The 143,231-nt window shown below is 46.0% G+C and overlaps 1 protein-coding gene across 2 annotated transcripts; it reads left to right on the top strand.

Annotated features, from left to right (window-relative positions):
- The first annotated feature begins 42,077 nt into the window (after positions 1 to 42,077).
- On the top strand, positions 42,078 to 112,937 carry NHLH1 (nescient helix-loop-helix 1). 2 transcript variants are annotated; one of them, XM_075330057.1, is made up of 2 exons: positions 42,078 to 42,241; positions 108,760 to 112,937. In XM_075330057.1, the coding sequence occupies exon 2, from the start codon at positions 109,011 to 109,013 to the stop codon at positions 109,398 to 109,400; it is 390 nt and encodes a 129-aa protein (XP_075186172.1). In that variant the 5' UTR covers positions 42,078 to 42,241; positions 108,760 to 109,010; the 3' UTR covers positions 109,401 to 112,937. The 2 variants fall into 2 exon arrangements, with proteins under 2 accessions (XP_075186172.1, XP_075186171.1); XM_075330056.1 differs by lacking the exon at positions 42,078 to 42,241 and adding an exon at positions 96,813 to 97,037.
- The last annotated feature ends 30,294 nt before the right edge of the window (positions 112,938 to 143,231 follow it).

Genomic DNA, 143,231 nt, shown 5'->3' with positions numbered 1-143,231 from the left:
ACAGTATTACACAGGATAGGATTAGATACACAGCTCAGCAGACAGTATCACACAGGAGAAGATGAGATACACAGCTCAGCAGACAGTATCACACAGGATAGGATTAGATACACAGCTCAGCAGACAGGATCACACAGGATAGGATTAGATACACAGGTCAGCAGACAGTATCACACAGGATAGGATTAAATACCCGGCTCAGCAGACAGTATCACACAGGATAGGATTAGATACACAGCTCAGCAGACAATATCACACAGGAGAGGATTAGATACACAGCTCAGCAGACAGTATCACACAGGATAGGATTAGATACACGGCTCAGCAAACAGTATCACACAGGAGAGGATTAGATACATGGCTCAGCAGACAGTATCACACAGGATAGGATTAGATACACGGCTCAGCAAACAGTATCACACAGGATAAGATTAGATACAAGGTTCAGCAGACAGTATCACACAGGATAGGATTAGATACACAGCTCAGCAGACAGTATCACACAGGATAGGATTAGATACACAGCTCAGCAGACAGTATCACACAGGAGAGGATGAGATACACAGCTCAGCAGACAGTATCACACAGGAGAAGATGAGATACACAGCTCAGCAGACAGTATCACACAGAAGAAGATGAGATACACAGCTCAGCAGACAGTATCACACAGGATAGGATTAGATACACGGCTCAGCACAGTATTACACAGGAGAGGATGAGATACACAGCTCAGCAGACAGTATCACACAGGAGAGGATGAGATACACAGCTCAGCAGACAGTATCACACAGGATAGGATTAGATACACAGCTCAGCACAGTATTACACAGGATAGGATTAGATACACAGCTCAGCAGACAGTATCACACAGGATAGGATTAGATACACAGCTCAGCACAGTATTACACAGGATAGGATTAGATACACAGCTCAGCAGACAGTATCACACAGGATAGGATTAGATACACAGCTCAGCACAGTATTACACAGGATAGGATTAGATACACAGCTCAGCAGACAGTATCACACAGGATAGAATTAGATACACAGCTCAGCACAGTATTACACAGGATAGGATTAGATACACAGCTCAGCAGACAGTATCACACAGGAGAGGATGAGATACACAGCTCAGCAGACAGTATCACACAGGAGAGGATGAGAGACACGGCTCAGCAGACAGTATCACACAGGATAGGATTAGATACACGGCTCAGCAGACAGTATCACACAGGAGAGGATTAGATACACAGCTCAGCAGACAGTATCACACAGGAGAGGATTAGATACACTGCTCACCAGACAGTATCACACAGGATAGGATTAGATACACTGCTCAGCAGACAGTATCACACAGGAGAGGATTAGATACACAACTCAGCAGACAGTATCACACAGGATAGGATGAGATACACAGCTCAGCAGACAGTATCACACAGGATAGGATGAGATACACTGCTCAGCAGACAGTATCACACAGGAGAGGATGAGATACAAAGCTCAGCAGACAGCATCACACAGGAGAGGATGAGATACACAGCTCAGCAGACAGTATCACACAGGAGAGGATTAGATACACAGCTCAGCAGACAGTATCACACAGGACAGGATTAGATACACAGCTCAGCAGACAGTATCACACAGGACAGGATTAGATACACAGCTCAGCAGACAGTATAACACAGGAGAGGATTAGATACACAGCTCAGCAGACAGTATCACACAGGAGAGGATTAGATACACGGCTCAGCAGACAGTATCACACAGGAGAGGATTAGATACACGGCTCAGCAGACAGTATCACACAGGATAGGATTAGATACATGGCTCAGCAGTCCGTACCACACATGATAGGATTAGATACACAGCTCAGCAGACAGTATCACACAGGATAGGATTAGATACATGGCTCAGCAGACAGTATCACACAGGGTAAGATTAGATACACGGCTCAATACAGTATCACACAGGATAGGATTAGATACACTGCTGAGCAGATGGAATCATGAATGATAGGATTAGATACATCTGCTCAGTAGAGAATATGTATTGCTAGGCTTAGTTACAGTAGTTCCGCAGATGGTATCACACATATTGGATACACCTGTGCAGCGGCCAGTATCGGCATGATCACTATCTATCTCTGCACATTATTTGTGTTTTGTCTTCTCGGATCCCACATTGTTATTTCGGGATGAATGGAAGGTGTTTCTGACTCCCATGACCTCTGACCTGCGGTGACAGGAGGAGGAGGGGGAGGGGTGGCTGAGTTGCATGGAGAAGTGACAGCTGCCCTGAGCCCTAAGGGGTAAAAGATGCTGGAAAAACCAACATCATGCCAAGGAACACATGTCCCTACACACACAGCGCCCAGATGCAGCACGGTCCTGGTGTAATACGCACAGCGTCCTGTGGGGGGAGGCAGAGCCGGGGTCACAGCATCTGCCATTTGCTTCAGAAATGATTTTATGGACAGGATGGCGTGCAACAATCAGTAAGAATGCTTATAGAGAGAGAAGGGGTTAACAGTTTATTTTCATCAGCTAACATAATCCACAATGAATGCCTGTCCGTCTCCTCCATAACCTCTTCATGGTCACAGATTTTGAGGTTGTTCCAAACATCTTGGAGACCTGACTCTGGATCTTCTGTGTATGAGGCTTGTGCGGATCCTCACTGACGGGATGATGTGAGATCAGGGCTCTGCGGGGGCCGGACCATCACCTGCAGGACTCCTCCTTCTTAATGACGGCTGGATGGAGGAGATCATTGTCCTAATATACTGTGTAATACATTTCGAAACAGTCAGATTCCTCCCTGATGCTATTGCTTAATGGCTCTTCTCCAAACAGTAGATGTACAGTGTGTAGCTGGCCCTCTCTGCTTCCGGGCAGTTGTGAATTGATAGCACTTAGTCTTAGAGGTAAGTAAACATGATGCATTTTTCATCTCTGCACTAATTTCCTTGGCCGACCACTGCGTCTATGGTCACCAGTGGTACACATATCTTGGTGCTGCTTCAGAAGAACTTGTACACATCTTGAGACTCCATACCTACTTTGAAATATTTTCTTTGGAGAGACCTGGTTGATGCAGTATAACTATCTTGTGTCTTGCTGTGTTTGGTGTTCCCATCATGTGTGATCTGTGACATAAAACCATTTTCCACAACCTCACCTTGACATGAAGCTATATTCCAAAACCTCACCTTGCCATGAACCTGTTTTCCACAATCCCATTTTTACATGAACCTGTTTTCCACAACCTCCCCTTGACATGAAACTCTTTTCCACAACCTTTCCTTGACATAAAACTATTTTCCACATTCTCACCTTGACATGAAACTGATTTGCACAACTTCACCTTGATATGAAACTTTTTCACAACCTCACCTTGACATGAAACTCTTTTCCACAACCTTTCCTTGACATGAAACTATTTTCCACATTCTCACCTTGACATGAAATTGTTTTCCGCAACCTCACCTTGACATGAAACTGATTTACACAACCTCACCTTGACATGAAATTGTTTTCCACAATTTCACCTTGACATTAAACTATTTTCCACAACCTCATTTTAACGTGAAACTGTTTTCCACAACCTCACCTTGACATGACCTGTTTTCCACAACCTTACCTTGACATGAATCTTTTCCACAACCTCACTTTGATAGGAAGCTGTTTTCCACAACCTCACCTTGACATGAACCTGTTTTCCACAACCTCATTTTGACATGAACCTGTTTTCCCACAACCTCACCTTGACATGAACCTGTTTTCCACAACCTTACTTTGACATGAATCTTTTCCACAACCTCACTTTGATAGGAAGCTGTTTTCCACAACCTCACCTTGACATGAATCTTTTACACAACCTCACCTTGACATGGAGCTCTTTACCATAACCTCACCTTTGTAGTACTTTTTTCTTTTCCTCATGCAGGTTTAAGCTTCCTACATAACTTTCTGTTTCAGTTAATGACTGTGCTTCATCCTCATTCTAAAAAGGATTGTTATTATTCCATTAGTATAATTGGGTACTCATACACCCAACTGTATTCCTCCAAAATCCCTGACTTTGGGCAAGTGGTGAAGGCAAAAGGTGATCACACGAAATATTGATTTGACTTGGTGTGAGAAAAATAGAACATAAAAGGAGTCAAGTAAAGTTTAATAGATTTATGTTTATCCACATAACCACTAAGATGCCGCGACCACTGCTGACCACAGCATCCAAGGATTTAAGCTGCCGTGATCAGAGCAAGCTCCCATCCGGGAGGTGATTGGTCACGGCGCTTCATTAGACCTGTCCGTACTTTACTTCTGCCATATACCATCACCTTACCGTATCCAGGTATCACACATAAGAAACGTTTCAGAAGCGCTGAATATTCTCTTATTGTGTTCCTCTGCATTGTGTAAACAGATTGTGGCAGCTGATTTCATACAATGGCAGAGTAGAGGGCAAGAAAATCAGTAATGGACTCTTGTTTTATGAGATATAGTTGGCAAAGACTTAGTTGGCATTGAAGTAAAATAATGCCAGCTCTGCCCAGCTTCACCACCTCACAGGAATACAATCAGCAATGAAGGAATCTGTGAGGAGCGAGACCTTCTCCTCTGGCGTCCAGCACACCCTGAGCATCTTTCTAGATAATGAGTTTGTACGGCGTGCCAAGGTTGCCGCTGGCAGGAATGGGCATCGCACCGAGGCCACCGAATCCAAGGCACGTACTAGCACTGGGTCCTGTGAGCAGGTCAGGACACGAGCGACTGCATGTAACATACTACATGACTATACTCTATAGCTGCAAAATCATCTACTTCTGCTCCTGTACTTTATACTCAGCACAGTACCAATTCTCTTATTCTGTATATATACACTGCACAGTACCACTTCTCCTGTCCTGTATACTGGGTGTAATCCTCAGTATCTGTATTATTCTGTATATATACACTGCACAGTACCACTTCTCCTGTCCTGTATACTGGGTGTAATCCTCAGTATCTGTATTATTCTGTATATATACACTGCACAGTACCACTTCTCCTGTCCTGTATACTGGGTGTAATCCTCAGCATCTGTATTATTCTGTATATATACACTGCACAGTACCACTTCTCCTGTCCTGTATACTGGGTGTAATCCTCAGTATCTGTATTATTCTGTATATATACACTGCACAGTACCACTTCTCCTGTCCTGTATACTGGGTGTAATCCTCAGTATCTGTATTATTCTGTATATATACACTGCACAGTACCACTTCTCCTGTCCTGTATACTGGGTGTAATCCTCAGTATCTGTATTATTCTGTATATATACACTGCACAGTACCACTGCTCCTGTCCTGTATACTGGGTGTAATCCTCAGTACCTGTATTATTCTGTATATATACACTGCACAGTACCACTTCTCCTGTCCTGTATACTGGGTGTAATCCTCAGTACCTGTATTATTCTGTATATATACACTGCACAGTACCACTTCTCCTGTCCTGTATACTGGGTGTAATCCTCAGGATCTGTATTATTCTGTATATATACACTGCACAGTACCACTTCTCCTCTCCTGTATACTGGGTGTAATTCTCAGTATCTGTATTATTCTGTATATATACACTGCACAGTACCACTTCTCCTGTCCTATATACTGGGTGTAATTCTCAGTATCTGTATTATTCTTTATATACACTGCACAGTACCACTTCTCCTGTCCTGTATACTGGGTGTAATTCTCAGTATCTGTATTATTCTGCATATACACACTTTACAGTACCACTTCTCCTGTCCTGTATACTGGGTGTAATTCTCAGTACCTGTATTATTCTGTATATATACACTGCACAGTACCACTTCTCCTGTCCTGTATACTGGGTGTAATCCTCAGTACCTGTATTATTCTGTATATACACTGCACAGTACCACTTCTCCTGTCCTGTATACTGGGTGTAATTCTCAGTACCTGTGTGAGGTAAATCCAGAGATATGACGATAAATCATGACATTCAAGTCATGTCAGGAAGCCCTCTCCTGGTGTCACCCCCCCCCCCTTCCCTTCACACAACTGGTTTAGCAACAAATCCATGGCCATGTCCTGTGATATGGAAATGAGGTGGCTTAGGGACAATGGACACAGGATGACTCCCTGCCGTCACCCTGTAGTGGGGGCTGCTAGCTAGTTAGCAAGGCTATGGAAATAGCCAGACAGAACGACTCCAGTAAAAAATGGTTCATATCTCGCAAGCCATATTTCCGATAAATATGGCAACCATAAAAATGGTGTCTCCGCATGTGGACGATGCCGGCACACCCTTTTTATGGGAGCAGGACATTGGGAAATGCCCCAGGCGTGATATCAGCCAATGGGGAACTGGCAGACAGGTCATGAGTCCCCTCGTTCTGTAGCTAAATTCATAACTGTCACAATGAGAGCATTGGCGTCCGCCTACGACGCTCCCAGGCAAAGTTATGGCCAATATCCCCTTGGCTGGATAATTCTGATCCATGCAGGGGGAGTGGCAGTGCTTCCCTGTGAGGTCACTAAGGTAGGAGGGGACCTGGATCTGCCCAGGTTGATAACCCTACTTCGGCCATTTTCCAGCGTTCTTCTGCTCGGGGGCCTGGTTGGGAAAGACCTGTGAGAGAGTTCCTAGAAACCTGGTCTACAGCGCCCCCCTGTGGCCAGACGCACAAGGTAACTGATTGAACTGTGTGTGCCTGTTTGTAACCCATGCTTTGATTGTAACTGTACTCTGACATAACTGTATATTCTGTAGATTCCCTATTGTATATATTGTAGTTTCTAGTGTGCGTTAGGCGATTAAATTATATAATTAATCCTGGGCTGTTCTGTTATCTCGATCTTGAATCCCACGTCTGTGTGTTCGGCTAATAGTTACCGTGAAGCGGTTGGTGGCAGCGAGTTGTGCCAAGGATTATTGTGGGGAGGCCAGTGAGATTCTGGGAGGTTTAGATATATTCCGCCCGCGGAGGTCGGGGGAATATATACCCTACTCTCACCGGGGACCCTTCAATAATCGGCATAAGTAGTATAGCGGCCTCCTTGCTTATTGTCGGGCAATTCCATAATTGGCCTGACTATAAGAGGGGCGCTAGAGAGCGCGTCACGTGCTCTGTCTGTCGGTCGGGAGGTATAAAGGAGGGGTGACCCCCACTTGTTACCCCCCGATTGTGACGTACTGGTAGCCAGCGCGGGGGATTTCTGAGTGACCCCCCCGGTGGTTTGTGACATATTGGTGGCATAGCGGTGGGATCGAGATAATAGTGTGTGTGAGTGTGAGACCCATACTCCCAGACACTAAAGACTGCCTGCAGCAGCTGTGGCTGCTGGGGTCTTCAGACCAGCTCAACACTAGAGTGTCAGAGTGCAGATACTGTAAGGTGTGTGGAGGCATCAGGTGTCAGTTCTGTGTCAGTGACCAAAGTCTGCAACAATGGCTGATAGCACCAGGAGCAAAGCCAAAGGAATGGCCGATGCTCAGGCCAGAGACGATGAGGAGGTTGCCCACGAGTCCTCCAGGAGCTCGACGCCAGAAAACCGTTCTGCAGAGGACAGCGCACAAGCTGGCAATTATGGACAAGATGAGGAGCAGCTCACCCAAGGGTCCTCAACGAGCCAGATGCCAGCCCTCCGCTCTGCAATGGACAGTGAACCACCAGGCTCCGCAGCGGGCCGCAGATCACCACGTGCCATTCCACCGAGCCTGGGAGGCTCGGATAGCCTTCTTCAAATGGCTATGGCCCTACTCCAGGCTGGAGACCGGGAGGGCTACCAGGCACTCCTGGCAGAGCGCAGGGCAGCGTGTGAGGCTGCGGAGCGGCAGGCAGAGCGGCAAGCAGCGCGTGAGGCTGAGGCTGCGGAGCGGCAGGCAGCGCGTGAAGAGCGCCAGGCAGAGCGTGACTACCAGCTGCAGCTAGCTCAGCTCCGGCCCTCATCAGCCGCACGTGACCTTCAAGACACCAAACTTCCAAAGGTCCGTGTTGAGGACTTCCCAGTGCTGGAGAAGGATGGAGACTTGGACTCTTTCTTGACTGCTTTTGAACGGACTTGCTTGCAGCACCATCTGAACAAGGACCAGTGGGCCAAATACCTGACCCCCCGTTTAAGGGGTAAGGCCCTGGATATCCTTGGGGACTTGCCTGCTGAGGCAGATCAGGGCTACGACACCATCAAGCGGGCCCTGATCCAACAGTACAACCTCACTCCAGAGTCCTACCGCAAGAAGTTCCGGAGCCTACAGAAGGGACCAAAGGACTCCTGGGCTGACCACAGGCGGGCACTTGCCCGAGCTGCCGACCACTGGACCCAAGGCCTGCAGCTTTCCACCGGACCGGAGATCCTGGACTTGTTCATCACGGAGCAACTCTTGTGGAACTGCCCTGAGGATCTCCGCCAGTTCATCCGAGACCAGAAGCCAAAGGGGTCCACGGCTACAGCTGCCCTTGCCGATGACTACACCAACAACCGGGCCCCTGAGGCCAGGAGAGCGGCCACCAGCAGCACCTGGAGAGGGGGTAAGATGAATTCTGCGACTGCCCCACCTGCCCCTAGACTGCAGGGGGTGTCCCCCTCAACTCCCCTCTCTAGGCCCGTGGCGGAACCAAGACGGTGCCACCAGTGCAACCTACCTGGACACTTCAAGGCCATGTGCCCTCAGCGTCCCAAGGCCCCGGCTCCGTCCCCGTCCCAAGGGCCGCCCAAGGTGTATTGTGTGGGTGGGGGTGGTGGTAGGTCCCTGGACAGCTTCCAACCTGTCACCGTCGGCCGGTCTGTGACCATAGGACTGCGAGACAGCGCCTCGGAGGTGACTCTGGTGCGGCCTGAGATGGTGTCCCCCCAAGACTTGATCCCTGGAAAAACCCTCGCTGTCTCCGGGATTGGAGGCATTGACCCGGCGCTGCCTGTTGCTGACATTTATGTGGACTGGGGCGCAGGGCGAGGGGTGAGGGAGGTGGGGGTAACTGATCGGATCCCCGCAAACGTGCTACTTGGGACAGATTTGGGGCAGATAACCTCCCAGTTTGGGCCCCAACCAAGGGCTGAACCTTCAGCCCGTACTGACTTGACTCCTAACAATGTTAATGTGTTATCTATGAATGCTGTAAGGGAGGAGGGAGTGAACTCTGATATTTCTGCTTGCATAGACACCATAGACACACACTCAGCTGCAGCTGTGACAGGGGAGGGGGTCAGAGAAAGGTGTGACAATGCCTCTACAAGTAACCAGCCTGTGAGCTGGGATCTGTTGCCCTCTGCAGGGATAAGCAGAGAGCAGGGTGCTGCAGGGGGAGGACCAGTGTGTGGGGTGGGGGCTACCACAGCAAATGTGGGGTCCCCCGAGATTTCACAGCGGGGTTCTGTTGCTGCAGGAGGGGAACAGGCAGGTGAGATTGGGGCCGGTCCAGGAGCGGAAGTGCTCCCAGGTAAGATCTCGGTGCATGGTTCCCCCACAACCGGGGTGTCAGGAAGCCAGGTAGGTCTGCCTGAACCGGCGACTTGGTCAGGAACGGAGGAGGAGCAGGCACGACCCACGGTCGCAGCGGCTGTGGCCGCTGTCACCCGCAGTGGGAGTGCTGGAAGCCAAGGGGCCTCCCGGAGGTCCGATAGCTCTTCCCCTTCTGACCAAGTGGCAGCCGAGTCCGGTGGAGGCCAGGACACAGGTCCCGGGGTACTGACTGAAGATGTGACAGTCTCGTCGATTCTGGCCACATCTAGTCAGGAGTTTCAGGCAGCGTTAGAAGCTGACGACAGCCTGAAAGCTCTAAAGGAGCAGGCGGCACAGCCTCCCTCGGACTCGGACCCGGAGCGAGTGGTCTGGGACCAAGGACGGCTGTACCGGGCCACGGTCCAGCAGGGTTCACCGGAGGCGTGGCCCAGGGACCGACAGTTGGTGGTACCCTATCCGTTCCGGACGGAGTTGTTGCGGATCGCACATGAGATTCCGATGGCCGGACACCTAGGGATCGCTAAGACCAAGGCCAGGTTAAACCAGCATTTCTACTGGCCAAAAATGGGGGCCGATGTGGCTGCCTACTGCCGTTCGTGTGAAACCTGTCAGAGAGTGGGGAAGGCGGGGCCACAACCCAAAGCCCCACTAGTATCTCTGCCAATCATCGATGAGCCTTTCAGGAGGGTGGCTGTGGATCTGGTCGGCCCGCTGGCCATCCCCAGCAGCTCCGGGAAACGCTTCATACTGACGGTAGTGGACTATGCCACCCGGTACCCAGAAGCAGTGGCCTTGTCGTCCATTCGGGCTGACAAGGTGGCCACCGCATTGCTGGAGATTTTCTCCCGAGTGGGTTTTCCCCAGGAAATGCTCACTGACCGGGGGACCCAATTCATGTCCCAGCTGATGGAGGCCCTCTGTAAGCAAGTCCAGGTGCGACATCTGGTGGCCAGCCCGTACCATCCACAGACTAATGGCCTGTGCGAGCGGTTCAATGGCACCTTAAAGCAGATGCTTAAGATGTTGGTCGACTCCCACGGGCGTGACTGGGAGCGGTATCTCCCACACCTGTTATTTGCTTACCGGGAGGTTCCACAGGCCTCAACAGGATTCTCACCGTTTGAGCTCCTGTACGGGCGACGTGTGCGGGGCCCCCTGGCTCTGGTGAAAGAGGCTTGGGAAGGGGATTTGGCCACCCCTGGAGTGTCGGTTATCGAGTATGTCATGCGCTTCCGGGACAAAATGCAGGCCTTGACGCAACTGGTACACGACAATATGGCTCAAGCCCAGGCCGATCAGAAGCGTTGGTACGACCAGAACGCTTGTGAGAGGACCTACCAAGTGGGTCAAGAGGTGTGGGTACTGGTCCCCGTACCACAGGACAAGCTTCAGGCAGCCTGGGAAGGCCCATACCTCGTGTACCAGCAGCTCAACCCTGTGACGTACCTGGTCACCCTGGACCCCGCCCGTGGAAGGCGGAAGCCCTTCCATGTGAACATGATGAAGGCACATCATGAGCGGGAGGCATGTGCGCTCCCCGTGTGCAACCTGCCCGAGGAGGGAGAAGCGGAAACCCTCTTGGATATGCTAGCCCAGGTTAGGGCAGGCGGATCCATTGAGGATGTGGAGGTTGGCCACCAGCTCTTGGAAGACCAACGGTCCCAGCTGTGGGCCACCCTCCTCCCCTTCCGGGGGTTGTTTACCAACCAGCCCGGAAGGACTGACTTGGCTGTCCATCACGTGGACACTGGGGATCATCCCCCGATCCGGCGTTCAGCATATCGGGTCTCCCTGGAGGTGCAGCAACACATGCGCCAGGAGATTGACGAGATGCTGAAGCTGGGGGTGATCCAGGCATCCAACAGCGCTTGGGCCTCGCCTGTAGTCCTCGTCCCTAAGAAGGACCGAACCACGCGGTTCTGCGTGGACTACAGGGGGCTCAATGCTGTCACGGTCGCCGATGCGTACCCAATGCCACGCATCGATGACCTGCTCGATCAGTTGGCCGGGGCTCAGTACCTGACCATCATGGATCTGAGCCGGGGATATTGGCAGATCCCCCTGACTCGCAAGGCCAGGGAACGCTCTGCCTTTATTACCCCATTTGGACTGTACGAGTCCACGGTGATGCCATTCGGGATGAGGAATGCCCCTGCCACTTTCCAGCGGATGGTCAACACCCTGCTCAAGGGACTTGAAGGGTACGCGGCCGCGTACCTGGATGACATTGCCGTCTTCAGTCCCACCTGGGAGGACCACCTAGAGCATCTAGCACAGGTGCTCAGGCGGATCCACCGGGCAGGTTTGACCATCAAGCCGGGAAAGTGTCAGCTGGCCATGAGCGAGGTCCAGTACCTCGGTCACCGGGTAGGTGGGAGAACACTGAAGCCCGAGCCTGAGAAAGTGGAAGCCATCGCATCCTGGCCCACCCCCAGGACCAAGAAGCAGGTGATGTCCTTCTTGGGGACCGCTGGGTACTATAGGAGGTTTGTTCCACGCTATAGTAGCCTGGCAAAGCCCTTGACGGACCTCACCAAGAAGAAGCTGCCCTCTGCAGTCGATTGGACAATGGACTGCGAGACAGCCTTCCGGGCCCTAAAGGACGCCCTGTCCAGCCCGCCCGTGCTACAGGCAGCCGACTTCACGCGGCCGTTTGTAGTACAGACCGACGCCAGTGACTTCGGCCTCGGTGCGGTGCTCAGCCAGGTGGACTCTGCGAGCCAAGAGCACCCAGTCTTGTACCTGAGCAGGAAGCTGTTACCAAGGGAAGTTGCCTATTCCACGATGGAGAAGGAGTGCCTGGCCATAGTGTGGGCCCTGCAGCGTCTGCAACCCTATCTATACGGGCGCCACTTCATCGTGGAGACGGACCACAATCCCCTCAGCTGGTTGCACACCGTCTCTGGGACGAATGGGCGATTGTTGCGATGGAGCCTTGCGCTCCAGCAATACAACTTCACCATTCGCCACAAAAGGGGCCGTGACCACGGTAACGCAGACGGGCTGTCCCGACAAGGAGAGGTCGCGGACGGGCGCACGGGGGAACACCGGAGTGTGCTGCCCCCTAGCGCCCTCAAAAGGGGGGAGGTGTGAGGTAAATCCAGAGATATGACGATAAATCATGACATTCAAGTCATGTCAGGAAGCCCTCTCCTGGTGTCACCCCCCCCCCTTCCCTTCACACAACTGGTTTAGCAACAAATCCATGGCCATGTCCTGTGATATGGAAATGAGGTGGCTTAGGGACAATGGACACAGGATGACTCCCTGCCGTCACCCTGTAGTGGGGGCTGCTAGCTAGTTAGCAAGGCTATGGAAATAGCCAGACAGAACGACTCCAGTAAAAAATGGTTCATATCTCGCAAGCCATATTTCCGATAAATATGGCAACCATAAAAATGGTGTCTCCGCATGTGGACGATGCCGGCACACCCTTTTTATGGGAGCAGGACATTGGGAAATGCCCCAGGCGTGATATCAGCCAATGGGGAACTGGCAGACAGGTCATGAGTCCCCTCGTTCTGTAGCTAAATTCATAACTGTCACAATGAGAGCATTGGCGTCCGCCTACGACGCTCCCAGGCAAAGTTATGGCCAATATCCCCTTGGCTGGATAATTCTGATCCATGCAGGGGGAGTGGCAGTGCTTCCCTGTGAGGTCACTAAGGTAGGAGGGGACCTGGATCTGCCCAGGTTGATAACCCTACTTCGGCCATTTTCCAGCGTTCTTCTGCTCGGGGGCCTGGTTGGGAAAGACCTGTGAGAGAGTTCCTAGAAACCTGGTCTACAGCGCCCCCCTGTGGCCAGACGCACAAGGTAACTGATTGAACTGTGTGTGCCTGTTTGTAACCCATGCTTTGATTGTAACTGTACTCTGACATAACTGTATATTCTGTAGATTCCCTATTGTATATATTGTAGTTTCTAGTGTGCGTTAGGCGATTAAATTATATAATTAATCCTGGGCTGTTCTGTTATCTCGATCTTGAATCCCACGTCTGTGTGTTCGGCTAATAGTTACCGTGAAGCGGTTGGTGGCAGCGAGTTGTGCCAAGGATTATTGTGGGGAGGCCAGTGAGATTCTGGGAGGTTTAGATATATTCCGCCCGCGGAGGTCGGGGGAATATATACCCTACTCTCACCGGGGACCCTTCAATAATCGGCATAAGTAGTATAGCGGCCTCCTTGCTTATTGTCGGGCAATTCCATAATTGGCCTGACTATAAGAGGGGCGCTAGAGAGCGCGTCACGTGCTCTGTCTGTCGGTCGGGAGGTATAAAGGAGGGGTGACCCCCACTTGTTACCCCCCGATTGTGACGTACTGGTAGCCAGCGCGGGGGATTTCTGAGTGACCCCCCCGGTGGTTTGTGACAACCTGTATTATTCTGTATATATACACTGCACAGTACCACTTCTCCTGTCCTGTATACTGGGTGTAATCCTCAGTATCTGTATTATTCTGTATATATACACTGCACAGTACCACTTCTCTTGTCCTGTATACTGGGTGTAATTCTCAGTACCTGTATTATTCTGTATATATACACTGTAGAGTACCACTTCTCCTGTCCTGTATACTGGGTGTAATTCTCAGTACCTGTATTATTCTGTATATATACACTGCACAGTACCACTTCTCCTGTCCTGTATACTGGGTGTAATCCTCAGTATCTGTATTATTCTGTATATATACACAGCACAGTACCACTTCTCCTGTCCTGTATACTGGGTGTAATCCTCAGTACCTGTATTATTCTGTATATATACACTGCACAGTACCACTTCTCCTGTCCTGTATACTGGGTGTAATCCTCAGTATCTGTATTATTCTGTATATATACACTGCACAGTACCACTTCTCCTGTCCTGTATACTGGGTGTAATCCTCAGTATCTGTATTATTCTGTATATACACTGCACAGTACCACTTCTCCTGTCCTGTATACTGGGTGTAATTCTCATTATCTGTATTATTCTGTATATATACACTGCACAGTACCACTTCTGCTGTCCTGTATACTGGGTGTAATCCTCAGTACCTGTATTATTCTGTATATATACACAGCACAGTACCACTTCTCCTGTCCTGTATACTGGGTGTAATCCTCAGTATCTGTATTATTCTGTGTATATACACAGCACAGTACCACTTCTCCTGTCCTGTATACTGGGTGTAATCCTCAGTATCTGTATTATTCTGTATATATACACAGCACAGTACCACTTCTCCTGTCCTGTATACTGGGTGTAATCCTCAGTACCTGTATTATTCTGTATATATACACAGCACAGTACCACTTCTCCTGTCCTGTATACTGGGTGCATTTCTCAGTACCTGTATTATTCTGTTTATATATACACTGCACAGTACCACTTCTCCTGTCCTGTATACTGGGTGCATTTCTCAGTACCTGTATTATTCTGTATATATACACTGCACAGTACCACTTCTCCTGTCCTGTATACTGGGTGCATTTCTCAGTACCTGTATTATTCTGTATATATACACTGCACAGTACCACTTCTCCTGTCCTGTATACTGAGTGTAATCCTCAGTGTCTATATTATTCTGTATATATACACTGCACAGTACCACTTCTCCTGTCCTGTATACTGGGTGCATTTCTCAGTACCTGTATTATTCTGTATATATACATTGCACAGTACCACTTCTCCTGTCCTGTATACTGGGTGCATTTCTCAGTACCTGTATTATTCTGTATATATACACTGCACAGTACCACTTCTCCTGTCCTGTATACTGGGTGCATTTCTCAGTACCTGTATTATTCTGTATATATACACTGCACAGTACCACTTCTCCTGTCCTGTATACTGGGTGTAATCCTCAGTGTCTGTATTATTCTGTATATATACACTGCACAGTACCACTTCTCCTGTCCTGTATACTGGGTATAATCCTCAGTATCTGTATTATTCTGTGTATATACACTACACAGTACCACTTCTCCTGTCCTGTATACTGGGTGTAATCCTCAGTATCTGTATTATTCTGTATATATACACTGCACAGTACCACTTCTCCTGTCCTGTATACTGGGTGCATTTCTCAGTACCTGTATTATTCTGTATATATACACTGCACAGTACCACTTCTCCTGTCCTGTATACTGGGTGTAATCCTCAGTATCTGTATTATTCTGTATATATACACTGCACAGTACCACTTCTCCTGTCCTGTATACTGGGTGTAATCCTCAGTATCTGTATTATTCTGTATATATACACTGCACAGTACCACTTCTCCTGTCCTGTATACTGGGTGCATTTCTCAGTATCTGTATTATTCTGTATATATACACTGCACAGTACCACTTCTCCTGTCCTGTATACTGGGTGTAATCCTCAGTATCTGTATTATTCTGTATATATACACTGCACAGTACCACTTCTCCTGTCCTGTATACTGGGTGTAATCCTCAGTATCTGTATTATTCTGTATATATACACTGCACAGTACCACTTTTCCTGTCCTGTATACTGGGTGCATTTCTCAGTATCTGTATTATTCTGTATATATACACTGCACAGTACCACTTCTCCTGTCCTGTATACTGGGTGTAATCCTCAGTATCTGTATTATTCTGTATATATACACTGCACAGTACCACTTTTCCTGTCCTGTATACTGGGTGTAATCCTCAGTACCTGTATTATTCTGTATATATACACTGCACAGTACCACTTCTCCTGTCCTGTATACTGGGTGTAATCCTCAGTATCTGTATTATTCTGTATATACACACTGCACAGTACCACTTCTCCTGTCCTGTATACTGGGTGTAATCCTCAGTATCTGCATTATTCTGTATATATACACTGCACAGTACCACTTCTCCTGTCCTGTATACTGCGTGTAATCCTCAGTATCTGTATTATTCTGTATATATACACTGCACAGTACCACTTCTCCTGTCCTGTATACTGGGTGTAATCCTCAGTACCTGTATTATTCTGTATATACACACTGCACAGTACCACTTCTCCTGTCCTGTATACTGGGTGTAATCCTCAGTATCTGTATTATTCTGTATATATACACTGCACAGTACCACTTCTCCTGTCCTGTATACTGGGTGTAATCCTCAGTATATGTATTATTCTGTATATATACACTGCACAGTACCACTTCTCCTGTCCTGTATACTGGGTGTAATCCTCAGTATCTGTATTATTCTGAATATATATATACTGCACAGTACCACTTCTCCTGTCCTGTATACTGGGTGTAATCCTCAGTATCTGTATTATTCTGTATATATACACTGCACAGTACCACTTTTCCTGTCCTGTATACTGGGTGTAATCCTCAGTATATGTATTATTCTGTATATATACACTGCACAATACCACTTCTCCTGTCACGTATACTGGGTGTAATCCTCAGTACCTGTATTGTTCTGTATATATACACTGCATAGTACCACTTCTCCTGTCCTGTATACTGGGTGTAATGCTCAGTATCTGTATTATACTGTATATATACACTGCACAGTACCACTTCTCCTGTCCTGTATACTGGGTGTAATCCTCAGTATCTGTATTATTCTGTATATATACACTGCACAGTACCACTTCTCCTGTCCTGTATACTGGGGGTAATCCTCAGTATCTGTATTATTCTGTATATACACTGCACAGTACCACTTCTCCTGTCCTGTATACTGGGTGTAATCCTCAGTATCTGTATTATTCTGTATATATACACTGCACAGTACCACTTCTCCTGTCCTGTATACTGGGTGTAATCCTCAGTATCTGTATTATTCTGTATATATACACTGCACAGTACCACTTCTCCTGTCCTGTATACTGGGTGTAATCCTCAGTATCTGTATTATTCTGTATATATACACTGCACAGTACCACTTCTCCTGTCCTGTATACTGGGTGTAATCTTCAGTACCTGTATTATACTGTATATATACACTGCACAGTACCACTTCTCTTGTCCTGTATACTGGGTGTAAACCTCAGTACCTGTATTATTCTGTATATACACTGCACAGTACCACGTCTCCTGTCCTGTATACTGGGTGTAATCCTCAGTACCTGTATTATTCTGTATATACACTGCACAGTACCACTTCTCCTGTCCTGTATACTGGGTGTAATCCTCAGTATCTGAATTATTCTGTATATATACACTGCACAGTACCACTTCTCCTGTCCTGTATACTGGGTGTAATCCTCAGTACCTGTATTATTCTGTATATACACTGCACAGTACCACTTCTCCTGTCCTGTATACTGGGTGTAATCCTCAGTACCTGTATTATTCTGTATATATACACTGCACAGTACCACTTCTCCTGTCCTGTATACTGGGTGTAATCCTCAGTACCTGTATTATTCTGTATATACACTGCACAGTACCACTTCTCCTGCCCTGTATACTGGGTGTAATCCTCAGTATCTGTATTATTCTGTATATATACACTGCACAGTACCACTTCTCCTGTCCTGTATACTGGGTGTAATTCTCAGTATCTGTATTATTCTGTATATATACACTGCATAGTACCACTTCTCCTGTCCTGTATACTGGGTGTAATCCTCAGTATCTGTATTATTCTGTATATATACACTGCACAGTACCACTTCTCCTGTCCTGTATACTGGGTGTAATCCTCAGTATCTGTATTATTCTGTATATATACACTGCACAGTACCACTTCTCCTGTCCTGTATACTGGGTGTAATCCTCAGTATCTGTATTATTCTGTATATATACACTGCGCAGTACCACGTCTCCTGTCCTGTATACTGGGTGTAATCCTCAGTATCTGTATTATTCTGTATATATACACTGCGCAGTACCACTTCTCCTGTCCTGTATACTGGGTGTAATCCTCAGTATCTGTATTATTCTGTATATATACACTGCACAGTACCACTTCTCCTGTCCTGTATACTGGGTGTAATCCTCAGTATCTGTATTATTCTGTATATATACACTGCGCAGTACCACGTCTCCTGTCCTGTATACTGGGTGTAATCCTCAGTATCTGTATTATTCTGTATATATACACTGCGCAGTACCACTTCTCCTGTCCTGTATACTGGGTGTAATCCTCAGTATCTGTATTATTCTGTATATATACACTGCGCAGTACCACTTCTCCTGTCCTGTATACTGGGTGTAATTCTCAGTATCTGTATTATTCTGTATATATATACACTGCACAGTACCACTTCTCCTGTCCTGTATACTGGGTGTAATCCTCAGTATCTGTATTATTCTGTATATATACACTGCACAGTACCTCTTCTCCTGTCCTGTATACTGGGTGTAATCCTCAGTATCTGTATTATTCTGTATATATACACTGCACAGTACCTCTTCTCCTGTCCTGTATACTGGGTGTAATCCTCAGTATCTGTATTATCCTGTATATATACACTGCACAGTACCACGTCTCCTGTCCTGTATACTGGGTCCTCAGTACCTATTCTGTATGTATCTGTTCCCGGGGAGCTTTGCGTATGTGACCAGGACTGAGATATGAGACAGTTCACTATGTAATTATATAATGCTACCACTGGGGGCATGAGGAGGCGGCAGGCGAGATTTAGTGTCCGTGGTGGCTCGCCAGTTCCCAGTTTTGGGACTAATCCCCCAGCCGTGCCATCCTCCCCAATAAAATATGAGTAAGCGATTGCGCCATAAAAACGATATTTGGAGTCTGGGTGCAGCAGGATCCTCCATGAATTATTTACTGGGTATTAAGGAGGTGGGCTTCGTGTTTGGAGAAGAGTGCGGTTTGGTTATTGTTTGCCAGTCGTATTTCATGCCTGGTTCAGGTGGCTAAGTGCGTGCGAGAGAGGGAGATGGAGAGGCAATTTAATTGGGAGGGTAAGAAAATAAAAGCAGAAGAGAACACAGATAAAAGAGAACAATAACTGATAAAAGGGAAAAGAAAAGCCAGAGCTCGAAAACAGGAACAATAGACGACAGAGGCGAAGCAACAAGTGAGCGGTGGCTGCGGGGAGCGGAGGAAACATTTTCTAGGGTACCCATCCACTCCGGTCTGCGTGATTAGCCAGCTTAGCCATGCCATGCCATGTACTGGACTGGCAATGTGGCACAATGCCGACATGATGGGCGGGGTGGTCTGTTTTCTGGATGGCACGGGGATGACACTCTTCAAAGTGCCCCTCAACACAGTATGAGGTCTCATCCGTATCCCTCCCAGTATAATGCTCCTTATCACAATGGCCCCCACAGTACACCCATCACAGTATGATATCCTCCACATGGTATGGTGACCCCAAACACGGCATGATGTACCCCATGACAATATGATGTCTGCACAGTGCCCCACACTGTTTGGTTTCCACACACTGCCCCTCCACACCACACACATGATGTCTACATACTGCCTCCAACATAGTGTAATGTCTACCCTTTGTGGTACCCCTATAGTGCTACTTTTAAAAGTGCCCTCCACAATATGAAAATAAGAAGCTTTCATAGCACCCCCAAGCAGTGCCTTTCCACACACATAATGTCCCCAAAGTCTCCCCAATACAGTACAATGTCTCCACATTTTTCCACCCCCTATACTGTCCTCACAGAAGTCTTCCCCACAGTGCCACCCACAATATGAAAGTAAGAGTCTCCCACAATACCCCCATACCCCCACAAAGTATGACTCCCCCATAGTGATCCTCCTCACATTACCCCCCACAATATGAAAATAATTACCTCCTACAGTACCCCAATACAGTATATGTCTCACATACCATAGTGCCTCCACAGTGCTTCTCCTCACAGTGTTCCTTCACAATATGAAAATAAAAAACTCCCACAGTACCGCCTACACAGCATAGTGCCCCACAGTGCCGCTCCACTCACATGATGTCCCCAAATGCCCCTCCAACACAATACAATGTCACCAAAGTGTCCCATCCAGTATGGTGCCCCCACAGTGACACCCACAATGTAAAAGTAAGAGTCTCCTACAATACCCCCACACAGTATGGATCCCCCACAATGATCCTTCTTAGAGTGATCCCCCCCTCAATATGAAAATAAGAAACTCCCACAGTACCCCTATCACACTAGGATGTCTCTCACATAATATGGTGCCCCAACAGTGCCCCTCCACACACATGATGCCCACCCCAACTCAATATGATTTCCTCCACAGTGTGAAACCCACTATGGTGCCCCCATAGTGCTCCTCACAGTTCCTCCTTCCACAGTATGAAAGTAACCAGCTCCCATGGTACTCCAAATACAGTATGATGTCTCTCACATAGTATGGTGCCCCCACAATGCCTTTCCACACACGATACCCACCCCAACACAGTATGATTTCTTCACAGTGCCCAACCCATTATGATGCCTCCACAGTGCTGCCTCACAATATGAAAATAAGAAACTGTCATAGTACCACCAACACAGTATAGAGCCCCCCACAATAGCCCTCCACACACACATGATGTCCCCAAACACTAACACAGTACAATGTCACCACAGTGCCCCACCCAGTATGGTACTAACCCCACATTACTCTTCCCTACAATATGAAAGTAAAAGCCTACCACAATACCCCCACAAAGTATGGCTCCCCCACGATGATCATCCTCACAGTGCCCACCACAATATGAAAATAATAAGCTCCCACAGTACCCCTATCACAGTATGATGTCTTTCACAGTATGATGCCCCCACACTGCCCCCCCACAATATGAAAATAAGAAACTCCCACAGTACCGCCAACACAGTATGGTGCCCCCACACTATCCACACACACAGCCTTTTACCCTCATTGTACCCCCTACACCAGGTGTCTTAAAGTTTACACCATGCAGTATTAGCACCAATAATAATACTTTAAATGGCTGATAACAGGGAGTGATAGCTTTCTATTTATAAATCTCGAGCTCCAGAATTAATGATATATAGCTGCCATTTTTTATAAAACAACATGGGTTTCAAGGTTTGTTGTGATTGGTACTAGTTGTGTGCTTTGTAAATCCTTCGCGAGCACTGCAGGTGCGGTGCCGGGCACATCCCTTCCTCTGCGACACCGCTTCCATCTGTCTTGGCATACACGGCTGTCACCCTCACCGCTGGCGTCACACCGGCTCATAACCGGCAGGATAACAGCGCTGCCACTGCGCCAAAATGTGACGCAACAAATCTGTCATGTTACATTTCAGTGGATCCAAAACATGCAGGTGACATTATTGGAAGCAGAAGGGAAGAACATCTCTATTCCACTTTCAAATACAAAGGATTCGAGATTTGACAAAGAACACAGAAGCCCCCGGAAAAAAAAAAACTTTTCAAGGAAAGAACTGCTGGACGTCACTTGAAACACTAAAGCTGGATATGCTGGACAGCATTTTGGACATAGTACAGGTGAAGTCACAGGTAACAGACAGTCCTGTGGTGTCCGGCTATAGAAGGTCACAGCATTTGGCTGCTCAAACCACTCCCTGACCTTGTATCATTCCTCCTTGATGTATTTGGTATCCAATGTATCTGTCATGATTGACTCCTGGGTCAGCTGGAGCTGAGCTTTTTTTTACTTTCACTTCTGATGCAGGTCACGTTAAGGGTATGTGCGCACGTTGCTTTTTACCTGCTTTTTACCTGCTTTTTTGCTGCTTTTTCTTCTGCGCTGTTTAATGCCAAAATGGATGTGTTCTTCTATTCAAGCAAAGTCTATGGGAATTTGGGTTTCTTGTTCACACTATGTTGTTCAAAATGCTGCCTTTTTGAGGCAGAACTTTGGTCAAAAACTCAGCTTTTCAAAGAAGCAACATGTCAATTGTTTTTGCCATTTGGGTTTTGCACTGCAAAGCTGAGTTTTTGACCAAAGTTCTGCCACAAAAAGGCAGCATTTTGAACAACATAGTGTGAAAAAGAAACCCAAATTCCCATAGACTTTGCTTGAATAGAAGAACACATCCATTTTGGCACTAAACAGCGCAGAAGAAAAAGCAGCAAAAAAGCAGGTAAAAAGCAACGTGCGCACATACCCTAAGGGTTAATCCTTCCTGCCTCGTTCTGGAGGTCAGGCTGCTTTATTAGGGCACTGTTTCTCTTGGACTTCGCCAGTGATATTTCTGGCTCTGCTGTGTTCTGCTCTTGAGTGACCTGTTGTCTGCCCTGCCCCCTCCTGACCTCCGTGTTCACCTGACCTGTTAACCTCCTCTGTTGTCTGTTTCCATCAGTGTCTCTCCCGCTGTCTCCCTGTTCGTTCCTTATCTGTTTACCTTTATTCTGTCTTGTCTTCCCACTCCCCCTCGCTTCTGAGTTCTGATTTCCCGGCTACTGACTATTTGCTTCCCTCTGACTACGTTTAGACTTTGCCCTTGTGTATTTACAAGACCTCATGTTGTGACACGGCTTTCTGACGATTCTACTGCCATCTGGTGGGCTTGACTAGTATTATCTCTGCTAGGGAATTCCCTGCTCATACGTTTCCTCCACTTTTACGCCCCCTAGTGGTTTACCAGCTAACTACCTTCTCAGATAGTTTCAGGAATCCTCTCAGTCCCACATTACTGCGCTGTACTGCTATTGTACATCTTAGAGTACAGCGTGACAGTATCTCCTCTGCTTTGTTTTCATCCCATTCCCTTTAGGAACCTGCAGAGTTCCTCTCCCTTTCAGCTGCTTTTCATCAGCACTTCCTTGGTGTCTTTATATACCCTCATTCCCCCATACCCAGTGCTGGTGACAAGTTCTCTACTTTTAACAAGTCTTCAGTGCAAGCAGTTGGCTCGCATTCTTCTGGTGTAACCTGGTTGTTGTTTAGGCTGCTTTCACACATCCAATTTTTGCAGTGCTGCTCAATCCGGCTCAAAAACTTATGCAACGGTTGCGGCGAAAAAAACTGATCCGTTGCATAAGTTTTTCCATGCGGCCGACTGTTTTTTGAGGGATGCGGCTTGATACTGAGCATGCACAATGCAAAAAAACGCATCTGGTGGCCGGATGCGGTTTTTGCCACATGACGCCGCATCCGGCGTCCATAGGCCTGCATTGTAAATCGCGCTGCATCTCGCCAGATCTGGCACGATGCGTTTTTTTTCGCCACACAAAAAAACGTGCCAGGCAACGTTCCATCCGGCTGCCGTATGAGCTAAATATGACGCATAAACCGGACGCAACGCAAGGCCATGCGGCACAATACGGCGCTAATGCAAGTCTATGCTGGAAAAAACGCAATGGTTGCGTTTTTTCTGCAGAGCGCCGTATTGTGCCGGTCAATAAAAAACGGTTGTGTGAAAGCAGCCTTACAGTTCTGAGGCATCTCGATATAAGTTGTTATTTCCTTCCCTTGTTTATTATCCCTTCTTGGAGAGAAGTTATTCGTTCACTTCTTATTTGTGCTTATTGTGTCTTTAGAACTTAGTGGGGTTGACTAAGCACTCATGCCATCCGCTCCCTACCCAGGGCCCACATCAGGGTCAGCCAGGGTCAGGTATCCAACTCGGCGCATAGGTGCATAAGCTATTTAGGGCGATGAGGGAACCCAGGGCCCAGCGGTAGAGTAGGTCAGGGGTCCCCATCTCCCCCCTTCCTTAGACACAGGATCTGCATTCCCTTCCCTTTTACCGTATGCTGGGTACTTTCCTGTACCTAGCGTGACAGGTGAGCCGAGAGTAAAGAGAGGAACCTTGGAACATCAGACAATGAAGCAGAGTTTGCACACAGAACCAGATGTGCAGACAGGTATCTTGGACCACCAGAACTGAGTATGAAGAAAGGCAACCTGGAAGAGCAAAGTCAAGTATGGTCAGGAAGCTTGGCACAGCAGAGCCGTGTATGCAGATAAGCTCCTTGGAACAGCAGAGCTCAGAATGCAGATACTATGGAACAGCAGAGCTCAGTATGCCACCAGGCACCTTGGGACAGCAGAGCCATTTATGTTGACAGGCACCTAACAACAGAAAAGACAAGTCTGTGGGGAAATGCCTTGGAGTAGCAGAGCTGAATATGCAGATAGGCACCTTGGAACAGCAAAACCAAGTACGTGGACAGGCACCTTAGAGCATCTGAGCTGAATATATCGATAGGCACTTTGGAACAGCAGAGCTGAGTATGCAGACACCTTGGAAGAGCTTAGACAAGTGTGAGTTTCAAGATACACTGAAAAGATATGTTTAGAGCCCAGCAGTGAAGCACAGCTAGGTTAGGCTTGTGGTACACAGACCTACTGGTCATATCTGCTCCCCTTCTCATAACTGAATAGTCTTCTTCCCCTTGTCCTATAGGGCAGCCTATAGGTGGATATGTGATCAAACACACAAGATGGATGTTACTCATCTGTCACAGGTGTGTCACGCTTGACAGACTGTCCTGTCATTTCTGACTGTAGAAGGTCGCAGCATTTGGCTACACAAGCTGTTCTCTGACTTTCACTTTTTCCCTGCTTGGGGTTTATCCCTTTCTCTTTAGGACCCTGCGGATTTCCTCACCTTTTCAGCTGTTAATGTTTAGCACTTCCCTTTGTGTCTTTAATACCCACATTCCCTCTTACCCTGTGCTGGTGATAGGTCTAATACCCTTAACAAGTCTTCAGTGCAAGCAGTCTGCTTGCATACATCTGGACAATCTTTGTGGTTTTTGCAGGTCCTCTCCCTGAGTCATATGGAGATAACTTATTTGTTTAGTTCCCATGTGGGTATTTCCGGTGTCTTCTTTAGAAGTTAGTAGGGTTGACTAAGCGCTCATCCCATCCATTCCCTACTTAGGGCTCAGTTCTAAGGCCCATCAGGGTCAGGTATCCTGCTCGGCGCACAACTGCAGATCCTTTCTAGGGTGGTCAGGGGATCCAGAGGCCAGCAAAAGATGTGGTCCTGGCTAACCATCTCCCCCTTCTTTAGAAACAGGGTTTCCTTTCCTTTCCCTGTTGCCATATACGTGATATATCCCCATACCTAGTGTGACACTGCATCTTCTATTTGATGTATAGGGCCTATTTCAGGGTCAGGTATACAGCTAGGCGTAGAATCTATCTAGGTTGGCGAGGGAAGCCAGGGGCCTGTGGTAGGCTTGGTCAGGGGTCACAGTTTCCCCTACCTAGACACAGGGTTTGCCTTCCCTTTCGCCATTCGCTTGGTACTTCCCTGTACCTAGTGTGACACCACCCAATTGTTTCCCATGCACCCTTTAACCATCTAGTGTACAAAAGGGCTTCTTGACTTTGCTGTGATGGTTGAACAAAATGATTTGGGCACGTTGGGTTCAACATGCCTAATCCTTTTGTTCCCACCTTAGATAAACTATTACCGGAGGTGTTTTCTCAGAGCACAAGTTGAGGTTCTCCTCTACATATCTACTTCAGGGGGCAAACTCTTCTGTACACATGACCTTGACACTGCTGTTTTTCCCTATAATGTACTGCATATGGTGCCATCAAATGCAGCTTGTGGGCCTATATAAGTGTTAAATCCATGCCTAAGTGCAGAAGCAGGTTACAGTAGTCCACACTATGGAAGATGAAGCTTGGAAGAAGCTGGCAGCTCGGGATGGCAGTCACACTGATTAAATCTGATTTAGCACGCTTGGTCTTTCTTTGCATTATTAGTATTTTTTTTTCCTTTTGCCATATGTTATTTGGTAAATAGCGGCGACAGCTGAGCCGCTCGTCTCCCCCAGGAACACTTAGTGAACACAATGACTCATTTCTCAGGGTTATCTTTCATGATGAAACATCGAAAAATCAACTGAATGCACTGTTCATCAAAAAAAAAAAAAAAGAAAGACTGTCCACCGCGAGAAGACCGACTCTCAGGTTCCCCCACCCCGGAGGAGGACAAGGTAATCATGGCCTGGTGGAAAGTCTTCTTCTAATTTCTCCTCTCTATGTTGTTATCGCATTTCTATTTTCTCGGCTTCTTGGGTGAATCTCCATAAACAGTTTCCGATCTCTATTCCTATCTCCGGTTATTGACATCTCATCTCCGGCCACATCTATTACTTGCTCTTCTGCCTTCATCTATTTTCAGATGAGCTTTTTTTCCTTATTTTGCCTAGTGGAGTTGCGACCAGCTCCTTCCCAGGGTTTTGTATTTGTATTCAACCATCTCTTTCTTCTTGTCCAAGTTCTACTTTATCACGTTGGGTTTAACCAGTTCTGCTTTACATCTTCCCATCCAAAAGCCACCCATGCCCTACCTAGCAAATTCTTCCCAAATCTTTTTTACATCTTATTTTATGACCAAGTTCTGTAGTATTTATGTAAATAGACCTTAGATCTTCCTGTATAAATCCAACCCATACTCATTTCTAAACTAATTTCTTTCTGGACTATCTTGATCTTTCTTTTGGTTCTTTCCAAAGTTCTACACTAAAGGGGGCTTTACATGCTACAATATCGTTAATGTTTTGTCGTTGGGGTCAAGTTGTTAGTGACGCACATCCGTCGTCATTAACGATATCGCAGGGTTGTTTATCCAGGTGGTTCATCGCTCATGCGGCAGCACACATCGCTGTGTGTGACACCGCAGGAGCGAGGACCGTCTCCTGACCTGCCGCCGGCCACAATGAGGAAGGAAGGAGGTGGGCGGGATGTTACGTCCTGCTCATCTCCGCCCCTCCGCTTTGATTGGCCGGCCGCTTAGTGACGTTGCGGTGACATCGCTGTGATGCCGAACGTCCCTCCCCCTTGAAGGAGGGATTGTTCGGCAGTCACAGCGACGCCGCCGACCAGGTAAGTATGTGTGACGCTGCCGTAGCGATAATGTTCGCTACGGCAGCGATCACAAACAATCGCATGCGCGACGGGGGCGGGTACTTACACGCTCGCTATCGCTACAAATTGCTAGCGATATCGCTATTGTGTAAAGCCCCCTTAACTGTGCATAAATCCTGCCTTAAGCCCCACCCATGCCCTACATAATTGTGATGCCCCTGGACTATCAGGTCTTCACAGGGTACTGCACAAGCTGCCCTTCCGTGCGGTATTCCACCTCCCTCATGGTTATGGGTCCCTATCTAAATGGTGTTGCCTCCAACAGCAAATCAAATCCTAGATACGCCCTGCACCACACCCACAGACACAACAGTGGATGGCTTGAGTGGAATAGATTCGCCCACTTGGGGGGTCAGGAGGGGGAAGTGAGGAGTGTAGTCAGTCAGCAGTCAGTAAGTAGAGAAAGTTGGGAAGTAGCCCTTGAGCTGTGAGGAGCTCAGAGGAAGTCGGGAGCGGTGGCTCCTGAAGGAACTGTCTAGGTTGCAGACGGTGGGCTAGGCCTAGAGGAGTTGGACCTCCAGTCGCAAGGGATTGTGGCGAGTTGCCTGGACCTGTTGAGGCAGCCTACCACTATCACTGGTCCGGGACCGAAGGCATGACGGGGTACACGGACCCTAGGTCGGGGAGTAGCTTCAGGCAACCCGATAATTCACCTGAGGAGAACAGAGCCTTCATGATCTGTTCCCACTTTCTCCAGAATCGGGGTATTAGTGCAACGAGGGAGATAGGACTTTCCAATCCAAAGCGGTCCAGAAAATCCCAAGTGTGAGCCCTGAGAGCAAACTCCCATACTTAGCCATAGTAGGGAGCGGGACCTGGCTAGTTCCTTGCTACCGGGCCACCAAGTTGAAGTCAAACTAAGTGCCAGGAGGCAGGTCACGGATCACCAGGCAGCAACATTGGGGACGGAACCCGAACGAGCTCCCCTCAGCAGCAGCGGTATTCGGAGACTTGGCTTACCCGGTTGTCAATTTCTGCTTATGAACTGAGTGAGTACGAGAGTGACCCCTGCACTCCACGGCACCCCCTCACCGAGTCTTGGGGCATCCCCCTACCCGTGGAGGGCTACGCCACCTTGCTGCCCCACTTCATCACCCTGGGTACTCTCAACGGCAGCGGCGGTACTCCCCAAATTACAGTACACCACGGGTTTCGTCACGAACTACATATCAACTCCCCTGTAAATATCCCCTTTCATTTGAGTGGCTGCACGACCCCCGGGTCCGGAGAACCTCGAGCCACAGCGAACCTGGATCCGAGCAGCTTGGCTGCTTCCATGGGGGCGGCACATAATGAGTTCTGACCTTACCTACTGCCTAGTTTTTCCTTGTTCTGGATATACGTGTCATACTAGGTACGGGGAAGTACCAAGCGACAGGGAAGGAAAACCGTGTCTAGGAAACGGGGAGATGACCCCTGACCAAACCTACTGCTGGGCCCTGGGTTCCCTCACCACTCTTCCGCACCTATGTATTGAGCCGGATAACTGACCCTAGGCTGACCCTTATCTGGGCCCTAGGTGCGGAGCAGATGTGATGAGCTGTTTATCACCCCACTAGGAACTAAAATACACACAGGCATAACAAACTAGGGAAAACTACAAACAACTTATTTCCAGTTGTCTCAAGGAGAGAAGCTGCAACAACCACCAAGATTCTCCTGACTTATGCAAGCTGCCTTCTTGCACTGAAAACTTGATAAAGATATATCAATTATCACCAGCACCGAGTAATAGGAAGTGAAGGTATATACAGTCATATGAAAAAGTTTGGGCACCCCTATTAATGTTACCTTTTTTCTTTATAACAATTTGGATTTTTGCAACAGCTATTTCAGTTTCATATATCTAATAACTGATGGACTGAGTAATATTTCTGGATTGAAATGAGGTTTATTGTACTAACAGAAAATGTTCAATCCGCATTTAAACAAAATTTTATAGGTGCATAAGTATGGGCACCTCAACATAAAAGTGACATTAATATTTTGTAGATCCTCCTTTTGCAAAAATCACAGCCTCTCGTCGCTTCCTGTAGCTTTTAATGAGTTCCTGGATGAAGATATATTTGACCATTCCTGTTTACAAAACAATTCCAGTTCAGTTAAGTTTGATGGTCATCGAGCATGGACAGCCGCTTCACATCATCCCACAGATTTTCAATGATATTCAGGTCTGGGGACTGGGATGGCCATTCCAGAACATTGCAATTGTTCCTCTGCATGAATGCCTGAGTAGATTTGGAGCGGTGTTTTGGATCATTGTCTTGCTGAAATATCCATCCCCTGCGTAACTTCAACTTCGTCACTGATTCTTGCACATTATTGTCAAGAATCTGCTGATACTGAGTTGAATCCATGCGACCCTCAACTTTAACAAGATTCCCGGTGCCTGCATTGGCCACACAGCCCCAAAACATGATGGAACCTCCACCAAATTTTACTGTGGGTAGCAAGTGCTTTTCTTGGAATGCTGCGTTTTTTTGCCTCCATGCATAACGCCTTTTTGTATGACCAAACAACTCAATCTTTGTTTCATCAGTCCACAGGACCTTCTTCCAAAATGTAACTGGCTTGTCCAAATGTGCTTTTGCATACCTCAGGCGACTCTGTTTGTGGCGTGCTTGCAGAAACGGCTTCTTTTGCATCACTCTCCCATACAGCTTCTCCTTGTGCAACGTGCGCTGTATTGTTGACCGATGCACATTGACACCATCTGCAGCAAGATGATGCTGCAGGTCTTTGTAGGTGGTCTGTGGATTGTCCTTGACTGTTCTCACCATTCTTCTTCTCTGCCTTTCTGATATTTTTCTTGGCCTGCCACTTCTGGGCTTAACAAGAACTGTTCCCGTGTTCTTCTATTTCCTTACTATGTTCCTCACAGTGGAAACTGACAGTTTAAATCTCTGAGACAACTTTTTGTATCCTTCCCCTGAACAACTATGTTGAATAGTCTTTGTTTTCAGATCATTTGAGAGTTGTTTTGAGGAGCCCATGATGCCACTCTTCATAGGAGATTCAAATAGGAGAACAACTTGCAAGTGGCCACCTTAAATACCTTTTCTCATGATTGGATACACCTGCCTATGAAGTTCAAAGCTCAATGAGGTTACAAAACCAATTTAGTGCTTTAGTAAGTCAGTAAAAAGTAGTTAGGAGGGTTCAAATCAAGAAATTGATAAATTGATAAGGGTGCCCATACTTATGCACCTGTCAAATTTTGTTTAAATGCGGATTGCACATTTTCTGTTAGTACAATAAACCTCATTTCAATCCAGAAATATTACTCAGTCCATCAGTTATTAGATATATGAAACTGAAATGGCTGTTGCAAAAACCCAAATTGTTATAAAGAAAAAAGGTTAACATTAATAGGGGTGCCCAAACTTTTTCATATGACTGTATAGACAAGGAAAGTACTGATCAACAGCAGCTGAACAACGCCCCAAGGTCCTAAAGGTAAAAGGGATGAAAACCAAGCAGGATTGATAGAAGGTTAGGGAGCAGTTTGTGCAGCAAAATGCTGTGACCTTCTATAGCCAGACACCACAGGACTTTCTGTCACCCGTAATGCACCCGTGACAACATGAGGGTCCTGAATTATATCTTACATTGCAAATCCCACCCATGCCCTGTTTAATTGAGTCATCTTCTGTAGCCCAATCTATTACTGACCTGCCTCGATATATAAATATTGCCTTGTGTCTTCCTGTAAATACCCCACCCATGCCCAGCTTAACAGTGTCATCATCTACAGCCCTGTGCTTTCTCTCAATTTTTTTCCAAGATTTTACAGTCTCTTTCTATACATACTGCTATAAACCCCACCCATGCCCTGAATAATGATTTTTGACCTTATATTCTTCTTTTCTATCTCTTCATGACCCACCCTAATTTTTTCTCTTCTGGATGTACAGGGAGGTTCTGCATTATGTCTTATTTTTGCAGACCCTTCCCATGCACTGCTTATTATCTCATCTTCTATAGCCCAATCTATACCTGACCACCCTCAATATATAAGTACTGCTTTATGTTTTCCTGTGTAAACCCCACTCATGCACAGCTTAATAGTCCATCATCTACAGCCCTGTGCTTTCTCCCAATTTTTTACAAGGTTCTATAGTATTTGTCTATAAATATTGCTTTAAACCCCACCCATGCCCTGCATAGTAAGTACTCACTTTACTTATTTTCAATCTGTTCCTAAAATCATTTTTACTGCTTTGTATGTACAAAGAGGTCTTGCCTAATGTCATTGCAACCCCCCTCCATGCTCTATTTTATTGTGCCATCTTCTGTAGCCCAAACTATTTTCGATCTCCATCTTTTTTCTCAAGTTCTACAGTATATATGTATAAATACGTTATGTCTTCCTGTGTAAACCCCACCCATGCCCTGCATAATGAGTTATCAACTTATCTACAATTTTTAAATATTTTTCATCATTTTCCATACCCTATATCTACAAATAGGTCCTGCCTTATGTCTTTCTATGTAAACCATACCCATGCACTGCTTAATCGTCTCATCATCTCCAGCTCTGAGCTTTCTATCACTTTACTCCAAGGTTGAACAGTATCTGTGCGTTAAATCCCACCTATGCCCTGGATAATGTTATGAACTTACCTACATTTTCCAATTTCTCCCTGACTTTCCTATTTTATTCTGTTCCATATCTATGTATTATGTGTCCTTTGTAAACCCCACCCATGCAGTGCATAATGAGTTATGACCTTATCTATATTTTTCAATTTCCTCCTGACTTTCCTTTGTTTCCCTGCCATATATCTCCATATAGGTGCTGCCTTATGTTTTCCTATGTAAATGCCACCCATGCTCTGCTTAATAATCTCATTATTTCCAACTCTCAGCCTTCTCTCCCTTTTTTCCTAGGTTCCACAGTATCTGTACCTTAAACTCCACCCATGCCCTGCATAATGAGTTTTGACTTTATCTACTTCTTTCCAAATTTCTTCCTGATATTCTTCATTATTTCTGCCCTATATCTACATATCATGTCTTCCTTTGTAATCCCCACTCATGCCCTGCACAATGAGTTATGTATTTATCAACTTTTTTCCAATTTCTTCTGGACTTTCCTTATTTTCCTTGCCCTATATATCCATATAGGTGCTGACTTATGTCTTAATATGTAAACCCCACCCATGCTCTGCTTAATATTCTCATTATTTCTAACTCTGAGCCTTCTCTCACTTTTTTCTAGGTTCCACAGTTTATGTGCTTTAACTCCACCCATGCCCTGCATAATGAGTTCTGACCTTATCTATTTCTTTCCAAATTTCTTCCTGATATTCTTCATTATTTCTGTCCTATATCTATTTATCATGTATTTGTTTGTAAACACCACCCATGCCCTGCACAATGAGTTATGCATTTATCTATTTTTTTCCAATTTCTTCCTGACTTTCCTTATTTTCCCTGCCATATATCTCCATATAGGTGCTGCCTTATGTTTTCCTATGTAAGTCCCACCCATGCTTTTCTTAATAATCTCGATATTTCCAACTCTGAGCCTTCTCTCCCTTTTTTCCTAGGTTCTACAGTATCTGTGCCTTAAACTCCACCCATGTCCTGCATAATTAGTTCTGACTTTATCTACTTCTTTCCAAATGTATTCCTGAAGTTCCTCATTTTTTTGTCCATTATTTACATATCATGTCTTCCTTTGGAAACCCCACCCATGCCCTGCACAATGAGTTAGGAATTTATCTACTTTTTTCCAATTTCTTCCTTACTTTCCTCATTTTCCTTGTCCTAGATCCCCATATAGGGCTTACCATATATTTTCCTATGTAAACCCCACTCATGTTCTGCTTAATAAGTTCATTATTTCCAGCTCTGAGCTTTCTCTCACTTTTTTCCAGTTATATAGAATTTGTGTCTTTAACCCCACCAATGCCCTGCATGACGAGTTATGAAATTATCTTATTCTTTCCAAATTTCTTCCTGACCTTGCTTATTTTTTTTATGTCTTTTGTCTACATATCACGTCTTCCTTTATTAACCCCACCCATGCCCTGCTTAATAATCTCATCATCTCCGGTGGACCAATTTTCATCAGTGTTTTGGATCAGATTTTCGTCCGTATTTGCTCAGCGTGTCAGTTTTTATCATCAGTGTTTCATCAGTAATTTTCTCATATGCTATTTTTTTTCCTAAAAGTTTCTATCCATTGCAATGTTAAAAAACGTATTTCACATGGATGGGATCTACTGTATGTGCTGACTGTGATTTTCACAGATCCATAGACTTATATGGGTGATTTTGGTTCGTGATACAGATGAAAAAAACATGAACATGAGAACACGTGTTGATCTGTAAAAACACATATGTCAAAAAAGGACATCTGAATGAGAAATCAGGCGTTTTCTAATTAGTGCTGGAACCTACTTACCCGTTAAATATGTAGAGTGTTGGCCAAGGAGAGGTGTTTCTAAAAAAAAAAACAACTTTAGGGGCCCATCAAAGAAATGTATGTTAAAGTAAAGTCATGGCCATAATGGGAGCACTGTTATCCAGATTCAATAGATACCTTTGTTGAAGAAATACGGACATTGTTTGTTCTGTAATCCACATTTGAAGTTTGGGTGTAACAAGCTTTCGGTGCATTGGGGCGGTACTATGGGTAGAGTCTTCGCCTCTGCACTGGCCCCTTCGCCTGACTCTGGTGTCTGTATTTGCCTTTTATTAGAAAGCTTGCGCCAGCCCAGGTTTCGCTGTGAGTGGCGCATGCACAGATTCATCTCCTGATACTCTCCAGTAAAATGGCCTCAATGGCGGCGCATGCGCAGATACATCTCCTGGAGCTCATCAGTGAAATGGCATCAATGGTGCTACATACACAGATTTATCTCCCAACACTCATCAGAAAAATGGCATCAGTGGCGGCGCATGCGCAGATTCATCTCCCGGCGCTCACCAGTAAAATGGTATCAGTGGCGGCGCATGCGCAGATTCATCTCCCGGTGCTGATCAGTAAAATGGCATCAGTGGTGGTGCATGCGCAGATTCATCTCCCGGCGCTGATCAGTAAAATGGCATCAGTGGTGGTGCATGCGCAGATTCATCTCCCGGCGCTCATCAATAAAATTACATCAGTGGCGGCGCATGCTCAAATTAATCTCCCAGCGCTCATCAGTAAAATGGTGTCAGTGGCGGTGCATGTGCAGATTCATCTCCCAGAGCTCATCAGTAAAATGGCCTCAGTGGTGGCGCATGCGCAGATTCATCACCCAGCGCTCATCAGTAAAATGGTGTCAGTGGCAGCGCATTTGCATTATTCACCTCCCTGCACTTATCAGTAAAATGTTGTCAGTGGCGGTGCATGCGCAGATTCATCTTCCTGCGCTTATCAGTGAAATGATGTCAGTGGCGGTTATTCGCAGATTCACCTCCCGGCACTCATCACTAAAATGGTGTCAGTGGCGGCACATGTGCAGATTCACCTCTTGACGCTCATCACTAAAATGGTGTCAGTCGTGGCGCATGTGCAGATTCACCTCCCGACGCTCATCACTAAAATGGTGTCAGTGGTGGCGCATGTGCAGATTCACTTCTCGACGCTCATCAGTAAACTGGTGTCAGTGGTGATGCATGCGCAGATTAAGTTCTGAATCTGCGTATGTGCTGCCACCGTCAACATTTTGCTGAAGACCGCCATAAGATGAATCTGCGCATGCGCCACCCATAGATGGCCTTATAGATAGACGGACAGACAGATCCTGCCTATAAGGCTTCATGATTTGATTATATGGTACACATTTGAGATAAATAGATAAATATGAGATGATAGACATGAAAGATACAGATAGATAATTATAATTTTTATAATTACGCAGACAGATGTGATCTTTGATCAATTAAGTCTTTCTGCACGGAATCTAATATACCATTATGCTTTTTACATGGTTTATATTTGCTGTATTTACACTTTATTCTGAAACTGTTCCTTCACTGACACATACTTTATTTGTTAAAATATTTTTTTAAAGCAATATTAGTAGTTGTATACTAATTATGTTCACCTTTATAGACTTACCATGTAAGCCATTAGTTTGCTTAAGAAAGGGTCAGTAGGTTCTGACCCAAAATTTTGCCTTGTATTGATATGGGTCAAAAAAACCATCTTTCTTCTCATTACAATCCATTTCCCTTAGAGAGATTTATACATTGAGATAGAGAATAGATGAGCTGATAGATGATATATATATATATATATATAGAGCTGGACTTGCCAGATGCCAAAACTGATAACTTGGTTGCATAGATCTGACTTTACATCTAGAACAGTAGAGATATAAAAGCAAACTAGTAACTTGCTTGCAGAGTTGCAGTTAGACAAAAAGAATAGCAGACATGTATAATCAAATTGTTATCTTGATTGCAGACATGTGGATACACAGAAATATCAAAGATGTACAGTGAAACTGGTAATTCGCTTGCATAGATGCGGTTACACATCAGGAATAGCAAAGATGTATAGACAAGCTATTAACTTGATTGCAGAGATGTGGTTACAAACAGGATTAGCAAAGATACATAGGCAATATGGTAACTTACTTGCAGAGATGCAGTTATACAGAGGAATAGCAGAGATGTATAGACAAACAGACAAGTTGCTTAAAGAGATAAGTTTACACACATGATTAGCAGCAATGCAGTTATGCACAAGAATAATGGAAACTTGCACATAAACTCATAACTTGCTTACAGAGGTGTAGTTACAAACAGGATAAGCAGAGATTTATAGACAAGCTGATAACTTGCTTTCAGAGATGTAATTACATGCAGGATTATCAGAGATGTGTGGGCAAACTGGTAACTGGCTTGCAGAGGTGTGATTACACTCTAGGAATTGCAGACATGTATAAGTAAATTGGTAACTTGCTTCCTGAGTTGAGGTTGCACACAGAAACAGCGGAGGTGTTAAAACTGGAAACTTGCTTGCAGAGTCGCAGTTCCAGTAATAACAGAAATTTATGAGCAAACTGTTAACTTTCTTGCAGAGTTGTGGTTGCATTAATAGGAAAGATGTATTGGCAAACTGGTATCTTGCTTGCATTGAAAACTGGTATCTTTCTTGCATTGGTGTGCTTACAAAAATAATATAGATGTACAGGCAATATAGGGAAACTGGTAATTTGGTTGCAGAGATGGGTTACAAACACGAATAGCAGAGATTTATGAGCAAATTGGTAACTTGCTTGTAGAGATGTTGTTATAAGAAAAAGAAAGATGTATAAGCAAGCTGGTAACTAATTTGCAGAGATGCAGTTACATACAGGAATGGCATAGATATCTAAGCAAACTAGTAATTCGATAGTCGAGGTGCAAGTATATACAAGAATAATAAAGATGTATAAGCAAACTGATACCTTGCTTGCAGAGGTGCAGTTACACAAATCAATAGCAGATACATATAGGCAACTTGATAACTTGCTTGCAGAGAAGTGTTTACACATACAAATAGTGGTGATAATGGCTAACTGGTAACTTGGTTGAAGAGGTGCGGTTTCTCACACAGCAGAGCTAACTTTACTTGAGCTTATAGAAGTCGTAGCTGGTGGCTGGATTGCAGACAGTAGCAGCTGGGGAGATACCTGGCTGAATCAGAGTCAATAGGTAGCTGAGCATATTGTAGTGAGATGCTTTACGTCCTGAAAACTCAGGCAGTGAGTGGACACCAAAGTCAGCCTTAAAAGTCCTAGGATTTTGAGACATCAGTGGTTGACGTCAACAGTACATTGGTCCAGTCAGTCATAGGCGACGGAAGCAAAACCTGGCTCTAGAGCCAGGACAGGTGAGTAACAGATATTAGATATGACATCGATATTAGAAATTAGATAGAGTCATGCATAGATACAGCTATAGAGTGAATAGATTAACACTAGAACTACTGGACTTGTGACACCTGCTAGAACTACATAGTGCGAAGTAGTCAAAATGACTACCTCAGTAGTTCTAGTGTTAATAAATATATATAAGATAGTCATTTGTCATTCAGGAGTCTGGGAAAGCTGGATGACAACATCTGGATGAGGTGTAATGGCAGCAATCTAAGAATAAGCTGAAGAGAATTTTTGGAGACCTAACAGTAGTGGACGACTCGAGGGCTGGGACACTTACTGGGGATTCGGGCATTTTAGATGGGGAGGCCCTTTAAGGACGTGTGAGAAACAGAGCACGCTGGATGAAATCAATAGGTAGTAATGAGGTTAGAAAGGTACCGCGAGAGGGAGGCAGAGCCGGCCACAGATGGGTGGACAATGTGAGGGCAGCTTAACAGATGGAGGTGGGAGCTGCCCGGTTTGGAGAAAGAAGGAGGCCACGGGAAGAGGTCTACATGTAATTAGATTGGATGGGATTATGGCAGACTCGATTAGTCCTATATTATGATAGGAGGCTGCTGTCACTATTTGGCTAGCAGGCCGCAGACAAAAGTAGTCAGGGGGCCAGAGAGCAATCTCATACAAGAGGAGCTGGAGGAAAACAAAGGAACGGCAAGGAGGGAGACCTCTTAAAATCTGTCATCGGAGGCAGTGACAGATTGTCTGGTTATCAAGCATGGGGACCTTCTGTCACCTAATGCACACAAAACCTGGAATCTGCAAAACAGAAAGGAGAGGGGGGAGTAAGAAGGAGACCAGAGCCGGCACCTTCTGTCGTCACAGAACATCCACCACAGAACCAAGCGAGGACAAGGGAAGATCCGATGGAAAAGTCACCACCACAGACGGATCAGGGGACAAGGAGCTCACCAAAGGGACGGAGATTTATAGACTTGTAGTCATTCCAGTGCATTAAAGGAGCAAATACATATTAGATAGATGGACACATGGAGATTGATGGGACCTGGTGGCTCCCCGTCATCCTTGGTGTCTGCCCATGATCCAGGTCCATCGTGGTGGCTGCACCTGTCCGAATTATGTAGAACTTTTTATTGGGGGTCATTCTACCCCAAAACCATTAACAACCCCTCCCCACAACTAAAAAATCGTAGATTGAAAGATTTGAGATCCAAACCCCTAGATAGTGAAGAGACCACCCCAAATTTCATCCATATCAGTTGTCCTCCAGCTTTTCCAGAGCCAGAAGAATAGAAATATTGATAGAATCCGGCTCAATGTTTTTTTTCCATGGTTTTTGGGATAAGATCTACTCATCACCTTCATAGGAGCAAGGACTTTTGCCATTCAGGAGCCTGGGAAAGCTGATAACAGATAGCACTACCTATCTTGTTAGTTGCCCAATATTTGTCCGTGTGCTAGAAGTATTCCTAGAGCGTGGAATTCATTACTGTCGCTCCACTTCACACAGCCGCTGCGGCTTTCCAAAATGCAACCTGGAGACACCTGGACACTTTTTAGTTGCAAATTAAATCCCCAAAATTTTGGCTACGAGCCTATGGACAGGCACTGGTGGCTGTAAACACTAAACGTGAGAAATCAGGTTCAGTAGTCACCATTCCTGCAATTAAATCTGTTTGGGGAAATGATAAATTAGTAGTTTTCTGGTGGATCATTACCAAAAAAAAGTGGACTAACCCTTTAAACGGACATAAATTAGACAACACCTTTAAGAACAGAAAAGTGGTTGTCACCATGTATAGATAAAGCAATGTCATCATTATTAAAAAGTTATAATTCAGAGAACTGAGGAGTTCCTCTTTAAGCACACATAAATGTTACATGGAGTTTTGTTCAAAACTCGCCGAGTGTCATAGCGGCATCAGACGCTGTTCACACGACAGATTCTGCATTCCACACTATGGTTTCTCTGGTGTTTCTGAGTTACACAGGCAGGCTCAGGTGTCGACCAGCTGTGGACTCATTCATGGTCAGGATAGCAAGAGTTAACCTCTGCTAGCCTGTTGTTTACCTCTGGGATCATATGTTGTTGGAAACCTATCACGTTTGCTCTCTGTCTTTTTAAGATAGTGGAATCTGTCTTCCCATGCTGACTATAGTTTATTGCTGTGTTGGTCTGTGTGGTGTTGTGTCCCATTCCTGCTGGTGATTATATTGTGTGGTGCTTGGAGTTGTTGTGGAGTTCTCCCGGTGTCTCAATGTTTCCTCCCTGCTCTTATTTTCCTCCTTATCTCTCATTGTCTTGTATCTCTGTGTGAGCTGTGCTGTGAGATAGTTTTTGTTTCCCCTGTTTGTCTATTTCTGTTGGTTTTATCACACTCTTGTCCTGCCCCTCCCCTGGGGTATAAGATCAGGAACCGGCCGGGTTGCTTCCTTAACTGCTGATCTGCAGCTGCCCAAATGTGCTCCTGCTTCCTCCTCCTGCCGGGGCCTGTGCACACAGCTTAGGTCTCCTGGGAGTGTATTTAGGGCATGCATGCACATACCGGCCCTCCTCTTAAAGGACCGGCGCTATATCCAGGTAATGCCTCTCAGACTATGGCTGAGACGCAGTATGTATTTAAGGCACCCTCTCATTAGGGATGGTGCCTGCACTACGACTTTAGTTAGTCTTTAGTTTGCTAGCTAGTTTTCAGGTTCCCATGCTCCTGTCCCGTTATCCCTGTGTCCGTCACCTATCCCTGCCGTGCCCACCATACCTGCCTGTACCCGCCTGTCTGCTTCAGTCATCCTGACTCCACTTGCCTGCCCCTGAGTTCATACTTGAGTACATCTCCTGTCCTGGGGGCCAGCTGCCACAGTCCTAGTCTCTGTCCGTCTTGTGGTAGGCGCTTAATTCAGCCCCTCCCACTAAACGGTAAGCCCGGGTCCCCCTGTGGTCCAATGCGTCCACTACTTCCGATCACTGCCTCTACATCGGCCATGAATGTTACCCATGGTTGGTCAGGAGCAGGGCCAGGAAGGCGGCCCAGACATCCTCACCTTCAGAGGTAACTCTGAGCACAAGGATAGCTAGGGTCCCCCTATTATGATGGCCAGTCTAGGAGCCCCTGTTCTCAGCTTTCTCCATAACAGCCGTGACAATAAAATAACAAGGGTGGGCTCTAACAACCTTTTTTATATTTTAGAGTGGTTGTCACTAGCAATTAGGGAAACATTTTATGGCTGGAGGTAACTTTACAGGTTTTATTCTTTTAGGTCCTTTCATTCTACAGTATTATAAGGTATAATATAGAATCTGAAAAGAAAATCTCACCATTTTTGAATAATACAACTAAGCGGGGGTGGGGCTGACACAGACAGAAAGGAGAGCTAGGAAGCCGAGGTGGGTTGCTTAGGTAGCCGAGAGGCCAGGATGGGCTCCAAGGAGGGTACCAACCAACAAGCCACTCTGCCATATTATACACTAAAGGACAGAACCTAAAAGAAAAATTACACCTCTGTTCAATTATAATTATAAGCGGGGGTGGGGCTTAGACAGCCAAGATGTAGCACTAAGGGGCATTAATAAGAAATGTCTGGGACTGTGCACTGAGCATACAGTAATGTATCAGCAAGCCACAGAATAGGCTACTGGATAGAACCTAAAGTAAACATTCACCGGTGTTCAATGATAGTACTAAGCAGGGGTGGGGCTGAGACAACCAACCAAGAGGCGGAGTTATCAGGGGCTAGTGAGATATGTTTGTGCCCTGAGTGCAATTAAGGGCACCAACAAGCCACTTTCACATTATTGGGTATGGGCCAAATCCTAAAATAAAAGTGACACCCCTATTCAATTATATTAGTAAGTGGGGGTGGGGCTTAGACAGCCAAGAGGGGGAGCTAAGAGGGGCTAGTGAAAAATGTCTGTGTCCTGAGTGAACAGTAAGGCACCCACAAGCCATTCTGCTATAGAAGAGGCTACAGGATAGACACTAGAATAAGAATTACACCCCTGGTCAATGATATTAGTAAGCAGGGGTGGGGTTGAGATAACCAAGAGGCAGAAAAAAGAGGGGCTAGTAACATATGTATAATAATAGTAAGTGCCATAATATAGGAAGTAATAAAGACCCTAAAATAAAGGTTATGCCCCTGTCCAATTATTTTAGTAAGCAGGGGTGGGGCTAAGACAACTAAGAGGCGGAGTTAGCAGAGGCTAGTGGGACATGTCTTTGCCCTGAGTGCAATTTCAGGTGTCGACAAGCTATGCTGCCATATTATAGGCTATAGAAAAGAACCTAAATTAAAATTTACACCCCTCTCCAATAATTTTACTAAGCAGGGGTGGGGCTGAGACTGTAAGAGGCAGAGTTAGCAGAGGCTAGTGGTACATATCTGTACCCTGAGTGCAATGTCAGGTGCCAACAAGCCATACTGCCATATAATAGGACATAGAAAAGAACTTAAAATAAAAAATTACACCCCTGTCCAATTATTTTTTTAAGCAGGGGTGGGGCTGAGACTCTAAGAGACGGAGTTAGCAGAGGCTAGTGGGACATGTCTTTGCCCTAAGTGCAAGGGCAGGTGTCGATAAGCTATGCTGCCATCTTATAGGCTATAGAAAAGAACCTGAATTAAAAATTACACCCCTCTCCAATAGTTTTGCTAAGCAGGGGTGGGGCTAAAACTCTAAGAGGCGGAGTTAGCGGAGAATAGTGGGACATGTCTTTGCCTTGAGTACAATGTCAGGTGTCGACAAACTATGCTGCCATATTATAGGACATAGAAAAGAACCTAAAATATAAATTATACCCCTGTCCAATTATTTTTTTAAGCAGGGGTGGGGCTGAGACAGGCAAGAGGCGGAGTTAGCAGAGGCTCGTGAGACTTATCTGTGCACCAACAAGCCACTCTACCTTGGGATGTGTATTTTGGGCTGGTTATGAGCTATTCTCATGAGATGGAGGGGGGTTGTCATCCATGACGGGAGTAACATTTTGGAAATGATATTTTGCAGTGTTCCGGACCCCTCGGCGCTGTCAGTGAGTGATCACAGATATAATCCGGTGCTAATAAAGACACAATCTCTTCACCTGGCTCCGGTACCCAGACCAACACCGAGGTACAAAGGAGGCGCATCGCGTACCAGCATGGACAAGGCGCCGAAACGCAGCGCCCGCTGAAGGCAAGGGGACAAGTCTTGGCAGCAGACGAGGTGACATATTGCACAGCCACACTCAGGGGAAATCCTTTGGTCTGTTCTGTTAGGAGGAACAGACGGCTTTAACCTTTATTATGCTGGAGCAGCGGGAGGCACATTTTACCTCTGCTCGCTGCAGCCAATGAGGTGTAGTAAACAGGAGCTTAACCCCCTCTTAACCAAAGCCCTGCAACGTCTTCTCTCGCCCCTCAAAGTTTAAAGTGACACTATATGGCGGTATCATATAGAAACTGTGTAGTAGTACGATGTACTATATGCACTGCATGGTTGCATTATATAGGCATAGTTCTGTGTAGATATGAGATGTAGGTAATATATATAAGCATTCTGTAGCACTATATGGCAGTATTATGTAGGCATTGTATGATACTATAGGCACCATAGGGTAGTGCTAGCTCAACGTTATAAAGTAGTAATATGTAAATGTAGCATGTAAATAGTATTTATAATCCCTGTACGGTAGTATTATGTGTCACTATATGGCAGTATTATGTAAGCACTGAGCGACACATATAGGCACCATAGGGTAGTGCTATCTCAACATTGTAAAGTAGTGCTATGTATATTATAGCATGTAAATAGGATTTATAACCCCTGTACGGTAGTATTATGTGTCACTATATGGCAGTATTATGTAAGCACTGAGCGATACTTATATAGGCACCATAGGTTAGTGCTATCTCAACATTGTAAAGTAGTGCTATGTATATTATAGCATGTAAATAGTATTTATAACCCCTGTATGATAGTATTATGTGTCACTATATGGCAGTATTATGTAGGCACCGAACGACACTTATATAGACACCATAGGGTAGTGCTATCTTAACATTGTAAAGTAGTGCTATGTATATTATACTATGAAAATAGTATTTATAAGCCCTATATGGTACTACTATGTGTCACTATATGGCAGTATTATGTAAGCACTGAGCGACACTTATATAGGCACCATAGGGTAGTGCTATATCAGCATTGTAAAGTAGTGCTATGTATACTATACTATGTAAATAGTATTTATAAACCCTGTATGATACTATTATGTGTCACTATATGGCAGTATTATGTAAGCACTGAACGACACTTATTTAGGCACCATAGAGTAGTGCTATCTCAACATTGTAAAGTAGTGCTATGTATACTATACTATGTAAATAGTATTTATAAGCCCTATATGGTACTACTATGTGTAACTATATTATTATTATTATTTATTATTATTGCGCCATTTATTCCATGTTGCTTTACAAGTGAAAGAGGGTATACGTACAACAATCATTAACAGTACAAAACAGACTGGTATAGGAGGAGAGAGGACCCTGCCCGCGAGGGCTCACAGTCTATAGGAGGAGAGAGGACCCTGTCCGCGAGGGCTCACAGTCTACAGGAGGAGAGAGGACCCTGCCCGCGAGGGCTCACAATCTACAGGAGGAGAGAGGACCCTGCCCACGAGGGCTCACAGTCTACAGGAGGAGCGAGGACCCTGCCCGCGAAGGCTAACAGCCTACAGGAGGAGAGATGACCCTGCCCGCGAGGGCTCACAGTCTACAGGAGGAGAGATGACCCTGCCCGCGAGGGCTCACAGTCTACAGGAGGAGAGAGGACCCTGCCCGCGAGGGCTCACAGTCTACAGGAGGAGAGAGGACCCTGCCCGCGAGGGCTCACAGTCTATAGGAGGAGAGAGGACCCTGCCCGCGAGGGCTCACAGTCTACAGGAGGAGAGAGGACCCTGCCCGCGAGGGCTCTCAGTCTACAGGAGGAGAGAGGACCCTGCCCGTGAGGGCTCACAGTCTACAGGAGGAGAGAGAACCCTGCCCGCGAGGGCTCACAGTCTACAGGAGGAGAGAGGACCCTGCCCACGATGGCTCACAGTCTACAGGAGGAGAGAGGACCCTGCCCGCGAGGGCTCACAGTCTACAGGAGGAGAGAGGACCCTGCCCGCGAGGGCTCACAGTCTACAGGAGGAGAGAGGACCCTGCCCGCGAGGGCTCACAGCCTACAGGAGGAGAGAGGACCCTGCCCGCGAGGGCTCACAGTCTACAGGAGGAAATAGGACCCCGCCCGCGAGGGCTCACAGTCTACAGGAGGAGAGAGGACCCTGCCCGCGAGGGCTCACAGTCTACAGGAGGAGAGAGGACCCTGCCCGCGAGGGCTCACAGTCTACAGGAGGAGAGAGGACCCTGCCCGCGAGGGCTCACAGTCTACAGGAGGAGAGAGGACCCTGCCCGCGAGGGCTCACAGTCTACAGGGAATGGGTGATGGTACAATAGGTGAGGACAGAGCTGGTTGCGCAGTGGTCTACTGGACTGCGGGTTATTGTAGGTTGTAGGCTTATTGGAAGAGATGGCTCTTGAGGTTCCTCTATATGGCAGTATTATGTAGGCACTGTAAGACACTTACATAGGCAACATAAGGTAGTGCTATATCGGCATTGTAAAGTAGTAATATTGTTTCTAAGCCCTGTATTGTAGTATTATGTGTCACTATATGGCAGTATTGTGTAGAAACTGTATATCAGTATTATATAGGTACAATACGGATATATTATTATATATGTACACCATTTTACATAGAACTAAATGGCTGTTTATTGTAGGCACCATATGTATGCACCATATATGTCACTATTATGTTTGCACTGTAGGGAAGTACTACATAGGCGCTGTATAGCAGTGAGTATATATAGGCCCTTTGTGATCTTATGTAGCACTATTGGTCAAGCAGTGTACGGTATCTCTCATGTAAGCGCCATACGGCAGCATTAAGTCGTCACTGTGGGACAGTATTACATCAGAGCTCTTTGATCAGAAAGCACTACATGGCGGTATTTAACAAGCACCATATAATACTGTTATATGATCACATGTGTGATGGCGCTATATAAGTGAAGAAAATAAATCAATAAACCCTGTATGGAAATATTATTTAGCCACTATAGCAATTGTATGTTAATTGGTAGTATTCTTTAGGTGCTGTATTATTTAAGCACTGTGTAGTACTTTTATATGAAGAATATATGGCAGTGATATATGTGTAAGGTATGGATACATTATGTGGGCACTATTGTTCTTTCTAGATCTGCCGTGTGAATACTACAAAATATATAATCCGTCTATAGTAACATTACGCTCACTATTGATCACGTAGCACCCTATGGCAGCATTAATGCATGACGGTATTATATATAGAAGTTATGTAATCAGGATGAGCACAGATTGTTCTAATTTTGAATTACGGTAGTATAATGTGGGCACTATATGGCGGTATTACTCATCTTACACCCTCGACCGTTGAGTCGGGAAAACTTTCTAAACGAAGCAGCGAAAGTTTAATATTTTTGTCATTTTTTTTCCACGCTAAACGGCAATTATGGGAACTTGTCGTGTCGTTAGCTGCAAGCCAAAAAAGGGGGGTCGCCATATAAATAGTAATAATTGCCCGCCTCCATTACCGCTCGCTCCGGCGCTCGCTACTTATTGAGACGTGTGCACTAATATGAGCTTAATGCGACAAAAGCTTCGGCTTCAGTTTGGCTCGTTGCTCCTATAAAAGAGTTAGAGGACCCTATGGGCATCTTTTAAAGCTGCACCTGTGGCCCACTTAGGCTGCCCACCCCTGTTTAATGCTGAAGACCTCTGCTTGGAGGGGATTGTCAAGGCAGCAGGGTTTTATGGCGAGCGGGGAAGGCGTCCAGGTTCAGCGGTGTACTGACTGTCGCATACCCCCCCTCCGCTCTGGAGATGGCTGGCGGCTCTGGCCTTGTGCCTCTTCCTCCCCCATAGTACAATGTTATGGTCAGGTTAAGCTGTCACTACTGTGCATTTAATGTGACAACTTGCCATGAGTTACTTGCGTGCCGGGATGGCAAGAGTCCATGTTCTGCTTAACCCTCACACTGCTGCGCCATGCGATAAATATTAATACTGATCATAAAGCTAAAATTGCATTTCCCTCTTAGGCCCACGGTTCTGGAGGCGATAGCGACCTCTGCACCCCATATCGCTTCATATAATTAGAAAGCGATAAATCTCCGTCCGTACTGCAGCATGACTAGCCAAGGTTGCCGCTTAAGGAGACCGGAATGGCTGGGTGACAGCTATGGTGGACGCCGTACTGGCCCTGTTCACACGGAGGTTCCGTCAGTACTGTAGGTTTAGTTGTACCAGCAGACAAACTGTAAGGGCATCATACTTTGTAGAGGTTCACCGTACTGTGTATGGGGCACTGTGGGGCATCATAATATATAATGGAGGCAATTATTCAGAGGCATTATTCAGGTAGGGTGGGGGGTCATCACTATGGTTAATGGCACTATGGGGGAGTCATCATACTGTATTGGGGGATGTACTGTCAGGGCATCATATTGTCTGAAAGGCACTGTGGGTCATATCATATTGTGGTCAACTGATAATGCTTGGGGGCATTTGGCACATCATATTGTGTAGGGGGTCACGCTAGAGGCATAAGTCAGTATGGGAATTAATATTGTGTGTACAGGTACATATTGTGTGTAAGGAGACTATGGTGGCATCATACTGTAAGTGAGGAGACTATGGTGGTATCATACTGTGTGTGAGGAGACTTCGGTGGCATTATATTGTAAGGAGACTATGGTGGCATTATACTGTGCGTAAGGAGACTATGGTGGCATCATACTGTGTGTGAGGAGACTATGGTGGCATCATGCTGTGTGTGAGGAGACTATGGTGGCATCATACAGTGTGTAAGGAGACTGTGGTGGCATCATATTGTAAGGAGACTATGGTGGCATCTCCTCATACTTAACCGACCGAACTTTCAGCGTCTCCCATTCTCACACCACTTCCTCATCTCGCCCCCTATCTGTCGGTGTCCCTCAAGGCTCAGTTCTTGGACCCCTGCTGTTCTCCATCTACACCTTCGGCTTGGGACAGCTCATAGAGTCCCACGGCTTCCAGTATCATCTCTATGCCGATGACACACAGATCTACCTCTCTGGACCTGACATTACCTCTCTACTAACCAAAATACCACAATGTTTGTCTGCTATTTCATCCTTCTTCTCTGCACGATTCCTAAAACTTAACATGGACAAAACAGAGTTCATTGTCTTTCCTCCTCCTCACTCATCTCCTCCAACAAGCCTTTCCATCAAACTTGATGGTTGCTCACTCACCCCAGTCTCACAAGCTCGTTGCCTTGGAGTGACCCTCGACTCTGCTCTATCCTTCAAGCCACACATCCAAGCCCTCTTCACCTCATGCCGATTACAACTCAAAAATATCTCCCGGATCCGTGCTTTTCTTAACCAAGAATCTGCAAAAACATTAGTGCATGCCCTCATCATCTCCCGCCTCGACTACTGCAACCTCCTGCTCTCTGGCCTCCCTTCCAACACTCTTGCACCCCTCCAATCTATCCTAAACTCTGCAGCCCGCTTAATCCACCTCTCCCCTCGCTACTCCCCAGCCTCGCCACTCTGCCAATCCCTTCACTGGCTTCCCATCGCCCAACGACTCCAGTTCAAAACATTAACCATGACATACAAAGCCATGCACAACCTGTCTCCTCCCTACATCTGTGACCTAGTCTCCCAGTACCTACCTGCACGCAACCTTAGATCCTCACAAGATCTTTTTCTCTGCTCCTCTCTTATCTCCTCTTCCCACAATCGTGTACAAGATTTCTCCCGTGCATCCCCCATACTCTGGAACGCTCTACCTCAGCACATCAGACTCTCCCCTACCGTGGAAAGCTTCAAGAGGAACCTCAAGACCCACCTCTTCCAACAAGCCTACAACCTACAATAGCCCTCAGCCCAGTAGACCACTGCGCAACCAGCTCTGTCCTCACCTATTGTACCATCACCCATTCCCTGTAGACTGTGAGCCCTCGCGGGCAGGGTCCTCTCTCCTCCTATACCAGTCTGTCTTGTACAGTTAATGATTGTTGTACGTATACCCTCTTTCACTTGTAAAGCGCCATGGAATAAATGGCGCTATAATAATAAATAATAATAATAATAATCATACTGTGTGTGAGGAGACTATGGTGGCATCATGCTGTGTGTGAGGACACTATGGTGGCATCATACTGTGTGTGAGGAGACTGTGGTGGCATCATACTGTGTGTATATGTGAGAAGACTATGGTAGCATCATACTGTGTGGGAGCAGACTATAATGGCATCATACTGTGTGTGAGGAGACTATGGTAGTATCATACTGTGTGTGTAAACTATGGTGGCATCCTACTGTGTGTAAGGAGACTGTGGTGGCATCATACTGTGTGTGAGGAGACTATGGTGGCATCATACTGTGTGTAAGGAGACTATGGTGGCATCATACTGTGTGTGAGGAGACTATGGTGGCATCATACTGTGTGTAAGGAGCCTGTGGTGGCATCATACTGTGTGTGAGAATACTATGGTAGCATCATATTGTGTGTGAGAAGACTATGGCGGCATCATGCTGTGAGGGAGGAGACTTGTAAGGAGACTGTGGAGACATCATACTGTAAGGAGACTATGGTGGCAATATACTGTGTGGAAGGAGACTATGATGACATCATACTGTGTGTGAGAAGACTATGGTAGCATCATACTGTGTGGGAGGAGACTTTGATGGCATCATACTGTGTGTGTGTATGTGTGTGTGTGTGTGTGTGTGTGTGTGTGTGTGTGTGTGTGTGTGTGTGAGAAGACTATGGTAGTATCACACTTTGTGTGTGGAAACTATGTTGGCATCCTACTGTGTGTAAGGATACTATGGTGGCATCATACTGCGTGTGAGGAGACTATGGTGGCATCATACTGTGTGTAAGGTGACTATGGTGGCATCATACTGTGTGTGTGAGAAGACTATGGTAGCATCATATTGTGTGTGAGGAGACTATGGTGGCATCATGCTGTGGGTGAGGAGACTTGTAAGGAGACTGTGGAGACATCATACTGTAAGAAAACTATGGTGGCATCACACTGTGTATGTGTGAGAAGACTATGGTAGCATCATACTGTGTGTGAGGTAACTATGGGGGCATCCTACTGTGTGTAAAGACACTATGGTGGCATCATACTGTGTGTAAGGAGGCTGTGGTAGCCTCATACTGTGTGTGTGAGAAGACTATGGTAGCATCATATTGTGTGTGAGGAGACTATGGTGGCATCATGCTGTGTGTAAGGAGACTTGTAAGGAGACTGGATACATCATACTGTAAGGAGACTATGGTAGTATTATACTGTGTGTGAGGAGACTGTGGTGGCATTATACTGTAAGGAGACTATGGTGGCATTATACTGTGTGGGAGGAGACTATGGTGGCATCATGCTGTGTGTAAGGAGACTTGTAAGGAGACTGTGAATACATCATACTGTAAGGAGACTATGGTGGTATTATACTGTGTGTGAGGAGACTGTGGTGGCATTATACTGTAAGGAGACTATGGTGGCATTATACTGTGTGGGAGGAGACTATGGTGGCATCATGCTGTGTGTAAGGAGACTTGTAAGGAGACTGTGGATACATCATACTGTAAGGAGACTATGGTGGTATTCTACTGTGTGTGAGGAGACTGTGGTGGCATTATACTGTAAGGAGACTATGGTGGCATTATACTGTGTGGGAGGAGACTATGGTGGCATCATGCTGTGTGTAAGGAGACTTGTAAGGAGACTGTGAATACATCATACTGTAAGGAGACTATGGTGGTATTATACTGTGTGTGAGGAGACTGTGGTGGCATTATACTGTAAGGAGACTATGGTGGCATTATACTGTGTGGGAGGAGACTATGGTGGCATCATGCTATGTGTAAGGAGACTTGTAAGGAGACTGTGGATACATCATACTGTAAGGAGACTATGGTGGTATTCTACTGTGTGTGAGGAGACTGTGGTGGCATTATACTGTAAGGAGACTATGGTGGCATTATACTGTGTGTGAAGAGACTATGGTGGCATCATGCTGTGTGTAAGGAGATTTGTAAGGAGACTGTGGATACATCATACTGTAAGGAGACAATGGTGGTATTATACTGTACAGGGTGCTTTACACGCTGTGACATCGCTAACGATATATCATCGGGGTCACGTCGTTAGTGACGCCGTTAGCGTCATCGCAGCGTGTGACACAAAGGAGTGACGATCAACAAGCGCAAAAACGTGAAAAATCGTTGCTCGTTGGCACGTCACTCCTTTCCCAAATATCATTGCTGCTGCAGGTACAATGTTGTTTATCGTTCCTGCGGCAGCACACATTGCTATGTGTGACACCGCAGGAACGACGAACATCTCCTTACCAGCATCCACCGGCAATGAGGAAGGAAGGAGGTGGGCGGCATATACCGGCCGCTCATCTCTGCCCCTCCTCTTCTATTGGGCGGCTGCCATGTGACGTCGCTGTGACACTGCACGAACCGCCCCCTTAGAAAGGAGGCGGATCGCCGGCCAGAGCGACGTCGCAGGGAAGGTAATTCCGTGTGACGAGTGTTAGCGATGTTGTGCGCCACGGGCAGCGATTTACCCGTGACGCACAACCGACGGGGCCGGGTACGCTCTCTAGCGACATCGGTATCGCTTTCGCAGCGTGTAAAATACCCTTAAGGAGACTATGGTGGCATTATACTGTGTGTGTGAGGAGACTATGGTGGCATCATGCTGTGTGTAAGGAGACTTGTAAGGAGACTGTGGATACATCATACTGTATGGAGACTATGGTGGTTTTATACCGTGTGTGAGGAGACTGTGGTGGCATTATACTGTAAGGAGACTATGGTAGCATTATACTGGTTGTGAAGAGACTATGGTGGCATTATACTGTGTATGAGAAAACTGGTGGCATCATACTATGTGAGGAGACTATGGTGGCATCATAATGTGTGTGAGAAGACTATGGTGGCATTAAACTGTGTGTGAGGAGACTGTGGTGGCATCATACTGTGCATGTGAGGAGACCATGGTGACATCATACTATGTGTGAGGAATTGTGGGAGCATCATATCGTGTGTGGGAAACTGTGGGGGCCTCATACTATGTGTAGGAAATTGTGGGGACATTAAACTTTGTGTGGGGAATGTACTGTGAGTACATCATACTGTGTGTGAAACTGTGGGAACATCATACTGTGTATATGGGGAATATACAGTGAGGACATCATACTATGTGGAGGGAATGTACTATGGAGATATCACACTATGGGGAGTAATGTAGTGTGGAGGCATCATACAATATGTAGGAAATGTACTCTGTGGGCATTATACTGTTTGTGGGAAACATCATAATGTGTGTATGGGGGATATACAGTGGGGACATCATACTGTGTGTAGGGAATGTACTGTTTGGACAACATACTGTGTGTGGGGCTGACAGTGGCGGAAGGTACAGTAAGAGCATTATAATTTACTGTGGGGCATCATACTATGGGCTCAAAATATTTTATTGGGGCTATGATAGTATTATACTGTTTGTGGGAAACTGGGGGCATCATACTTTGTGTGGGAAGGAACTGTGAGGGCATCTTAATGTGTGTAAGTAGGATATGCCTTGGGGACATAATAGTGTGTGGGGAACTGCGGGACATGAAAGCGTCTTGTGGGCTATGGGAGCATCATACTGTGTGTGGGGAACTGTGTCAGAATAAAAGTGTGTATGGAGCTATGGAGTTATACTACTGTGTGTGGGGAGTTGTGGGATCATTGTACTGTGTGTGAGAGTGATAATACTGTAGGAGCCATTTTACTGTGTGTGGGGGTGATATACTGTAGGGGGCATCATACTGTGTGTGGGGGTGAAATACTGTAGGGGGCATCGTACTGTGTGTTGGGGTGATATACTGTAGGGGGCATCATACTGTGTGTGGGATTGATATACTGTAGGCGGCATCATACTGTGTGTGGGGGTTATATATTGTAGGGGGCATTGTACTGTGTGTGGGGGTGATATACTGTAGGGGCATCATACCGTGTGTGGGGGTGATATACTGTAGAGGGCATCGTACTGTGTGTGGGGGTGATATATTGTAGGGGGCATCGTACTGTGTGTGTGGGGGTGATATATTGTAGGGGGCATTATACTGTGTGTGGGGGTGATATACTGTAGGGGCATCATACTGTCTGTGGGGGTGATATACTGTAGGGGCATCATACTGTCTGTGGGGGTGATATACTGTAGGGGGCATCATACTGTGTGTGGGGGTGATATACTGTAGGGGGCATCATACTGTGTGTGGGGGTGATATACTGTAGGGGCATCGTACTGTGTGTGGGGGTGATATACTGTAGGGGGCATCATACTGTGTGTGGGGGTGATATACTGTAGGGAGCATCATACTGTGTGTGGGGGTGATATACTGTAGGGGCATCATACTGTGTGTGGGGGTGATATACTGTAGGGGGCATCATACTGTGTGTGGGGGTGATATACTGTAGGGAGCATCATACTGTGTGTGTGGGTGATATACTGTAGGGGCATCGTACTGTGTGTGGGGGTGATATACTGTAGGGGCCATCATACTGTATGTGGGGGTGATATACTGTAGGGAGCATCATACTGTGTGTGGGGGTGATATACTGTAAGGGGCATCATACTGTGTGTGGGGGTGATATACTGTAGGGAGCATCATACTGTGTGTGGGGGTGATATACTGTAGGGGCATCATACTGTCTGTGGGGGTGATATACTGTAGGGGGCATTATACTGTGTGTGGGGGTGATATACTGTAGGGGGCATCATACTGTGTGTGGGGGTGATATACTGTAGGGAGCATCATACTGTGTGTGGGGGTGATATACTGTAGGGGCATCGTACTGTGTGTGGGGGTGATATACTGTAGGGGCCATCATACTGTGTGTGGGGGTGATATACTGTAGGGGCATCATACTGTCTGTGGGGGTGATATACTGTAGGGGCATCATACTGTGTGTGGGGGTGATATACTGTAGGGGCATCCTACTGTGTGTGGGGGTGATATACTGTAGGGGGCATCATACTGTGTGTGGGGGTGATATACTGTAGGGGGCATCATACTGTGTGTGGGGGTGATATACTGTTGGGGGCATCATACTGTGTGTGGGGGTGATATACTGTAGGGGCATCATACTGTGTGTGGGGGTGATATACTGTAGGGGCATCATACTATCTGTGGGGGTGATATACTGTAGGGGGCATCATACTGTGTGTGGGGGTGATATACTGTAGGGGGCATCATACTGTGTGTGGGGGTGATATACTGTAGGGGGCATCATACTGTGTGTGGGGGTGATATACTGTTGGGGGCATCATACTGTGTGTGGGGGTGATATACTGTAGGGGGCATCTTACTGTAGGTGGAGAACTGTAGAAATGGCATACTACTTTCCTGTTTTTTTAAGTTTGAAGGGATGATCATAGTCCCAATCCAAAATTTCAAAAATATGGCTGCTTTTTTTCTTTTTTCAAGGAACAGCACCACACTTGTCTCGTGGTGGGGACTGGTATTGCAGCTCATCCAGATAGAAGTGAATGGAGCTCAGCTGTAATACCACACATAACCTAAGGACAGGGGTGTTTTTGAAAGCTAAATTTTTACACTGTCTAAACTCATTCACTTGCAATTTATCATGATTAAATATAAAAAAATAGACTTTCCCTTTAATTTTTAAGAAATGAACCATTTCTGAAGCTGGAATGCTTAATGGGGTTGTTGTCATGTATTTTACTAGGTGTTGTTACAATTTAGGATGTCGAGGCTCTGGCCCGTATAGGGTTACATGACAATCGTCCTGTTTTTAGCATTTGGCGTCCCAGTGGGTAAATGGGTCTTCAGGGAGTTCCTCCATCTGTCAGCTCTACCTGATTAGTCAGAGGCAGGTAGGAGGCAGTATCGATCGGGTTGTATTGTCGGAACAGTCACGGAGCTGAAGGACAAGGTGTTTCCATGTATCTAGAAGAAGCCTTTCTTCTGCCTAATATGATGATGGGCAGGACTGAGAGGAACCTAGGACATCACAGATGGACCAGGGATGTCACCTCACATGCACACTAATTGACCAGATGAGGACGGTGACCCATTCTGCTGGTGATTGTAGGGTGTCCCAATCATAGTTACCCACAGCCAGTTATGTAGCGTAAGTTACAAGAGCTCCGGGATAGGCAAGTGTCTGTACCCCCTAACCTACGGACAATCCAGAATGGAGCCTGCTATCCCTAAAACACATAAACATTTGCTCTTTGACCCTCTATTTGATTCTTCTTTTTGCTGTTACATTATTGTATTTTCTAAAAATCAATTTTTATTCCATTTTTGTATATTTTATACAACTATTTTATTACTCTAGCCCCAACGCCATCCCTTTCCTTAACTCTATTCCTAACCTGAATCCTAAACTTAAACCCATCCCTATCTTTGACCCTAATTTTATCCTTAACCCTATGCCTAACCTCAACCCTAAACTTAACACTATCCTTAATTGTAATCCTATCACTAACTCTAAACTTAACCTTATCCGTAACCTTAAACGTAACATTATTCTTAACCCTATCCTTAACAATAAACTTAATCCAATCCCTATCCTCAAGCCTAAACTTAACTTTATCCTTAACTGTAACCCAATCACTAAGCTTAACCCTAAACTTAACATTATCCTTAACTTTATCCTTAACCCTATCCCTAACTTCAAGCCTAAACCTAACATTACCCTTAAACATAACCCTATCCCTAAGCTTAACCCTAAATTTAGCACTATCCTTAACCGTAACTCTAACACTAAAGGCCCCGTCACATGCAACGACGTATCTAACGATATATCGCTAGGGTCACGGATTCCGTGACACACATCTGGCATACTTAGCGACGTCGTTGCGTGTGACACCAACGAGCGACCGTTAAAGATGGAAAATACCAAATCGTCCATCGTTGACACGTCGTTCATTTTCAAAAAATCGTTGATTGTTGAGGACGCAGGTCGTTCCTCGTTCATTTTCAAAAAATCGTTGATTGTTGAGCACGCAGGTCGTTCCTCGTTCCCGAGGCAGCACACATCGCTACGTGTGACACCTTTGGAACGACGTACTGCAGCTTACCTGCGGCCGCCGGCAATGAGGAAGGAAGGAGGTGGGCAGGATGTTACGGCCGCTCATCTCCGCCCCTCCGATTCTATTGGGCGGCCGCTTAGTGACACCACAGTGACGCCACACGAACCGCCCCCTTAGAAAGGAGGTGGTTGGCCGGCCACAGCAACGTCGCTAGGCTAGTAGTGTGATGGCTCCTAATGATATTGTGCGCCACGGGCAGCGATTTGCCCGTGACGCACAAACGACGGGGGCGGGGGCGCTCTCTATCGATATCGCTGAGTGTGACGGGGCCCTAACTCAAAACTTAACCCGATCTCTAACCTTCACCCTATCCCTAAGGTTAACCCTAAAGTTAACATTATTCTTAAACTTAACTCTATCCCTAACCTTAACCCTATCCATAAACTTAAACCTAACCCTAGCCTTAACCCTTGCCCTATACGTAACCTTATATCTAATCGTAACCCTAACCGACCATTTCCTTAACTTTAGTTTGAGTTGGAGAAAGTGTGTAAAACATAAAATATATTTATGTTAGTCATTTTTTACAGGGGTCACGTTTTTTTTTTAAGTTTGGGACAGTTTTCTCTGCACGCCTTCATCTCTCCTCTTACAAAATTATAAGATACAGGTGTGGCCGGGAGCTGGGAGAGAGCAAAGTGCAGCAAATGCTGCCTTGTTCAGCCTCCGAGTGCCGCAGCCAATGACAAACTAATCCCGACTGCTGCGCTCTGCATAAAACTGGCAGCAGCAACTGAAAAACTGAAACGACAAAGCAGCTACTGGGCTGCAATTAGGTCACCGACCTCTGGGGCAGGCTTACTGCTAGTTTATTTGGCTATGCAGAGTTCAACAGTCATTTATTTGACTATGCAGAGTGTAGCAGCTAATGACAAACTAATCTCGACTGCTGCACTCTGCATAAAACTGGCAGCAGCAGCTGAAACGGCTAAAGCCCGCTTTACACGCTACAAGATATCTTACGATGTGTCGGCGGGGTCACGTCGTAAGTGATGCACATCCGGCATTGTAAAGTATGTTGTAGCGTGTGACAGCGACGTGCAATTACGATTGAACGAAAAACCGTTCATCGCATGCACGTCGTTCATTCCTGACGAATTGAACGTCAGATTGTTCATCGTACCCGGGGTAGCGCACATCACAGTGTGTGACACCCCAGGAACGATGAACAGATCTCACCTGCATCCTGCGGCTCCCGGCCCACAATGCAGAAGGAAGGAGGTAGGCGGGATGTTTACGTCCCGCTCAGCTCCGCCCCTCCGCTTCTATTGGCCGGTTGCCGCGTGACGTCGATGTGATGCCAAACGTCACTCCCACTCCAGGAAGTGGACGTTCAACGCCCACATCGAGGTCATATGGAAGGTAAGTACGTGTGATGGGAAATAATTGTTTGTGCGACACGTTCAACAAATTGAACTTGCCACATATACGATGGGGGCGTTGCAAATCGTATACGATATCGTTTGCGAAATTGCAACGTGTAAAGCAGGCTTATGCATTCGCTGGGCTGCAATTAGGTCACCGACCTCTGCGGCATACATACCTCTAGTTTATTTGACTATGCAGAGTGCAGCAGATGATGACTTTCTGCTCTCTATATATAAACTGGCAGTAGTGATTGAAATCACAAAGCAGCCTCTTGATTGGGTTATATTTGGCTTTCTGACCGCTAGGTCAGGTTTGCCTCTGGTTTGTGTGACTATGCAGAGTTCAGCAGCCATTTATTTCACTCTACAGAGTACAGCAACTAATGACAAATTAATCTTGACTGCGAGAAACTGGCAGCAGTAACTGAAACGACAATGCAGTGCAGCAGCCATTTATTTGACAACGCAGAGTGCAGCAGCTGACAAACTTAAACTTGATATCTGCACTCTGCATGGCAACCGGAGAAAGAGAAAGCTGTATTTAGCTCACTGTCTGCCAGGGCAGACTTGCCACTGCTTTATTTGATATCGTGTTAAATCGGAGTTTTTTGCACCCCCATAAAATTTGCCACCAATATATGGGTGTTTTAGAAAGAAAATAGCCATGTTTTGGAATCCTTAGTTGGCTTCAATGGCAAATAGCCAGAGGTCGGTCATGGCAGAGGGAGAATCCTTGGTGAGGGGACCCAATGATTTTAGATGGGGTCTTGCCACACATTTAGTTTTAAGTTACGCCTCTGCATTATTGTGAGGGGAAAGTTCCCTGGCAGTCGAAAAAAAGAGTTAATCATGAGGAACAGTGGAAAACAGATGGTGATAGACGGTCTAAATGAACAAATTGGAAGTTTCTATCATGAAATATGCTTCCAAAGTGAGTTGGTAAACAGGAGCATCCAGGCCGGCACCAGAGTCCCATCTGGCCGCTCTCCCCAGGCTGCACATAAAGTTCCCATCGGGAATGCAACCAAGAAGACTCCATGTCACCTCCGAAAACAGTCCTCGGTCTTCTCCGCTGGCCGGCAGGATGCCCAAACTGCTGCCTAGGATCAGCTGGGGAGGCAGCTGTGATATGCTACATGCCTTCCCGGCTGGAAAGAAGAAGCAGGAAAAGAGACTGCAGGGGGCAAATAGGAACTCATCCCAGAAACCAAGATGTGAGGTCCCTGTGGGGTGGAGGACTCGGGTGATGGTAGGCTGTGGTGCATGGAGCATGTGAAAAGTGCCGGATCAAAGCTCGCAAAAGAAGGTCTCTGTATGACAGGCAAAGGTATAGGGTGAGGGCACAGCAAGGGCAGGGTGGCTTTTGTGGCAAAAGTATAGGGCGAGAGCACAGCAAGGGTAGGGTGGCTTTGTAACAAGAGTATAGGGCGATGGCACAGTAAGGGTAGGGTGGCTTTTTGACAAGAGTATAGGGCGAGGGCACAGCAAGGGCAGGGTGGCTTTGTGACAAGAGTATAGGGCGAGGGCACAGCAAGGGTAGGGTGGCTTTATGACAAGAGTATAGGGCGAGGGCACAGCAAGGTTAGGGTGGCTTTGTGACAAGAGTATAGGGCGACGGCACAGCAAGGGTAGGGTGGCTTTGTGGTGAGAGTATAGGGCGAGGGCACATCAAGGGTAGGGTCCCTTTGTGGTAAGAGTATAGGGCGAGGGCACAGCAAGGGTAGGGTGGCTTTGTGGTAAGAGTATAGGGCAAGGGCACAGCAAGAGCAGGGTGGCTTTGTGGTAAGAGTAAAGGACGAGGGCACAGCAAGGGTAGGATGGCTTTGTGGTAAGAGTATAGGGCGAGGGCACAGCAAGGGTAGGGTGACTTTGTGGTAAGAGTATAGGGCGAGGGCACAGCAAGGGTAGGATGGCTTTGTGGTAAGAGTATAGGGCGAGGGCACATCAAGTTTAGGGTCGCTTTGGGTAAGAGTATAGGGCGAGGGCACATCAAGGTTAGGGTCGCTTTGTGGTAAGAGTATAGGGCAAGGGCACAGCAAGGGCAGGGTGGCTTTGTGGTAAGAGTATAGGGCGAGGGCACAGCAAGGGCAGGGTGGCTTTGTGGTAAGAGTATAGGGTGAGGGCACAGCAAGGGTAGGGTGGCTTTGTGGTAAGAGTATAGGGTGAGAGTACAGCAAGGGAAGGGTGGCTTTTGTGACAAGAGTATAGGACGAGGGCACAGGAAGGGTAGGGTGACTTTGTGATAAGAGTATAGGGCGAGGGCACAGCAAGGGTAGGGTGGCTTTGTAACAAGAGTATAGGGCGAGAGCACAGCAAGGGTAGGGTGGCTTTGTGACAAGAGTATAGGGCGAGGGCACAGCAAGGGCAGGGTGGCTTTGTGACAATAGTATAGGGCGACGGCACAGCAAGGGTAGGGTGGCTTTTTGGTGAGAGTATAGGGCGAGGGCACATCAAGGTTAGGGTCGCTTTGTGGTAAGAGTATAGGGCGAGGGCAGAACAAGGGCAGGGTGGCTTTGTGACAAGAGTATAGGGCGAGGGCACAGCAAGGGTAGGGTGGCTTTGTGGTAAGAGTATAGGGCGAGGGCACAGCAAGGGTAGGGTGGCTTTGTGGTAAGAGTATAGGGCGAGGGCACAGCAAGGGTAGGGTGGCTTTGTGATGAGAGTATAGGGCGAGGACACATCAAGGTTAGGGTCGCTTTGTGGTAAGGGTATAGGGCAAAGGCACAGCAAGGGCAGGGTGGCTTTGTGACAAGAGTATAGGGCGAGGGCACAGCAAGGGTAGGGTGGTTTTATGGTGAAAGTATAGGGCGAGGGCACATCAAGATTAGGGTCGCTTTGTGGTAAGAGTATAGGGCGAGGGCACATCAAGGGTAGGGTGGCTTTGTGGTAAGAGTATAGGGCGAGGGCACAGCAAGGGCAGGGTGGCTTTGTGACAAGAATATAGGGCGAGGGCACAGCAAGGGTAGGGTGGCTTTGTGGTGAGAGTATAGGGCGAGGACACATCAAGGTTAGGGTCGCTTTGTGGTAAGAGTATAGGACGAGGGCACAGCAAGGGCAGGGTGGCTTTGTGACAAGAGTATAGGGCGAGGGCACAGCAAGGATAGGGTGGCTTTGTGGTGAGAGTATAGGGCGAGGGCACATCAAAGTTAGGGTGGCTTTGTGGTAAGAGTATAGGGCGAGGGAACATCAAGGGTAGGGTGGCTTTGTGGTAAGAGTATAGGGCGAGGGCACAGCAAGGGTAGAGTGGCTTTGTGGTAAGAGTATAGGGCGAGGGCACAGCAAGGGTAGGGTGGCTTTGTGTTAAGAGTATAGGGCGAGAGCACAGCAAGGTTAGGGTCACTTTGTGGTAAGAGTATAGGGCGAGGGCACATCAAGGGTAGGGTGGCTTTGTGGTAAGAGTATAGGGCGAGGGCACAGCAAGGGTAGGGTGGCTTTGTGGTAAGAGTATAGGGCGAGAGCACAGCAAGGGTAGGATGGCTTTGTGGTAAGAGTATAGGGCGAGGGCACAGCAAGGGTAGGGTGGCTTTTGTGACAAGAGTATAGGGCGAGGGCACAGCAAGGGCAGGGTGGCTTTGTGGTAAGAGTATAGGGCGAGGGCACAGCAAGGGTAGGGTGGCTTTGTGGTAAGAATATAGGGCGAGGGCACAGCAAGGGCAGGGTGGCTTTTTGGTAAGAGTATAGGGTGAGGACACAGCAAAGGTAGGATGGCTTTGTGGTAAGAGTATAGGGCGAGAGCACAGCAAGGGTAGGGTGGCTTTGTGGTAAGAGTATAGGGCAAGGGCACAGCAAGGGCAGGGTGGCTTTGTGGTAAGAGTAAAGGGCGAGGGCACAGCAAGGGTACGGTGGCTTTGTGGTAAGAGTATAGGGCAAGGGCACAGCAAGGGCAGGGTGGCTTTGTGGTAAGAGTAAAGGGCGAGGGCACAGCAAGGGTAGGGTGGCTTTGTGGTAAGAGTATAGGGCGAGAGCACAGCAAGGGTAGGGTGGCTTTGTGGTAAGAGTATAGGGCAAGGGCACAGCAAGGGCAGGGTGGCTTTGTGGTAAGAGTAAAGGGCGAGGACACAGCAAGGTTAGGGTGGCTTTGTGGTAAGAGTATATTTTTTATTGCCATTTTCCAAAATCTGATGAAAATTGACACAAAAAATCCCCAGCACAGCGGCACCATGTGAAAATCATTATGAGAGAACTTTCTAAAGACCTTTGAGTTGCTGATATATTTTTCCAAAATTTATCAAAATGTCATATGAAGTTTCATAAGTGTGACGCATTCTTTACAATAAAACATTTGTCCAAAACTTTTTTTTTTACTCCATTGCATACCTGAAGTAGAATTGTGAACTTTTTTTGCAGCTTTTTTAATAAATTGCAAATCACACTCTTGGCTTGCTCTTTATTTACATAGCAAACCGTGCCCAAAGTGGTAAAGGGGGCTTTACATGCTGCGACATCACTAGCAATTGCTAGCGATGTTGCGCACGATAGCACCCGCCCCCTTCGTGTGTGCGATATTGTGTGATCGCTGCCGTAGCGAACATTATCGCTACGGCAGCGTCACACGCACATACCTTGTCAGCGACGTCGCTGTTACCGCCGAACAATCCCTCCTTCAAGGGGAAGGGGCGTTCGGCGTCATAGCAACGTCACTGGGGCGTCACTAAGCGGCCGGCCAATAGAAGCGGAGGGGCGGAGATGAGTGGGACGTAACATCCCGCCCACCTCCTTCCTTCCGCATTGCCGGTGGATGCAGGTAAGGAGATGTTCGACGCTCCCGCGGTGTCACACATAGCGATGTGTGGAGCTGCAGGAACAAGGAACAACATCGTACCTGTGGCAGCAACAATATTAAGGAAATGAGCGACGTGTCAACAAGCAACGTTTTGGAACGATTTTGCGATCGTTGATCGTCGCTCATTAGTGTCACACACTGCAATATCGCTACCGGCGCCGGATGTGCGTCACTAACGACGTGACCCCGACGATATATTGGTAGCGATGTCACAACGTGTAAAGCACCCTTAAGGCCGCTTTACATGCTACGACATTGCTAGCAATTGCTAGCGATGTCGAGCGCGAAAGCACCCGCCCCCATCGTACATGCGATATCGTGTGATCGCTGCTGTGGCGAACATTATCGCTACGGCAGCGTCACACGCACATACCTGCCTAGCGACATCGCTGTGACCGGCAAACCGCCTCCTTTCTAAGGGGACGATTCGTTCAGCGTCACAGGGACGTCACAGCAGCGTCACCGAACTGCTGCCCAATAGAAGCGGAGGGGCGGAGATGGGCAGGATGTAACATGCCGTCCGCCTTCCTCCTTCCTCATTGTGGGCAGCCGCAGGTAAGGTGAGGTTCCTCGTTCCTGCGGTGTCACACATAGCGATGTGTGCTGCCGCAGGAGCGACGAACTACTTCGTACACCGAGCAGCAGCGATATTCGAGAATAAGGGGTGATGCCACCGATGAGCAAATTTGACCGCTTTTGCGACGATTCAAAATCGCTCATAGGTGTCACACGAATCGACATCGCTAAAGAGGCCGGATGTGCGTCACAAATTTCGTGACCCCAACGAGATCGCTTGAGTGATGTTGCAGCGTGTAAAGCGGCCTTTAAGAGCGGCACAACAAAGTTGTACATTTTTGCATGAAACGGCAAATGGCAACAATTTGAAACTTTTTGAGTCCAGAAAACTGGAAAAAGTCTAAAAACACTTTCTGTTAGACTGTCCATCCATCTGTCTGTCTTTATAGCTATATCTATATATTAACTTTCTGTTTCAAAGCTATCTATTGATCTAATATCAAGCAATATATTTCTATCCCTCTATCTATCTATCTATTTATCTGTCCCTCTATCTATCTATCTATCCCTCTATCTATCTATCCCTCTATCTATCTATCAATCTATCTATCTATCTATCCCTCTATCTATCTATCCCTCTATCTATCTATTTATCTGTCCCTCTATCTATCTATCTATCCCTCTATCTATCTATCTATCTATTTATCAATCTATCTATCTATCTATCCCTCTATCTATCTATCTATCTATCTATCCCTCTATCTATCTATCTATCTATCTATCCCTCTATCTATCTATCTATCTATCTATCTATCTATCTATCTATCCCTCTATCTATCTATCTATCTATCTATCTATCTATCCCTCTATCTATCTATCTATCTATCTATCTATCTATCTATCTATCTATCCCTCTATCTATCTATCTATCTATCCCTCTATCTATCTATCTATCTATCCCTCTATCTATCTATCTATCCCTCTATCTATCTATCTATCTATCTATCTATCTATCTATCTTATCTATCTATCTATCCCTCTATCTATCTATCCCTCCATCTATCCATCTATCTATCTATCTATCTATCTATCTATCTATCTATCTATCTATCTATCTATCTATCCTTCTATCTATCTATCTATCTATCTATCTATCCCTCTATCTATCTATAAATCCCTCTATCTCTTTATCTATCTATCCCTCTATCTATCCCTCTATCCCTCTATCTATCTATCTATCTATCTATCTAGCTATCTATTTATCTATCTATCTATCTATCCCTCTATCTATCCCTCTATCTATCCCTCTATCTATCTATCTATCTATCTATCTATCTATCTATCTATCTATCTAGCTATCCCTTTATCTATCTATTTATCTATTTAACTATCTATCTATCTATCCCTCTATCTATCCCTCTATCTATCCCTCTATCTCTATCTATCTATCTATCTATCGATCTATCTATCTATCTATCTATCTATTTATCTATCTATCTATCTATCTATCTATCCCTCTATCTATCCCTCTATCTATCTATCTATCTATCTATCTATCTCTCCCTCTATCTATCTATCTCTTAATCTATCTATCTACCTCTTTATCTGTCTGTCTGTCTATCTTATCTATCTATCCATCCATCCATCTATCCATCCATCCATCCATCCATCTATCTATCTATCTATCTATCTATCTATCTATCTATCTATCTATCTATCCCTCTATCTATCTATCTATCTATCTATCTATCCATCTATCCCTCTATCTATCTATCTATCTATCTATCTATCTATCTATCTATCTATCTATCTATCTATCTCTTAATCTATCTATCTATCTATCTATCTATCTATCCCTCTATCTATCTATCTTTCTATCTATCCCTCTATCTATCTATCTATCTATCTATCTCTTAATCTATCTATCTATCTATCTATCTATCTATCTATCTATCTATCTATCTATCCATCTATCCCTCTATCTATCTATCTATCTATCTATCTATCTATGTAGCTATCTATCTATCTATCTATCTATCCCTCTATCTATCTATCTTTCTATCTATCCCTCTATCTATCTATCTATCTATCTATCTATCTATCTATCTATCTATCTATCTATCTATCTATCTATCTATCTCTTAATCTATCTATCTATCTATCCCTCTATCTATCTATCCCTCTATCTATCTATCTATCCCTCTATCTATCTATCTATCTACAGTTAGGTCCAGAAATATTTGGACAGTGACACAATTTTCGTGAGTTGGGCTCTGCATGCCACCACATTGGATTTGAAATGAAACCTCTACAACAGAATTCAAGTGCAGATTGTAACGTTTAATTTGAAGGTTTGAACAAAAATATCTGATAGAAATTGTAGGAATTGTCACATTTCTTTACAAACACTCCACATTTTAGGAGGTCAAAAGTAATTGGACAAATAAACCAAACCCAAACAAAATATTTTTATTTTCAATATTTTGTTGCGAATCCTTTGGCGGCAATCACTGCCTTAAGTCTGGAACCCATGGACATCACCAAACGCTGGGTTTCCTCCTTCTTAATGCTTTGCCAGGCCTTTACAGCCGCAGCCTTCAGGTCTTGCTTGTTTGTGGGTCTTTCCGTCTTAAGTCTGGATTTGAGCAAGTGAAATGCATGCTCAATTGGGTTAAGATCTGGTGATTGACTTGGCCATTGCAGAATGTTCCACTTTTTTGCACTCATGAACTCCTGGGTAGCTTTGGCTGTATGCTTAGGGTCATTGTCCATCTGTACTATGAAGCGCCGTCCGATCAACTTTGCGGCATTTGGCTGAATCTGGGCTGAAAGTATATCCCGGTACACTTCAGAATTCATCCGGCTACTCTTGTCTGCTGTTATGTCATCAATAAACACAAGTGACCCAGTGCCATTGAAAGCCATGCATGCCCATGCCATCACGTTGCCTCCACCATGTTTTACAGAGGATGTGGTGTGCCTTGGATCATGTGCCGTTCCCTTTCTTCTCCAAACTTTTTTCTTCCCATCATTCTGGTACAGGTTGATCTTTGTCTCATCTGTCCATAGAATACTTTTCCAGAACTGAGCTGGCTTCATGAGGTGTTTTTCAGCAAATGTAACTCTGGCCTGTCTATTTTTGGAATTGATGAATGGTTTGCATCTAGATGTGAACCCTTTGTATTTACTTTCATGGAGTCTTCTCTTTACTGTTGACTTAGAGACAGATACACCTACTTCACTGAGAGTGTTCTGGACTTCAGTTGATGTTGTGAACGGGTTCTTCTTCACCAAAGAAAGTATGCGGCGATCATCCACCACTGTTGTCATCCGTGGACGCCCAGGCCTTTTTGAGTTCCCAAGCTCACCAGTCAATTCCTTTTTTCTCAGAATGTACCCGACTGTTGATTTTGCTACTCCAAGCATGTCTGCTATCTCTCTGATGGATTTTTTCTTTTTTTTCAGCCTCAGGATGTTCTGCTTCACCTCAATTGAGAGTTCCTTAGACCGCATGTTGTCTGGTCACAGCAACAGCTTCCAAATGCAAAACCACACACCTGTAATCAACCCCAGACCTTTTAACTACTTCATTGATTACAGGTTAACGAGGGAGACGCCTTCAGAGTTAATTGCAGCCCTTAGAGTCCCTTGTCCAATTACTTTTGGTCCCTTGAAAAAGAGGAGGCTATGCATTACAGAGCTATGATTCCTAAACCCTTTCTCCGATTTGGATGTGAAAACTCTCATATTGCAGCTGGGAGTGTGCACTTTCCGCCCATATTATATATATAATTGTATTTCTGAACATGTTTTTGTAAACAGCTAAAATAACAAAACTTGTGTCACTGTCCAAATATTTCTGGCCCTGACTGTATCTTCCTATCTATCTATCCCTCTATCTATCTATCCCTCTATCTATCTATCTATCTATCTATCTATCTATCTATCTATCTATCTATCTATCTATCTTTCTATCTATCCCTCTATCTATCCCTCTATCTATCTATCTATCTATTTATATTTCCCTCTATCTATCTATCTATCTATCCCTCTATCTATCTATCTATCTATCTATCTATCTATCTCTTTATCTACCTCTTTATCTCTCTGTCTGTCTATCTTATCTATCTATCCCTCTATCTATCTATCCCTCCATCTATCCATCCATCCATCTATCTATCTATCTATCTATCTATCTATCCCTCTATCTATCTATAAATCCCTCTATCTCTTTATCTATCCCTCTATCTATCTATCTATCTATCTATCTATCTATCTATCCCTCTATCTGTCTATCTATCCATCTATCTATCCCTCTATCTATCTATCCCTCTATCTATCCCTCTATCTATCTATCTATCTATCTATCTATCTATCCCTCTATCTATCTATCTATCTATCTATCCCTCTATCTATCTATCTATCTATCTATCCCTCTATCTATCTATCCCTCTATCTATCTATCTATCTATCTATCCCTCTATCTATCCCTCTATCTATCCCTCTATCTATCCCTCTATCTATCCCTCTATCTATCTATCCCTCTATTTATCTATCTATCTATCTATCTATCTATCTATCCCTCTATCTATCTATCTATCTATCTATCCCTCTATCTGTCTATCTATCCATCTATCTATCCCTCTATCTATCTATCCCTCTATCTATCTATCTATCTATCCCTCTATCTATCCCTCTATCTATCCCTCTATCTATCCCTCTATCTATCCCTCTATCTATCTATCCCTCTATTTATCTATCTATCTATCTATCTATCTATCTATCTATCTATCCCTCTATCTATCTATCTATCTATCTATCTATCTATCTATCTATCCCTCTATCTGTCTATCTATCCATCTATCTATCCCTCTATCTATCTATCCCTCTATCTATCCCTCTATCTATCTATCTATCTATCTATCTATCTATCTATCTATCTATCTATCTATCTATCTATCTATCTATCTATCCCTCTATCTATCTATCTATCTATCTATCTATCCCTCTATCTATCTATCTATCTATCCCTCTATCTATCTATCCCTCTATCTATCTATCTATCTATCTATCCCTCTATCAAATCAAATCAAATCAAATCAAATCAAATAAGCTTTATTGGCAGGACCAAATACAAATTAGTTTTGCCAAAGCAAGTGTACATTAGGGACTGGGGCTGTGGGGATGGTGGGTGGGGACTGTAGGAAGGATGGATGGGGCACATCCAGGGTGGGGACTGTGGGGGCACTTCTAGGATGGGGGCTATGGAAGTCCATGGCTTATGATGGGGCATATCCACGGTGGGGACTGTGGTAACGGTGGATGGGACATATCCAGGGTGGGGATTGGGGGGGCCACATCTGGGATGGGGGGCTATGGAAGTCCATGACTTATCATAGTTCTCTTTCTCGAAGTCTATGGCATTCGCTCACATACTGCGCTGCTATCTCCACTGCGCTCTCTTCTTCCCCCAGCAGGATATATATTTTCTCTTCCTCCTTCATGGAGCTGAAATCCGGGAAGAGATGGGAGAGTCTCCTGAAGTGAGTGTCCCTCACTGCTGAGTACTTGGTGCAGTGTAGCAGGAAGTGGGTTTCATCCTCCAGGGCCTCCAGGTCACAGTGTTGGCACAGTCTGTCCTCCCTGGGCTTGTAGCTCTGCTTGTGACGTCCGGATTCGATGGCTAGACTGTGGGCACTGAGTCTATATCGGCTCAGGGTCCTGCGGTCTCTGGGGTCCGGGAGTTTCTCCAGATATGGGGCCAGTCTGTAGTCTCTCTGTAGTCTCTGGTACGTGGTCAGTTTCTGTGAGGTGTTGATGTCGGTCCTCCAGTCACTGACATACCTCTCCTGGCCCTCGTCTACCATCTTCCTGATTCTGGTTCTTGTCAGGCTGCTGTGATTGGTTATTTTGTCCAGTTGGGTTTGGGAGGGCTGTGCCCGGGGTCCTGGTTCATCTGGCCCACGTATATATATCAGAGCTTTGTGGTGATGGGAGCTTGGATTGCTACCCTGTAGGTGAGCCTGAAATGATAGTGACCTCTTCAGAGCTGCTAGGTGTAGAGGGAATCTGCCCAGCTCAGCTCGACAGGCGCTGTTGGAGGTGCTTCGATGGACCTGGAGAAGGTGCTTACAGAATTCCAGGTGGAATATTTCTGTTGGGCTGGAATCCCACCTTGACCAATCTGGGTAAGTGTGAGGGCCCCAGACTTCGCTGCCGTACATCCCTATCCCTCTATCTATCCCTCTATCTATCTATCCCTCTATTTATCTATCTATCTATCTATCTATCTATCTATCTATCTATCTATCTATCTATCTATCTATCTATCCCTCTATCTATCTATCTATCTATCTATCTATCTATCTATCCCTCTATCTGTCTATCTATCCCTCTATCTATCCCTCTATCTATCTATCCCTCTATCTATCCCTCTATCTATCTATCTATCTATCTATCTATCTATCTATCCCTCTATCTATCTATCTATCTATCTATCTATCCCTCTATCTATCTATCCCTCTATCTATCTATCTATCCCTCTATCTATCTATCTATCTATCTATCTATCTATCTATCTATCTATCTATCCCTCTATCTATCTATCTATCTATCTATCCCTCTATCTATCCCTCTATCTATCTGTCTATCTATCTATCTATCTATCTATCTATCTATCTATCTATCTATCTATCTATCTATCTATCCCTCTATCTATCCCTCTATCTATCTATCTGTCTATCTATCTATCTATCTATCTATCTATCTATCCCTCTATCTATCTATCTATCTATCTATCTATCTATCCCTCTATCTATCTATCCCTCTATCTATCTATCTATCCCTCTATCTATCTATCCATCTATCCCTCTATCTATCTATCTATCTATCTATCTATCTATCTATCTATCTATCTATCTATCTATCTATCCCTCTATCTATCTATCTATCTATCTATCTATCTATCTATCTATCTATCTATCTATCTATCTATCTATATATCCCTCTATCTATCTATCTATCTATCTATCTATCCCTCTATCTATCTATCCCTCTATCTATCTATCTATCCCTCTATCTCTCTATCTATCTATCTATCCCTCTATCTATCTATCTATCTATCTATCTATCTATCTATCTATCTATCTATCTATCTATCTATCTATCTATCTATCTATCTATCTATCTATCCCTCTATCTGTCTATCTATCCCTCTATCTATCCCTCTATCTATCTATCCCTCTATCTATCCCTCTATCTATCTATCTATCTATCTATCTATCTATCTATCTATCTATCTATCTATCTATCTATCTATCTATCTATCCCTCTATCTATCTATCTATCTATCCCTCTATCTATCTATCTATCTATCTATCTATCTATCTATCTATCTATCTATCTATCTATCTATCCCTCTATCTATCCCTCTATCTATCTATCTATCTATCTATCTATCTATCTATCTATCTATCTATCTATCTATCTATCTATCTATCTATCTATCCCTCTATCTATCTATCTATCTATCTATCTATCTATCTATCTATCTATCCCTCTGTCTATCCCTCTATCTATCTATCTATCTATCTATCTATCTATCTATTCCTCTCTCTGTGTGTAGTATGTAGTCAGCCGTGTGTTGTCCTCGGTGGCCGCCGGTGTGTTTATCTAATGATATAACAGCCTATCACACATGGCGCCTATGGCAGATTGTTTTTCCTTTGCATTGTGTAGGTGTTTGTGTGTTTTGTGCAGGGGTTAATATCTAGGCATGCGTGTGTGTCGGATGTCTGTCTAGGCGTGTGTGTGTTCAATTTCAGGGTGGGTGATGTTATTGCCACAAGCTCATTAGGCCGATATTGTTTTTTAATCAGTACCATGGCAACGATGATGCAAGCCTGCACTCCACACCTGATCCACATCGCCTCTCACCACCCTCTTCTTCTCCGCAGCGATGTCTCTTACTGCAAGGCCTCTGAGACCATCTGTGTCAAGTTGGTGGGAGGGAGGATGTGTCCCGACTCTTCCGCACTGGAATTCTAACTAGAAAATAGGGCTGTGGACTCACTGTAGACTTGATAGAAGGTGGTCATCACAACATCAGATTATCGCGGAGGTCATTGACTCCTTTAAAGAAGACCTGTCATCAGGACACAAAGCAAAAATGACTTTTCTGATAAACTAGTTAACACAGTTGCATCAGAATACCAAATCTCTCAGACCGTCAAATACTGAGCTCCAAATATGGTGGTATCTTTTGAGGGTCTCCATTGTTCGTAAAACATCGCAAGTTCCTGATGTTCTTCTGGAAAACTGAAGCTAAATATTTGTCACATCCACCATCAGTTACCAATATTTTTTTTTCCCAAGATGTATATGTTAAAAAAGGGTGACAATACTGCAGCCAATATGGGCGCCTCTGAGTGTCAGGTGCCACAGTGTACTACATCAACCCCGGATTCCTAGAAGACCAGTTCCGGTAACCACAACACACACACACACACACCACGCCCTTTTCCCCAGACTGGGTGACAGACTAGAGATGCACTTGACGGGTGGTCACCTATTGGTAGGGATGCATCCAATCCACTAGTTAGGAATCTGGGAGGGGGAGGGGTTATTCAGTGGAGTGGACGACGGACATCTTGACCAGTTAGTCAGTAACTGAGTAGTGAGAAAGAAGTCAGTACACCGACGGAAAGTGTAAAGTGACTACTGAGTAAAAGGGAGTACAGTCGCTGGGAGAGTACGTACCAGTACTCACAAGACTGAGCACCGATGGGTCACAGGGCCCTAGTTCAGGAGGACGCTTCAGGCTCACCTGATAAGCACCTACCTGATGAGGGGACTGTCGATGACCTCACCGACATTAGTGCCCGGGGCACAGCAGCAGAGAGGGAACCTGGGAATGGGGACAGAGGTCCGGCCCAAGAGAGGTTCAAGCTGCCTGCCGTACAGGCCAGAATGGAGACAACAGGAGGAGACACCAAAACGCTCCAGGCCACGGGGACCCACCAACTACTACAGGGTGCATGGAAGTAAAGCTCACTAGTTCACTACGCCGGCACTGGAACAAAGGGAATACCGGATTGATAAAGACCAGCACAAACCAGGTAGCAGCAACTCCAAAGCAGTGAGTAAAGCACAAGTTAAACCGCAGCCCCTGTGTTGTCTGAATTCTTCCTACACGTTTGCACTAATATACTACAACCACCATCATCCTCCCCTGGGGCCTAGCTCTACTTGCGGAGAGCTATTACATCCAAGCTGCCCAATACCACCAGCCCCAGCAGTGAGAGACTTTGCAGCGGTGGCTTTCCCTATATAGCCGCATACCGCAAGTGGCGTCACGAAAAACACTTTATTTTTATTCTTCCCTTGCACAAAATCCCCTTTTAAGCGATCCCCAGGGTCACAGAACCGGGCAACGGCTACCCAGTGTAATATTCCAGTAATATACAGCCTGGAACTGAGCACTCCACAGCCCTGGAGTGTGTCATATATTTTGTGTCTACCTTGGAATATGGTGGAGTCCATGGTTCTTCATAGTAGATCGGTTCCACCCTAATCTACAGTTCAGGACTCTTCAACATCGACCACTTTTCTAATATCTACTGTTCTATAAATTATCATGGAGGCTCTGAAACTTATAAGTGTCTATTCTAACCTCCATCGTTGGACTATGGTGGTAAAGTTGACCAAAAAGATTGTCAAGACCCTGGTCTACTGTCTACTTAGTTACTCCCGGAGGCCGGACTAAGGCGGGCTTTGCACGTTGCGACATCGCAAGCCGATGCTGCGATGTCGCACGCGATAGTCCCCGCCCCCGTCGCAGGTACGATATCGTGTGATAGCTGGCGTAGCGAAAATTATCGCTACGCCAGCTTCACATGCACTCACCTGCCCTGCGACGGTCGCTCTGGCCGGCGACCCGCCTCCTTCCTAAGGGGGCGGGTCGTGCGGCGTCATAGCGACGTCACACGGCAGGCAGCCAATAGCGGCGGAGGGGTGGAGATGAGCAGGATGTAAACATCCCGCCCACCTCCTTCCTTCCGCATATCCTACGGAAGCCGCGGTGACGCCGGTAGGAGATGTTCCTCGCTCCTGCGGCTTCACACACAGCGATGTGTGCTGCCGCAGGAGCAAGGAACAACATTGGACCATCGCATCAGCGTAATTATAGATTACGCCTACGCTGCACCGATGATACGATTACGACGATTTTGCGCTCATTAATTGTATCATCTAGGCTTTACACACTACGATGTCGCATGCGATGCCGGATGTGCGTCACTTTCAATTTGACCCCACCGACATCGCACCTGCGATGTCGTAGTGTGCAAAGCCCGCCTAAGGTTGTGTGAACTTCCTTAGCCAGCATTATAGAAATCTGTTGTGGTTGCTAGTCATCCTCTACGTTATGATGTTTTGGAGAAACGCACATCAAGAGTAAAATAGGCCCCACATGATATCATGACATCGTAGAAGTCTAGTAATCACATGAGGCTCACAGGGTACCATCATTCGATTGCCAAAAGAAGTAGTTTGCACTGCCCTGGGCTTGCGGCCACAGAGTACTGATGTGGATTACAGACCTGGGTTCCGCAAATCCTTTTGGTCAACTCAATGTGGACCTTTTTGGATCAGTTTCATGTCACTGATCCGCTTCTTACAGCTTAGTGCTGGCTAAACTGAGGTCCGAAGTCTTAAGGGCCTTCTTTTTCTTAGAAAGTTATGGACAATTCCCATGGTTTCTGTGAGTAGTTGCGAAATTTAAGAAGGAAAAGTCATGTACAGAGATGGTGTCATAATAGCAGAATCAGGAATAAAACCAGATAGCCAAACCACAAGTGCCAGGCAACATATCCAAAGGAGCAAGATGTAGACAAACTCCAGAACCAAGAATAAGGTTAGGGTCAGTTGTAGAGGTAGTGAAGACTAGTAGCAAATGAGTTTGGAAGGAGTGTATCTTACACACAAGATGGGCTATTAAGCTGGATGTTCCCTTTTAAAAAAATGTGTTTGACAAAACTGTCTCAAAACATCTTTAGGTAGCATCTTGGTGGAATGATTGATGACTTTTCAAATACAGTTGCACTCCGCCACATGCCACTGCCGCAAATGCCCTAGCGGTGGACCCCGTATTAAGTGCTCCCTAACTGCTCCTTCTCTGTTGATGATTGATATCTATTGCGCCCAACCTTGAAGCCACCATAGTCACCAATCAAGGACTGCTACAATCATATGCATCATTTTGGTGGAAGCAGTTCGTAAGAACCTTAGATCACTAAATCTTGGGAGACCATGGTAGATAGGTGACATTGACTTTCATTCTAACCTATCAATGTAGACCAGTTTCATTCTACTCCTTTTGTCTGTCCCCTCATGGTAGACCTGTTTGTTGAAGGGTTATTCTCAAATTTAGAAGATATCCTCTATGCACTGGATAAGTTAGACTTTCGATTTCGAACCGTTGGGAACTCCAATGATCCTGAGAACCATTGTTCTGAAGAGCCCTACATAAATTTAGCTGAAGTCAATCATTCATGCTTATGGGAGTGCCGAAGACCAGCCGAACGCAGGGCTCTGCTATCTCCAGTGGTCCCAGTACCAATGATTGGAGCAGCAATGCACATGATTGACCACAGCTCCATTTACAGGAGGCTCTTCAGAGCCATGAGTCTCAGGATTCTCTGAAGTTTTTATTAGGGGATTTTTTAAGTCACTTTTTAGACCAAAAGCGATTGACCCAAATTTAGTAAATTCTTGAACAACTTGTGGTGAAAAATTAAAACAACACAAGATAATATAAATTGAGTGACAGTCTTAAGTCTCATCTGGTGAGGTGGATCCTCAAAGTCCTTGGTGAGAAGTAGTTGTGCAGTGTAGACAGATGATCTTGATTCCTTTGGTCTGAATGGTATGACGCAGCCATTGCCATTGGTGGCAACTGGTGGGTGAGACTGGAACCACAGAATTTGATGAAGCAGGGATTGTATCTCGGAATAGCAGAGTATGGTATGTCAAGGGGTTCCATGCAGAGATAATCAGTGATCAGTAGTATATCAAGGCTTGGTTTGAAAGGACATGTAATGAAGTTTAGTCCAATGTAGCAGCTTGGACGCTTTTAACATATGTAAATACTCAGGTGATGAACCACCGACTGACTTAGCTTTTAAGGCAGAGAAAGTGACATCAGAGGAGCATGCCTTGGTAACGCGACACCCAAAAAATTAGACGGCGCTGTCCAAGGCAGTAAAAGAGGATACAGCACCTGGTAATGGAAGGTGACTAACATGCAGAATCACCTACCCTTGATCAGCGGGGCTTCAGATAGAAGAAAAAAATGGTGGTTGTCTCCTTCATGGAGGACAAGTCTAGTACCAAGTCACGTTGTAAAGCTTAATATACAGAACTATGGTGGATCTAGTACATGGGAAACTCTGCTCGACGGTCTAGTAAATCCTGTTCTTTGCAACCTTATTTCAAAATACCAATACAATTATCTTGGATAATCTCCAAACCCACCAATCTTTATTGACTTTTGTGGACAAGTCCGATGTAGTCCAACTCCAAGCTAGCAGATATTTTATATTAGTGCTACGGACGATCATTTTTACCTCCCAACATGTAAGTCAAAATTTATCCAAATTTGTAAATATTTAATATGATTTTACTTATATTTTTCAAAGAGAATTTACACAATTTTACCAAAATATGCAACCAATTTTTACATTGAAAATTGGTATACCATAGAATCGATACAAAACTGACCAATTTTACTGATGTATTTTAAAATCACTGCTTTAGTTCTAACACCCTTAGGCCGGTGTCACACGGGACGATATATCGTGCGATCGCATGAGTGATCGCACCTGCCCCCGTCGTTTGTGCTCACGGGCAATTTGTTGGCGCACAAAGTCGTTTACCCCATCACATGCACTTACCTTCCAGACAATGTCGCTGTGGGCGGCGAACATCCTCTTCCTGAAGGGGGAGGGACGTTCGGAGTCACAGCGACGTCACACAGCGGCCGCCCAATAGAAGCGGAGGGGCGGAGATAAGCGGGACGTAACATTCCGCCCACCTCCTTCCTTCCGCATTTTCGACGGGATGCAGGTAAGCTGTATTCGTCGTTCCTGGGGTATCACACGTAGCGATGTGTGCTGCCACGGGAACGACGAACAACCGGCGCGCAGAAGGAGGAACGACTTTATGAAAATGAACGATGTGTCAACGAGCAACGATAAGGTGAATATTTTTGCTCGTTGACAGTCGTTCGTAGCTGTCACATGCTACGATATCTCTAACGATACCGGATGTGCATCAGGGGATCCGTGACCCGATGATATATCGCCCAATATATTGTAGCGTGTGACACCGGCCTAAGGGCGGCTTTGCACACTACGACATCGCAGGTGCGATGTCGGTGGGGTCAAATCGAAAGTGACACACATCCGGTGTCACTTGCGATGTCATAGTGTGTAAAACCTTTTTGATACAATGAACGAGCGCAAAAGCGTCGTTATCGTATCATCGGTGTATTCTCCCACATTTCCATAATGCCAGCAGCGACAGGTACGATGTTGTTCCTCGTTCCTGCGACAGGACACATCGCTGTGTGTAAAGTCGCAGGAGCGAGGAACATCCCCTTACCTGCGTCCCTGCTGCTATGAGAAGGACGGAGGTGGGCGGGATGTTTACGTCCCGCTCATCTCCGCCCCTCCGCTTCTATTGGCCGCCTGCCGTGTGACGTCGCTGTGACGCCGCACGACCCGCCCCCTTAGGAAGGAGGCGGATCGCCGGCCAGAGCGACGTCGGAGGACAGGTAAGTGCATGTGAAGCTGGCGTAGCGATAATGTTCACTACGCCAGCAATCATAAGATATCGCAGCTGCGACGGGGGCGGGGACTATCGCGCTCGACATCGCAGCATTGGCTAGCGATGTCGCAGCGTGCAAAGTACCCCTAAGGCGTGCTTTGCACGCTGCGACATCGGTAACAATGTGTTACCAATGCTGTAGCGATAGTCCCGCCCCCGTCGCACGTGCAATATCTAGTGAAAGCTGCCGTAGCGATTATTATCGCTACGGCAGCTTCACACGCACATACCTGCCGTGCGACGTCCCTCTGGCCGGCGACCCGCCTCCTTCCTAAGGGGGCGGGTCGTGCGGCGTCACAGCGACGTCACACGGCAGGCGGCCAATTGAAGTGGAGGGGCGGAGATGAGCGGGATGTAAACATCCCACCCACCTCCGTCCTTCTCATTGCAGCCGGGAGGCAGGTAAGGTGAGGTTCCTCGCTCCTGCGGCTTTACACACAGCGATGTGTGCTGCCGCAGGAGCGAGGAACAACATCGTACCTGTCGCACCATCGGCATTATGGAAATGTCGGAGGCTGCAGCGATGATACGATAACGACGCTTTTGCGCTCGTTCATCGTATCAAAAAGGTTTTACACGTTGCGATATCGACTGCGACGCCGGATGTGCGTCACTTTCGATTTGACCCCATCGACATCGCACCTGCAATGTCGCAACGTGCAAAGCCGCCCTAAGTCTCTGAAGTCACATTTTATGCCATTTGTTAAAAATCTACAAAGTAAAGGATTCCTAATCGAATTAGAAAGTGACATAGCAGTAAGCCTGGCCGAAGACCAGCGCTGATTACTCCCTAATATAACGTGGGCACAATCACATTTTCTATCGAAATTTGTTCTTCTTGTCATTAACTGAAAAGACAATTTAAGAGAACATTTGACCCATTTATTCAATCAGTGTTTTCTGCTTTGTTTAAGGAGTTTTCAAGTTTTTCTCCGGTGTGTGATAATTGATGGCTGTTTCTTGAACTTGAAGAAAATTGTATCTATCAAGTCAATTTTTTGTGCTACTTGAAAGAAATTAAGACACACATTTCTTCTAATCTTTGAGGAAATGTCATAAGAGGTCCACAATTTCATAATAGGAATTTATTTGTTAAGTTTGGTTGCAATTAAACTCTTAGATAAAGCAGTGGTTTAGTAAAGTGTCACCCCCTAACCCTGCTCCTAATTCTAACCCTAACCCTGTCAAGTATAGGAAGTAACATCACCATCTCCTGGTTTTAGAGGAGGTCTTCGTGCCCACATTGATTGTTTAGAAGGCCTTGGCTTGTCTAATTTTAGCTTTTTATAACCTGGGGGCATTAGTCATTGTCAAGTGGAAAGGAGGTGAGCTGTAACATCACCTATTGTAAAGGGTGGGTCCTATGCAGTCTACTGTATATAGAAATGTTACCTTTTCTTGTAATGTATCTGTGATGATAATGAGATTGATGAAAAGTCTTTTTTTGACTAGGAAATTTGAGTCTAGTATTAAATCTAGTAAACAGTGTGAAAACTGAATTTTTATTTTTTTTTTAATAGTGACATGAAAAATTGAAAAAAAAAAAATACCATACAGACCAAACGTTTGGACACACCTTCTCATTCAAAGAGTTTTCTTTATTTTTAGGACTCTGAAAATTGTAGATTCACATTGAAGGCATCAAAACTATGAATTAACACATGTGGAATGAAACACTTAACAAAAAAGTGTGAAACAACTGAAAATATGTCTTATATTCTAGGTTCTTCACAGTAGCCACCTTTTGCTTTGATTACTGCTTTGCACACTCTTGGCATTCTCTTGATGAGCTTCAAGAGGTAGTCACCGGAAATGGTTTTCCAACAGTCTTGAAGGAGTTCCCAGAGGTGCTTAGCACTTGTTGGCCCTTTTGCCTTCACTCTGCGGTCCAGCTCACCCCAAACCATCTCGATTGGGTTCAGGTCTGGTGACTGTGGAGACCAGGTCATCTGGCGTAGCACCCCATCACTCTCCTTCTTAGTCACATAGCCCTTACACAGCTTGGAGGTGTGTTTGGGGTCATTGTCCTGTTGAAAAATAAATGATGGTCCAACTAAACGCACACCGGATGGAATAGCACGCCGCTGCAAGATGCTGTGGTAGCCATGCTGGTCCTGTATGTCTTCAATTTTGAATAAATCCCCAACAGTGTCACCAGCAAAGCCCCCCCACACCATCACACCTCCTCCTCCATGCTTCACGGTGGGAACCAGCCATGTAGAGTCCATCCGTTCACCTTTTCTACAAAGACACGGTGGTGGATCCAAAGATCTCAAATTTGGACTCATCAGACCAAAGCACAGATTTCCACTGGTCTAATGTCCATTCCTTGTGTTCTTCAGCCCAAACAAGTCTCTTCTGCTTGTTGCCTGTCCTTAGCAGTGGTTTCCTAGCAGCTATTTTACCATGAAGGCTGCTGCACAAAGTCTCCTCTTAACAGTTGTTCTAGAGATGAGAAGGTGTGTCCAAACTTTTGGTCTGTACTGTATGTATAAAAAAATTAAGAAATACATTTAACATGAAAAAAACATTCTTTTTTATTGTTCCTGGTGGGCCCAGTTCATGAGCCGATATCTGTTCATCAGTCTCTTTCTTCTGATATGCTATCTCCCTACAAATATTTTCTGAAACATCAAAAGATGTGCTCTAATAGTATATCCCTATCCTCTGACATGTCTTGTGACATGTTATCTCCTGGGTGATGTCTGGTAAGGGATGTTTTATAAATCCTAATATTATGTTCTCCTCTGACATGTTCACTTCTGACATTGTTACCTTTTGATATGTTCTCTTCCATCATGTTAAGTTCTGAGATGTTCTGTAATGTCATGTTCTCCTCTGACATTTTATCCTTAGAAATGTTTTCTTCTCGCATATTCTCTTCTGTTATGTTCTCTTCTAACGTTATGTTCTAACATTGTATCTCTCTTCTGACATGTTTTCTTCTGACATATTTTCTTCTGACATGTGCTCTTCAGTCATGTTCTCTTCCGACATGACATGTTATTTTCTGACATCTTATCTACTGACATGTTCTCCTCTGACATGTTCTCCTCTGACATGTTCTCCTCTGACATGTTCTCCTCTGACATGTTCTCCTCTGACATGTTCTCCTCTAACATGTTCTCCTCTGACATTTTCTTCTCTGATATGCTCTCATCTGACATATTCTCTTCTGACATGTTTTCTTCTGCCATGACATGTTCTGTGCTGACATACTATCTTCTGCCATGTCCTCTTCTGCCATGTCCTCTTCTGCCATGTCCTCTTCTGCCATATTCTCTTCTGACATGTTATATTCTGACATATTATCTTCTGACATGTTTTCTTATGACATGTTCAATTGTGTCATGCTTTCTTCTGACATGACATGTTATCTTCTGACATGTTATCTTCTGACATCTTATCTTTTGACATGTTCTCTTCTGAAATGTTCGCTTCTGACATGTTCTTTTCTGACATGTTCTCCTCTGACATGTTCTCATCTGACATATTCCCTTCTGACATATTCTCTTCTGACATGTTTTCTCCTGCCATGACATGTTCTGTGCTGACATATTATCTTCTGACATGTTGTCTTCTGACATGTTGTCTTTTCATATGTTACAATTTGTCTTCTGATATGTTCTCTTCTGAAGAATTCTCTTCTCTCGTGTTCTCCTCTAACATGTTTTCTAATGACATGTTGTCTTCTGACATGTTACTTTCTGACATGTTTTCTTCTGTCATATTTTCTTATGTCATATTCTCTTCTGACATGTTATGTTCTCACAAGTTTTCTTCTGACACATTCTTTTCTACCATGTTCTCCTTTGACATTTTCTTTTTGCATGTTCTTTTTTGACAGCCTATCATATGACATGTTTGCTTCTGTTATGTTCTCTTCTGACATATTCTCTTCTGACACGTTCTACTCTGACATGTTTTTTTTTCTGACATGTTAAGTTCTGACATGTTCTCTTCTGTAATGGTCTTCACTGACATGTTTTCCTCTGAGATGTTCTCATCAGACATATTCTCTTCTGACATGTTTTCTTCTGCCATGACGTGTTCTGTGCTGACATATTATCTTTTGATATGTTCTTTTTTGACATATTGTCTTCTGACATGTTAACTTTTGACATGCTGTCTTTTGATATGTTCTCTTCTGTAGTGTTCTCTTCTCTCGTGTTTTCCTCTGACATGTTCTCGTCTAACATGTTTTCTAATGATTTGTTATCTTCTGACATGTTCTCCTCTGACATGTTCTTCTCTGACATGTTCTCCTCTGACATGTACTCCTCTGACATGTTACCTTCTGACATGTTCTCTTCTGTTATATTCTCTTCTGATGTTATGTTCTCACGTTTTCTTTTGACATGTTCTTTTCTGCCATGTTCTCCTTTGACATATTTTCTTCTTGTATATTCTCTTCTGACAGCCTATCTTCTGACATGTTTGCTTCTGTCATGTTCTCTTCTGACATGTTCTACTCTGACATGTTTTTTCTGGCATGTTAAGTTCTGACACCTTACCTTCTGACATGTTCTCTTCTGTAATGTTCTTTTCTGTATTATTCTCTTCTGACATGTTCTCTGCTGTCATTTTCTCTTCTGATATGTTCTCTTCTGAAATGTTTTCTTCTGGCATGTTTTCTCCTGAAATGTTATGTTCTGGCATGTTTTCTTCTGACATGTTCTCTTTCGACATGTTCTCTTCTGATATGTTATCTTCTAACATGCTATATTCTGATATGTTCTCTTCTGCTATGTTATCTTCTAACATGTTTTCTTCTTATATGGTCTCTTCTGACAGTTTCCACTCTGACATTATCATCTGATGTGTTATCTTCTTATATATCATCTTCCGACATGTTCTCTTCTCATTGATGTTCTTTTCTGACATTTTATCTTCTGACGTTCTCTTCTGACTGATGTTCTCTTCTGACTTTATTCTCTGACATGTTTTCTTCTGACATATTATCCTCAGAATGATGTTGCTTTCTGAAATATTCTCTTATGACATGTTATCCTCTCACATGTTTTCTTCTGGTATGTTATCTTCTGAATGATGTTATATTCTAACATGTTCTCTTTTGATTGATGTTTTCTGACTTATTATTCTCTGACATGTTTTCTTCTGACGTTATCTTCTGGCATGTTCTCTTCTGACACTTTGTCTTCTGACATCTTATCTCCTGACATGTTCTCTTATGAAATGTTATGTTCTGACATGTTATGTTCTGAATCTATTAAATTCTGGCATGTTCTCTTATCACATGTTTTCTTCTGACATGTTATCTTCTGAATTATGTTATTTTCTGACATGTTTTCTTCTGAATGATCTATTCTGACATGTTATACTCTGGGTGATGTTATCTTCTGACATGTTTTCTTCTGACATGTTATCCTCTGACATGTTTTTTTCTGATTGATGTTGCCTTCTGACATGTTATCCTTTGACATTTTTTCTTCTGACATGTTATCCTCTGAATGATGTTATCTTCTGATGTTCTCTTCTGACATTTTATCTTTTGACATGTTTCTTCTAATTGATGTTGTCTTCTGACATGTTATCCTCTGATATGTTTTCTTTTGTCATGGTATCCTATGAATGATTTTATTTTCTGACATGTTACCTTCTGAAATATAGCTATCTTTTGACCTGATAATTCCATGTCTTCTCTTTAGCGATGTTGTCTTCTCACATGTCTCTATGTATTCATCTTCTGACATTTTTCCTGAAATATTTTCATCATCTGACATGTTATCTTGAATGATATCTTCTGACATCTCCAGTCTGATGTTATCTTACCTGTTTTCTTCCAAATTATGATTTCTTCTGACATGTCTCAGTCTTTTGAAATAGATTCTGACATATCTCCATCATCTGACATGTTTTCTCCTGAATAAAGTAACCTACAGCTATCTCTTGAGTGATTTTATCTTCAGACATTTTATCTACTAACTGATGTTTCCTGAAATATGTGTTTCTTCTGATTGGTTTTCTTCTGAGTAATATTTTCTTCTAACATGTTTCTGTCTTCTGACATGTTATATCCTCAGTGATGTTGTCTTCTGACATGTTATATCCCGATGATGTTATCTTCTGACATGTTATATCTTCAGTGATGATGTTATCTTCTGACATGTTATTTCCTCAGTGATGTTATCTTCTGACATGTTATATCCTGATGATGTTATCTCCTGACATGTTATATCCTCAGTGATGTTATCTTCTAACATGTTATATCCTCAGTGATGTTGTTTTCTGACATGTTATATCCTCAGTGATGTTATCTTCTGACATGTTATATACTCAGTGATGTTATCTTCTGACATGTTATATCCTCAGTGATGTTGTCTTATGACATGTTATATCCTGATGATGTTATCTTCTGACATGTTATATCCTGATGATCTTATCTCCTGACGTTATATCCTGAGTGCTGTTGTCTTCTGATATTTGATAGCCTGAGTGATGTTATCTTCTGACATGTTATATCCTGATGATCTTATCTTCTGACATGTTATATCCTGAGTGATGTTGTCTTCTGATATGTTATATCCTGAGTGATGTTATCTTCTGATATGTTATATACTCAGTGATGTTATCTTCTGACATGTTATATCCTGAGTGATGTTGTCTTCTGATATGTTATATCCTGAGTGATGTTATCTTCTGACATGTTGTATCCTGAGTGATGTTATCTTCTGACATGTTATATCCTGATGATCTTATCTTCTGACATGTTATATCCTGATGATGTTATCTTCTGACATGTTATATCCTGATGATGTTATCTTCTGACATGTTATATCCTCAGTGATGTTATCTTCTGACATGTTATATCCTTAGTGATGTTGTCTTCTGACATGTTATATCCTCAGTGGTGTTGTCTTCTGACATGTTATATCCTCAGTGGTGTTGTCTTCTGACATATTATATCCTTAGTGATGTTATCTCCTGACATGTTATATACTGAGTGATGTTATCTTCTTACGTGTCTTAATATTTTGATGAGGATTCATACATATCTCCAACATTTGACATTATCTCCTGATATCTCGAGTTATATTTTCTTCTGACACAGTATCTTCTAAGTGATGTTACCTTTAGACATCTTACCTTGAGTGATGTCTTCTGACACATGTCTATCCTCTGACATGTTATCCCCTGAGTGATGTTGCTTTTTGTCATGTCTGTCTTCTGACTTGGTTATTGTTCATCTTGTCTCCTGGGAGATATTATCTTTTGACAGTTTAACTTCTAAGTGTCTTCTGAAATATGTTTTCTTCTGAGTGGTTTTGTCTTCTGACATGTCTCCACCAAAAATTAGGTTACATTTTCCTTTAAAGGGAATCTGTTTTAAATCCAATATTTAAGGCTCATGACCTACATTTTTTTAAATTTACGCTTAGTACTTTCTTCAGTTGGTGCTGTTCTACACGTTCTGGAACAGTTTTTCATCTATTGCCCTCATGCGCCATCCTTTTACACTTTACTGCCCGCCCACTATTCTGACCCGCATCCAAACAGGCCAATCGTATGGCTCCATACAAGGAACCCAATCGCGTATGACCACTTTATGCTCTGCATATTAGCAGTTCTTGGATATAAAGAGAAATTTAACCGCCCGGTGGACAACGTAGAGGATTGTCAAATACTTTAAAGTTATGGAATCATCATCTTAATTAGAAAAAATGTGACCTATTAACGATTTCATCTGTTTTCAACTGTATATTAGTCTTCTTAAGTCAGTGAAGGGGTTTTAGAATTAGGTGGCTCCTGGACTTAGGCTGGAGTCACACTTGCATGTGATTCACGCGAGGATCTCATCGCCCGGGCCAGCCGGTGGCTCTCCTGACAGGAGCGTGTCAGATTCATGTATTTCTATGCAGTTGACCCACTCGGATCAGGAGAGCCGCCGGCCAGTTGGGGCAGTGCGATGCGATCCTCGCGTGAGTCACCTTACATAGGTTCAGTGATTTTTGAAGGGAATATTAGCACCATTTTTCCAAGTGGCATAACTTAGGGGTGCAGAAGAAAAACAAAAACTCCTCCAGAATCAGTGGAAGGACTCGTAGTGAATTAACCCCATAGCGACGGCCTAACGTCTCAAGACGTCGGAAAAACAGGGTACTTATTCTGTTCCGACGTCTTGAGACGTCAGGCCGGAAAAAGCTTGTAGCGCCCCCCAGTGACGAAAAATCTCGGGGGTTTCAGCTACCGGAGGTAGCTGAGACCCCCAAGATTATGAATCGGGGTGTTTTTTTTGGACCCCGTTAATGCGATCGCCGGTATACACCGTATACCGGCGACAACATTAAAAAAAAAAAAATGGCCGGTAAAATTGATTTATTTCTCATCTGACGTGATCAAACATGTCAGATGAGAAATAAATATAATCCTCTAGTGCCCCCAAAGCCCCCGGTACCGGAGAGTCCCCCCACCACCCCTACCCCCCCTCCGGAAAATCCAAGATGGCGCCGACGCGCGCTGAAAACTGCCGCCGCCGGCTCTGTATTCATTTCCCTCCGATCTGAAATGATCAAACATTTCAGATCGGAGGGAAATGTCCTCCCCCTGACCCCTCCTCCGGTACACCGGAGATCTCTGGTCCCCGGAGCCCCCTCCGGTTCTCCAGAGCCGCCTCCCCCCTCCCCCCCTCCCCCCTCCGGAGCGTGGAAAATGGCGGCCGCATTCATCCTACTCTTTCTGCCGCATGTGACACGTCACATGCGGCAGAAAGTTGTCCCCAGGTCCCCCCGTCACCCTCCGTCACCCCCCCCCAGCCCCCGGTCATACGTTACCTGTCTGCTGGTGCTCCGGCCCCGCGATCACGCCGCCTCCTTCTCTTGAATGCTGGCGGCGCATGCGCAGACAGCGGCTGTCAGCTGGATCCCTGCAAGCAGGGATCCTGCTGACGTCGCTGATGCACAGGCTCCACTGTGGACCGGGGGAGGGTGAGTGCAGTGATCTGCAGCCACACTCCTCACATGGAGAGGCTGCTGTTCCAGAAAATGGGGGGTACGTTCTGTGAGCGTGCCCCTCATATTCTGGAATGAGGTTACTGCAGGTCACTCTGCCCTAGGTTGGACCGGGGCAGTGTGAGTGCAGTATTCTCAGATTACTGCACCCACACTGCTCATGGAGAGCTTGCTCTTCCAGAAAATGGGGGATACGTTCCCTGAACGTGCCCCCCATATTCTAGAAGATCCAGAGACGGCGTGGGACCTCAAAAATGGATTACAGCGACCGAAATTTATTTATTTACAATAAATTGGTAAAAGAGGAATGTTTCGGGGAGTTTTTTTTCAAATAAATTTTTTTTTTGTCTTTATTTTTTTCTATTTCTTGACTGGGTTAGTGATGTCGGGTATCTGTTCAGATGCCGTGACATCACTAACCCTAGGGCTTGATGCCAGGTGACATTACAGCTGGTATCAACCCCATATATTACCCCGTCTGCCACCGCACCAGGGCGCGGGATGAGCTGGAGCGAAGCGCCAGGATTGGCGCATCTAATGGATGCGCCACTTCTGGGGCGGCTGCGGCCTGCTATTTTTAGGCTGGGAAGAGTCCAATAACCATGGCTCTTCCCACCCTGAGAATACCAGACCCCAGCTGTCTGCTTCACCTTGGCTGGTGATCTAATTTGGGGGGACCCCACGTTTTTTTTTTTTTAAAAAAACGCCTGGGGAGCCCTCCAAATTGATCACCAGCCAAGGTGAAGCTGTCAGCTGTGGTTTGCAGGCTACAGCTGTCTGCTTTACCCTAGCTGGCTATCAAAAATAGGGGGGACCCCACGTCGTTTATTTTAATTAATTTTTTGGGGGGCTAAATACAAGGCTAGGCACCCTTTAGTGCCACATGAAAGGCACTAAAGGGCGCCAGCTTAGAATATGCAGGGGGTGGGACGTTATATTTGTTTGACATCTATCCATTCATCCATTGTAGCATTTTAGGCTGTGCGCCCACAATCGGGATTTGCAGCGTTTTGGGCGCAGAGTGTTTTCCCTGCGTCCATAACGCTGCATTGTGCAGTAGAAGCACAGTGGAAGGATTTTTAGAAATCCCATGCCCAATGTGCTTGCCCAATGTACTTCTCTTCTCCGCAGCATAAACCGACCTGTGGCGCAGCTTCCCGAGCCTCAGCATGTCAATTTATGCTGCGGAGATGAGTGTTCTCTGCAGGTAGCATAGAGCTCCACAGCGGCCTGAACCCAAATCGTGGGCATGGGCAGCTGCGTTCTCCCGTGGACAACACTCACATCTCTGCAGGAGGCTGACACTGTGTACTAGACGCCGTGTCGCTGGATCATGGCCACATAGCCTAAAAGTGAGACATTTGTTGCTACAGCAACATTTTTGTGAAGTACCTGTGGATTCAAAATGCTACTATACTCCTGAATAAAATCCAGTTTCCAAAATGGAGTCACTTGTGGGGGGTTTCGAATGTATAGGTACCCAAGGGGCCCTGCAAATGTGACATGGTGCCCGCAATTTATCTCAACTTTTCCAGAATTCAAATGGTACTCCTTCCATTCCAAGCCCTCCCATTTATCCAGAGGTTTTTGGCCACATGTGGGGTATCCCTGTGCTCATAAGACATTGGATAACAACCTGTTGGGTCCACGGTTTGTTGTTGTCTCTTGAAAAAGTGAGAAATTTGATGCTGAGGCAACATTTTTGTGAAAAAAATGAAAATTTTCAATATGGCAACCTAAGCTTATCAAAATCTGTGAAGTATTCGTGGATTCAAACTGCTCACTATACACCTAGATAAAAGCCTTGAGGTGTCTTGTTTCCAGAATGGAGTCACTTGTGGGGGACAGCCACTGTTTAGGCACCTCAGGGGCTCTCCAAATGCAACCTGGCGTCCGCTATTGATTCCAGCCAATTTTGCAGTCAAATTGCACTCCTTCCCTTCCGAGCCCTGCTGTGCACCCAAACAGTTGATTTCCACCACATATAAGGTATCGCCAAACTCAGGAGAAATTGCACAATAAATGTTATGCTGAATATTTTCCTTTTACTCTTGTAAAAAAAAAAGCTACCTGGTTGAAATAACAATTTTGTGGTAAAATTTTATTTTTTTTTTTTTCATGGCTCAACGTTATAAAATTCTGTGAAGCACCTGGGGGTTCAGGGTACTCACCAAACATCTAGATAAATTCCTTGAGGGGCCTAGTTTCCAAAATGGGGTCACTTGTGCGGGGTTTCTGCTGTTTAGGTACCTTAGGGGTCCTCCAAATGTGACATGGTGCCCGCAATCTTTTTCAGCCAAATTTCCTTTCCAAAATTCAAATATTGCCCCTTTCGTTCCAAGCCCTCCCATTTGTCCAAACAAAGGTTTCAGACCACATGTGAGGTATCACCGCGCTCATAAAAAAGTGGTTAACAAACCTTGAGGTCAAATTTTTGGAATTACCTCTTGAAAAAGTGAGAAAATTGATGCTAAAGCAACATTTTTGAGAAAATTATTAAAATTTTCAATATGACAACGTAACGTTAACAAAATCTGTGAAGTACCTGTGGATCTAAAATGCTCACTATACCCCTAGATAGAATCCTTGAGGGGTCTAGTTTCCAAAATGGTGTCACTTGTGAGGGATTTCTTCTGTTTAGGTACCTTAGCGGACCTGTAAATGCAACATGGTGCCCGCAATCTATTTCAGCCAAATTTGCTTTCCAAAATTCAAATATTGCTCCTTCTGTCCCGAGCCCTCCCATTTGTCCAAACAGAGGTTTCTGATCACATGTGGGGTATTGGCGCGTTCATAAGAAAGTGGGGAACAAGTTTTGGGGTCCATTTTGTTGTGTTATTTCTTCTAAAAGTGAATAAATTTGGGTTAGAGCAACATTTTTAGGTAAAATTTAATTTTTGCTTTTTTTTCATTCCACATTGCTTTTGTTCATGTGAAGCACCTGAAGGGTTAATAAACTTCTTGAACGTGGTTTTGAGTACTTTGGGGGGTGCAGTTTTTAGAATGGTGTCACTTTTGGGTATTTTCTATCATCTAGGCCTCTCAAAGTCACTTCAAATGTGATGTGGTCCCTAAAAAAATGGTTTTGTAAATTTTGATGTAAAAATGAGAAATCGCTGATAAACTTTGAACCCCTCTAACTTCCTAACAAAAAAAAATTTTGTTTCCAAAATTGGTCTGATGTAAAGTAGATAAGTGGGAAATGTTATTTATTAACTATTTTGTGTCACAGAAATCTCTGGTTTAACGGTATAAAAATTCAAAAGTTGAAAATTGCAAAATTTTCAAAATTTTTGCCAATATTCAATTTTTTTCATAAATAAACGCAAAAAATATTGTCCTAAATTTGGTACTAACACGAAGTCCAATATGTGACGAAAAAACAATCTCAGAATCACCGGGATCCGTTGAAGCGTTCTAGAGTTATAACCTCATAAAGTGACACTGGTCAGAATTGCAAAATTTGGTCTGGTCATTAAGGTGAAAATTAGCTCCGTCACTAAGGGGTTAAAAGACCAGTTTCCAAATTTGATACCTGTGCCAATGATATTGTTATATATGCTGTATATTAAAAGCTATTTATGATACTTTAAGGAGATAACTTTCTAAATAGGTTGATAAAACAAAAAAAAAATAACATTTTCAAAAACCATCATTTATTATTGAATATCCCAAAATATCTCAAAATCTTGTTAAAAAAATGCAAATTGGTAAAGAGAGAAAGTTACATCAGCCATATCTCATCTTGGCTTAACAAAAAAGTAAGTGTTTAATGGAGATTTACCCGGTGGTAAAACAGCTGTGAAAAACAAGGAGAGCACAAAAGACCCTCCTTTCAGACAACAGGTTGGAGAAGACGACAATCTGTCAGCTCTATAATAAATGACCCATTGTATTAAGAGATCAATGGAGAAGAGAAAATGTTCAGCCCCGTGTCTCACAAGACGCAGTTCTCTGTCAGGAAGCTAATTACTCAAATAATAATCAAGTAGATCTATGAACTTGAAGTCGTGATGAGACGGCTGAATTAACGTTCTTCTGGTTCAGGAAGCCTCGAGTCCTTTGCGGCTCAGATTTGCTCTTGAGTCGGAGAATTTCTGGTGTTCTCCTACGCTAAACATTTCTGTAAGAATTTCCATTGGCTAGATATTTGTTTGACATGGTACATTTTTGATGACAGATTGATTTTGGAGTTGTTGTGTAGATGTTGAGCTTTCCAAGTAATCTTTTTTGAAGCTCCAATGGACGGTGATGTAATGGAAATGTGCCAATGTCCTGAATGGCAACAAGTTGTGGTAGATGATAACTATGTAAAGTAGTAATTGGATATACGATACTCTATTTGTTGATCTTTCAAAGGGGTTATGATCAGGGCCTCCTTAGAGCTGTATTGCCATCACGTGCCCAGACCAAATATAGAATAAAATGGGGCCAGTGGCCAACCACCAGTGGTTGACACACTAAGGGGGGGTTGGCTTTGTTCCTTCCATCCATCAAGGTCAACTTACACCCAACCATCCCAGACTCCACCCAATACACCAATAACTTGCTTCTGAAGGTCAACCTCCTCTGGCATCAAAATATACTTCATAGTCCTGTGTTGAGGAGGCAGAGTCCTGATGAAACATAGAAGGAGCAAGCCCTGGACTACACTACCACTGCCTACCAGTCGGATAGCAGCAGCTCTAGACATATCAGGTTATCATCATCACTACCAGAGGTCTTTCTGACAGGTGGACAGTAGTAATCTGTGGGATAAAGGGAGTTTACCAAGGTCTCCTTGAAGCAACTTCACTGGTCTTTTGCTGGTATGCTCATATAGTCAAAGAAATCCAACACTGATTCTGACTATAGGCCATGGCCGAAAACTTAAGCCCATCGTACTCATTAGACTAATCTTGATATCAACAGGTTCGGCAATGGTCTAATATGTATGGGGGCATCAGTCAACTGATCATTAGGGAAGATGTTGATTGGGCATGGTCGATTTACACTGCCAATCAGATGCCAATTGCCAACTGATGTGTATGGTCGGCTTTTGGCTCAACTTGGGATGTCTATCACAAATTTTCAATTTACATGCAAATGAGCTCCATTAGATTTGGTTATACCCGTTTGGTATTAATCACACCTCAAGTGAGGAGGCGAAGACTCCATAATGTAGATTTTAAAGCTATGCCCATACATCTGAGAATATTCCACACCAAAATCTGCCTCCTATTATTTTTGGTGAGTATGAACTATGACAGCTTTTTCCTTGAGTGGTTTTATTATCGTTATTACTAGTGTTGAGAAAGCACTCTAATGCTCGGTACTCGTAACTAGTGATGACTGAGCACTACCATGCTTGGGTGCTCGCTACTCATAACTAGTGATGAGCGGGCACTGCCATGCTCGGGTGCTTGGTACTCATAACTAGTGATGATCGGGCACTACCATGCTCGGGTGCTTGGTACTCGTAACTAGTGATGAGCGAGCACTACCATGCTTGGGTGCTCAGTACTCGTAACTAATGATGAGTGAGCACTACCATGCTTGGGTGCTCTGTACTCGTAACTAGTGATGAGCGAGCACTACCATGCTTGGGTGCTCAGTACTCATAACTAATGATGAGTGAGCACTACCATGCTCGAGTGCTCAGTACTCATAACTAGTGATGAGTGGGCACTACCATGCTCAGGTGCTCAGTACTCGTAACTAGTGATGAGTGGGCACTACCATGCTCGGGTGCTCGGTACTCATAACTAGTGATAAGCGAGCAGTACCATGCTCAGGTGCTCTGAACTCGTAACTAGTGATGAGCGGGCACTACCATGCTCGGGTGCTCGGTACTCGTAACTAGTGATGAGCGGGCACTACCATGCTTGGGTGCTCGGTACTCATAGCTAGCAGTTGATGCTCGGATGACCACGATTCGAGCATCTGAGTATGATGGAAGTCAGTGAGGAACTCAAGCATTTTTCTAGGAAATCTTCCAGTATACTTAAGTGCTCGAGTCTAGCCCATCCAATCATCCAACTATTCTTAACGAGTTCCGAGCACCCGAGCATGGCAGTGCTCGCTCATCACTATTTATTACCCTTTAATCCCTAGGCGTCAGCTGCATGGCAGATGGAGGCATTTGATTTATGATGAAGGCTCAAGAGTTGAGCCTGCTCCATACTCTGTGTTAAACCACAAGAGGCAAATTTCGAGGTTGGTGGCCCAGATGATTTGGGTGTGGGGGTCTTTAAATTCCTTTGCTTACGGTTAATATAGTCATGGCAATTTACTAAGACCTTGGTTGGCTACTGGTTGAGTTGACGTCATATTTTCAAGACTTTTTTGGTCGTCCTCTACCCAATAGATTACTGGAGTTACTTGATTTCGGACCCGTCGTGTGACTCCGTTCGCCAACATCAGACCTTGGATAACAACTATGTAGGCGGTGAGCTGATCTCTCATTTTTTAGTCAAACACAAGGTGGAGTTAGAGCTGATGAAATTGGGGGCATTTGCAGAGGATTCAGAACTTGTATAACCCCAAAAAATGGAGCTAAGGCTGTTACAAAGATATATTAAGAAATGAATCAACAGAGGGGAAGGGTCCCTGCAAGAGAAAATTACACAACATGTTACATACAGTGCCTACAAGTAGTATTCAACCCCCTGCAGATTTAGCAGCTTTACACATTCAGAATTAACTTGGCATTGTGACATTTGGACTGTAGATCAGCCTGGAAGTGTGAAATGCAGCAAAAAAGAATGTTATTTCTTTTTTATTTATTTTTTTTAAATTGTGATAAGTTTATTCAGAAGGTCATTTATTATTCAACCCCTCAAACCACCAGAATTCTGTTTGGTTCCCCTAAAGTATTAAGAAGTATTTCAGGCACAAAGAACAATGAGCTTCACATGTTTGGATTAATTATCTCTTTTTCCAGCCTTTTCTGACTAATTAAGACCCTCCCCAAACTTGTGAACAGCACTCATACTTGGTCAACATGGGAAAGACAAAGGAGCATTCCAAGGTCATCAGAGACAAGATCGTGGAGGGTCACAAGGCTGGCAAGGGGTACAAAACCCTTTCCAAGGAGTTGGGCCTACCTGTCTCCACTGTTGGGAGCATCATCCGGAATTGGAAGGCTTATGGAACTACTGTTAGCCTTCCACGGCCTGTACAGCCTTTGAAAGTTTCCACCCGTGCCGAGGCCAGGCTTGTCTGAAGAGTCAAGGCTAACCCAAGGACAACAAGGAAGGAGCTCTGGGAAGATCTCATGGCAGTGGGGACATTGGTTTCAGTCAATACCATAAGTAACGTACTCCACCGCAATGGTCTCCGTTCCAGACGAGCCCGTAAGGTACCTTTACTTTCAAAGCGTCATGTCAAGGCTCGTCTACAGTTTGCTCATGATCACTTGGAGGACTCTGAGACAGACTGGTTCAAGGTTCTCTGGTCTGATGAGACCAAGATCGAGATCTTTGGTGCCAACCACACACGTGACGTTTGGAGACTGGATGGCACTGCATACGACCCCAAGAATACCATCCCTACAGTCAAGCATGGTGGTGGCAGCATCATGCTGTGGGGCTGTTTCTCAGCCAAGGGGCCTGGCCATCTGGTCCGCATCCATGGGAAGATGGATAGCACGGCCTACCTGGAGATTTTGGCCAAGAACCTCCGCTCCTCCATCAAGGATCTTAAGATGGGTCGTCATTTAATCTTCCAACAAGACAACGACTCAAAGCACACAGCCAAGAAAACCAAGGCCTGGTTCAAGAGGGAAAAAATCAAGGTGTTGCAATGGCCTAGTCAGTCTTCTGACCTTAACCCAATTGAAAACTTGTGGAAGGAGCTCAAGATTAAAGTCCACATGAGACACCAAAGAACCTAGATAACTTGGAGAAGATCTGCATGGAGGAGTGGGCCTAGATAACTCCAGAGACCTGTGCCGGCCTGATCAGGTCTTATAAAAGACGATTATTAGCTGTTATTGCAAACAAGGGTTATTCCACAAAATATTAAACCTAGGGGTGGAATAATAATTGACCCACACTTTTATGTTGAAAATGTATTAAAATTTAACTGAGCAACATAACTTGTTGGTTTGTAAGATTTATGCATCTGTTAATAAATCCTGCTCTTGTTTGAAGTTTGCAGGCTCTAACTTATTTGCATCTTATCAAACCTGCTAAATCTGCAGGGGGTTGAATACTACTTGTAGGCACTGTATAATTGGATTTATCCGTAATAGGAAATGATAGGGAACTCTGGTCGGCGATTAACGGGAGGGTGCAGCAGCCGGGCCCATATTATAAATAATTTGGTGTATTATTATACAGGAGGTGACGCTCCAGTGATCGCCTGCTGAATTATACACCGACGTCACCACCTCGCTCTAGGGAAATCGCAGCCTTCATACCCAATTCTGTGTTCTCCTACAGATCTGCAGTACACCGCTCTTCCCCCTCTTCCTCCTGTGTCATTATTCTATCGATCGCTTTAAAAATACTGAACATCATTCTGTCTCCTCTCCATTGTGACCAAGGGCGTACAGAGAAATCTAGGGGTCACATAGCGAAGGTCTCCCTGTCATTACAAAATTGGAAAATCTAACCCCTTAAATGCTATGGTCTTTTTCCCTACGGCATCTAAGGGGGTTTAGCTTCAATTGCAGGATTTTCTCTCCTCCAAGTATCGATCCAAATGAATCCTCCCGAATTCTCACATACGGAAATGGCGGGAGAATGGATGGATGGCGGAAGGGGAGGGGCACCGGATTCTTCCAAATTATGGGCCCCATAACAGTCACGCGGTCTGCCACTGTTGTGGTCCGCTCCTGAAATATACATAGTTACATATCCTGCAGATTATTACACTGCCTATTACTTGAGAGATCTGCAGAGCATTACTCTTTCCTCTCTACCTATAACGTAGTGATATATTCTGCAGATTATTACACCGCAGATTACTTGAGGGATCTGCAGAGCATCGCTCTGACCTCTCTACCTGTAACGTAGTGATATATTCTGCAGATTATTACACCGCAGATTACTTGAGGGATCTGCAGAGCATCGCTCTGACCTCTCTACCCGTAACGTAGTGATATATCCTGCAGTTTATTACACCGCAGATTACTTGAGGGATCTGCAGAGCATTACTCTTTCCTCTCTACCCGTAACGTAGTGATATATCCTGCAGATTATTACACCGCAAATTACTTGAGGGATATGCAGAGCATTGCTCTGACCTTTCTACCTGTAACATAGTGATATATTCTGCAGATTATTACACCGCAGATTACTTGAGGGATCTACAGAGCATTGCTCTGACCTCTCTACCTGTAACATAGTGATATATTCTGCAGATTATTACAGCGCAGATTACTTGAGGGATATGCAGAGCATTACTCTTTCCTCTCTACCTTTAACATAGTGATATATCCTGCAGATTATTACACCGCAGATTACTTTAGGGATCTGCAGAGCATCGCTCTGACCTCTCTACCTGTAACGTAGTGATATATTCTGCAGATTATTACACCGCAGATTACTTGAGGGATCTGCAGAGCATCGCTCTGACCTCTCTACCTGTAACGTAGTGATATATTCTGCAGATTATTACACCGCAGATTACTTGAGGGATCTGCAGAGCATCGCTCTGACCTCTCTACCTGTAACGTAGTGATATATCCTGCAGATTATTACACCGCAGATTACTTGAGGGATCTGCAGAGCATTACTCTTTCCTCTCTACCTGTAACGTAGTGATATATCCTGCAGATTATTACACCGCAGATTACTTGAGGGATATGCAGAGCATTGCTCTTTCCTCTCTACCTGTAACATAGTGATATATCCTGCAGATTATTACACCGCAGATTACTTGAGGGATATGCAGAGCATTGCTCTTTCCTCTCTACCTGTAACATAGTGATATATTCTGCAGATTATTACACCGCAGATTACTTGAGGGATATGCAGAGCATTGCTCTTTCCTCTCTACCTGTAACGTAGTGATATATTCTGCAGATTATTACACCGCAGATTACTTGAGGGATCTGCAGAGCATTGCTCTTTCCTCTCTACCTGTAACGTAGTGATATATCCTGCAGATTATTACACCGCAGATTACTTGAGGGATCTGCAGAGCATTGCTCTTTCCTCTCTACCTGTAACGTAGTGATATATCCTGCAGATTATTACACCGCAGATTACTTGAGAGATCTGCAGAGCTTTACTCTTTCCTCTCTACCTGTAACGTAGTGATATATCCTGCAGATTATTACACCGCAGATTACTTGAGGGATCTGCAGAGCATCGCTCTGACCTCTCTACCTGTAACGTAGTGATATATCCTGCAGATTATTACACCGCAGATTACTTGAGGGATCTGTAGAGCATTGCTCTTTCCTCTCTACCTGTAACGTAGTGATATATCCTGCAGATTATTACACCGCAGATTACTTGAGGGATATGCAGAGCATTACTCTTTCCTCTCTACCTGTAACGTAGTGATATATCCTGCAGATTATTACACCGCAGATTACTTGAGGGATCTGCAGAGCATTGCTCTTTCCTCTCTACCTGTAACGTAGTGATATATCCTGCAGATTATTACACCGCAGATTACTTGAGGGATCTGCAGAGCATCGCTCTGACCTCTCTACCTGTAACGTAGTGATATATCCTGCAGATTATTACACCGCAGATTACTTGAGGGATCTGTAGAGCATTGCTCTTTCCTCTCTACCTGTAACGTAGTGATATATCCTGCAGATTATTACACCGCAGATTACTTGAGGGATATGCAGAGCATTACTCTTTCCTCTCTACCTGTAACGTAGTGATATATCCTGCAGATTATTACACCGCAGATTACTTGAGGGATCTGCAGAGCATTGCTCTTTCCTCTCTACCTGTAACGTAGTGATATATCCTGCAGATTATTACACCGCAGATTACTTGAGGGATCTGCAGAGCATTGCTCTTTCCTCTCTACCTGTAACATAGTGATATATTCTGCAGATTATTACACTGCAGATTACTTGAGGGATATGCAGAGCATTGCTCTTTCCTCTCTACCTGTAACGTTGTGATATATCCTGCAGATTATTACAGCGCAGATTACTTGAGGGATCTGCAGAGCATCGCTCTGACCTCTCTACCTATAACATAGTGATATATTCTGCAGATTATTACATCGCCAGTTACTTTAGAGATCCACAGAGCATCACTCTGCCCTCTGTACCTATATCATAGTAGTTTATTCTGCAGATTATTACACCGCCAGTTACTTTAGAGATCTACAGAGCATCGCTCTATCGCATTTTTGAAAGAAACACATTTAACCCTTCGCCTGCCACGCTCTTGCCTATTTCTGCCCCCCTTTACCTTGCTTGCAGCGCCGCAGGCGTTCACGACCCCCATTCCCCTCCGCTTCGTAACTACGCCATCCTGACATGAAGGCGCAACGCATTTCCAAGTGTTTTAAATAATTAAAGCTAATGGGCGAAAGCGCAATATTAGAAAATAGAAAAAGCCGAAATAGAAAGAAAAGATATTTTCCGCATAACTCACGTCCTCCGTAAAGTAATAATAATTATATTACAATGAGAAGGGGGAGGAAGAGGAGTTCATTATTGGGCGGTATATGAAAAAAGTGGCCGAAATGAAAGTTGAGGGAATGGTGCCCCACAGAGCGGTGGCGTTGTACGTCTCTTTTATAGGTGGGTGTAATGTGGCGGCTCACCCCGTCTGTCACTTTCCCCTGATTGACTGTCTCCGGCCTGTGGATCCCTCTCCCTCCTTCTCTTTATGAAATATGCATGCCGAACAGATGTCCTCATCCCCCAGCCAGTCCTGGTCCTCTCCCTCTGCCCCTCAGCCAAGTCACAGGAGCCGTTCCATCGCCTCCCTCTCCCATCCCCAGGGCTTTCCCATCCTGCCAGCCAATGTCTTGCCATCCCAGCTGTTTAATATGTATGATGGAAGGCTCTGCCGCGGCCAATGAGCGCCGCCACCTCTTCCTCATGTGGTGTGCTCCGTGTCACCCTATATATATAAATATATGGGACTCCTATACACATGGGTGTATGCGTGCGGCCGTCCTATATGTGCGTCCGGGATCTGAGGACACAAAACTTCTTCCCCTCTGGACCTGAAGAAGGAAACTTTACCTGACCCTGCTCCCGGCATAGATGGATACCTGAGGAGGGGCTGACACCAGCGAGACACTACAATGTGCAGGTGAGGGCGGGAGATTCCAGGGGAAAATAGCTGCTCAGACGCTGCGGCCGGGGGCAACAGGGAAAGTTCAGAATGGAAGAATACACGGAATATATCCAAAGAGCTCGCATCATCCCTGACAGATATATATCTGTATCTAATCATGGCATATTCATCTAATATCCGATATCACCATCATATCACACTCTATCCATCAATATATATATATCCGGCTATCTCTATCATGTATCTATTTATCTATATCTCTATATATGTGTGTTCAAGCTATGTAATTATTATTTATATATCTATCTCTATTTATCTATCTATCCCTCTATCTATCTATCTATCTATCTATCTATCCCTCTATCTATCTATCCTTCTATCTATCTCTCTATCTATCTATCCCTCTATCTATCCCTCTATCTATCTATCTATCTATCTATCTATCCCTCTATCTATCTATCCCTCTATCCCTCTATCTATCCCTCTATTTATCTATCTATCTATCTATCTATCCCTCTATCTATCCCTCTATCTATCTATCTATCCCTCTATCTATCTATTCCTCTATCTATCTATCCCTCTATCTATCTATCTATCTGTCTATCTATCCCTCTTTCTATCTCTCTATCTATCTATCCTTCTATCCCTCTATCTATCTATTCCTCTATCTATCTATCCCTCTATCTATCTATCTATCTGTCTATCTATCCCTCTATCTATCCCTCTATCTATCCTTCTATCCATCCTTTTTCCTTCCTCTCTGGGGTTCCCCTTTGTCTGGCAGTTTGTGGCAGTTTTGGTGGTAGCTGGCGGTCCTCACCCATCTGTCAGGGTCTCTTGGTCTCGGGCTCATGGTTCCCCCATGGTCTGGGTTTCCTCTACACTGAGAATAACAAACAGCGTTCAGCACCAAAACACAATCTCCCCCATTACCACAGGCCGCAGTCTGCGCCCGGGCAGCAAATAGTTAACTCCCAGCAGAAGGTCCCAGTGCAGCCTGCCTGTCACTGGCTGAGTGGCAGCTGTCAATCAAAGCGTGATTAGCAATCGATGACCCGGAATATTCCGGTGATGGTGGATCCAGATTGTATCACTCATTTGTGTATTTAGTATAAAATCAGAGGTAGAGACAAGTGTCCTGGGCACAGGAGCTGACAATCTACACAGCAGCGTGTGTGCTGGGAGCGTGGAGTACATCTGTCCACAGCCAAGCATACAATAGAAGGTAGAAGTGTGCAGCTATATAGTAATAGTAATAATACTCATGCTATTATCATTATCTAGCTGTGTATAGCGCTGTAATCTGCACATCTACACCTAATGCAGCTGCATAGAGTTATCTTATTTATTCTTTACATATTTTGTATTATATATTATTCATGTGTTGTGTACATATCACAAATTCTATCTTGTTATTATTATTAGTAGTATTTACTATAAATAATGATTACAAATATAATTATATGATATCTAATATCTATCTCCTATTTATTCTCTATAATATCTTTCTATAATAATATCTCAAATCAATCTTTATCAGTTTTTATCTATATGCCAATCTCTAATATCTGTGTCTGTCACATCTATCTCCTGCTGATCCCTCTAATATCACATACTGATTACTGTGCTAATTATCTATCTATTATCTACCCATCTACCTTTCTACGGTATCTATAATCTATCTATTTAAACATCCCTCTATCTATCCATCTATCTGTCTATCTATCTATCTATCTATCCATCTATCTGTCTATCTATCTATCTATCTATCTATCTATCTATCTATCTATCCTTCTATCTGTCTATCTATCTATCTATCCATCTATCTGTCTATCTATCTATCTGTCTATCTATCTATCTATCTATCCATCTATCTGTCTATCTATCCCTCTATCTATCCCTCTATTTATCTATCTATCCCTCTATCTATCTATCTATCTATCTATCCCTCTATCTATCTATATCCCTCTATCTATCCCTCTATCTATCTATCTATCCCTCTATCTATATATCTATCTATCTATCCCTCTATCTATCTATACATCTATCTATCCATCTATCTATCCATCTATCTATCTATCTACCTATCTATCTATCCCTCTATCTATATATCTATCTATCTATCCCTCTATCTATCTATCTATCTATCTATCCCTCTATCTATACATCTATCTATCTATCCCTCTATCTAGCTATCTATCTATCTATCTATCCCTCTATCTATCTATCTATCTATCTATCCCTCTATCTATCTATCCATCTATCTATCCCTCTATCTATCTATCTATCTATCCCTCTATCTATCTATCTATCCCTCTATCTATCTATCCCTCTATCTATCCCTCTATTTATCTATCTATCCCTCTATCTATCTATCTATCTATCTATCCATCTATCTATCCCTCTATCTATCTATATCCCTCTATCTATCCCTCTATCTATCTATCTATCTATCTATCCCTCTATCTATATATCTATCTATCTATCCCTCTATCTATCTATACATCTATCTATCCATCTATCTATCCCTCTATCTATCTATCATCTATCTATCTATCTATCCCTCTATCTACCTATCTATCCCCCTATCTATATATCTATCTATCTATCCCTCTATCTATCTATCTATCTATCTATCTATCTATCCCTCTATCTATCTATCTATCTATCTATCTATCTATCTATCTATCCCTCTATCTATCTATCCATCTATCTATCCCTCTATCTATCTATCTATCTATCTATCTATCTATCCCTCTATCTATCTATCTATCTATCTATCTATCTATCTATCTATCTATCTATCTATCTATCTATCTATCTATCTATCCCTCTATCTATCTATCTATCTATCCCTCTATCTATCCCTCTATCTATCCCTCTAGCTATCTATCTATCTATCTATCTATCTATCTATCTATCTATCTATCTATCCCTCTATCTGTCCTGTCTGTCTGTCTATCTATCTATCTATCTATCTATCTATCCCGCTATCTATCCCTCTATCTATCTATCTATCTATCTATCTATCTATCCCTCTATCTATCTATCCCTCTATCTATCTATCCATCCCTCTATCTATCTATCTATTCCTCTATCTATCCCTCTATCTATCTATCTATCTATCTATCCCTCTATCTATCTATCTATCCCTCTATCTATCCCTCTATCTATCTATCCCTCTATCTATCTATCTATCTATCTATCCCTCTATCTATCTATCTATCTATCTATCTATCTATCTATCCCTCTATCTATCTATCTATCTATCTATCCCTCTATCTATCTATCCCTCTATCTATCTATCTATCTATCCCTCTATCTATCCCTCTATCTATCTATCTATCTATCCCTCTATCTATTTATCCCTCTATCTATCTATCCCTCTATCTATCTATCTATCTATCTATCTATCTATCCCTCTATCTATCTATCTATCTATCTATCCCTCTATCTATCTATCTATCTATCTATCTATCTATCTATCTATCCCTCTATCTATCTATCTATCTATCTATCTATCTATCTATCTATCTATCCCTCTATCTATCTATCTATCTATCTATCTATCTATCTATCCCTCTATCTATCTATCTATCTATCTATCTATCACTCTATCTATCTATCTATCTATCTATCCCTCTATCTATCTATCTATCTATCCCTCTATCTATCTATCTATCCCTCTATCTATCTATCTATCTATCCCTCTATCTATCTATCTATCCCTCTATCCCTCTATCTATCTATCTATCTATCCCTCTATCTATCTATCTATCCCTCTATCTATCTATCTATCTATCTATCCCTCTATCCCTCTATCTATCTATCTATCCCTCTATCTATCTATCTATCTATCTATCTATCCCTCTATCTATCTATCTATCTATCCCTCTATCCCTCTATCTATCTATCTATCTATCTATCTATCCCTCTATCTATCTATCTATCTATCTATCTATCTATCTATCCCTCTATCTATCTATCTATCTATCCCTCTATCTATCTATCTATCTATCTATCTATCTATCTATCTATCTATCTATCTATCCCTCTATCTATCTATCTGTCTATCCCTCTATCTATCTATCTATCTATCCCTCTATCTATCTATCTATCTATCCCTCTATCTATTCCTCTATCTATCTATCTATCCCTCTATCTATCTATCTATCCCTCTATCTATCTATCTATCTATCCCTCTATCTATCTATCTATCCCTCTATCTATTCCTCTATCTATCTATCTATCTATCCCTCTGTCTATCTATCTATCCCTCTATCTATCTATCTATCTATCTATCCCTCTATCTATCCATCTATCTATCTATCTATCTATCTATCTATCCCTCTATCTATCCCTCTATCTATCTATCTATCTATCTATCCCTCTATCTATCTATCTATCTATCTATCTATCTATCTATCTATCTATCCCTCTATCTATCTATCTATCTATCCCTCTATCTATCTATCTATCTATCTATCTATCTATCTATCTATCTATCTATCTATCCCTCTATCTATCTATCTATCTATCTATCTATCTATCTATCCCTCTATCTATCTATCTATCCCTCTATCTATCTATCTATCTATCTATCTATCCCTCTATCTATCTATCTATCTATCTATCCCTCTATCTATCTATCTATCTATCTATCCCTCTATCCTCTCTCTGAGATTACATTTCACACAAAGAGACACTTCCAGCTTCCGTACAATTGATCAGTGGCAGCCTCCTAACCTGTGACAGATGGGCGATTCTGTCCCGGCCGTATGTCGGGCTGACAATCTTCTCAGATCCTTGTTGTCCTGTTGAATGTTTTGCCTTTAAGACAATTTATACAATAAAAAATTCTTCAAATTTACTAATACAGGGAAAAAAAAGTTGTGAAAAAACTCAAAAATCTTAATCTGTCTAACAAAAACATTTCCAAGCACAAAACCATTCATATTTTTTTAATTTCGTTAACATAGAATTATTTAGAAGTTTCCATCAGACTCGATTTCTTTTATCATCTTTCCCTTATTTTTTTGTAAGAAATTCGTTTCATTTATTAACTTTTTTTTGTTAAAATCCAAATTTATGATAAAAAAGTCATTATCTTTCCAAATTGGCCTATTTTCTTAATTCTAAACTCATTTCTTAATTAGTAACTCATTGAACAAAAAGTTGTTTTAAAGGAGTTTCCTCCATTTAATTGAACTAATATTAAAAAATACCCAAAAAATATTCAATATATATATAAAAAAAGACAAAATTGGTGAAAAAGAAAAATATGAAAATAACAATAAATGTCCCCCTTAAATTCAGATTAACGCCTTAGATCCCCTATGACTGTTCTAAAAACCCCCGATATTCCCAAATTCACTCCATCACATGGACTTACAAGCAATTAGGGAATTTTCTCGGATCTCGTTAAATCCCAACTTTCCTTGTTCTGTCACTGTAGTTTTTTTTTCCAGCAGCTCACATTTCATTAAGCAATAAACACCTCTAACGAGGCTCCAGTGGGCCGTGTGATTGCTTATATATGGAGGCTCAGCAGCCGGTATAAACTGGATGCCTCTTACATTTCATTTCATAGAGCGCAGTTTTTCCGGATCGAGTATGACACACGAGTTAAAAAAAAAAGGTTGTTCAACTTTACGACACGCGTTACTTTGTCATCGACCATCAATGCCGACAAAATCCCATCAGGTCCCGGAGAAATTTCAATAGATTAATCCCATTGTCCACACTAATGAGCCGAGAAAGGAGCTGCCACACTCATTAAAAAAAAAAGTCATCTCACTGTGCACAACCCATTTTTTTCACATTTATTTTGCATTTATTTATTTTTTTAAACCATTTTTTGTAGAGTTTATTTAGAATTTAACAAATAAAATCATAAATTACATTTTTTTGGAATCAAAAAGGTTAAATTTAAAGAAAACGTTTTAAGGAGGATCAATAAAATCTAAATTTTTCTCATATTTTATTCCTTCTATTCCACTGAGTATTTTGTTTTTTGTTTTTTTCAAATCCGACATACGGCTCTGGAGATATTGATGTTTTTATTTAGTGACCATTTTTATGGTTGCTACAAAGGGGGTGGAGCTTGCAGAGAAATTGTGAAAAGTAGCCTAAGACACGCCCCCATGATAAAGACTATAGAAATTAGCACAAATAGAAAATCCCATATCTCTGGAACCGTATGGTGGATTTTAAAAAAATGAAATGCGTAGTACTCAGAGGAGCATCAAGAATAAAATATGAGGTCCCATTTAACACCTTTTTTCCCCTTTAATTGTACCGATATTTAGTTTCAATCCTCACAAATGTATTTTATGATTTTTTAAAACATTCTACCAATTCTCAGACAACCCGTTTAAAAGTTTTTCAGACGGGCTATTGGACTGATTTTACTTTTACGTTATTTATTTATTTTTTTTTGCTAAACTTTATTAATATTAGATGAGTCCTGACAATGGATACATACATATATCTGTGTACACGTGTAATTCAATGATGACATCTGTTATAGATGGTGTCTGCCGAAATGAAATAATGTCCTCTTTCCTCTGTGAATTTTACACCTTAATCCCCTCAGTGTTTCCAGAATCCAATCTGTAAGATTACATTAGTGGTTAGCGATGTGCCCTACAATCCGGAGCGCCCGGCCACGGTAATCAGATGAAATTCCCAGGTCTGGTACAGAAAAGAGGCCATATTTATCCTGTTTTCCTCCTGACAATAGGTGTGCCCATTAATCATCAACAGCCCCTCCGCCTACCGACATGTCACCATGGGATAAAATGGAGAGAGGGAAACGACACACGGGTATTATCTGGAGTAATTCACCAGAGAGGAGCAGCACTTACTCTAAATGGCAAAGACAAGGCTCCAGAGCTGATATGAGGATGTACAACCGGGATAGATAGATATAGGGATAGATAGAGGGATAGATAGAGGGATAGATAGATAGATAGAGGGATAGAGGGATAGATATAGGGATAGATAGATAGATAGATAGGTAGATAGATAGAGGGATAGATAGATAGATAGAGGGATGGATAGATAGATAGATAGATAGAGGGATAGATATAGGGATAGATAGATAGATAGATAGATAGATAGATAGATAGATAGATAGATAGGTAGATAGAGGGATAGATAGATAGATAGAGGGATAGATAGATAGAGGGATAGATAGAGGGATAGATAGAGGGATAGATAGATAGATATAGATAGATAGAGGGATAGATAGATAGATAGAGGGATAGATAGATAGACGGATAGATAGATAGATAGATAGATAGAGGGATATATAGATAGATAGATAGATAGATAGATAGAGGGATAGATAGATAGATAGATAGATAGAGGGATATATAGATAAAGGGATAGATAGATAGATAGATAGATAGATAGATAGATAGATAGATAGATAGATAGATAGATGGATAGATAAAGGGATAGATAGATAGATAGATAGATAGATAGATAGAGGGATAGATAAATAGATAGATAGAGGGATAGATAGATAGATAGATAGATAGATAGATAGATAGATAGATAGATAGATAGAGGGATAGATAGATAGATAGATAGATAGATAGATAGATAGATACATAAAGGGATAGATAGATAGATAGATAGATAGATAGATAGAGGGATAGATAGATAGATAGATAGATAGATAAAGGGATAGATAGATAAAGGGATAGATAGATAGATAGATAGATAGAGGGATAGATAGATAGATAGATAGATAGAGTGATAGATAGATAGATAGATAGATAGAGGGATAGATAGATAGATAGATAGATAGATAGATAGATAGATAGATAGATAGATAGATAGATAGAGGGATAGATAGACAGACCTTCTATGCAACACATGTGGATAAAGGAAAGGATGGAAAGAAAGAAACAGCTGGAGGTTAGAAACATACTGTATATGTGAGAAAGAAAGAAAAAGAAAGAAAGAGAAAGAAAGAAAGGAAGAGAGAAAAGAAATAGCTGAATAGATAGAAGAAATAAGAAAGAGAGAAAGACAGAAAGATACACAGAAAGAAAACTAGAGAAAGAAAGCAAGGAAATAGCTGGATAGATGAAAGAAAGAAAGTAGCTGGATAGATTGATTTGAGGAAGGAAGGAAAGTTGGAAAGTTAAATTGATTAAGAAAAAAAGAAATAAAGCAAGGACAGAAAGAAACAGCTGGAAGTTAGATAGATTTGAAAAATAAAAAAACAAAGAAAGAAAGAAAAAGAGAAAGAAAGAAAAACAGAAAGAAAAATAGAGAAACAAAGGAAATAGCTGGATAGATAGATAAATAGATGTGAGAAAGAAAGAAATAATAAAAGAAATAAAGTAAGAAACAAAAAGAAAAGATATCTAAGATAGAAGGAATCAGCTGCATACATAGGTTAGTAGACAAATGAAAAGAAGGAAAAAATGAAACATAGATACAATAAAATACCATATATAAAAATAAAGCAGAACTAATTTGAAACCAAGATGAGCTTTCGAGTCCATGGACCACTGGACTACATGCACTGCAAAACAGACAGCACTTGCCAAACATAAAAAAGAAGAGTCATATCTATCTATCCCTCTATCTATCTATCTATCTATCTATCTATCCCTCTATCTATCTATCCCTCTATCTATCTATCTATCTATCTATCCATCTATCTATCTATCTATCCCTCTATCTATCTATCTATCCCTCTATCTATCTATCTATCCCTCTATCTATCCCTCTATCTATCTATCCCTCTATCTATCTATCTATCCATCTATCTATCCATCTATCTATCTATCCATCTATCATGTATCTATCCCTCTATCTATCTATCTATCTATCTATCTATCTATCTATCCCTCTATCTATCCATCTACCTATCTATCTATCTATCTATCTATCCATCTACCTATCTATCTATCTATCTATCTATCTATCTATCTATCTATCTATCTATCTATCTATCCATCTATCTATCTATCTATCTATCTATCTATCTATCCCTCTATCTATCTATCTATCCCTCTATCTATCCCTCTATCTATCTATCTATCTATCTATCTATCTATCTATCTATCTATCTATCTATCTATCTATTTATCTATCCCTCTATCTATCTATCCCTCTATTTATCTATCTATCCCTCTATCTGTCTATCTATCTATCTATCTATCCCTCTATCTATCTATCTATCTATCTATCTGTCTATCTATCCCTCTATCTATCTATCTATCTATCCCTCTATCCCTCTATCTATCTATCCCTCTATCTATCTATCTATCTATCTATCCCTCTATCTATCACTCTATCCCTCTATCTATCCCTCTATCTATCCCTCTATCTATCTATCTATCTATCTATCTATCTATCCCTCTATCCCTCTATCTATCCCTCTATCTATCATTTAATCTTTTTGTTCATATACATATCTTGATTTTTTCCCTATTCTTTCTGCATCATACGACTAAGCATTGGTTATATAATTGGACCTCAGCGCTGAACAGGTTAACATTAGGCCCAGCTGTTGGTGCTAGGTAAAGCATGAAATTTGGGCTTTATGGCTGATTAGGAGAACATTGTATAGCCGCCAGCTTCTCTCATCACCCGGCTCGCCTACAGTTACTTTTCATTATAGTCATGGACAACCTGTGGATGAGACTTCTCCAGGTGCTTCCAAACCGGAAACCCTAAACTGCAAAATCTCAGTAATAGTAAGACCAGTGACTTCAGCAACTTTTTCGATAGATAGACAGACTTATATTGTTGTTTACATGGACCGAAAAGAGGGTATACTGGGAGGAGCGTCTATGTGTGTCACATTCCCACTGGGACCCCCATGGAGTTAAGACCTTTTCAGACACATTGCACAAAACAGCTGTGTTGGGTTCCATATGTCTCCAGTGGTAGAATCTGTGACATACGGGCTAATTTAATATACCCCCCCACCCCAGACCCATTCTCCATCCCCCTCCCTCTGTCTCTCCTTCCCATCCATCCACCACCTGTCCTGTCTCAGGAGACCCCAGAGAGAAAAATGCATTTTCATTTACATCTATCTTTATGAAATGTGCTGCGTTCCCTCCGGGCTCCGGCCAGTGCCTTTGGGTGCTTGCTTCTGTGTCTCTCATTTGTCCTCCCCGTCAGCTCCACTTAGTGTGAGAGGAGAAGACACTTTACTCTCGAAATAATCTTTGACTGTGATATCAGCGCATTTTTCTTTGGCCTGTCATCCATCTTTCCCTCGTTCCAGGCTCGTTTCTGGGTTATTTTCTCTCCATTAATGTTCTGCCACCTTCCCCTGACACATAATATATTTGCCATTACTATGACATCTTATTTTTCATGACTAATGCTTTATAGTGTGCATGTGTACACACACATTTATGGCCCTTTCTTTTAGTACTTTTTCTTGTGTCTATAAGTGCTTGACTTGTAGTCTTCTGTCAAAGCAACCTAAACAGCTCCAACGACATCTAGTTTGTCAAGACTTCTGAAAAGCACACATTTTTATGAGGAGATCCATTTAATTTTAGCTCTTGACTTGAATAATTACACTCCTTTTCATACCTTTATGATAATGGGAGTTGTAGTTCCACAATAATATCGGACTACTAAATGTGTATATTTATCTATATGTATACACGTTTGGTTTCACTGATACACAATGTAGATGTGTAGTACAATAGTCATTATATTTCAGCTTTGGTCCCGCCATGGGTACCTCCACACCTCATGTTTCATGAGTTGTAGTTCCACAATAATATCACACTATTAAATAAATAAATAAAAAAAAATAATTATATATATATATATATATATATATATATATACATATATATACCTTTGGTTTGACTGGATACACAAAGTGGAGGTATAGTACAATAGTCATTGTATTTTAGTTTTGGTCCTGACAATGGTTACCTCCTCACCTCATCATGATTTCTGCCTTGATACCAATGTAACCATCATATTTTAATACCTATCCTGCGCATTTTGTAATTATCTATAGTAAATCAAGTAATATATAATGCCATCAGAGAATATTCTTATTCCATATGTTTTTAAGAACACAATTACATTAATAAGAAGCAATGGGCTTAATGTGGACCCCATTACGGTACCAGAAACTAGGTTTTCATTCTGTCTAAAGATAAATAAATACCCCAAGGATGACAACAGGCTAAATAAGTCAGCCTAATTAACTGTTCATCTACTGTAAGATGTTGATTTCAAGAGGGGAGAATCAATGGCCACTTTTGAAACGGAAGAATTTTCTCACAGTTTGTTTTTTTCTCATTCTATTTATTGATCATGAATCTGCCAATATTTTAGCTAATTCAGCTGAGATTGTTTCTGGAAATTGTTGACCTCTTCTTGGATCAGAATTTTTTTTATGGTAGGAACAATCATACTATAGGAACATTTTTCCTATCTTTCTATATGTTTGGTGTATTGGGTTTCTGTGTTGCCATTATATAAGTAATAGTTGAAATAAGAGATTGCCCTTTTTATCGTTTTTCAAATAAACCTCTGTTACTTTTATAACGTTCCTAATCGTGTTACTTCTTTTTTATTTAGCTTTATATTCTTTTGTATGGTTTTATTCTTCTCATACATACCATACAACCTCATTTTCATTAAATTCACCTTTTATCTTGCTGGCACAACTCCCTTCATAGCCATTAAGGAATCCTTTTATAATCTCTCTATTTCTCTTTTGTTCCAGGGGGAAAACAAAAACAAGAGAGCAGAGAGGAAAATAAAAGCTTAATCTCAGTTGAGCACTTTTATGAGTAAATTTTTTTTTTCTCTTAAGTGCATTGTTTGAGCCCACATCGAAAGCAACGCATTTCGCAGCCAACCCATATAACCCAACGCGATCCATGAGATCCAGAGGACGTTGTCTTTTTTGAAGCACTTTATATACTGATCTGGGGTATCCAAAGGGACGTAATCTAAAAATATCTTGATAGAGGAATGATGTTAAACTCCGAACAAACAGAAATCCCCGCTCATTCAGAGACTGAGTCCGTGTTTAGTGATTGTGGAGGTGGAGGGGGACTAAATGATGCGGGAGGGATCAGTTTATGTGGAGAAACGCGGATTTGCGAAGCGAGTGATGCGGTAAAACGAGAGCTTCAGCACTTAAGTAGAGAAGAGAGGAGAAGAAGGAGAAGGGCGACGGCCAAATACCGCACAGCACATGCTACACGGGAACGCATACGGGTGGAAGCATTCAATTTGGCCTTTGCAGAGTTGAGAAAGCTTCTGCCAACTCTTCCCCCAGACAAGAAACTTTCCAAAATTGAGATCCTACGACTAGCTATCTGCTACATCTCTTATCTCAACCATGTTTTAGATGTGTAATATCTTCAAGGTGCACTAAATTGAGTTATAGCTCATCCTCTTTCTTTTATTGCTGCTGTACTCAGCTTCAGACTAGAACATTTTACGACAGAGGAATACCTTTTGGGGACATATTTTTTTCTCTTCTCTGATGGATTTTCGTAGAGTCCCCACCTCCCAATGTAGAATGTAAAGCACCTGCCTTCCAGATATCTCAAATTCTGGTCACCGATTCCAGGTTTATTCCACAAGCGTAGTCACATCTTATCATTGATATGGACTTGATGGGATTGTTACATGGAATTAGGACCTTAAATTCTATCTACCTATGAACATACAAGCCCATTGTTCATCTTCAAGAACTCTAAAGACCATATTATGGGCCTTGAATTCTTGAAAAAACGCCAGACTTATGGTCAAGTTGCACTTGTTCATTATTTACTGAAGGGTGGTCTGCTAGTTTGGCTAAGATACCTCTCCCGAGACAGATAGATGCAGTGTACACATAGATAACAATGGAGTCTGACAATTTTGTCTTCACGGGCACCATAGACAACCATTGGTGGTGGACTTCTCCCAAAGGAGAATCTTTAAAGCTCCATTTATTGATCCATCCATATGTCTCATATGGATATCACGTAGCGCTCATATCAAAACCATATGTTCTACATAGTAACCTCTTGTCCTTCTTTAGCGTCCCATCGAAAAGTTACTTCAACCGCCCCATGTACAGTTTCCTATTGGTATAGTGGAATAAATAGTCCGTTTCTAGGCAGGAAGCTACTTATTGAGAATATAGTATCAAATGTGCACTTTCCTTTCATATGAAAGTCAATATCTAGTTGATTAGTCTGTTCAATGGATGGTAATGAAGAGAGCTGTGTCTACGAGTCTTAGTTGCTTGTTGTTGGGTGATACATTTTCGTAAGTCATTAACCACTTCAATGAGGGGCTACAAAAATCAAGAGACTGTCTTTAATAAGTGAAAGAAAGTCAGTTATTGACGCTACATAGACGACATTCCTGAAGTTCTCATTTGAAGGGAACCTGTCACCAGTTTTTTGCCCTATTAGCTGCGGCCACCACCACCGGGCTCTTATATACAGCATTCTAACATGCTGTATATAAGAGCCCAGGCCGCTGTATAAAACATATAAAACTCTTTATAATACTCACCTAGGAGGTCCCTCCGGTGCAGACTGGTCAGATGGGTAGCGCCGTTCTTCGGTGCCAGCGCCTCCTCTTACGGCCATCTTTGTCCTCCATCTTCTGAAGCCACGGTGCATGATGCGTCCGACGTCATTCACACTCGCCGGCATTCAGGTACTGAGCAGGCGCATTTTGATCTGCCCTGTGCAGATCAAAGTATTGTAGTGCGCCTGCGTGGGATTGGCGAGTGTGTATGATGTAGATGTGTCATGCACACAGGCTTCAGAAGGATGATGAAGATTGTCTGAAAGATGAGGCGTCGGCAACGAAGGACGAAGATGCCCATTTCAGCCACATCCACATTAGCGACCTGTTTAGGTGAGTATTATAAAGTGTTTTTTATTTTCTACACGGCAGCCTGGGCTCTTATATACAGCATGTTAGAATGCTGTATATAAGAGCTCACTGGTGGTGAACGCAGCTTAAAGGGCAAAAAACTGGTGACAGGTTCCCTTTAACTGATCTATGGCAAATAGTAAAAAGTGAAACTGTATGTCTCCATCTTCAAGTAACTCACATTCGGAAGACCCAATGCAACAACCAATACTACCTACTCTAGATTGGAGCATGAAAGACAGCAATGTAGATGACCTCATAGCCAAAGGTAACGTAATCTGCTCCTTACTAACTAGATAGATTAGAAATTTGGAAATTTTAATTTTGCAAATATAATGTTCTACCTTCCGCGACAAGGGTGTACATACCATTAAGGAGTCAGCAGAAAGAAGGATGTCAGTTGTCCTAGTTCCTCATGGGTGGTCTTGACAGGTAGATGGCTCCTCGAAAATCAAAGAGAATTGGTCAGAGAGTAACACTACATGAGCCAGCAGAAAGAAGGATATATCAGTCATCTTAGTTCCCTGTGGTTAGTGAAGACTGGTAGATGGCCCCTCCATAATTAAGGATGTTGGTCAGAGGGTCATACCATAGGAGCCAGAAGAAAGAAGGACGGTATGTACACCCTTCTGCGACAATGGTGTACATACCATTAAGGTGTCAGCAGAAAGAAAGATGTCAGTTTTCCTAGTTCCATATGGGTGTTGTTGAAAGGTAGATGGGTCCTTCAAATACAAGAATTGGCCAGAGATACATGAGCCAGCAGAAAGAAGGATATATCATTCATCCTAGTTCCTTGTGGTTAGAATTGACTGGTAGATGGCCCCTCCATAATTAAGGATATTAGTCAGAGGGGAGCTGTCAGTCATTCTAGTTTATCATGGTTGGTGTTGACAAGTAGGTAGTGCCTCCAAAATAAAAGAGAACTGGTTCAAGGGTAACATCACAAAAGCCAGCAGAAAGAAGGATATGGCAGTTGTCCTAATTCCTCATGGTTGATGTTGAGAAGTATATGGCTCTTCCAAAATGTAGGAGAGTTGGTCAGAGGCTCACACCACCCTACTAGGGTTAGGAAGGTCATTAGAGTCAGAAGTGGGGGGGGGGTCTGTTAGTCGTTCTAGATCATCATGGCTGGTGTTGACAAGTAGGTAGTGCCTCCAAAGTGAAGGAGAACTGGTTCAAGAGTAACATCACAGAAGCCAGCAGAAAGGAGGATATGGCAGTCATCTTAAGTCTTCATGGTTGATGTTGACAAGTAGATGGCTCTTCCAAAATGTAGAATTGGTCAGAGGCTCACACCACCTTACTTGGGGTAGGAAGGTCATCAACAACAGGAACCATGTCTGGTTACATATATGATTTGCTATGGGGCCACCTCTCCTGGATGTACTCAGGACCTTCTCACTTTTAGTATGAATTGACCCAAAAAACTCAAGACATTTCATAGTCCATAAAATGTATGACGTTATGATGAAAGTTCAACCTTGGATTTTGGAGCCAAGGAGTAGATCACATGGAGCTGAAAGGGTTCAACATTATGGATTCTGAGATGTGAAAAAAACACCCAAGCTATGGGTTGAAGGCCTTTACTCTAAGTTCTCACCTCATGTCGGTGCTACATCTACACTCTACTTCCATTGTCTTTCCCTGTGTTGCTTCTGTTGCCTTTGTTTCACGTCTCATCCCCTTTAAGAGACCCAAAATGTATGTGCCAGGAATTAAGAAATTAATTTATTTTTTATTTATTTATATGAGTCATTATTTATTTGCTGTGTCGTGCACTTTTTATGAAGAAAACTTCAAGAAAATTACTCTGACTTGGGTGCTGGCCTCCGACCAGGGCTCGAGTCTTACCTCCGTTCTGCCACCGAGAGCCTCAGTTCTTCTGTAGATATGTTTGATGACCTTTAAACAAGCTCTTGAAAAAAACAAAACACTAAACTGTAAATACCTTGACAATGTTTTATGTGTTTAGAAGGGATACAGACTATTTATGATTTCTTAAAAAAGTTGAAGGATTCAATTAAAAAAAAAGTTAAAGAAGAAACGCGTTTCGGTCCATTATTTTATATTACATTTGACTTTTTTTAATGACTCAATAGCAGTTAACCATAGTTTTCAACATTTTGGGGGAAGTTTAAGCCCTGCCTAACCCTGCTCCTCTTGGTTATGACCTAACCCTTCCAGAATACCCAGATTGCTGAGCTGCTGTATCTAAGCCTATCATTTATGATGCTATCTGCAGTGTCAATATATCGAAGCCTGTTACATGTGATACAGAAAGGCTTGGTGGTGTGTCTAAAGCGGGCTTTACACGCAACGACATCGCTAATGAGATGTCATTGGGAGTCACGGAATTCGAGACACACATCCGGCCTCGTTAGCGACGTTGTTGCTTGTAAAACGCAGGAACGACCGTTAACGATCAAAATTACTTACCTAATCGTTGATCGTTGATACGTCGTTCTAATCCCGATTATCATTGCTGTTGCAGAACGCAGGTTGTTCGTCGTTCCTGCGGCAGCACACATTGCTACATGTGACACCGCAGGAACAACGAACATCACCGTACCTGCGGCCGCCTGCAATGAGGAAGGAAGAAGGTGGGCGGGTTTGTTCCGCCCGCTCATCTCCACCCCTCCGCTTCTATTGGGTGGCCGCTTAGTGACGCCGCTGTGACGCCGAACGAACCGCCCCCTTAGAAAAGAGGTGGCTCGCTGGTCACAGCGAGGTCGCTAGGCAGGTAAGTACGTGTGACTGGTCCTAGCGATGTTGTGTGCCACGGGAAGCGATGTTGTGCGCCACGGGCAGCGAATTGCCCGTGACGCACAACCGACGGGGGTGGGTGCTTTCACCAGCGACATGGCTAGCGATGTCGCTGTGTGTAAAGTCCGCTTTAGTCTAATATGTGTACCACTGTGTTGCTGACTTGATGTATCTAAGCCTTTCTTGTGTCATACTGTGCAGTTAGCTGGAACATCCAATCCTACCATGTGTGATACTGTGTTCTGAGCCTCTGTACCCAAGCCAGTCATGTTTAATCTATGTTCTCTGCTGAGCTGATGTATCTAAGTCTGTCCTTTGTAATAATGTCCTTAAGGCAAACGACCCCACACTACACATGGAGGACAGGTAGAGAGTGACAGACCCCACACTACACATGGAGGACAGGTAGAGAGTGACAGACCTCGCACTACACATGGAGGACAGGTAGAGAGTGACAGACCCCACACTACACATGGAGGACAGGTAGAGAGTGACAGACCCCACACTACACATGGAGGACAGGTAGAGAGTGACAGACCCCACACTACACATGGAGGACAGGTAGAGAGTGACAGACTCCACACTACACATGGAGGACAGGTAGAGAGTGACAGACCCCACACTACACATGGAGGACAGGCAGAGAGTGACAGACCCCACACTACACATGGAGGACAGGTAAAGAGTGACAGGCCCCACACTACACATGGAGGACAGGTAGAGAGTGACAGACCCCACACTACACATGGAGGACAGGTAGAGAGTGACAGACCCCACACTACACATGGAGGACAGGCAGAGAGTGACAGACCCCACACTACACATGGAGGACAGGCAGAGAGTGACACACCCCACACTACACATGGAGGACAGGCAGAGAGTGACACACCCCACACTACACATGGAGGACAGGTAGAGAGTGACAGACCCCACACTACACATGGAGGACAGGTAGAGAGTGACAGACCCCACACTACACATGGAGGACAGGTAGAGAGTGACAGACTCCACACTACACATGGAGGACAGGCAGAGAGTGACAGACCCCACACTACACATGGAGGACAGGCAGAGAGTGACAAACCCCACACTACACATGGAGGACAGGCAGAGAGTGACAGACCCCACACTACACATGGAGGACAGGTAGAGAGTGACAGACCCCACACTACACATGGAGGACAGGCAGAGAGTGACACACCCCACACTACACATGGAGGACAGGCAGAGAGTGACACACCCCACACTACACATGGAGGACAGGCAGAGAGTGACACACCCCACACTACACATGGAGGACAGGTAGAGAGTGACAGACCCCACACTACACATGGAGGACAGGTAGAGAGTGACAGACTCCACACTACACATGGAGGACAGGCAGAGAGTGACAGACTCCACACTACACATGGAGGACAGGCAGAGAGTGACAGACCCCACACTACACATGGAGGAGAGGGAGAGAGTGACAGACCTCACACTACACAAGGAGGAGAGGGAGAGAGTGACAGACCTCACACTACACATGGAGGACAGGTAGAGAGTGACAGACCCCACACTACACATGGAGGACAGGTAGAGAGTGACAGACCCCACACTACACATGGAGGACAGGCAGAGAGTGACAGACCACACACTGCACATGGAGGACAGGCAGAGAGTGACAGACCCCACACTACACATGGAGGACAGGTAGAGAGTGACAGACCCCACACTACACATGGAGGATAGGTAGAGAGTGACAGACCCCACACTACACATGGAGGACAGGTAGAGAGTGACAAACCCCACACTACACATGGAGGACAGGTAGAGAGTGACAGACCCCACACTACACATGGAGGACAGGCAGAGCGTGACAGACGCCACACTACACATGGAGGAGAGGCAGAGAGTGACAGACCCCACACTGCACATGGAGGACAGGTAGAGAGTGACAGACCCCACACTACACATGGAAGAGAGGCAGAGAGTGACAGACCCCACACTACACATGGAGGACAGGCAGAGAGTGACAGACCCCACACTACACATGGAGGACAGGTAGAGAGTGACAGACCCCACACTACACATGGAGGAGAGGCAGAGAGTGACAGACCCCACACTACACATGGAGGACAGGTAGAGAGTGACAGACCACACACTACACATGGAGGACAGGTAGAGAGTGACAGACCCCACACTACACATGGAGGACAGGCAGAGAGTGACAGACCCCGCACTACACATGGAGGACAGGTAGAGCGTGACAGACCCCGCACTACACATGGAGGACAGGTAGAGAGTGACAGACCCCACACTACACATGGAGGAGAGGCAGAGAGTGACAGACCCCACACTACACATGGAGGACAGGTAGAGAGTGACAGACCCCACACTACACATGGAGGACAGGTAGAGAGTGACAGACCCCACACTACACAAGGAGGACAGGCAGAGAGTGACAGACCCCGCAGTACACATGGAGGACAGGTAGAGAGTGACAGACCCCGCACTACACATGGAGGACAGGCAGAGAGTGACAGACCTCACACTACACATGGAGGACAGGTAGAGAGTGACAGATCCCACACTACACATGGAGGACAGGTAGAGAGTGACAGACCTCACACTACACATGGAGGACAGGTAGAGAGTGACAGACCCCACACTACACATGGAGGACAGGTAGAGCGTGACAGACCCCACACTACACATGGAGGACAGGTAGAGAGTGACAGACCGCACACTACACATGGAGGACAGGCAGAGAGTGACAGACCTCACACTACACATGGAGGACAGGCAGAGTGACAAACCTCACACTACACATGGAGGACAGGTAGAGAGTGACAGACCCCACACTACACATGGAGGACAGGCAGAGAGTGACAGACCCCACACTACACATGGAGGACAGGTAGAGAGTGACAGACCCCACACTACACATGCAGGACAGGTAGAGAGTGACAGACTCCACACTACACATGGAGGACAGGTAGAGAGTGACAGACCCCACACTACACATGGAGGACAGGTAGAGAGTGACAGACCCTACACTACACATGGAGGACAGGTAGAGAGTGACAGACCCCACACTACACATGGAGGACAGGTAGAGAGTGACAGACCCCACACTACACATGGAGGACAGGTAGAGAGTGACAGACCCCGCACTACACATGGAGGACAGGCAGAGTGACAGACCTCACACTACACATGGAGGACAGGCAGAGAGTGACAGACCCCACACTACACATGGAGGACAGGAAGAGAGTGACAGACCCCACACTACACATGGAGGACAGGCAGAGAGTGACAGACCCCGCAATACACATGGAGGACAGGCAGAGAGTGACAGACCTCACACTACACATGGAGGACAGGTAGAGAGTGACAGATCCCACACTACACATGGAGGACAGGTAGAGAGTGACAGACCTCACACTACACATGGAGGACAGGTAGAGAGTGACAGACCCCACACTACACATGGAGGACAGGTAGAGCGTGACAGACCCCACACTACACATGGAGGACAGGTAGAGAGTGACAGACCGCACACTACACATGGAGGACAGGCAGAGAGTGACAGACCTCACACTACACATGGAGGACAGGCAAAGTGACAAACCTCACACTACACATGGAGGACAGGTAGAGAGTGACAGACCCCACACTACACATGGAGGACAGGCAGAGAGTGACAGACCCCACACTACACATGGAGGACAGGTAGAGAGTGACAGACCCCACACTACACATGCAGGACAGGTAGAGAGTGACAGACTCCACACTACACATGGAGGACAGGTAGAGAGTGACAGACCCCACACTACACATGGAGGACAGGTAGAGAGTGACAGACCCTACACTACACATGGAGGACAGGTAGAGAGTGACAGACCCCACACTACACATGGAGGACAGGTAGAGAGTGACAGACCCCACACTACACATGGAGGACAGGTAGAGAGTGACAGACCCCGCACTACACATGGAGGACAGGCAGAGTGACAGACCTCACACTACACATGGAGGACAGGCAGAGAGTGACAGACCCCACACTACACATGGAGGACAGGTAGAGAGTGACAGACCCCACACTACACATGGAGGACAGGCAGAGAGTGACAGACCCCGCAATACACATGGAGGACAGGCAGAGTGACAGACCCCACACTACACATGGAGGACAGGTAGAGAGTGACAGACCTCACACTACACATGGAGGACAGGTAGAGAGTGACAGACCCCACACTACACATGGAGGACAGGTAGAGAGTGACAGACCCCACACTACACATGGAGGACAGGCAGAGAGTGACAGACCCCGCAATACACATGGAGGACAGGCAGAGTGACAGACCCCACACTACACATGGAGGACAGGTAGAGAGTGACAGACCCCACACTACACATGGAGGACAGGTAGAGAGTGACAGACCCCACACTACACATGGAGGACAGGCAGAGAGTGACAGACCCCGCACTACACATGGACGACAGGCAGAGTGACAGACCTCACACTACACATGGAGGACAGGCAGAGAGTGACAGACCCCACACTACACATGGAGGACAGGTAGAGAGTGACAGACCCCGCACTACACATGGACGACAGGCAGAGTGACAGACCTCACACTACACATGGAGGACAGGCAGAGAGTGACAGACCCCACACTACACATGGAGGACAGGTAGAGAGTGACAGACCCCACACTACACATGGAGAACAGGCAGAGAGTGACAGACCCCGCAATACACATGGAGGACAGGCAGAGTGACAGACCCCACACTACACATGGAGGACAGGAAGAGAGTGACAGACCTCACACTACACATGGAGGACAGGTAGAGAGTGACAGACCCCACACTACACATGGAGGACAGGTAGAGAGTGACAGACCCCGCACTACACATGGAGGACAGGCAGAGAGTGACAGACCCCGCAATACACATGGAGGACAGGCAGAGTGACAGACACCACACTACACATGGAGGACAGGTAGAGAGTGACAGACGCCACACTACACATGGAGGACAGGTAGAGAGTGACAGACCCCACACTACACATGGAGGACAGGTAGAGAGTGACAGACCCCGCACTACACATGGAGGACAGGCAGAGTGACAGACCTCACACTACACATGGAGGACAGGCAGAGAGTGACAGACCCCACACTACACATGGAGGACAGGTAGAGAGTGACAGACCCCACACTACACATGGAGGACAGGCAGAGAGTGACAGACCCCGCACTACACACAGAGAACAGGCAGAGAGTGACAGACCCCACACTACACATGGAGGACAGGTAGAGAGTGACAGACCCCGCAATACACATGGAGGACAGGCAGAGTGACAGACCCCGCAATACACATGGAGGACAGGCAGAGTGACAGACCCCACACTACACATGGAGGACAGGTAGAGAGTGACAGACCCCACACTACACATGGAGGACAGGTAGAGAGTGACAGACCCCACACTACACATGGAGGACAGGTAGAGAGTGACAGACTCCACACTACACATGGAGGACAGGTAGAGAGTGACAGACCCCACACTACACATGGAGGACAGGCAGAGAGTGACAGACCCCACACTACACATGGAGGACAGGTAAAGAGTGACAGGCCCCACACTACACATGGAGGACAGGTAGAGAGTGACAGACCCCACACTACACATGGAGGACAGGTAGAGAGTGACAGACCCCACACTACACATGGAGGACAGGCAGAGAGTGACAGACCCCACACTACACATGGAGGACAGGCAGAGAGTGACACACCCCACACTACACATGGAGGACAGGCAGAGAGTGACACACCCCACACTACACATGGAGGACAGGTAGAGAGTGACAGACCCCACACTACACATGGAGGACAGGTAGAGAGTGACAGACCCCACACTACACATGGAGGACAGGTAGAGAGTGACAGACTCCACACTACACATGGAGGACAGGCAGAGAGTGACAGACCCCACACTACACATGGAGGACAGGCAGAGAGTGACAAACCCCACACTACACATGGAGGACAGGCAGAGAGTGACAGACCCCACACTACACATGGAGGACAGGTAGAGAGTGACAGACCCCACACTACACATGGAGGACAGGCAGAGAGTGACACACCCCACACTACACATGGAGGACAGGCAGAGAGTGACACACCCCACACTACACATGGAGGACAGGCAGAGAGTGACACACCCCACACTACACATGGAGGACAGGTAGAGAGTGACAGACCCCACACTACACATGGAGGACAGGTAGAGAGTGACAGACTCCACACTACACATGGAGGACAGGCAGAGAGTGACAGACTCCACACTACACATGGAGGACAGGCAGAGAGTGACAGACCCCACACTACACATGGAGGAGAGGGAGAGAGTGACAGACCTCACACTACACAAGGAGGAGAGGGAGAGAGTGACAGACCTCACACTACACATGGAGGACAGGTAGAGAGTGACAGACCCCACACTACACATGGAGGACAGGTAGAGAGTGACAGACCCCACACTACACATGGAGGACAGGCAGAGAGTGACAGACCCCGCACTACACATGGAGGACAGGTAGAGAGTGACAGACCACACACTGCACATGGAGGACAGGCAGAGAGTGACAGACCCCACACTACACATGGAGGACAGGTAGAGAGTGACAGACCCCACACTACACATGGAGGATAGGTAGAGAGTGACAGACCCCACACTACACATGGAGGACAGGTAGAGAGTGACAAACCCCACACTACACATGGAGGACAGGTAGAGAGTGACAGACCCCACACTACACATGGAGGACAGGCAGAGCGTGACAGACGCCACACTACACATGGAGGAGAGGCAGAGAGTGACAGACCCCACACTGCACATGGAGGACAGGTAGAGAGTGACAGACCCCACACTACACATGGAAGAGAGGCAGAGAGTGACAGACCCCACACTACACATGGAGGACAGGCAGAGAGTGACAGACCCCACACTACACATGGAGGACAGGTAGAGAGTGACAGACCCCACACTACACATGGAGGAGAGGCAGAGAGTGACAGACCCCACACTACACATGGAGGACAGGTAGAGAGTGACAGACCACACACTACACATGGAGGACAGGTAGAGAGTGACAGACCCCACACTACACATGGAGGACAGGCAGAGAGTGACAGACCCCGCACTACACATGGAGGACAGGTAGAGCGTGACAGACCCCGCACTACACATGGAGGACAGGTAGAGAGTGACAGACCCCACACTACACATGGAGGAGAGGCAGAGAGTGACAGACCCCACACTACACATGGAGGACAGGTAGAGAGTGACAGACCCCACACTACACATGGAGGACAGGTAGAGAGTGACAGACCCCACACTACACAAGGAGGACAGGCAGAGAGTGACAGACCCCGCAGTACACATGGAGGACAGGTAGAGAGTGACAGACCCCGCACTACACATGGAGGACAGGCAGAGAGTGACAGACCTCACACTACACATGGAGGACAGGTAGAGAGTGACAGATCCCACACTACACATGGAGGACAGGTAGAGAGTGACAGACCTCACACTACACATGGAGGACAGGTAGAGAGTGACAGACCCCACACTACACATGGAGGACAGGTAGAGCGTGACAGACCCCACACTACACATGGAGGACAGGTAGAGAGTGACAGACCGCACACTACACATGGAGGACAGGCAGAGAGTGACAGACCTCACACTACACATGGAGGACAGGCAGAGTGACAAACCTCACACTACACATGGAGGACAGGTAGAGAGTGACAGACCCCACACTACACATGGAGGACAGGCAGAGAGTGACAGACCCCACACTACACATGGAGGACAGGTAGAGAGTGACAGACCCCACACTACACATGCAGGACAGGTAGAGAGTGACAGACTCCACACTACACATGGAGGACAGGTAGAGAGTGACAGACCCCACACTACACATGGAGGACAGGTAGAGAGTGACAGACCCTACACTACACATGGAGGACAGGTAGAGAGTGACAGACCCCACACTACACATGGAGGACAGGTAGAGAGTGACAGACCCCACACTACACATGGAGGACAGGTAGAGAGTGACAGACCCCGCACTACACATGGAGGACAGGCAGAGTGACAGACCTCACACTACACATGGAGGACAGGCAGAGAGTGACAGACCCCACACTACACATGGAGGACAGGTAGAGAGTGACAGACCCCACACTACACATGGAGGACAGGCAGAGAGTGACAGACCCCGCAATACACATGGAGGACAGGCAGAGTGACAGACCCCACACTACACATGGAGGACAGGTAGAGAGTGACAGACCTCACACTACACATGGAGGACAGGTAGAGAGTGACAGACCCCACACTACACATGGAGGACAGGTAGAGAGTGACAGACCCCACACTACACATGGAGGACAGGCAGAGAGTGACAGACCCCGCAATACACATGGAGGACAGGCAGAGTGACAGACCCCACACTACACATGGAGGACAGGTAGAGAGTGACAGACCCCACACTACACATGGAGGACAGGTAGAGAGTGACAGACCCCACACTACACATGGAGGACAGGCAGAGAGTGACAGACCCCGCACTACACATGGACGACAGGCAGAGTGACAGACCTCACACTACACATGGAGGACAGGCAGAGAGTGACAGACCCCACACTACACATGGAGGACAGGTAGAGAGTGACAGACCCCGCACTACACATGGACGACAGGCAGAGTGACAGACCTCACACTACACATGGAGGACAGGCAGAGAGTGACAGACCCCACACTACACATGGAGGACAGGTAGAGAGTGACAGACCCCACACTACACATGGAGAACAGGCAGAGAGTGACAGACCCCGCAATACACATGGAGGACAGGCAGAGTGACAGACCCCACACTACACATGGAGGACAGGAAGAGAGTGACAGACCTCACACTACACATGGAGGACAGGTAGAGAGTGACAGACCCCACACTACACATGGAGGACAGGTAGAGAGTGACAGACCCCGCACTACACATGGAGGACAGGCAGAGAGTGACAGACCCCGCAATACACATGGAGGACAGGCAGAGTGACAGACACCACACTACACATGGAGGACAGGTAGAGAGTGACAGACGCCACACTACACATGGAGGACAGGTAGAGAGTGACAGACCCCACACTACACATGGAAGACAGGTAGAGAGTGACAGACCCCGCACTACACATGGAGGACAGGCAGAGTGACAGACCTCACACTACACATGGAGGACAGGCAGAGAGTGACAGACCCCACACTACACATGGAGGACAGGTAGAGAGTGACAGACCCCACACTACACATGGAGGACAGGCAGAGAGTGACAGACCCCGCACTACACACAGAGAACAGGCAGAGAGTGACAGACCCCACACTACACATGGAGGACAGGTAGAGAGTGACAGACCCCGCAATACACATGGAGGACAGGCAGAGTGACAGACCCCGCAATACACATGGAGGACAGGCAGAGTGACAGACCCCACACTACACATGGAGGACAGGTAGAGAGTGACAGACCTCACACTACACATGGAGGACAGGTAGAGAGTGACAGACCCCACACTACACATGGAGGACAGGTAGAGAGTGACAGACTCCACACTACACATGGAGGACAGGTAGAGAGTGACAGACCCCACACTACACATGGAGGACAGGCAGAGAGTGACAGACCCCACACTACACATGGAGGACAGGTAGAGAGTGACAGGCCCCGCACTACACATGGAGGACAGGCAGAGTGACAGACCCCACACTACACATGGAGGACAGGTAGAGAGTGACAGACCCCACACTACACATGGAGGACAGGCAGAGAGTGACAGACCCCACACTACACATGGAGGACAGGTAGAGAGTGACAGACCCCGCAATACACATGGAGGACAGGCAGAGTGACAGACCCCGCACTACACATGGAGGACAGGTAGAGAGTGACAGACCTCACACTACACATGGAGGACAGGTAGAGAGTGACAGACCCCACACTACACATGGAGGACAGGTAGAGAGTGACAGACCCCACACTACACATGGAGGACAGGCAGAGAGTGACAGACCCCGCAATACACATGGAGGACAGGCAGAGTGACAGACCCCACACTACACATGGAGGACAGGTAGAGAGTGACAGACCCCACACTACACATGGAGGACAGGTAGAGAGTGACAGACCCCGCACTACACATGGAGGACAGGCAGAGTGACAGACCTCACACTACACATGGAGGACAGGCAGAGAGTGACAGACCCCACACTACACATGGAGGACAGGTAGAGAGTGACAGACCCCACACTACACATGGAGGACAGGCAGAGAGTGACAGACCCCGCACTACACATGGAGGACAGGTAGAGAGTGACAGACCCCACACTACACATGGAGGACAGGTAGAGAGTGACAGACCCCACACTACACATGGAGGACAGGCAGAGAGTGACAGACCCCGCAATACACATGGAGGACAGGCAGAGTGACAGACCCCACACTACACATGGAGGACAGGTAGAGAGTGACAGACCCCACACTACACATGGAGGACAGGTAGAGAGTGACAGACCCCGCACTACACATGGAGGACAGGCAGAGTGACAGACCTCACACTACACATGGAGGACAGGCAGAGAGTGACAGACCCCACACTACACATGGAGGACAGGTAGAGAGTGACAGACCCCACACTACACATGGAGGACAGGCAGAGAGTGACAGACCCCGCACTACACACAGAGGACAGGCAGAGAGTGACAGACCCCACACTACACATGGAGGACAGGTAGAGCGTGACAGACCCCGCACTACACATGGAGGACAGGTAGAGAGTGACAGACCCCGCATTACACATGGAGGAGAGGCAGAGAGTGACAGACCCCACACTACACATGGAGGACAGGTAGAGAGTGACAGACCCCACACTACACATGGAGGACAGGCAGAGAGTGACAGACCCCGCACTACACACAGAGGACAGGCAGAGAGTGACAGACCCCGCACTACACATGGAGGACAGGTAGAGCGTGACAGACCCCACACTACACATGGAGGACAGGTAGAGAGTGACAGACCGCACACTACACATGGAGGACAGGCAGAGAGTGACAGACCTCACACTACACATGGAGGACAGGCAGAGTGACAAACCTCACACTACACATGGAGGACAGGTAGAGAGTGACAGACCCCACACTACACATGGAGGACAGGCAGAGAGTGACAGACCCCACACTACACATGGAGGACAGGTAGAGAGTGACAGACCCCACACTACACATGCAGGACAGGTAGAGAGTGACAGACTCCACACTACACATGGAGGACAGGTAGAGAGTGACAGACCCCACACTACACATGGAGGACAGGTAGAGAGTGACAGACCCTACACTACACATGGAGGACAGGTAGAGAGTGACAGACCCCACACTACACATGGAGGACAGGTAGAGAGTGACAGACCCCACACTACACATGGAGGACAGGTAGAGAGTGACAGACCCCGCACTACACATGGAGGACAGGCAGAGTGACAGACCTCACACTACACATGGAGGACAGGCAGAGAGTGACAGACCCCACACTACACATGGAGGACAGGTAGAGAGTGACAGACCCCACACTACACATGGAGGACAGGCAGAGAGTGACAGACCCCGCAATACACATGGAGGACAGGCAGAGTGACAGACCCCACACTACACATGGAGGACAGGTAGAGAGTGACAGACCTCACACTACACATGGAGGACAGGTAGAGAGTGACAGACCCCACACTACACATGGAGGACAGGTAGAGAGTGACAGACCCCACACTACACATGGAGGACAGGCAGAGAGTGACAGACCCCGCAATACACATGGAGGACAGGCAGAGTGACAGACCCCACACTACACATGGAGGACAGGTAGAGAGTGACAGACCCCACACTACACATGGAGGACAGGTAGAGAGTGACAGACCCCACACTACACATGGAGGACAGGCAGAGAGTGACAGACCCCGCACTACACATGGACGACAGGCAGAGTGACAGACCTCACACTACACATGGAGTACAGGCAGAGAGTGACAGACCCCACACTACACATGGAGGACAGGTAGAGAGTGACAGACCCCGCACTACACATGGACGACAGGCAGAGTGACAGACCTCACACTACACATGGAGGACAGGCAGAGAGTGACAGACCCCACACTACACATGGAGGACAGGTAGAGAGTGACAGACCCCACACTACACATGGAGGACAGGCAGAGAGTGACAGACCCCGCAATACACATGGAGGACAGGCAGAGTGACAGACCCCACACTACACATGGAGGACAGGAAGAGAGTGACAGACCTCACACTACACATGGAGGACAGGTAGAGAGTGACAGACCCCACACTACACATGGAGGACAGGCAGAGAGTGACAGACCCCGCACTACACATGGAGGACAGGCAGAGAGTGACAGACCCCGCAATACACATGGAGGACAGGCAGAGTGACAGACACCACACTACACATGGAGGACAGGTAGAGAGTGACAGACCCCACACTACACATGGAGGACAGGTAGAGAGTGACAGACCCCACACTACACATGGAGGACAGGTAGAGAGTGACAGACCCCACACTACACATGGAGGACAGGCAGAGAGTGACAGACCCCGCAATACACATGGAGGACAGGCAGAGTGACAGACCCCACACTACACATGGAGGACAGGTAGAGAGTGACAGACCCCACACTACACATGGAGGACAGGTAGAGAGTGACAGACCCCACACTACACATGGAGGACAGGAAGAGAGTGACAGACCTCACACTACACATGGAGGACAGGTAGAGAGTGACAGACCCCACACTACACATGGAGGACAGGCAGAGAGTGACAGACCCCGCACTACACATGGAGGACAGGCAGAGAGTGACAGACCCCGCAATACACATGGAGGACAGGCAGAGTGACAGACACCACACTACACATGGAGGACAGGTAGAGAGTGACAGACCCCACACTACACATGGAGGACAGGTAGAGAGTGACAGACCCCACACTACACATGGAGGACAGGTAGAGAGTGACAGACCCCACACTACACATGGAGGACAGGCAGAGAGTGACAGACCCCGCAATACACATGGAGGACAGGCAGAGTGACAGACCCCACACTACACATGGAGGACAGGTAGAGAGTGACAGACCCCACACTACACATGGAGGACAGGTAGAGAGTGACAGACCCCACACTACACATGGAGGACAGGCAGAGAGTGACAGACCCCGCACTACACATGGACGACAGGCAGAGTGACAGACCTCACACTACACATGGAGGACAGGCAGAGAGTGACAGACCCCACACTACACATGGAGGACAGGTAGAGAGTGACAGACCCCGCACTACACATGGACGACAGGCAGAGTGACAGACCTCACACTACACATGGAGGACAGGCAGAGAGTGACAGACCCCACACTACACATGGAGGACAGGTAGAGAGTGACAGACCCCACACTACACATGGAGAACAGGCAGAGAGTGACAGACCCCGCAATACACATGGAGGACAGGCAGAGTGACAGACCCCACACTACACATGGAGGACAGGAAGAGAGTGACAGACCTCACACTACACATGGAGGACAGGTAGAGAGTGACAGACCCCACACTACACATGGAGGACAGGTAGAGAGTGACAGACCCCGCACTACACATGGAGGACAGGCAGAGAGTGACAGACCCCGCAATACACATGGAGGACAGGCAGAGTGACAGACACCACACTACACATGGAGGACAGGTAGAGAGTGACAGACGCCACACTACACATGGAGGACAGGTAGAGAGTGACAGACCCCACACTACACATGGAGGACAGGTAGAGAGTGACAGACCCCGCACTACACATGGAGGACAGGCAGAGTGACAGACCTCACACTACACATGGAGGACAGGCAGAGAGTGACAGACCCCACACTACACATGGAGGACAGGTAGAGAGTGACAGACCCCACACTACACATGGAGGACAGGCAGAGAGTGACAGACCCCGCACTACACACAGAGAACAGGCAGAGAGTGACAGACCCCACACTACACATGGAGGACAGGTAGAGAGTGACAGACCCCGCAATACACATGGAGGACAGGCAGAGTGACAGACCCCGCAATACACATGGAGGACAGGCAGAGTGACAGACCCCACACTACACATGGAGGACAGGTAGAGAGTGACAGACCTCACACTACACATGGAGGACAGGTAGAGAGTGACAGACCCCACACTACACATGGAGGACAGGTAGAGAGTGACAGACCCCACACTACACATGGAGGACAGGTAGAGAGTGACAGACCCCACACTACACATGGAGGACAGGCAGAGAGTGACAGACCCCACACTACACATGGAGGACAGGTAGAGAGTGACAGGCCCCGCACTACACATGGAGGACAGGCAGAGTGACAGACCCCACACTACACATGGAGGACAGGTAGAGAGTGACAGACCCCACACTACACATGGAGGACAGGCAGAGAGTGACAGACCCCACACTACACATGGAGGACAGGTAGAGAGTGACAGACCCCGCAATACACATGGAGGACAGGCAGAGTGACAGACCCCGCACTACACATGGAGGACAGGTAGAGAGTGACAGACCTCACACTACACATGGAGGACAGGTAGAGAGTGACAGACCCCACACTACACATGGAGGACAGGTAGAGAGTGACAGACCCCACACTACACATGGAGGACAGGCAGAGAGTGACAGACCCCGCAATACACATGGAGGACAGGCAGAGTGACAGACCCCACACTACACATGGAGGACAGGTAGAGAGTGACAGACCCCACACTACACATGGAGGACAGGTAGAGAGTGACAGACCCCGCACTACACATGGAGGACAGGCAGAGTGACAGACCTCACACTACACATGGAGGACAGGCAGAGAGTGACAGACCCCACACTACACATGGAGGACAGGTAGAGAGTGACAGACCCCACACTACACATGGAGGACAGGCAGAGAGTGACAGACCCCGCACTACACATGGAGGACAGGTAGAGAGTGACAGACCCCACACTACACATGGAGGACAGGTAGAGAGTGACAGACCCCACACTACACATGGAGGACAGGCAGAGAGTGACAGACCCCGCAATACACATGGAGGACAGGCAGAGTGACAGACCCCACACTACACATGGAGGACAGGTAGAGAGTGACAGACCCCACACTACACATGGAGGACAGGTAGAGAGTGACAGACCCCGCACTACACATGGAGGACAGGCAGAGTGACAGACCTCACACTACACATGGAGGACAGGCAGAGAGTGACAGACCCCACACTACACATGGAGGACAGGTAGAGAGTGACAGACCCCACACTACACATGGAGGACAGGCAGAGAGTGACAGACCCCGCACTACACACAGAGGACAGGCAGAGAGTGACAGACCCCACACTACACATGGAGGACAGGTAGAGCGTGACAGACCCCGCACTACACATGGAGGACAGGTAGAGAGTGACAGACCCCGCACTACACATGGAGGAGAGGCAGAGAGTGACAGACCCCACACTACACATGGAGGACAGGTAGAGAGTGACAGACCCCACACTACACATGGAGGACAGGCAGAGAGTGACAGACCCCGCACTACACACAGAGGACAGGCAGAGAGTGACAGACCCCGCACTACACATGGAGGACAGGTAGAGCGTGACAGACCCCACACTACACATGGAGGACAGGTAGAGAGTGACAGACCGCACACTACACATGGAGGACAGGCAGAGAGTGACAGACCTCACACTACACATGGAGGACAGGCAGAGTGACAAACCTCACACTACACATGGAGGACAGGTAGAGAGTGACAGACCCCACACTACACATGGAGGACAGGCAGAGAGTGACAGACCCCACACTACACATGGAGGACAGGCAGAGAGTGACAGACCCCACACTACACATGGAGGACAGGTAGAGAGTGACAGACCCCACACTACACATGGAGGATAGGTAGAGAGTGACAGACCCCACACTACACATGGAGGACAGGTAGAGAGTGACAAACCCCACACTACACATGGAGGACAGGTAGAGAGTGACAGACCCCACACTACACATGGAGGACAGGCAGAGCGTGACAGACGCCACACTACACATGGAGGAGAGGCAGAGAGTGACAGACCCCACACTGCACATGGAGGACAGGTAGAGAGTGACAGACCCCACACTACACATGGAAGAGAGGCAGAGAGTGACAGACCCCACACTACACATGGAGGACAGGCAGAGAGTGACAGACCCCACACTACACATGGAGGACAGGTAGAGAGTGACAGACCCCACACTACACATGGAGGAGAGGCAGAGAGTGACAGACCCCACACTACACATGGAGGACAGGTAGAGAGTGACAGACCACACACTACACATGGAGGACAGGTAGAGAGTGACAGACCCCACACTACACATGGAGGACAGGCAGAGAGTGACAGACCCCGCACTACACATGGAGGACAGGTAGAGCGTGACAGACCCCGCACTACACATGGAGGACAGGTAGAGAGTGACAGACCCCACACTACACATGGAGGAGAGGCAGAGAGTGACAGACCCCACACTACACATGGAGGACAGGTAGAGAGTGACAGACCCCACACTACACATGGAGGACAGGTAGAGAGTGACAGACCCCACACTACACAAGGAGGACAGGCAGAGAGTGACAGACCCCGCAGTACACATGGAGGACAGGTAGAGAGTGACAGACCCCGCACTACACATGGAGGACAGGCAGAGAGTGACAGACCTCACACTACACATGGAGGACAGGTAGAGAGTGACAGATCCCACACTACACATGGAGGACAGGTAGAGAGTGACAGACCTCACACTACACATGGAGGACAGGTAGAGAGTGACAGACCCCACACTACACATGGAGGACAGGTAGAGCGTGACAGACCCCACACTACACATGGAGGACAGGTAGAGAGTGACAGACCGCACACTACACATGGAGGACAGGCAGAGAGTGACAGACCTCACACTACACATGGAGGACAGGCAGAGTGACAAACCTCACACTACACATGGAGGACAGGTAGAGAGTGACAGACCCCACACTACACATGGAGGACAGGCAGAGAGTGACAGACCCCACACTACACATGGAGGACAGGTAGAGAGTGACAGACCCCACACTACACATGCAGGACAGGTAGAGAGTGACAGACTCCACACTACACATGGAGGACAGGTAGAGAGTGACAGACCCCACACTACACATGGAGGACAGGTAGAGAGTGACAGACCCTACACTACACATGGAGGACAGGTAGAGAGTGACAGACCCCACACTACACATGGAGGACAGGTAGAGAGTGACAGACCCCACACTACACATGGAGGACAGGTAGAGAGTGACAGACCCCGCACTACACATGGAGGACAGGCAGAGTGACAGACCTCACACTACACATGGAGGACAGGCAGAGAGTGACAGACCCCACACTACACATGGAGGACAGGTAGAGAGTGACAGACCCCACACTACACATGGAGGACAGGCAGAGAGTGACAGACCCCGCAATACACATGGAGGACAGGCAGAGTGACAGACCCCACACTACACATGGAGGACAGGTAGAGAGTGACAGACCTCACACTACACATGGAGGACAGGTAGAGAGTGACAGACCCCACACTACACATGGAGGACAGGTAGAGAGTGACAGACCCCACACTACACATGGAGGACAGGCAGAGAGTGACAGACCCCGCAATACACATGGAGGACAGGCAGAGTGACAGACCCCACACTACACATGGAGGACAGGTAGAGAGTGACAGACCCCACACTACACATGGAGGACAGGTAGAGAGTGACAGACCCCACACTACACATGGAGGACAGGCAGAGAGTGACAGACCCCGCACTACACATGGACGACAGGCAGAGTGACAGACCTCACACTACACATGGAGGACAGGCAGAGAGTGACAGACCCCACACTACACATGGAGGACAGGTAGAGAGTGACAGACCCCGCACTACACATGGACGACAGGCAGAGTGACAGACCTCACACTACACATGGAGGACAGGCAGAGAGTGACAGACCCCACACTACACATGGAGGACAGGTAGAGAGTGACAGACCCCACACTACACATGGAGAACAGGCAGAGAGTGACAGACCCCGCAATACACATGGAGGACAGGCAGAGTGACAGACCCCACACTACACATGGAGGACAGGAAGAGAGTGACAGACCTCACACTACACATGGAGGACAGGTAGAGAGTGACAGACCCCACACTACACATGGAGGACAGGTAGAGAGTGACAGACCCCGCACTACACATGGAGGACAGGCAGAGAGTGACAGACCCCGCAATACACATGGAGGACAGGCAGAGTGACAGACACCACACTACACATGGAGGACAGGTAGAGAGTGACAGACGCCACACTACACATGGAGGACAGGTAGAGAGTGACAGACCCCACACTACACATGGAGGACAGGTAGAGAGTGACAGACCCCGCACTACACATGGAGGACAGGCAGAGTGACAGACCTCACACTACACATGGAGGACAGGCAGAGAGTGACAGACCCCACACTACACATGGAGGACAGGTAGAGAGTGACAGACCCCACACTACACATGGAGGACAGGCAGAGAGTGACAGACCCCGCACTACACACAGAGAACAGGCAGAGAGTGACAGACCCCACACTACACATGGAGGACAGGTAGAGAGTGACAGACCCCGCAATACACATGGAGGACAGGCAGAGTGACAGACCCCGCAATACACATGGAGGACAGGCAGAGTGACAGACCCCACACTACACATGGAGGACAGGTAGAGAGTGACAGACCTCACACTACACATGGAGGACAGGTAGAGAGTGACAGACCCCACACTACACATGGAGGACAGGTAGAGAGTGACAGACCCCACACTACACATGGAGGACAGGTAGAGAGTGACAGACCCCACACTACACATGGAGGACAGGCAGAGAGTGACAGACCCCACACTACACATGGAGGACAGGTAGAGAGTGACAGGCCCCGCACTACACATGGAGGACAGGCAGAGTGACAGACCCCACACTACACATGGAGGACAGGTAGAGAGTGACAGACCCCACACTACACATGGAGGACAGGCAGAGAGTGACAGACCCCACACTACACATGGAGGACAGGTAGAGAGTGACAGACCCCGCAATACACATGGAGGACAGGCAGAGTGACAGACCCCGCACTACACATGGAGGACAGGTAGAGAGTGACAGACCTCACACTACACATGGAGGACAGGTAGAGAGTGACAGACCCCACACTACACATGGAGGACAGGTAGAGAGTGACAGACCCCACACTACACATGGAGGACAGGCAGAGAGTGACAGACCCCGCAATACACATGGAGGACAGGCAGAGTGACAGACCCCACACTACACATGGAGGACAGGTAGAGAGTGACAGACCCCACACTACACATGGAGGACAGGTAGAGAGTGACAGACCCCGCACTACACATGGAGGACAGGCAGAGTGACAGACCTCACACTACACATGGAGGACAGGCAGAGAGTGACAGACCCCACACTACACATGGAGGACAGGTAGAGAGTGACAGACCCCACACTACACATGGAGGACAGGCAGAGAGTGACAGACCCCGCACTACACATGGAGGACAGGTAGAGAGTGACAGACCCCACACTACACATGGAGGACAGGTAGAGAGTGACAGACCCCACACTACACATGGAGGACAGGCAGAGAGTGACAGACCCCGCAATACACATGGAGGACAGGCAGAGTGACAGACCACACACTACACATGGAGGACAGGTAGAGAGTGACAGACCCCACACTACACATGGAGGACAGGTAGAGAGTGACAGACCCCGCACTACACATGGAGGACAGGCAGAGTGACAGACCTCACACTACACATGGAGGACAGGCAGAGAGTGACAGACCCCACACTACACATGGAGGACAGGTAGAGAGTGACAGACCCCACACTACACATGGAGGACAGGCAGAGAGTGACAGACCCCGCACTACACACAGAGGACAGGCAGAGAGTGACAGACCCCACACTACACATGGAGGACAGGTAGAGCGTGACAGACCCCGCACTACACATGGAGGACAGGTAGAGAGTGACAGACCCCGCACTACACATGGAGGAGAGGCAGAGAGTGACAGACCCCACACTACACATGGAGGACAGGTAGAGAGTGACAGACCCCACACTACACATGGAGGACAGGCAGAGAGTGACAGACCCCGCACTACACACAGAGGACAGGCAGAGAGTGACAGACCCCGCACTACACATGGAGGACAGGTAGAGCGTGACAGACCCCACACTACACATGGAGGACAGGTAGAGAGTGACAGACCGCACACTACACATGGAGGACAGGCAGAGAGTGACAGACCTCACACTACACATGGAGGACAGGCAGAGTGACAAACCTCACACTACACATGGAGGACAGGTAGAGAGTGACAGACCCCACACTACACATGGAGGACAGGCAGAGAGTGACAGACCCCACACTACACATGGAGGACAGGTAGAGAGTGACAGACCCCACACTACACATGCAGGACAGGTAGAGAGTGACAGACTCCACACTACACATGGAGGACAGGTAGAGAGTGACAGACCCCACACTACACATGGAGGACAGGTAGAGAGTGACAGACCCTACACTACACATGGAGGACAGGTAGAGAGTGACAGACCCCACACTACACATGGAGGACAGGTAGAGAGTGACAGACCCCACACTACACATGGAGGACAGGTAGAGAGTGACAGACCCCGCACTACACATGGAGGACAGGCAGAGTGACAGACCTCACACTACACATGGAGGACAGGCAGAGAGTGACAGACCCCACACTACACATGGAGGACAGGTAGAGAGTGACAGACCCCACACTACACATGGAGGACAGGCAGAGAGTGACAGACCCCGCAATACACATGGAGGACAGGCAGAGTGACAGACCCCACACTACACATGGAGGACAGGTAGAGAGTGACAGACCTCACACTACACATGGAGGACAGGTAGAGAGTGACAGACCCCACACTACACATGGAGGACAGGTAGAGAGTGACAGACCCCACACTACACATGGAGGACAGGCAGAGAGTGACAGACCCCGCAATACACATGGAGGACAGGCAGAGTGACAGACCCCACACTACACATGGAGGACAGGTAGAGAGTGACAGACCCCACACTACACATGGAGGACAGGTAGAGAGTGACAGACCCCACACTACACATGGAGGACAGGCAGAGAGTGACAGACCCCGCACTACACATGGACGACAGGCAGAGTGACAGACCTCACACTACACATGGAGTACAGGCAGAGAGTGACAGACCCCACACTACACATGGAGGACAGGTAGAGAGTGACAGACCCCGCACTACACATGGACGACAGGCAGAGTGACAGACCTCACACTACACATGGAGGACAGGCAGAGAGTGACAGACCCCACACTACACATGGAGGACAGGTAGAGAGTGACAGACCCCACACTACACATGGAGGACAGGCAGAGAGTGACAGACCCCGCAATACACATGGAGGACAGGCAGAGTGACAGACCCCACACTACACATGGAGGACAGGAAGAGAGTGACAGACCTCACACTACACATGGAGGACAGGTAGAGAGTGACAGACCCCACACTACACATGGAGGACAGGCAGAGAGTGACAGACCCCGCACTACACATGGAGGACAGGCAGAGAGTGACAGACCCCGCAATACACATGGAGGACAGGCAGAGTGACAGACACCACACTACACATGGAGGACAGGTAGAGAGTGACAGACCCCACACTACACATGGAGGACAGGTAGAGAGTGACAGACCCCACACTACACATGGAGGACAGGTAGAGAGTGACAGACCCCACACTACACATGGAGGACAGGCAGAGAGTGACAGACCCCGCAATACACATGGAGGACAGGCAGAGTGACAGACCCCACACTACACATGGAGGACAGGTAGAGAGTGACAGACCCCACACTACACATGGAGGACAGGTAGAGAGTGACAGACCCCACACTACACATGGAGGACAGGAAGAGAGTGACAGACCTCACACTACACATGGAGGACAGGTAGAGAGTGACAGACCCCACACTACACATGGAGGACAGGCAGAGAGTGACAGACCCCGCACTACACATGGAGGACAGGCAGAGAGTGACAGACCCCGCAATACACATGGAGGACAGGCAGAGTGACAGACACCACACTACACATGGAGGACAGGTAGAGAGTGACAGACCCCACACTACACATGGAGGACAGGTAGAGAGTGACAGACCCCACACTACACATGGAGGACAGGTAGAGAGTGACAGACCCCACACTACACATGGAGGACAGGCAGAGAGTGACAGACCCCGCAATACACATGGAGGACAGGCAGAGTGACAGACCCCACACTACACATGGAGGACAGGTAGAGAGTGACAGACCCCACACTACACATGGAGGACAGGTAGAGAGTGACAGACCCCACACTACACATGGAGGACAGGCAGAGAGTGACAGACCCCGCACTACACATGGACGACAGGCAGAGTGACAGACCTCACACTGCACATGGAGGACAGGCAGAGAGTGACAGACCCCACACTACACATGGAGGACAGGTAGAGAGTGACAGACCCCGCACTACACATGGACGACAGGCAGAGTGACAGACCTCACACTACACATGGAGGACAGGCAGAGAGTGACAGACCCCACACTACACATGGAGGACAGGTAGAGAGTGACAGACCCCACACTACACATGGAGAACAGGCAGAGAGTGACAGACCCCGCAATACACATGGAGGACAGGCAGAGTGACAGACCCCACACTACACATGGAGGACAGGAAGAGAGTGACAGACCTCACACTACACATGGATGACAGGTAGAGAGTGACAGACCCCACACTACACATGGAGGACAGGTAGAGAGTGACAGACCCCGCACTACACATGGAGGACAGGCAGAGAGTGACAGACCCCGCAATACACATGGAGGACAGGCAGAGTGACAGACACCACACTACACATGGAGGACAGGTAGAGAGTGACAGACGCCACACTACACATGGAGGACAGGTAGAGAGTGACAGACCCCACACTACACATGGAGGACAGGTAGAGAGTGACAGACCCCGCACTACACATGGAGGACAGGCAGAGTGACAGACCTCACACTACACATGGAGGACAGGCAGAGAGTGACAGACCCCACACTACACATGGAGGACAGGTAGAGAGTGACAGACCCCACACTACACATGGAGGACAGGCAGAGAGTGACAGACCCCGCACTACACACAGAGAACAGGCAGAGAGTGACAGACCCCACACTACACATGGAGGACAGGTAGAGAGTGACAGACCCCGCAATACACATGGAGGACAGGCAGAGTGACAGACCCCGCAATACACATGGAGGACAGGCAGAGTGACAGACCCCACACTACACATGGAGGACAGGTAGAGAGTGACAGACCTCACACTACACATGGAGGACAGGTAGAGAGTGACAGACCCCACACTACACATGGAGGACAGGTAGAGAGTGACAGACCCCACACTACACATGGAGGACAGGTAGAGAGTGACAGACCCCACACTACACATGGAGGACAGGCAGAGAGTGACAGACCCCACACTACACATGGAGGACAGGTAGAGAGTGACAGGCCCCGCACTACACATGGAGGACAGGCAGAGTGACAGACCCCACACTACACATGGAGGACAGGTAGAGAGTGACAGACCCCACACTACACATGGAGGACAGGCAGAGAGTGACAGACCCCACACTACACATGGAGGACAGGTAGAGAGTGACAGACCCCGCAATACACATGGAGGACAGGCAGAGTGACAGACCCCGCACTACACATGGAGGACAGGTAGAGAGTGACAGACCTCACACTACACATGGAGGACAGGTAGAGAGTGACAGACCCCACACTACACATGGAGGACAGGTAGAGAGTGACAGACCCCACACTACACATGGAGGACAGGCAGAGAGTGACAGACCCCGCAATACACATGGAGGACAGGCAGAGTGACAGACCCCACACTACACATGGAGGACAGGTAGAGAGTGACAGACCCCACACTACACATGGAGGACAGGTAGAGAGTGACAGACCCCGCACTACACATGGAGGACAGGCAGAGTGACAGACCTCACACTACACATGGAGGACAGGCAGAGAGTGACAGACCCCACACTACACATGGAGGACAGGTAGAGAGTGACAGACCCCACACTACACATGGAGGACAGGCAGAGAGTGACAGACCCCGCACTACACATGGAGGACAGGTAGAGAGTGACAGACCCCACACTACACATGGAGGACAGGTAGAGAGTGACAGACCCCACACTACACATGGAGGACAGGCAGAGAGTGACAGACCCCGCAATACACATGGAGGACAGGCAGAGTGACAGACCCCACACTACACATGGAGGACAGGTAGAGAGTGACAGACCCCACACTACACATGGAGGACAGGTAGAGAGTGACAGACCCCGCACTACACATGGAGGACAGGCAGAGTGACAGACCTCACACTACACATGGAGGACAGGCAGAGAGTGACAGACCCCACACTACACATGGAGGACAGGTAGAGAGTGACAGACCCCACACTACACATGGAGGACAGGCAGAGAGTGACAGACCCCGCACTACACACAGAGGACAGGCAGAGAGTGACAGACCCCACACTACACATGGAGGACAGGTAGAGCGTGACAGACCCCGCACTACACATGGAGGACAGGTAGAGAGTGACAGACCCCGCACTACACATGGAGGAGAGGCAGAGAGTGACAGACCCCACACTACACATGGAGGACAGGTAGAGAGTGACAGACCCCACACTACACATGGAGGACAGGCAGAGAGTGACAGACCCCGCACTACACACAGAGGACAGGCAGAGAGTGACAGACCCCGCACTACACATGGAGGACAGGTAGAGCGTGACAGACCCCACACTACACATGGAGGACAGGTAGAGAGTGACAGACCGCACACTACACATGGAGGACAGGCAGAGAGTGACAGACCTCACACTACACATGGAGGACAGGCAGAGTGACAAACCTCACACTACACATGGAGGACAGGTAGAGAGTGACAGACCCCACACTACACATGGAGGACAGGCAGAGAGTGACAGACCCCACACTACACATGGAGGACAGGTAGAGAGTGACAGACCCCACACTACACATGCAGGACAGGTAGAGAGTGACAGACTCCACACTACACATGGAGGACAGGTAGAGAGTGACAGACCCCACACTACACATGGAGGACAGGTAGAGAGTGACAGACCCTACACTACACATGGAGGACAGGTAGAGAGTGACAGACCCCACACTACACATGGAGGACAGGTAGAGAGTGACAGACCCCACACTACACATGGAGGACAGGTAGAGAGTGACAGACCCCGCACTACACATGGAGGACAGGCAGAGTGACAGACCTCACACTACACATGGAGGACAGGCAGAGAGTGACAGACCCCACACTACACATGGAGGACAGGTAGAGAGTGACAGACCCCACACTACACATGGAGGACAGGCAGAGAGTGACAGACCCCGCAATACACATGGAGGACAGGCAGAGTGACAGACCCCACACTACACATGGAGGACAGGTAGAGAGTGACAGACCTCACACTACACATGGAGGACAGGTAGAGAGTGACAGACCCCACACTACACATGGAGGACAGGTAGAGAGTGACAGACCCCACACTACACATGGAGGACAGGCAGAGAGTGACAGACCCCGCAATACACATGGAGGACAGGCAGAGTGACAGACCCCACACTACACATGGAGGACAGGTAGAGAGTGACAGACCCCACACTACACATGGAGGACAGGTAGAGAGTGACAGACCCCACACTACACATGGAGGACAGGCAGAGAGTGACAGACCCCGCACTACACATGGACGACAGGCAGAGTGACAGACCTCACACTACACATGGAGTACAGGCAGAGAGTGACAGACCCCACACTACACATGGAGGACAGGTAGAGAGTGACAGACCCCGCACTACACATGGACGACAGGCAGAGTGACAGACCTCACACTACACATGGAGGACAGGCAGAGAGTGACAGACCCCGCACTACACATGGACGACAGGCAGAGTGACAGACCTCACACTACACATGGAGTACAGGCAGAGAGTGACAGACCCCACACTACACATGGAGGACAGGTAGAGAGTGACAGACCCCGCACTACACATGGACGACAGGCAGAGTGACAGACCTCACACTACACATGGAGGACAGGCAGAGAGTGACAGACCCCACACTACACATGGAGGACAGGTAGAGAGTGACAGACCCCACACTACACATGGAGGACAGGCAGAGAGTGACAGACCCCGCAATACACATGGAGGACAGGCAGAGTGACAGACCCCACACTACACATGGAGGACAGGAAGAGAGTGACAGACCTCACACTACACATGGAGGACAGGTAGAGAGTGACAGACCCCACACTACACATGGAGGACAGGCAGAGAGTGACAGACCCCGCACTACACATGGAGGACAGGCAGAGAGTGACAGACCCCGCAATACACATGGAGGACAGGCAGAGTGACAGACACCACACTACACATGGAGGACAGGTAGAGAGTGACAGACCCCACACTACACATGGAGGACAGGTAGAGAGTGACAGACCCCACACTACACATGGAGGACAGGTAGAGAGTGACAGACCCCGCACTACACATGGAGGACAGGCAGAGTGACAGACCTCACACTACACATGGAGGACAGGCAGAGAGTGACAGACCCCACACTACACATGGAGGACAGGTAGAGAGTGACAGACCCCACACTACACATGGAGGACAGGCAGAGAGTGACAGACCCCGCACTACACACAGAGGACAGGCAGAGAGTGACAGACCCCACACTACACATGGAGGACAGGTAGAGAGTGACAGACCCCGCAATACACATGGAGGACAGGCAGAGTGACAGACCCCACACTACACATGGAGGACAGGTAGAGAGTGACAGACCTCACACTACACATGGAGGACAGGTAGAGAGTGACAGACCCCACACTACACATGGAGGACAGGTAGAGAGTGACAGACCCCACACTACACATGGAGGACAGGCAGAGAGTGACAGACCCCGCAATACACATGGAGGACAGGTAGAGAGTGACAGACCCCACACTACACATGGAGGACAGGTAGAGAGTGACAGACCTCACACTACACATGGAGGACAGGTAGAGAGTGACAGACCCCACACTACACATGGAGGACAGGTAGAGAGTGACAGACCCCACACTACACATGGAGGACAGGCAGAGAGTGACAGACCCCGCAATACACATGGAGGACAGGCAGAGAGTGACAGACCCCGCAATACACATGGAGGACAGGCAGAGTGACAGACCCCACACTACACATGGAGGACAGGTAGAGAGTGACAGACCCCACACTACACATGGAGGACAGGTAGAGAGTGACAGACCCCGCACTACACATGGAGGACAGGCAGAGTGACAGACCTCACACTACACATGGAGGACAGGCAGAGAGTGACAGACCCCACACTACACATGGAGGACAGGTAGAGAGTGACAGACCCCACACTACACATGGAGGACAGGCAGAGAGTGACAGACCCCGCAATACACATGGAGGACAGGCAGAGTGACAGACCCCACACTACACATGGAGGACAGGTAGAGAGTGACAGACCCCACACTACACATGGAGGACAGGTAGAGAGTGACACACCCCACACTACACATGGAGGACAGGTAGAGAGTGACAGACCCCACACTACACATGGAGGACAGGTAGAGAGTGACAGACCCCACACTACACATGGAGGACAGGTAGAGAGCGACAGACCCCACACTACACATGGAGGACAGGTAGAGAGTGACAGTCCCCACACTACACATGGAGGACAGGTAGAGAATGACAGACCCCACACTACACATGGAAGACAGGCAGAGAATGACAGACCCCACACTACACATGGAAGACAGGCAGAGAATGACAGACCCCACACTACACATGGCAGGCTTTTGATGTAGTGACTCTCTTTCCTGACTTCCGGTTTGCCAGTACGGTGTCATGTTCCTGTCCAGTTTTGCGCTTGTAATAACCGGTCCTAAATCGTATGTGAGGTGAGGAGAAGCCGCACTGGTGGTATCTGTTAACACAATACATGACTTTGCCTCCATTGTGCGGGCTGTGCCTGTATGACCCTCCATCACCCGTCTTGTGTACACAGCACTTGCTTTTGAGGAGATGCCATTGACTTCTCACTGAGGGTAAACAGCTCAAGGAATATGGCCGCCTCTTATCATTGTACAACAGACAGCTGCATCAACTTGAGTACGAGACCTAACAGACCGGAGAGGGGACTGGAATCTGAGCCTGTATCACTGGACTGGCTGAGATACATCAGTATGTCACATAATTGGCTGAGATACACCTATATCACACTTAATAGGATGACTAATTTTTATTATAACTAATAAAATAACTAAGTGCATCTCAATAAATTAGAATATCATCAAAAAGTTAATTTATTTCAGTAATTCAATACAAAAAAGAAACAAATATAACACAGAGGGATCTATTTAACGTGTTTATTATTTATTATATTGAGTAATTACACACAGAGGGATCTATTCCTATATATTATATAGAGTGATTACAGACAGAGGGATCTATTCCTGTATATTATATAGAGGTGTTATGGAAGCTCAGGTGGCTTTGATAGCCGCCTTCAAGTCGTCTGTATTGTTGGCTCTGGTGTCTCTCATAGATTCTCTATGGGGTTTAGGTCAGGCGAGTTTGCTGGCCAATCAAGCACAGTGATACTGTGGTTAGTAAACCAGGTATTGGTACTTTCGTCAGTATGAATAGGAGCCAAGTCCTGCTGGAAAATGACATTTCCATCTCCAAAAAGCTTGTCGGCAGAGGGAAGCATGAAGTGCTCTAACATTTCCTGGTAGACGGCTGCACTGACTTTGGTCTTGATAAAACACAGTGGAGCTACACCAGCAGATGACATGGCTCCCCAAACCATCACTGATTGTGGAGACTTCACACCAGACCTCAGCAGCTTGGATTGTGGCCTCCACTCTTCCTCCAGACTCTGGGACCGCAATTTCCAAATGAAATACAAAATTTACCTTCATCTGAAAACAACACTTAGACGCTGAGAACAGTCCAGTTCTTTTTCTCTTTGGCCCAGGTAAGATGCTTCTGGTGTTATCTATTGGTCATGAGTGGTGACACAAGCAATGCGGCAC

Source organism: Anomaloglossus baeobatrachus, chromosome 12, assembly GCF_048569485.1.
Source record: "Anomaloglossus baeobatrachus isolate aAnoBae1 chromosome 12, aAnoBae1.hap1, whole genome shotgun sequence".
NCBI classification, from domain to species: Eukaryota; Metazoa; Chordata; class Amphibia; order Anura; family Aromobatidae; genus Anomaloglossus; species Anomaloglossus baeobatrachus.
The sequence above is the reverse complement of the archived record's forward strand: the minus strand, read 5'-3'. Positions and strand labels throughout refer to the sequence as shown.

What these genes read in the sequence shown, in the direction of transcription:
- NHLH1 (XM_075330057.1), top strand. Translation starts at nt 109,011, where the DNA reads ATGATGTTAAACTCCGAACAAACAGAAATCCCCGCTCATTCAGAGACT.